Source organism: Jaculus jaculus, chromosome 5, assembly GCF_020740685.1.
Source record: "Jaculus jaculus isolate mJacJac1 chromosome 5, mJacJac1.mat.Y.cur, whole genome shotgun sequence".
In the NCBI taxonomy this organism is placed as follows: Eukaryota; Metazoa; Chordata; class Mammalia; order Rodentia; family Dipodidae; genus Jaculus; species Jaculus jaculus.
Window position 1 is genome coordinate 104,872,482 of NC_059106.1, and position 143,562 is coordinate 105,016,043.

At 42.9% G+C, this 143,562-nt stretch overlaps 4 protein-coding genes, 2 long non-coding RNA genes and 1 pseudogene across 8 annotated transcripts; 2 read left to right on the top strand and 5 right to left on the bottom strand.

Annotated features, from left to right (window-relative positions):
- Positions 1–5,112: 5,112 nt before the first annotated feature.
- LOC101617777 lies at positions 5,113–6,678 on the bottom strand (annotated as a pseudogene).
- Positions 6,679–27,526: 20,848 nt separating this feature from the next.
- Positions 27,527–32,301, bottom strand: LOC123460800. Its single transcript, XR_006637202.1, has 3 exons — positions 30,758–32,301; positions 30,493–30,639; positions 27,527–27,712 (listed from the first exon to the last, which is right to left on the bottom strand). It is a non-coding gene; the product is annotated as an uncharacterized LOC123460800 (long non-coding RNA).
- An 11,980-nt stretch (positions 32,302–44,281) lies between these two features.
- On the bottom strand, positions 44,282–48,883 carry Cd320 (CD320 molecule). The gene is made up of 5 exons (XM_045150246.1): positions 48,728–48,883; positions 45,914–46,039; positions 45,292–45,525; positions 44,890–45,048; positions 44,282–44,735 (listed from the first exon to the last, which is right to left on the bottom strand). The coding sequence occupies exons 1-5, from the start codon at positions 48,828–48,830 to the stop codon at positions 44,593–44,595; spliced, it is 765 nt and encodes a 254-aa protein (XP_045006181.1). The 5' UTR covers positions 48,831–48,883; the 3' UTR covers positions 44,282–44,592.
- Positions 48,884–51,570: 2,687 nt separating this feature from the next.
- On the bottom strand, positions 51,571–65,293 carry Ndufa7 (NADH:ubiquinone oxidoreductase subunit A7). The gene is made up of 4 exons (XM_004672178.2): positions 65,188–65,293; positions 64,794–64,843; positions 58,221–58,370; positions 51,571–51,770 (listed from the first exon to the last, which is right to left on the bottom strand). Exons 1-4 carry the CDS (start codon positions 65,236–65,238, stop codon positions 51,677–51,679), a joined length of 345 nt encoding a protein of 114 aa, XP_004672235.1. The 5' UTR covers positions 65,239–65,293; the 3' UTR covers positions 51,571–51,676.
- Positions 65,294–65,299: 6 nt separating this feature from the next.
- Positions 65,300–67,232, top strand: Rps28 (ribosomal protein S28). Its single transcript, XM_004672199.2, has 4 exons — positions 65,300–65,446; positions 65,542–65,589; positions 66,924–67,054; positions 67,161–67,232. The coding sequence occupies exons 1-3, from the start codon at positions 65,408–65,410 to the stop codon at positions 67,044–67,046; spliced, it is 210 nt and encodes a 69-aa protein (XP_004672256.1). The 5' UTR covers positions 65,300–65,407; the 3' UTR covers positions 67,047–67,054; positions 67,161–67,232.
- Positions 67,233–67,455: 223 nt separating this feature from the next.
- Kank3 (KN motif and ankyrin repeat domains 3) lies at positions 67,456–78,852 on the bottom strand. 3 transcript variants are annotated; one of them, XM_045150242.1, is made up of 11 exons: positions 78,630–78,852; positions 75,022–75,106; positions 72,871–74,097; positions 72,707–72,797; positions 72,370–72,552; positions 72,197–72,281; positions 71,473–71,689; positions 68,955–69,094; positions 68,623–68,823; positions 68,443–68,541; positions 67,456–67,692 (listed from the first exon to the last, which is right to left on the bottom strand). In XM_045150242.1, the coding sequence occupies exons 2-11, from the start codon at positions 75,053–75,055 to the stop codon at positions 67,612–67,614; spliced, it is 2,358 nt and encodes a 785-aa protein (XP_045006177.1). In that variant the 5' UTR covers positions 75,056–75,106; positions 78,630–78,852; the 3' UTR covers positions 67,456–67,611. The 3 variants fall into 3 exon arrangements, with proteins under 3 accessions (XP_045006177.1, XP_045006178.1, XP_045006179.1); XM_045150243.1 differs by lacking the exon at positions 75,022–75,106; XM_045150244.1 differs by lacking the exons at positions 75,022–75,106; positions 78,630–78,852 and adding an exon at positions 75,144–75,253.
- LOC123460801 lies at positions 77,245–109,906 on the top strand. The gene is made up of 3 exons (XR_006637203.1): positions 77,245–77,356; positions 106,132–106,392; positions 109,793–109,906. It is a non-coding gene; the product is annotated as an uncharacterized LOC123460801 (long non-coding RNA).
- The last annotated feature ends 33,656 nt before the right edge of the window (positions 109,907–143,562 follow it).

A 143,562-nucleotide genomic window follows, 5' to 3' on the forward strand; every position in this document is an offset into this window, starting at 1 on the left:
GCATAAACCACCACAATATGGCAGAGATTAAATCAAACCTCACAGTTATTACCCTAAACATTAATTGCCTTTATTCACCATCAAGAGACATAATATAGCAGTGTGGATCAGATAATTAGGCCCCTCAATCTGCTGTCTTCAAGAAACACACCTCACAACTAAAGACAGACACCTAAAATAATAATAGTTATCCCATTTATCTGGTGCTGACTTCACTCTCTGCTTCTTTTTCAGATGGATGCAGATCCTGAGAAGAGAATCAGCCCATCGCACCTCACCAGGGCCCCAGCTGAAACCATGGAGTAACTGGAGAAACGAGCAAGAGTGCTGCTTTCTTGGTGAACCTGGTACCAGCACAAGGGTGAAGGAGACAGACACAGAGAATACTCAACTCCTACCAAACCAGATATCCAGAGACACAGAGGTTCCCAACACCTCCTTACTGAAGTAGACCTAAAATGAACCAAACATGGCTCAGGGAAATTCATGGAAGAGGAGGCAGAAAGATTGTTAGAGCCACATATTTGGACATTATGCACAGAGACATTGCCTCTTCCCCATAACTGATGGCCAACCCCACAATGCACAACCCATATCCCCCAATGAGGAGGGCCCTTGTGAAGGAAGGAGGACAGGGAGGAGGCTAACCATGATACCAACATGGCTGTATAACACTGTGTACATTAAAAAAAAAAAATAGTAAAAGCAAAAAAAAAAAAAAAAAACCAGTAGCCTTACCAGGTATACTGGTGCACACCTTTTATTATAGCACTTGGGAAACTACATAGGACATACTAGGTCAGCCTGGGATAGAACAAGACTCTACCTTAAAAAACAAAAATAAAAATAATAATAACTCATACTACTGGGGACATACGTTCACATTCACCTCAACTACAAATGGATCAAAGATCTCAATATAAGACCTCCTAAAACAATGAAATAATTAGAAGAAAAAGTAGGAAGAATACATTAAGATATAGACATCAAAAGACTTTTTTCACCTATTTTTATTTTTGGTTTTTCAAGGTAGGGTCTTGCTCTAGCCCAGACTCTATAGTTGCAGGGTGGCTTCAAATTCATGGTGATCCTCCTATCTTGGCCTCCCAAATGCTGGGATTAAAGGCATGCACCACTATACCCGGCCAAGAATAGATTTTTTGGAATATTTATTTAACAGAAAAAGAGAGGGAATGGGTGCACCAAATTTTAATTTATGTATGTATTTGGCAGAGAGAGAGAAAGAGAATGGGCACTCCAGGGCCTCCTGACACCACCAACGAAATCCAGATCATGCACCACTTTTGTGTATCTGGTTTTATGTGGACAGTGGGTAATTGAACCCAGGCTATGAAGCTAGCCAAGCAAGCACCTTTAACTGTGGAGCAATCTCTCCAGCCAAAAACTTTTTGACTAAAATCAAAGTAGCTCAGGGAACTACAAACACTCAAGTTCTGGTGTGATGACTCATGCCTTTAATCCCTGCACTTGGGAGGCAGAGGTAGGAGGATAACTGTGAGTTCAAGACTATCCTGAGACTACATAGTGAATTCCAGGTCAGCCTGGGCTAGAGTGAGACCTTACCTTGAAAAACCAAAAAGACATGAAAACATTGGGAGCTCATGAAACTAAAAAGCTATTGTACAGCTAGTAGTCAATAGACAGCTACAGGATGGAAGGAAATCACCAGCTATACAACTGACAAAGGTATAAGCAACCAAAAATAAGATAAACCTGGCATGGTAACTCATCATTTTAATTCCAGCACTTGGGAGGCTGAGGTGAGAAGATCGCTGTGAGTTCCAGACCAGACCGGGACAGAGGGAGACCCTACCTTGAAAAAACTACAACAAAATAATCAAATGAAAACTGAGTCCACATGGTGGTGGTAAATACAGATGCAATGTGCCTCTGTAATCCCAACATGCCTATAGCAATGTAAGCTGGGGCCAAGAAAATCTAGAAGCTCAAAAGCACAATAGGAAGAGTTAGAAGGACAAAAGAATCACCCTGAAATTGTTTTCCAACCTCCACAAACATGCCACAGTACACATACATTCATAAACATACATACACACAATAAAATAATGGAATAAATAGAAGTGGTGTCTCATGTCTCTAAGACCAGCACTTGGGAGGCTGAGACAGAAGGATGTCTAAGAGTTCAAGGCTACATAGTGAGATCCAGGCCAGTTTAGTCCATGGAGTGACACTCTGCTGAGAGAGAAAGAGAAGATAGAAGAGAGATAAGGTCCCAGCTTTGACACTATGTGACCTTGAATTCAAGAACCTTTATTTGAATGGAATTTCAAAGGAGGAAGTGTGGGGGGGAGGGAGGGAATTAACATGGGATATTTTTTTATAATCATGGAAAATGCTAATAAAAATTTTAAAGTAAATAAATAAAAAAGAACCTTTATTTTTTTCCCCTTTCAAATGAGCACAACCACCAGGCATCATGGTGCACATCTTTAATCCTTGCACTTGGGAGGCAGAGGTAGGAGGATTGCTGTGAATTCCAGGGTGAATTCCAGGTCAGTCTGTATTAGAGTGAAATCTTACCTCAAAAATCCAAAAAATAAAATAAAATAAAATCAGCACAGCCAAAGGAAACAGCCCTACATGCTAGCAACTAAACAATTAACAAACAGAACAAAAGGTGATTAAATACAATGGGCTATCACTCAGCCATACAACAGAATGAAATACTGACACTTGCTGAAACTCAAATGAACCTGTAAAATCATATTCAAGGAATGGCCAGCCACAAATATTACATGTGTAACCATGCTTGCCTCCTCATGCCTGTAATCTCCAGGTTTTTTTCCCCTTCTTCTTAAAATTTTCATCTTTAAGTTTTTTTTTTAAATTTTTTTATTGACAGCTTTCATAATTATAGACAATAAACCACGATAATTCCCTCCTCCACCTTTTCCCTGCACAAATACACTCTTCATCATATACCCTCCCCCTCTCTTTTATTTTTCCTCCTACTATGAAGATCTTGTGTAGGTAGTGCCAGGCACTGTGAAGTCATGGATATCCAGGCCATTTTGTGTCTGGAAGACTGAATTGTAAGGAGTCTTGCCCTTCCTTTGGCTTTTACATTTCTTAATCCACCTCTTCCACAATGTGCCCTGAGCTTTGGAAGGTGTGATAGAGATATTGCAGTGCTGAGCACTCCTCTGTCACTTCTTCTCACCACTGTGGTGCCTTCTTAGTCAGTCATATCAGAGGTCACTACCATGTGAAAAGAGAAGCTAATCCCAGTTTATTTTTTAAGTTTGTTAGGTTTAATTTTAGCATAAAGATTGCTGCAAGATGACTTTAACCCACTTGTTTAAAAAACATTATACAAGATAATACAAATTATTTGGTATTAGGCATTTAGAGTATAAAGAGCTAACTTGTTTTTACGTGCAAATGGTCAACAAGACAGAAATCTAAATTTTAGGTTTTATTTTTTATTTTTCAAGGTAGGGTCTCACTCTAATCCAAGCTGACCTGGAATTCACTCTGTATTCTCAGGGTGGCCTTGAACTCACAGTGATCCTCCTACCTCTGCCTCCTGAGTGCTGGGATTAAAGGCATGTGCCACCACACCCAGCTAAGTTTTAGTATTTTAAATAGTTTCTTCATAATTTCTCTACATGTTTGTTAGCACTGTAAGTGTGTCCAGCATTACAGCTCTTAATAAGAGTCTAATCTTAGTAAGAGTAAAAACTAATCAAATAAATGAGCATGAAAAACTGTTATAAACTGCCATTAGTTTATGTTCATGTTCATATACATCTACTTATCAAGCTCACCTTTAAACTGCATGGTAGTTTTTTCTTCCAATTTAACATTAGATACAGGTAACTCTAGCCATCATGAATGAAGGTCAACACAAAGCCCCTGCTTCTTGCTGAATCATGAATCTCACTGTAGTAAATCTGGATGCAAACACACTTAAAATAAACTTCTATTATTCTGTATGAAAATCTCACTAAATATTTTCTTAACAGGGTGGAGGAATTTGTTATTTAGTAGTAAAAGTTTTTGCCCTCTAAAACAATATTTAAATAGAGCAACTTACAGAAATATGTTCTCAAAATAATAGTTGTGTTATACCCTACTTCAGTTATTGCCATATGGAAACTTCATTAAAATCAGTTTACCACAACCAATAAACCTGTTCAATGAACAATAAAAAAAAAAATCAAAACTTGTCCAAAGCAATCCCAAATGAAAATGTATGCCATTTCAAAATCAAATGCACTCATTAAGAATTTGGGCAATTAACAGAAAACATGTATCACATTTGCTGACATTTTAGCCCCTAAACAATAGGTTCCTCGTTCCTTTATACTATCTTGTGAAATAAATTCAATCTAAACATGTGACTATAATTATTTTGTTTTACAACTTATTTCAAATTCTAAAGTTCACACACAAGGCTGCAAACTGAAGCAGGATTCATTTTATCATTCACTGACCTATGTGTAGTTATCTATAAATATTCACTGAAGCAACACTGGTCCAACCAGGCACGATTTTCTTCATTTTGTAAGTAAGTGTAGCCCAATACCTTATCATATTTGTAAATTATAAACATGAAAATATGTATTACAGGCACATTTTCAAAACCAGCACAGTATGAAATTTCACTTTTCATAGTCACTGAAATTTTTCTTGTTTGGCTGTTTGGTTTCCCTCCCCCTTCAGCACAAGATTGCTAGCAGCTCTCCTTTAGAGTCAAAACTCCTCAGGCCTAAGCTGTCTGAAAAGGTAACAGGTAAACTAGCACCATGAGAAGAACTGTATTAAATTTTAAAGACTGTTCATTAGCAGTTCCATCTTCCTGAGTTTGTGTGGATACAATCCATTCTTCATAAGATACTCCTTGCTGAGGCGAATCTGAGCACCACGCTGAAGCTGGAAAGAGCATAGAGCTTGAAGAGGATTAAGCAAAATCTCATGTATGTCATGATTCTTCTCTAAGATGGAAAGAGCAACAGCAGCATACTCCAGAGTAGAAAGGCACCTATTTGTTGGTTGTATCGAATTACATACTGGCTAGAAGTACTAGTTTTTAGCTGCACCTGTTTGGGAAGTTGGAATAAGGAATTCTTATAAAAATATCCTTAGCCTAGCTCCATGTACCAATGATGATTGTGGAAGGATAAACAGGAGCGTCTATAATAAATTCTTCCAAATTAGTGGCCTCAGCACCTGGATATAAAATTAATGTACCAGAATTACTAAAAACAGTTGAAAGTTCAACATCCCTTTCTTCACTGAAGCGACGACCAATCATAACTTTACACTTGGCCTGGGGGAGGCATGCTGTGAGCAGAGGAACTGTCTGCAACACTTTGCTTTCTCCTGCTGGATGCTGAATTATGTACAATTGAGTAGCGATATAGAGTAGGTGCACTGGTAGAAATGGACATAAACACACTTTCTGGGGCTGGCTGCAGTGACTGCATTTGGGCCTGCACTCGGCATGTTTCACCGGCACCTACCACAGCCCGTCTGGTCCCGCCCCACTGACTTCTAGAGATGCACCGCCCTCCAGCCATTCTTCCTCATCAGGCTCGGGACTCAGCTATGGCATCCCAGAGCATCGGCGCCTCTCCCTGCGGCTCCATGGCTGGTGCTCATGGGGCCATCACATTGAGGAAGCTCTGCCATGGGGCAGGGTACACGCCGGGGACTGATCGCAGTTTGGGGAAGACAAAAGCAAAAGGATTTCTGAATTCCCAACCAGCTTGGGATACCCAGTAAGTCTTGGCCAGCCTGGGATATAGCAAAAAACCTACCTCAAAAAAAGGACAAGAGGGCTGAAGAGAAGGCTTAATGGTTAAGGCGCTTGCCCGCAAAGCCAAAGGATCTTGGTTATATTCCCCAGGACCCACTTAAGCCAGATGCACAAGGTGGTGCATGCGTCTGGAGTTTGTTTGCAGTGGCTGGAAGCCCTGGTGCATCCATTCTCTCTCTCTCTCTCCCTCTCTCTCTCTCTCTCTCTCTCTCTCTCTCTCTCTCCCCCACTCTGCCTCTTTCCTATCTTAAATAAATAAATAAATAGGACAAGAAACTTCTGGGTAAGATGGTGGCCCATTGCATTTGGACTACTGTCATCTCTTCCTACAGTGATCATGGGGGAGTGGGCATGAGAACTTGAAGGGTTCCAAGAAATACAACTACAGTTTAGTTTACAGGAGACCTCATGCTGCAGAGACCACTGGCTGAGATTCATGACATCTGGTGCCTCATATATTCTTACTATACCATCTGCTGAACAGGTTGCTAACATAAGACCCATATGCTTGGGCAAATTTCACATCAGTAACAGATGTTCTGCTATCCACTAAAGTTGTCCTCTTCACCCAGTGACTCGTCCTCGCAGTTTATCATTGGACTCTCCTACTATTTCTTCTCACACAGCAGCTGTTCGATCAAAAGAACAGGAGGCCAAAACCTGTCCAAACTCAGGATGAGCCCATGTCACATGCCATACAGATCCACTATGTGTCTTCCAGCTAGAGGTACAATGCCAATCTCCACTTTGACTTTGTCCCAGACCTTGACGCTCTGGTCGCTGGAGCAGGTGGCGATGCAGCGTCTGTGGAAGTCCAAGGAGACATCATGGATGAGATCCTTATGGTCCACCGCGATGCTGTGTGCCACAAACATGGCTCCCCGCCTCAATAAATAAAATTTTTTAAAAATACTTTTAAAAATGGACTATGGAACTAAATACAGAATTCTCAAAAGAAGAAATACAGATGGTATATAAACATCTAAAAAATGTTCTACATCCTTAGCTATCAGGGAAATGCAAAATTAAAACTACTTTGAGATTCCATCTCACTCCTATTGGAATGGCTATCATCAAGAAAACAAATGACAATAAATCCTGGTGAGGATGTGGCAAAAGAGGGACCCTTTTTCACTGTTGGTGTAAATGTAATCTGGTAAAACCATTGATGAAATCCATGTGGAAGTCCCTAAGACAGCTAAAAATAGATTTACCATATGACCTAGTTATACTACTCTTAGGCATATAAGCTAAGGAATCGTCTCATTACTTTAGAGATACTTGCACATCCATGTTTATTGCCACTCCATTTACAGGAGCTAAAAAATGGAACTAGCCTAGATGTCTGTCATCTAACAAGTGGATAATGAAGATGTGGTACATTTATACAATGGAGTTCTATTCAGTGGTAAAGAAAAAGGAAATCATGGAATTTGCAGGGAAATAGATGGATCTGGAAAGGATTATACTAAGTTAGGTAACCCAGTTATAGAAAGCCAAATGTCACATTTTCTCTCTCATACGTGGATCCTGGCTACAAATGTTTATACTTGTATGTGAGTTGAGCCAAAAATCAATTAACAGAAGCCAGTAAGCTATAAAGGAGCTATATGAGAGAGATAGAAAAAGGGAGCTAGGGGAGGGGAGGACTCAAGGAGATGGTGTTGTATATATGTGCAATGGCTTGAGTGAGATTGAATAAAAGAATGGTGGGGGGAGGGTTAATCAAAAGTCAAGATTTTGTGAATAAGCCATACGGAAACCTACTTTTTTGGGTAATGGAACATCCAGTAGCCATATATTGTTAGTAGAAAATTTTCAGTGCCAGCAATAGGATCCCTTCCAATGAGTTGTTGGCCAGAGAGGTCTCTAATGCTCCAAAAACACTACAGGCCATTGCTAAGGCTGTTGGTTTCCCTCAAGAAATAGATAGTAAGACCCTATTGCTGACCACTTCACATGCCTGGGTTGCAAGGTCACTGAGAAGTCAAGCTGCACTGAAAACCTTCTCCCTGTATACCAGCTGACAGAAAGCTGGAAAAATCTGCATGCCATATAGCCCTAAGGGAGAAAGAAGTCATCAGCAGTGAAAACAATGGCCATTGCAAGCTTCAAGTATGGCCAACAGGGCCAAATGACCAAATGGGTGCAATAGTGGTATGTCTGTTATGGGGGAAAATAACTGCTCTCTAATCAGACTAGAGGCCACCTCCATGATGTAAGGGCTCAGGAGTGACCAAATGCTGGGCTCCTCCCAGGTGGGTAGATAGTGCTGAGGAGGGACCAGGCCCACTGGTTCCTCCCAAGGGGTTGAGAAAGAGGGTAAGCGTTGAACAACTCAGAACCTTGCCTAGTCACTGGAGAAAAACCACACTGAGTCGGGAGTCTTGTCAAAGCAGGAACTCGCCTTATTGTTACAAACAGTTGCCTATATAATGTTGGGAACAAAGGCGGGGATTCTAGGATGGGGGGATGGTAAGGGCCAATAGTCAACTGCGACTATTGAAATGATAATTTCAACTCCTGTGCGGAAGTAGCAGGCAAGATCTTTCTGAGTCCTTGCTGGCCAGAGGCAGGTCACCAACTTTAGCTAGGCTCAGGAAGTTCCACTAGGCCTCACGCCTAGGCCTCTCAAGGCCCAACATCTCCCCCTTTTGTTTTTGTAAGAGCATTAGTCACCATGGCCCCTGTCTTAGGTTGTGCCCCTCTGGGAATCTTACCCATCACTGGGTACCATGTGTTTAGCTCGCTGAGAACCCACTCCATGGTCTGTCTTAGGTTGTCTCAGTCAGTCTGAGATCTTACCCATAATTGGTCACACAGAGGGCAGAGGAGGTGGCAGTGGGTCATCTGAGGAACTTAATTCCTGAGTTGCCAGCCTGTGCCAATGTATCTCAGCCTGATGAAGTTTTATTGCCTCTAGCCACTGGTGAATGAATTGTGTAATTTTGTTAATTACATAAGGCCTGACAGTGAGGAGAAGGAGGAAGGGAAGGAGGGGCCTAAGTAGAGGAAGGAGGTAGGGTAAGAAGCCATGTAAGCCCATCCACAGTGGGCTGTCCTGGAGGTCCCGCCATCTCTTCTCCAGGTCCTCCTGGAGCCTCTTAATCTTGTCCTGGATGATTCCTGATTTACTGGCATAAAAGCAGCATTTTTCCTGTAAAAACAAGCATATGCCTGCCTTTTCAGCCATTAGTAGGTCTAGTCCCCTCCTGTTTTGTAGGACTACCTCAGCCAGGGAATCTAGCTGTTGTTGGAGATAGGTATCCCTCCGATATAATCAAAAGAGGGAATAGGGAAGGCCTCATTTCCAGGAATGATATCTACATCTGGGATTAAGGTGTCTGGGGCACAAAGGCCCATCCAGTTGGTGGGCAGAAAGTCATAGACCATCCCGCCTCCACAAACATAAACCATTCCAGAAGGCAGGAAGCATTGAGCACTGGGTTCAGTTGTGTTAAAAGTACATAAGGAAGGATGAATATACCCCACATCTATACTGGAATTATTAGGGGAAGGCAGGGCCCAAATGCAAGTTCCAGAGGAAACATTGGGAATAGCTGGACGGGGAGGGGGAAGGTGGCTGAGCAATTTTTTAAGGTTGTATGGGACATCTGTACTGCAAGCAGCTGGGGAGGCCCAGATCAGAGGCAAAGCCAGCTCCAGGCCCCAGTCAATGGGTCCCTCCATCTTACCCAGGTAGAACTGTAGGTAACAGATGAGGACCAATGTTTTTGAAAACGGGATAACTATTTATTTTCGTTAGAAAAACTTAAAATATTTAGGGTAAACAATGCCTTTTTTAGTTGGTCATGTGGGGGTAAGGATTCCCCCTTTTGTTTTTGTAATTGAGACTTGAGAGTCTGATTATCTTATCTTTAAAATTTTAATTGTACTATGGTAGTATAAGCCTTACATATGAGGTATATAAAGTAGACATATCTCATATTTTAAATATCTAATACTTATAAGTATCTCACATTTTAAATGCTTAACAGTTATAAACACAGGCAGAACCTGTCACCAGTCTTGAAAACAGTACCAATTGATTTATAGACTAACTCATTTAACCTAGAAATTTTTAGCACCTGTTTTTGAAAACATCTCTGATTAGTTTAGATGCCTGTGTTGGTACAAATTACCCAGAGAACATTGGAAACAGAACCATAGAGTTTAATAATTTTTTCAACCAAAACAGCTAGCTAAATTTTAATATAACCCTTGATAAATCTTTTTGAAAGAAGAAACATTATTTGACAACCCATGATTTTGGCTTAAGCTTGATAGCTATTGATTTTATGTACCATAGAAACTTAAATGACCACTTCTATGTGAGCCTTTATCTTTAGAATAGTTCAAACCTTGATGAAAAGAGGAGCCTAATTTACTTTACTGAGAGAGTCTTAAAGCCAGTTTTATAACCCTTAAATCATAACAAATTAGCATCAGTGACCTGTTAATGAGTGAGGTCTTATCATAAGACTCAGTTTCTCCACTGATTAAAACCTTGGCATCAGGTAAACAGTAGATTTAATCCAATTAAATGTTTTAATGAAGGGGCCCTTCCTCTGATATACACATTAGGTAAGTGTGATGCTTATCTTATGTAAGGAGTTTGTAACCTGGTCAAATACTTTGACTCAGTTGACTTATTTAACATTTTGTCTAGTGAGAAATTTTATCTAATAGATGTGACTTTAGGTATTCAAAAGAGAACTAAAGAGAAACACAGTTACATGTAGTACTCCTTTTTCTTTGTCAGAGACAATTGGCCATTTTGTCTCTAGTCAGAGTCTGGGGGACATGTGGCTTAAACTTGTATGGGGTCTGACATAAAGGGGATTTTATCCGTTTTTTTAGAGTCCAGCTTTCCATGAATTTAAGTAGCATAGGTTGGAAAGCAAGAGCAAAATGAAATTACAGAACAGAGAGATAAACATCCTGACATTTTTTATCCTATTCTGAAGTTGTTTGTTTTTACATAGAAAATTTCCCATTTGCAAAACACAAGGTGATAGACTCTTGTCTATGTTTAACCTGGTTAAACCTCCAATTACATCTGTACTTATGACTTTGTGACCCACCTAGCATAGGCATCACCTGTGTCTAGTGTAAGATGAATTACACTAGATTAAGACTATGTCCCTATATAAAACTTTTAGAGTATCCTTAAGAGTCTGTAAATGGTTGAAAAATCTCTAACTTTAGTCATGGCATTTAGGTTTCACCTGAAAATTCTTTCCTACATATGCGCATCAGTCCATTATAAATTTAACCTTGATTAAACTCTGGGCCTGGGCAGCAGGATGCAGCCAGCCCTTATGCCAGTAGCCCAGTTCCAACAAAGTCCTCTGTAGTCTTTCCTTTCCCTTAGAAAGCTCATAAGCCAAGCCTCAAAGTTCAATGCTGTTTGCACTTAGCATTTTTAGATTCTCATTAAAATAGTCCATAAAATTTGGCTTACCACTCCAGAAGACACCTTCAGTTTCAAGCACCAACTCCATGGCTATTCCCCCAAAACAAAGATTCCAAACGATCAACATCTACATCTTCAGGTTCATCTCAGTCCACTGAGATGTTCAGTATCAAACAGCTTTAGGTTTGCTGAGATAAACTTCCAGACCAGATACAGTTATGGAGGAAGGGATATTTATTGAAGCCTACAGATCCAGGGGAAGTTTCATAATGGCAGAAAAAGCTGGCCTTCCTTCATAGGCCCAAGCAGAGAGAGAGAAGCACAAGCCTAAAGGTCAAAAGCCACACAGTGTGTCAACTAGGGACATATGACCTGTTTAGAAATACAAAAGCTGCAGATGCAGCTTCCCAGAGAAACAAAAGTGAAAGGAAAGAGAAAGAGAACAAAGAGATGTTGACAAGAAAGTACAGGTTATAGAAGCAAAGTGTAACATATTAAATATGAAGACTGCCTCATAACTTACGAGGGTACACTCACCTGCACATGTACACCGATTGGCTTCTTCAATGAGAATGCCTCACACAGGGCACTAGTCTGCCAGGTTCCCAGAGCCCCAAGTTAGGCGCCAGATGCCGGGCTCCTCCCCAGTGCGTAGGTAGTGCTAAGGAGGTACCAGGCCCACTTGTTCCTCCCAAGGGGTTGAGGAAGAAGGGATGAACATTGGACTACTCAGAACCTCTCCTAGTCACCAGAGAAAAACCACATTGAGTTGGGAGTCTTGTTGAAGCAAGAACTTGCTGTATTGTTACAAGCAGTTGTCTATATAATGTTGGGAACAAAGGCGGGGGTTCTAGGATGGGGGGAAAGGTAAGGGCCAATAGTAAACTGCGACTATTGAAATGATAATTCCAACTCCTGCACACAAGTAGCAGGCAAGAAACCATTAGGCGTCTTGCTGAGTCCTAGCTGACCAGAGGCAGATCAACAAACTTTAGCTAGGCTCAGGAAGTTCCACTAGGCCTCACACCCAGGCCTTTCAAGGGCCAAAAACCAAGACCATGGAGACCACTCTGAGGCAAAGATGGAAGCTTTTATTCAATAAAGGCACAAGCTGCCAGTACTGACTCTCAAGAGAGCAGAGTACAGTCAACTTGGGATCTCAAACAGTGGACTACATAGAGTTCTTCAGTTGAGGGAAGGTGAGGAAGGGGAAGTTAAAAAAAAAAAAAGTTTCTTTAGGGGAGATCTAAGATAGCCAGGGTGTGACACCACAACCATAAGTAGGTGGGTTATAGGATGGTAGGGCAAGAAATCATGACCTGGAGGCATTATTAAGCAAGGAAGGGATTAATGGATGGGTGGTTCCTTGAAGATGTGGATGACCCAGTCCCTGGTGTCTGTCACCATCCTACTGTCTTTGGTGACTCCATTTTGGGAAGCCTATCTTGACCTAACATTCCAGCCTTTTGTTAATGACAAGGGACCATGGTTTCTCTCTTCTGTAGTGTCTTCATGCTGAACATAGGGGGTGATGAGCTCTTATGGAGGAGGCTGGATAATGTGGTCTACGGGTGTCCCTTCAGGGCAGGTGGCTAAAGGCTAGTAGGAGATAGAGGAGGGGCAGGTCAGTAAAAGTTGGTTGAATTTTTGGTGGGTGAATTCGTCCACCTGATTTTATTTTATTTTTTATTTAATTTATTAGTTTTCTTTTCAGCAAATACAGGCAGTTTGGTACCATTGTTTAGGCTCATCCATGATCTACCCCCTCCCAATGTACCCTCCTTGTTGATGTAAATGGGTCGTGCATTGTGGAGTTAGCCCACTGTTATTGGTATGATAAATGTCTCTGTATATCATGACCCAACATACATCCACCTGATTTTAGATGCATCTTAGAAGGCAGTGGGCCAGAGCAAGTAGCAAGAATAATGCACATATAGGCCCTAAGAGTGGTAAAAGCCAGGACCAGACTGTCCCAAAAATGTTCCATGACTCAGAGGGAATTGGTGTTTGCACCTGAAGCTGGTCAGCCAGATTTTTTAGTTTTTTAATTTTGACCTCTAGCTTGCCTGACCAGTTAACATAGTAATTCAGAAAAAGGTAGGTCCTTCTTTGTCCGCTGTCAAGAGGTCTTAGGGCTCAGTGGTTCTGTAGCACAACTGAGGCCAGAGAAGTAAGTTGCTTTTGTAGCAGTCACAGGGGGATCTCTGAACTGCAATGCTCAGTTCTATAGAAAGCCTTTCATAGGAAATTAGGCTATGGCTCTGGCCTCATGCAGTCAGTCCTGTGGCAGGTATAGAGGCTGCTAGGCCTACTCCTACCATCACAGGCAAGTGGACACCTCTTTTGTAATGATAAGCCTACTTAGGAAAAGGACTGCCAACTCTCCCTCTGTATACATGGTGAGGCTAGGTACCAAAGTGACTGGGGTGCAAGGGCCCAAGTGCATTCTTGGAGAGTTGCAAAAGTATACAGCACAGAGTCACACCAAAAATAAATTCCCTTTGGTAAGGTGTGGTTTTTGGTTTTTTTGTTGTTGTTGTTTGTTTGTTTTCTTTTGTTTTTGTTTTTGTTTTTGTTTTAAGGTAGGGTCTCACTCTTGTGCAGGCTGACCTGGAATTCACTATGTAGTCTCAGGGTAACCTCAAACTCATGCCGATTTTCCTACCTCTGCCTATCAAGTTATGGGATTAAAGATGTGCACCATCACACCTGGCAAGGTGTAATTTTTAACAACAGAATTATTGCTGAAAGCTCCAGACCAGCATTGAGAGATGTCCTTATGCCAGCAATCAAGGCGGTTCTGAACAGTGGGATAGAGAACTTGCAGAAAGGACACCGGAAGCATGGACTGTCTGAAGCAGAAGTGACGTTGGACAGAGGAACTGCAGTAATGAGGGGGTGCTCAAGGGAAGCGCCCAGGAAGCAAGCAGTGTGATTAGTAAGGTTCAGTTGATTCAGGAGGGAGAGAAGAATTAAGGATGGCCATCCAGGGGATAGTAAACAATGGTGGGAAGCATGTTTCTTGGTATTCTTTAACTTTTGTGGACAGACTTGCTACGTCGAGGCCACCTTGGTGCTTGCTTACATTTTTATGGCATGGACCAAGGAAGAAAATAAGTCGCCCTGTTAGAACTTTTGTTAAAAATACTTGATGCTTGAAGCAGCCTAAAAACCAAAAGTCATTTGTAACCGCAGACTGTCTAACACTAATTTTGGTGAAGTATTGACTATTAAATATGTGATTGTAATCTTTACTCAATGTATTTGTGCCTCAATTCCTGGAACAGGCTGTTCATAGAAATTGTACCACATTAATAAACAAAGGCTGGGCTGGAGAGATGGCTTAGCGGTTAAGCACTTGCCTGTGAAGCCTAAGGACCCTGGTTCGAGGCTCGGTTCCCCAGGTCCCACGTTAGCCAGATGCACAAGGGGGCGCACGCATCTGGAGTTCGTTTGCAGAGGCTGGAAGCCCTGGCGCGCCCATTCTCTCTCTCTCCCTCTATCTGTCTTTCTCTCTGTGTCTGTCGCTCTCAAATAAATAAATAAATAAATAAAAATTAAAAAATAAATAAAAAAAAATAAACAAAGGCTAAGCTTATGCAGTCAGAATTGTATATAACCTGATGCTCTACTTCAGTAAAATACATTCAGATACATCAATCTTGTGTGTGTATCTGTTTGTCACTCTGCCGACTCCTTGCCCACATCCCAAGGTCATTTTCCCACGGACTGGTGGCCTCAACTTTGCCAGTCCATGGCAGTGATCCTCCTACCTCTGCCTCCCGAGTGCTGGGATTAAAGGCATGCGCCACCATGCCTGGCTCAGTTTCTTTTTTTTTTTTAATTATAGAATTAGAACTATGGGGAAAATATGTCTCAATGTCTTATTTGTTTCCCCTCTTGGAAAGCTCTTGTTGTATTACTTAATAGATCATTTATATATCTAAGGTATTTTTTTATCTTTGGTTACACGTTTCTCTCTGAGTGTTTAAGACCATGCCAATAGCCAAAATTTAATTGAGAATTAATTTTAGAGGTCACTGATGGCTCTCCAAAGAGACTTTAGGAACCAAGGAGTAGACCTATAGCTCACTGGTGTTTTCTGTCTGTTAGGAGGAGTCAGGGCCATGCTGGCCAAGCAGTTTTCCCATCTTTGGGAAGTCAGGAGGACTGATTGCTCCTCAATTGTGACTCTCCTGTTTTAGACTGTACACCAAATTTTTTTAGGTCTCCATATCCTCCCTGCTCAGGAAGACAGGTGACTTACCAGGGGGCCAGTAGAGAAGTGTCCCATCATCTCCAGTGGCCTCATGACCTGGGAGTACAGGCTAAAATATTGGTGCTTTTTGTTCTGATGATTCCAATTGGCTTTGGCTTCTACATAGGTAACTTAGAAAGGAAGTTACATCAGCCTGGATGTATGTACATATAGAGCACATTTGATTACTGAAATAGATTTAGTTAAAGAATAGCACAAGAGCTTCTTAAAATCATTTTGCCCAACCTTTTAAAATTTTGTTGTCCTGTGGCAGCATAAGCCATATCTGAGGCATAGGAAGTATGCAACATCTTACACATTAAATATCTAATAGCTATAAATACAGGCAGGACCTGTTACCAGTCTTGAAAACAATACCAATTAATTCACAAACAAACTAATTAATTTAACCTAGGAACAGTCAGAAAAGGACAAGTAAGACAGTATAAAGTCTTAGCACCTGTGTTTAAAAACATCTTTGATTAATTTAGGTACTTGAGTGGGTACCAATTATCCAGAAAACATTGAAAACAGAACCACAGAGCTTGAATATTATTTTTCTCAGATGAGAACAATTGTTTCAGTATAAGGCTGTATCCTAAAGTAGGGAACATGTCTTAACAGTTAATTTTGTTATAAGCACTGGGCTTAAGATGCCAGAAATGAGACAGAAAGTTACTATACATATAATAGAGCAGAATCTGGTCTTAGTTGAGCTAAAACAGACAGCTAAATTATAACGCAACCCTTGACAAAGCTGTTTTAAAAGAAAAGACACCACTTGACAACCAATGATTATAGTCTAATCTTTTTTATTTTTAATTTTTTTTGTTCATTATTTATTTATTTATTTGAGAGCGACAGACACAGAGAGAAAGACAGATAGAGGGAGAGAGAGAGAATGGGCGTGCCAGGGCCTCCAGCCACTGCAAACGAACTCCAGACGCGTGCGCCCCCTTGTGCATCTGGCTAACGTGGGACCTGGGGAACCGAGCCTCAAACCGGGGTCCTTAGGCTTCACAGGCAAGTGCTTAACCACTAAGCCATCTCTCGAGCCCTATAGTTTAATCTTGATAGTTATTGATATTATGTACCACAGAAAATTTTATTAACATAAAACAATTTTGTTTTACCCATGACCTAAATTTGATAAAGCTTAAGCAAGCTACTAACATATTTTAGCCTGAAAATTAGTTTTTTCTCAAAAGTTTGTAAACAGTTGAAAAATCTTTAACTTTAGGCATGGTGTTTAGCTTTAGCCTGAAAATTCAGTCCTACACACAAACATCTTTATCCACATACTTTAACATTTTGATCTAAGAACCATTCATTGCTCTGCAAAGGACACAGTGAAAAAAGCAAAGAGGCAACCTACAGAATGGGAAAAAATCTTCGCCAGCTATATATCTGATAGAGGATTAATATCTAAGATATACAAAGAACTCAAAAAGTTAAATAATAAGGAATCACACAAGCCAATCAAAAAATGGGCTATGGAGCTAAATAGAGCATTATCAAAGGAAGAAATACGAATGGCATATAAGCATCTAAAAAAATGTTCCACATCACTAGCCATCAGGGAAATTGCAGATTAAAACTACATTGAGATACCATCTCACTCCTGTCAGATTGGCCACCATCATGAAAACAAATGATCATAAATGTTGGCGGGGATGTGGAAAAAGAGGAACCCTTCTACACTGCTGGTGGGAATGCAATCTGATCCAGCCATTGTGGAAATCAGTGTGGAGGTTCCTAAAACAGCTAAAGATTGATCTACCATATGACCCAGCTATAGCACTCCTAGGCATATATCCAAATGACTCATCTCATTTCCTTAGAAATGCGTGCTCAACCATGTTTATTGCTGCTCAATTCATAATAGCTGGGAAATGGAACCAGCCTAAATGTCCCTCAACTGATGAGTAGATAATGAAGATGTGGCACATTTATACAATGGAGTTCTACTCAGCGGTAAAGAAAAATGAAGTTATGAAATTTGCAGAAAAATGGATGGACCTGGAAAGGATTATACTAAGTGAGGTAACCCAGGCCCAGAAAGCCAAGCGCCACATGTTCTCTCTCATATTTGGATACTAGCTACAGTTGATTGGGCTTCTGCATGAAAATGAAAATACTTAGTAGCAGAGGCCAGTAAATTAAAAAGGAGACATAACGGGAAGAGAAAGGAAGGGAGGAGGGTACTTAATAGGTTGATATTGTATATATGTAAGTACAATGATTGTGATGGGGAGGTAATATGCAGGAGAATGGAATTTCAAAGGGGAAAGTGTGGGGGGTGGAGAGGGAGGGAATTACCATGGGATTTTTTTTTATAATCATGGAAAATGCTAATAAAAATTTAAAAAAAAATTAAAAATAACCATTCAAGAAGCATTTTTAATGAGCATTCACTTCCTTCAATCAACTCATCTCAGCCAAAAATTAACCATCTTTTTTTTAATAAGACTATTAAGAAAAACTACACCAAATTGACTAAACCTATTACTCAATGATAAGCAAATAGTCTAGATGAAAGACAATTTTATGTTATTAATACCAATAACACACTTGGAAATTATTTTATTAGGAGTAACTAAGGCAAATTTTCTTTCTATCTTGAGGTAGACTGGCATAGAAGTCAGATCAGTTGCCTCTGCTTTTAAGTAACAGGACATTACTTTGTTTTAATTTTAAAATACCTGACAAATTATAAGTCATCACCTCGGAGAGAATTCTGTTGTTTAGTTTTGTTTTTCTCAATTTTTATTAATGTTTTCCATGATTATAAAAAACATCCCATGGTAATACCCCCACACACACTTTCCCCTTTGAAATTCCATTCTCCATCATATCCTCTCCCCATCTCAATCAGTCTCTCTTTTATTTTGATGTCATGGTCTTTTCTTCCTCTTATGATGGTCTTCTGTAGGTAGTGTCAGGCACTATGAGGTCATAGATATCCAGGCCATTTTATGTCTGGAGGGAGCACGTTGTACGGAGTCCTACCCTTCCTTTGGCTCTTACATTCTTTCTGCCACCTCTTCCGCATTAGACCCTGAGCCTTGGAAGGTGTGATCAAGATGTTACTCAGTACTCCAGTCACTTCATTCCAGCACTATGATACCTTCTCATTCATCCCAAGGTCACTGCCATCTAAAAGGGAAGATTCTCTACCCAAAGTGAGAATAGCATTAGTATAAGGGTATGAAAATTGAGAAGTGCTTACTGGGCAGTTTGATAAGCATAGTATATACATTTAGCCAGACAGCAGCAGATGTTACATCCCTAGGGCTCAAGACTAACCCTGTTTTAAGTTTTTAATATCAGGAATGTATTCACTCCCATGGAGCAGGCCTCCAGTCCAATTGGAGGGCAGTTGGTTTCCACTATGATAGACATGCCATTATTGCATCCGTTGGCTCATTTGGGCTGGCTGGCCAATTATAAAGCTTGCAGTGTCCACTGTTGAGTATCTTCACTGGTGGTATCTCTTTCTCCCATTGAACTGCATGTAGAATGGCTTCTTCAGCTTTCTGTCAGCTGGTCTACATGGAGGAGGGTATCAACTCAGTTCCAGCAGGGCTTCTCAGTGGCCTTGCAGACCAAATATGTAGAGTCTTCAGCAATAGGGTCTTACCATCTCTTCCTGATGGGAAACCAAGGGCCTTGGCAATGGCATATAATGTTTTGGGGGCATCAGGGACCTCCCTGGCCAACAACTCACTGGAAGGCATCCCATCCTTAGCACTGAAAATTTTCTAGCAATGATCTATGGCTCCTGAGTGTTCCATTGTCCAAAACTGGATGATTCCATATAATTTATTGATACCCTCTTAGATTTTGATTAGCCCTCCCCCCACCTTTCCTTTACTCAATCTCTTCCCCTGACCTCATTTTGGACCTTTTTACCCCTGTTAATATATTCTTCTACTTTCATATGTACAATACCATCCTATTAAGTGCCCTCCTCCCTTCTTTCTCTTCCCTTTATATCTCTTTTTCAGCTTACTGGCCTCTGCTACTGAGATTTTCCTTCTCACACAGAAGCACAATCATCTGTAGCTAGGATCCACATATGAGAGAGAACATGCAGCACTTAGTTTTCTGGGCCTGCATTACCTCACTTAGTATAATCCTTTCCAGATCCATCCATTTTGCTGCAAATTTTATAACTTCATTTTTCTTCACCACTGAGTACAACTCCATTATATAAATGTGCCATATCTTCATTATCATCCACTCATTGAGGGACATCTAGGCTGGTTCCATTTCCCAGCTATTATGAATTGAGCGGCAATAAACATGGTTGGGCACGTACTTCTAAGGAAATGAGATGAATCCTTAGGTTTTATGACTAAGAGTGCTAAGGCTGGGTCATATGGTATCTTTAGCTGTTTTAGGAACCTCCACACTGATTTCCACAATGGCTGGACCAGATTGCATTCCCACCAACAGTGTAGTAGGGTTCCTCTTTTTCCACATCCCCACCAGCATTTATGATCATTTGTTTTCATGATGTTAGCCAATCTGACAGGAGATGGAATCTCAATGAAGTTTTAATTGGCATTTCCCTGATGACTAGGGATGTAGAACTTTTTTTAGATGGTTATACATCTGTATTTCTTCTTTTCAGAACTTTCTATTTAGCTCTATAGCCAATTTTTTAATTGGCTTGTTTGATTTCTTATTATTTAACTTTTTGAGTTCTTTGTATATCCTAGATATTAATCCTCTATCAGATGTATAGCTGGCAAAGATTTTTTCCTATCCTGTAGGTTGCCTCTTTGCTTTATTCAGTTTCCTTTGCAGTACAAAATCTTTGTAATTTTATGAGGTCCCAGTGGTTAACCTGTGCTTTTATTGCCTCAGCAATTGGGGTTGTGTTCAGAAAATCTTTGCCAAGACCAATATGTTGAAGGGCTTCCCCAAAATTTTCCTTTAGCACTTTTGGAGTTTCACATCTAATGTTAAGGTCTTTAATCCATTTGGACTTAATTCTTGTGCATGGAGAGAGAGAAGAATCTTTCATTCTTCTACAGATACATATCCAGTTTTCCCAGCACCAATTGCTGAAGAGGCTGTCTTTTCGCCAATGAGTATTTTTGGCATTTTTATTAAACATCAGGTGGCTATAGCTACCTAGACTTACATCTGGGTCCTCTGTTATGTTCCACTAATCTACACGTCTGCTTTTGTACCAGTACCATGCTGTTTTTGTTACCATGGCTCTGTGGTATAGGTTAAAGTCAGGTATGGTGATACCACCAGCCTTATTTTTGTTGCTCAGTATTATTTTAGACATTCAAGTTTTTTGTGATTCCAAATGAATTTTCGGATTTTTTTTTCTATTTCTGTGAAGAATACCATTGGAATTTTGATGGGGATTGCATTTAATGTGCAGATTGCTTTTGGTAATATTGCCATTTTTACAATATTGATTCTTCGAATCTAGGAACAAGGGATGTTTTTCCATTTCCTACTGTCCTCTGCAATTTCTCGCTTGAGTGTTTTATAGTTTTCATTGTAGAGATCCTTTGCTTCCTTGGTTAGGTTTATTGAAAGGTTCTTTATTTTCTTTGATGCAATTGTGAATGGGAGTGATTCTCTGATTTCATCTCTGTGTGTTTGTTATTAACATATAGGAAGGCTACTGATTTCTGTGTATTTATGTTGTATCCTGCTACATGGCTATAGGTGTTTATCAGCTCTAACAGCTTGCTGGTAGACCCTTTAGGGTCCTTTACTTATAGAATCATGTCATCTGCAAATAATGACAACTTGATCTCTTCCTTTCCAATTTGTATCCCTTTAATGTATTTCTTGCCTTATTGCTATGGCTATGACTTCCAGTACTATAGTAAATAAAAGTAGGGAGAGTGAACACCATTGTCTTGTTCCTGATTTTAGTGGAAAACCCTCGAGTTTTTCCCCATTTAGTAATATGTTGGCTGTAGGCTTGTCATAAATAGCCTTTATTAGATTGAGATATGTTCCTCTATTCCCAGTCTCTGTAGGACTTTTATCATGAAGCAATGTTGGATTTTGTCAAACAATTTTTCAGCAACTAATGAAATGATCATGTAATTTTTGTCCTCCAGTCCATTTATATAATGTATTACATTTATTGATTTGCATATATTGAACCATCCCTGCATCTCTGGGATAAAGCCTACTTGGTCAGGCTGAATGATCTTTCTAATATATTCTTGTATTCTGTTTGCCAATATTTTGTTGAGAAGTTGTGCATCAATGTTCATGAGGGAGATTGGTGTGTAATTCTCTTTTTTTGTTCTATCTTTGCCTCATTTTACTATCAGGTTGATGGTGGCTTCATAGAAAGAGTTTAGTAGGATTCCTTCTTTTTCTATTTTATGGAAAAGCTTAAGAAGCAATGGTGTTAGTTAGTTCTTCCCTGAAGGTCTGGTAAAATTCAGCAGTGAATCCATCTGGGCCTGGGCTATTTTTAGTTGGGGGATTTTTGATAACTGCTTTGATCTCCATGCTTGTTATAGGTCTATTTAAGTGATTAAATCAAGGAAATCATCCATGTCCTTCAGATTTTCATACTTTGTTTAGTATATGCTTTTATAGTATGTCCCTATGATTTTTTGAATTTCTCTGGCATCTATTGTGATGTTACCTTTTTCATCTCTAATTTTATTAATTTGTGTCTCTTCTGCCTTTCTTTTTTTTTTTTTTCCATTTTTTATTTATTTATTTGCCAGTGACAGACACAGAGAGAAAGACAGATAGAGGGAGAGAGAACGGGCACGCCAGGGCTTCCAGCCACTGCAAACGAACTCCAGACACGTGCGCCCCCTTGTGCATCTGGCTAACGTGGGACCTGGGGAACCGAGCCTCAAACCGGGATCCTTAGGCTTCACAGGCAAGTGCTTAACCGCTAAGCCATCTCTCCAGCCCTCTTCTGCCTTTCTTTTGGTCAGATTTGCTAAGGGTTTATCAATCTTGTTTATCCATTCAAAGAACCAACTCTTTGTTTCACTGATTCTTTGGATTGTTTTTTGTTTTGTCACTTTTTGTTTGTTTGTTTCTATTTCATTAATTTCCGCCCTAATCTTTATTATTTCTTCCCGCCTACTGACTTTTGGTTTGCCTTGTTCTTCTTTTTCCAAGGCTTTAAGGTGAAACATTAGGTTGTTTACTTGCGACCTTTCTAATTTCTTAATATAGGTACTTAAAGCTATAAATTTACCTCTTAGGACTGCCTTCATTGTGGTCCAAAAGTTTTTGTATGTTGTGTTGTCATTTTTGTTTGAATCTGTAAATTTTTTTTGTTCCCTTCTTGATTTCTTCATTGACTCATTCATCATTTAGTAGCCTGTTGTTTAATTTCCATGGTTTTGTGTATGATCTATAGCCTTTCGTGCTATTGATTTGTAGTATGATTCCATTATGGTCAGATAGAATGCAAGGAATTATTTCTATTTTCTTGTATTTGTTAAGATTTGTTTTGTGTCCTAATAAATGGTCTATTTTAGAGAATGTTCCATGTGCTGCCGAAAAGAATATGTATTCTGCAGCATTTGGATGAAATGTCCTGTATATATCTGTTAGGTCCATTCCTTCTATGACCTCATTTAGTCCAGATACCTCTCTGTTTATTTTTTCCCAGGATGACCTGTCAATGATGAGAGTGGGGTGTTGAAGTCACCCACTACCACTGTGTTTGGTGTCATCTGTGACCTTAGTTCTAATAGCGTTTGTTTGATAAATTTGGTGGCCCCCATGTTAGGTGCATATATGTTTAGGATTGTAATGTCCTCCTGTTGGAGGGACTTTAATCAATATAAAGTGACCTTCATTATGTTTCTTAACTAATGTTGGACTGAAATCTACCTTGCCAGATATTAGGATAGCAACCCCTACTTGTTTTCTAGGTCCATTTGCTTGAAACACCGTTTTCCAACCTTTCACCTTAAGATAGTGCCCATTCTTTGTAGAAAGGTGGGTTTCTTGGAGGCAACAAATTGAAGAATCCTGCTTTTTAACCCAGTCTGTGAACCTATGCCTTTTGGTTGGGGCATTGAGGCCACTGATATTAAGAGATAATATTGAAAGGTTTGTATTCTTTTTTACCATGTTTTTGTAGTTCTTCCGGTTTTACATTTGCTCTCTTGTGTTAACTAGTATTTGAGTATTGTTTGTTTTTTCCCAGTTCCTATATGTGTGCTTTTCTTTTTCTTCAACATACAGGATTCTTTCTAGTATTTTCTGTAGAGCTGGTTTTGATTTCAAATACTCCTTTAGCTTGCTTTTGTCATGGAATGTCCTCATTTTTCTGTCTATTAGAATGGATAGCTCTGCAGGATAAAGTAACCTTGGTTGACAGTTGTTATCTTTCAGAACTTGGAATACATTACCCCATGCCCTTCTGGCTTTTAAAGTTTATGTTGAGTAATCTGCTGTAATCCTGATAGGTTTCCCTTTGTAGGTAACTTGATTTTTCGCTCTGACTGCTTTCAATATTTTTACTTTGGTTTGTGTGTTTGGTAGTTTGATTATAATATGGTGAGGAGAGCTTCTTTCCAGGTTTTGTCTGGCTGGTGTTCTAAAGGCTTCCTGTATCTGCATTGGCACCTCTTTCCCAATTTGGGGGAAGTTTTCTTCTATGATTTTGTTGAAAATGCCTACTATGCCTTTGTAGTGAAATTTTCCTTCTACTATGCCCTGAATTCTTATGTTTGATCTTTTCATAGTATCCCGAATATCTTGAAACTCCCACTCATACTTTTCTATTAGTTTGTCTTTCTCTTTGTTGGACTGTATTAGATCTGCCACCTGGTCTTCTACCTTAGATATTCTGTCCTCTCCTTCATCCATTCTACTGGTGAGATTTTCTACAGAGTTTTTTGCCCCCGACCTGCAGGGCCAATGTTACGCGGGGAGGTCGAGGAGGATTGCAACCTGAAAGAATGGGCAGGAAAGAAGAAGGAGACCAAGCGGAGGTTTTGTCAAGGTCTCGTTTATTGTTGGATTTTTTAGCTCTTTTATAATCAACCAGCAGGTAGGGCAATAAGGGGGAAAAGGTACATGGAAGGAATAAGTAGGGCAACCTGGCCATAATCTTCTGGAGCATCTTCTCGGAATCTCTCTTGTGACGTCTCCCAGAGCAGCTCTTTGTTCTCGGGGGAGGGGCTGCATGAGGGCTGCTAGTTCTCTTTTATCCTCAGGGCAGTGAGGGGCCATATGAAGGCTGTTAATTCTTCTTTTGTCCTAGGGCAGTCAGGTCATGGTCTCTGACATTTCCTCCCTCTTTATATAATTGAAATGGGCGAGGTACCCTGTCTTAGGCTATATGGTATGCTTCCAGTCCCAGCAGCCGTTACTGAAGATGGCCCGCCTGTCTTAAGCTATGAGGGCTGCCTCCACCCCTGGATCCACAATAATCCCATCATTGGCCGCAATCACAGCTCATGGAAGGTGATCCACCTGTCTTAGGCTATGTGGATGGCCTCCAGGGAATGGGCCCTATAATATTCTCATCTCTGGCTGTGGTCATAGCTTAGCAGTGTGCCCCTGTGCTTGGTACCATAATAATCCCGTCATTGGGAGCCTCGCAGCCATTTAGGGAATCGAAACCATGACGTGTTGTCAGCCAAGGGAGAAAAATCAAGTCGGGCTGAAGGAGAGCCGAGGGGTGTCTCATCTGTTTGGCCCTCTTCTTGTTGTAGCTGTAATCTGTGGTAATGGACAGACACCGAATTTCTGGTGGCAGAATCAACCTGTTCTTTGACAAAAGAAGTTAGTCGTTTAAATGCCCAAGGTCCAAAAGAAAGAAGAAGGAGGAGTCCTACGAAAGGACCAAGAATATAGGGGAGTAATGTGGAAAACAGAGGAGAAGTGAAGAACCAGTTTTGGTACCATGACCCCTGCTTTTCCCAGTTATGATTTCGTTCCTCCAAACTGGAACAGACCTTGTCAATAATATTTTGAACTAGGCCAGTTTTGTCTGCATAAAAACATTCTTCCTTAAGTGCAGCACAGAGTCCCCCCTCTTGTAGAAAGACTAGATCTAGCCCACATCTGTTTTGGAGGACTACTTCAGACAAAGATACCATAGAGTCCTTTAAGTCTTGAAGACCCTTTTGTAATTCCTGTAAGTCCTTATCTACTGCCAAAGAGAGTTGATTAAATTGTTGTTGGGAGGTGACTAATGAAATGATGCCTGTGCCTGCTCTGGCGGCACCCAACCCCAGGATAACAGCAAGAGTGATGGCAGTAATAGGCTCCCATTTGGCATGTGACGGAGATGTTCCTCCCTCCCCAAAATGGAGGAACTCATCTTTGGAATGTATTGTTAGCTTGGGGAAGAGTTATACAAGGACACAATAATCTTTGTGAGCTAAGAAGGTGGTAGTTAAAACGTAAGGAGTGAGACCAGTAGAGCATGCAAAGTAAGTGCCAGCAGGGGCAACAATATAGAGAAAGCTAGAGTTAACAACATGAGTGAGGTTGCAGGTTGTTTGAAGCTCTATAGGGGGAAGCATGGACGGACCCAGGAGGCACATCCCGCACCCAGATACCTGGGCGACCGTGAGGCCAACCCCATCTTGCCATTGCCACCGTAAAGCCATGGTGTCATTGGTCACAGTTAGTTCTGCATATAAGGCTATCCCTTCATAAAAAGGGGGTCGAGGTGAATATCATACCCAGCATTCCTGAAATTCAGATATATTGGTCTGATGTATGGCCTCTATAGAGGCGTTAACCATGGTCAGAATAAGGTCTGCCGATGAAGGCAATCCTAATGGTAGGGTAGGTCGAAATAGAGTGACATCAGTAACAGCTTGTGGTGTTGGGGGGGGGGGTGTATGTTTTTAGCCTGGCTGGGAGGGGGCTGATGAAGAACAGGATTTGGTCCTATAGCAACTTTAGAGAATTGAGGGGGTTTTTTAAGAAGTTTAATTTTAAAACTGAGGCCTGGGTCTGTCCCGTAGGCATATAACCTAAGGCCCCACTCAAAGCCTCTGTTGGTCCAATCCTGTCTTTGCCTTCTGGCGTGAAGCTGATATTGAGTGGATTACACCACCCTTTTCTAGAAGAATCATGTGCGCATTCCGAATTTAGCGGTTTTGGATCAGACACAGTATAAGACTTTTTTGGGGGGGTTAAGTATGGTCTCATTAATTGAAGCTTGTAAAGAGCTTAAATCTGTAGATAATTGAGCAAACTCTTTTTGAAGCTTAAGCACATCCCGTAATTCAGTTATCTGTTTCGTGAGATGTTCTTTGGCACCAGTAAGGGTAGAGGGGTGAACCCCTGGAGGTAGCAGAGTGGGTAATAGAGTGGGTGCACAAAGCTGGGAGGGGTGAGGGGGCGGTCTGAAAGGGGGTCCAATGCAGCGGGAGGCCAGTCGGGATTATGGTATTTAGCAGCCTCCTCCTCAAGAGAGGTAGCATCACCTGGATCAAGAGGCTCGGGATTGCAATTTCTTGAAAAAACCGGGTTAATGAGGGGTGTACATTGAGAAGCAGTCTCGTGGGGAGCGGGCTCAGGCAAGGGCGGGTACAACCTTTCTACTGCTTGGGGAGCACCAGAGTTATTGGAGTTAGAACCTATATCGATAATGACCGACGGGCAAGGGGATTTTTCAGGAGGAGAGGAAAGTGAACTAAAGAAACACTGCACGAGAGAGGGCGGAGGCAGTATTCAGCGACAGAAAGGAGTTGTTGTTTATCTGGATCTGAATGCGCTTCCTCCACTATGTCTCTTATGAGTCCCCAGTAGGAGAAAATCATGGAGGGAACAGACTCAGGTCCCTCCTCTAGAATACGGCGATTTAGGTCTTTACCGACCTTTTGCCATTTTTCAGGATGAATATCAGGACCAGAAATAATGAACCAGGGACACATTTTGTCAATGAAAACAAAAAAAATTAACGAGGTCCTTTTTCTTAACTCTAATTCCTCTTTCCCTGAGTGAGCTCTTTAAATCCTTAAGAAAAAGAGCCTCTTTACTAAGCTTTTGGCCCATTCTGAAAATCGGACGAGAATGAAAAATAAGGGCCCTGACTTACCGTGTCCTGTAGCAGAAATTGTGAGCGACGAAATGGCGGGGCACTCTTCAAAATGTCTCTCAGCATCCCGAGGAGATTTCCAGCGTGGTTAGTTGTCCGGTCGAGACCCGTGCCTCAAGCCCCACGTTGGGCGCCACTTGCCCCCAGCCTGTGGGGCCAATGTTACGCGGGGTGGTCGAGGAGGGCTGCAACCTGAAAGAACAGGCAGGAAACAAGGAGACCAAGCGGAGGTTTTGTCAAGGTCTCGTTTAATGTTGGATTTTTTAGCTCTTTTATAATCAACCAGCAGGTAGGGCAATAAGGGGGGAAAAAGGAGGAGGGGGTACAAGGAAGGAGGAAGTAGGGCCACCTGGCCACAATCTTCTGGAGCATCTTCTCGGAATCTCTCTTGTGACGTCTCCCAGAGCAGCTCTTTGTTCTTGGGGGAGGGGCTGCATGAGGGCTTCTAGTTCTCTTTTGTCCTCAGGGCAGTGAGGGGCCATATGAAGGCTGTTAGTTCTTCTTTTGTCCTACGGCGGTCAGGTCATGGTCTCTGACAGTTTTTTATTTCATTCACTGTGTTCTTCATTGCTAGAAATTCTGACTGGTTTTTCTTTATTATTTCTATTTCCTTATTTACGTCTAGTATTGACCTCTTTATTTCATTAAATGGGCATCCTATATTTTCTTTGATTCCTTTGATTTCTTCTTTGACTTCTTTGAACATATTTATAATCATTCTTTTGAAATCTTTCTCAGGCATTTCCTCTAATTCGTTCTCACTTGAGGTCATTTCTGATGCATTAATACTTTTTGGTCAATTTATATTGTCTTGATTTTGGTGTTTCTTGTGTTATAATGTATATATTTTTGCATCCTGGATTATTTAATGATTGGGTTTTCTAGTTAACTGGGTATTATTAGATATACCAATCAATCTGATGTTATATATCTTCAGGGTAGGAGCTTAAGGCACTAGGTGTGGCTCTCAAGACTCTCAGAGTAACTATAAAAGTGACTCTAGGTGTTGGGTTTTCCTGCTATGAGAATATTCATGTAGGCTGAGTGGAACCAAATACAGATAGTTTCTAAAATATAACTAAACAATGTACACTTTCAATGAAAAACAGCATATAGTATTTATCCAAGAGTAGGTATTATGACAACTAGATCCTCTGTCTGTCCCTTAGGCTGTGTGGTAACTCACCCACTCCCTTAATCCTGACAACAAGGAAGTTTAGATTTCTGGTCTGTAGAGGGTTCCAAGTCAGCTTGTGACCAGGTGAGACCCTTCCCTAATGTATAACAGAAGAGGAAACAAAGCCACTATAAATCAAGAAGCAATAAATAATAAGCCCAAAATACAGCTTATTTAAGAATGTCAAATCTGACCATCCATCCAATTTAACATATAATTTATCTTGATATGGAAGGTGCAATTAGCACTTCTGGTTCAGGCCCAGTTTATTAGGCAGGTACTGACCTGGTGTAATCCCAGTTACCTTTTGGGAAGATTTTGGTGTCAGTTAGTTGCGCTCCTGCTTGGGTCCCTCTTTGGTGTGCTGTTGGTTCAAGTAGGTGTGGTCAGGTCCCTGGACCGCTGCTCTGTTCACGGGAGCTGGGCACTGGCAGCTGGGGAGGGGAGGCTGCCGATGCTGCTCTAGATGCTGCTCTAGTTCGCTGGCTGTTCCATGTGTTCTTCTACCTTGTGTTATGCTCCTCCGTTGTTCACTGCCACTCTCCCTGCATGTTTCTTGAGTTTGCGGAGAGCTCCATTGTGAGTGGTGTGAGTGGAAAATCCCCTCCCCTGGCTTTTCCTGCAACTCAAGCCAAGCCTGGTGGCTGGCTGGCATGCTGCTGCCGTGTTCCCACACCACATCCTGTGGACCTGCTGGAGCCACTTCTGCCAGCCTGTGTGGGCTCTGGATGCTCTGGATCTCTCCTACTTCTCCACTGCCATTTCAATTTCCTATACACCTCACTTTTTTAGTAAAAGTGTATATTTTGCTGGGTTCTTTTTTTTTTTTTTTTTTTTTTTTTTTTTGGCTTTTCTACCCTAGGCTGCTTTGACCTGGTACCTACACTGCCATCTTAACCGGAAGTCTCTGTTGTTTTCAATAATCCTCTATGTAAGTTGAAGTTGGTCTAGAACATAAACTTAGTAATTATATTTATGATATCATGTAGCAAAGTATGGCATTGTTTACATAAAGCTTTAGTTCACCATAGGCTTTAGTTAAACATGACCCTTTTTTTGCCACTTCCTGGTGCCAGTGCTGTAGCAGCTGGGAGGGGCTTACATACACCTTTAGACCAGCCCCACCCTGCTCCTGGGCACTCACCTTGGGTCCAGTCTGGTACATGTGGAGGTAATTGTCAAGATGACTATTTAAAGGAGAAAGAAGGGGGCCCCGGGACCATTGGGAGTCGCTAGAAAAAGAGGGATCCCTCAGGACTTCTGGGGGGGCACTGGAAGAAGGATGCAGAGACATGGTGTCTACACAGAGTGAGGCGCCATTGTTATGGCATGTGTGAGCCTGCCGCCTGACCGGGGCCACTTTGGAGCACTTACAGAGCTGGTTTGTAGTTTCACCACTGTCCTAGGGAGTGAGGGAAAATTTCCTTCCTGACCTTTTCATTTCCTAGCCAGATAACCTATGTGGGTCCATGTGTCTGGGTCAAATGGATGCCCAGAAATCATCCAGGGGGCGACCTGGAAGACTTCTTCCCAAAAGGAGGTAGCCTGTCTCTGGGAGAGCTTAATTCCCCTAACTTTCAGGAGAGCCCTCAATCCATGAATCTGTCATTTCTTTTAGTGGGAGGCAATGTTACCAATGATAATGAAAGAGTGGAAATGCCAAGACCACAGGGCAATGATCCTGAGGGCTGATTAGCACAACAGGGGATTACCCAATAATCTGGACAGAAGCCTGTCCACAAGTTTAAGAGACCAGTGATCTGTCCTACAGGATTTTAAGAGGTCAATGTGTTACCTTTTTTTGTGTTGAAGAGAAATAGAGGGTTTTTGCCAACACCCAACAGGCTATCCAGGTCCAGGCAGAGGACAGCTGGCCTTCAGTCAATACTGAAGAGTGGCCTCAGCCAAGAGATGACAGTTGCCAGTTCACCGTATCTGGTCCCTTGCAATGGCGCAAATTGAAAATAAAGGAGAAAAAAGAGAAACCTGTCAGCCCTCAAAAACATGGAGGCAAGGCTACATCGGCCAATATCTCCCAGCCCCTGTGAGACAGCACTAACCTATCCTGTCCAGTTTCATAGGGTCTCTGTTCAGGCAGCAGCTGTGGGTTCCTGAGTCCTCCTGGGCCCGGCTGAGTTTTCCACAAAGGCATCCCAGGCAACCATGGTCATGAGCATGTGAAAGAAAAGACTTTCTGGAGACAGTTTTGGTGAACAGCTTCGTTTGTTGTCAGGGAAATGGGTTTATAAGCAGCTGAGGGTGGGAAGAGGGTCCTAAGAGGATTGGCTGTACAAGGTTGCTTGCTGATGCCTAATTAGCATATGGGGACATACATTCCAGCCTATAGGAAATGGCAGGGGAATGGGCTGTGCAAAGGTTCTGGCTGATAAATAAAGAGTTTCCTAGGCAGCTGGCCAAAGGCCACAGGGTTATGGGCAAAACCTAAGTCTTATCTGAATGTCCAGGCATCAGGCGCTTGAAGAGGGAGTGGCCTTACTTCCTGCTGATCCCAGGGTCCAAGATTTTGTCCAGGGGTCCAGGCTCATTGTGACCCCTGAGAATGGGGGGAGGAGCTCCCCTGCTGGTCTGGTTCCAGAGACATGACCAGTTAGTTGTTCAGGCTGCTGTGATCTCTCCATATCCTGGGACCTTTGTGTCAGACAGCCTAGGTTTGCTTTAACCCAGGGCCCTGCCTATGTCCGCCAGGGGCCCGCAGAGTCGCTCTGATTCAGGCTAAGGCAAGTAGGAGGAGCTAGGGCCAGGACAAATGGAGTGCAGACGTCAGTTTAGACAGGTGTGTTTTGAGAATGGCATTTTCTCTTTCTACTTTGCCTGAGGCCTGAGGCCTGTATGGAATATGGAGTTTCTGATTTTTCCCCAGGTCTCTGGATACTTCCTGGGTTACCTTGGAAATGAAGGCTGATCCATTGTCTGATTGAATGGTAAGGGGAAGGCCAAAGTGGGGCAGAATAGATTCAAGAATGTGAGATGCAACTATGTTTGCAGTTTCTTCTGTCATAGGAAAAGGTTCAACCTACCCTGAGAAAGTATCCACCATAGTGAAAAGATATTTAGTCTTTTTGTGAGGAGGCATGTAAGTAAAATCTACCAGTCCACCATGGGAAGTGAGCACCTGTATTGGTGGGGTTTGAAAGAGGGAGGGGGACAGACTCCCCCTTGTGGAAAGGCCTTGGTGCACAGTAGTAAGCAAGCCTGTGTCACAGGAGACTAGAGAGGAGAGGCAAGGATGGAAAGGGAGCGGGGTCAGGAATCTTGGTAGTGGGCAGGCTCCCACATGAACTAGATTATGTAGGTGGGTCAGGGTAGTAGTAGCTTGGAGATCAGGCTAGCAGTAGAGATGCCCCAGGAGTAGCCAGCCTTGTGGTCCCTGGATGGCACCAGTTTTGTTAAGAGTTTGGTACTGTCCTGGGGTGTATTAAGGAGTGAAGGAGGTAGGGGCAAGGAAAAAGGCTGAAGCTGAATAGGTGCTGTGCAGGCTGGATTCCCTGAGAACTCTGTCTGCAAAACAGTTTCCCTTTGCCACAGGTGAAGTTAGAGCCTGATGTCTCCTACAGCGAAAGACAGCTGCCTTTGTAGGAAGATAGGAGGCATGTAGCAGTTTAAGGATAAGGGGTCCATTAGTAATGGGGGTTCCTTTAGCTAAGAGGAGGCCTCTCTCCTTCCAGATAGCAGCATGGGGATGTAGACTATGGAAAGCATATTTAGAGTCAGTATAGATGGTAACTGTCTTGCCTTGTGCCATGATTAGGGTTCCAATGAGAGCTACCAGTTCGGCCTTTTGGGATGTACTCTGCTTGGGCAATGGGCCAGTCTCTATTATCTGGTCATTTGAGACAACAGCATACCCTGCTACCCGAAAGCCCTGTGAGTTAGTAGAAGAGCTGCCTTCTATATGCCAGGTGGGATCAGAGTTGGTGAGAGGAGATAGAGAGATTCTAGGATTGTGATAGGTGAGTTCTTCTAGGGTTTCTTAGCAGGAGTGTGTAAGTTGTTTGGGTAGAGGCAGGAGGGTAACGGGGTTAAGTGGAGGACAAGAGTCAAGAGTGATGTCAGAGTTATCAAGGAAAATGACGTGAAAGAGTTGAATTTTAGATGGAGTCAGAGTAGGCAGGCAAGAGTTGGGGAGTAGATATTTATATCTATGGGGGGAGGGGAAAAGGACAGTGAGCTGTTGTCCAAAAGTGAATTTTTGTGCTTCTTGGGCCAGAAGAGCAACTGCATCAAGAGCGCATAGGCACGGTTGCCAGCCCCTGACAGAGGTTTCTAGTTGTTTAGAAAGTTAAGCTACAGGGGCAAAGGATGGGCCCTTCATTTGACCCAGAACTCCCACTGCCATACTCACTTTTTCAGTGGAATAAAGAAGAAAAGGCCACTGAAGGTCTGGAGGTGCGAGGCCTGGAGCTTCCAAAAGAGCATTGCACAGGCGGGAGGAGGCAGCATCTGTCTCCAACTTAGGGTCTAGGGGCTCATGAGGGTCTCCCTTAGCCTTGTCATAAAAAGGCTTTGTTGGCAGGGTGGGTAAAGTTAGGAATCCACATCCTAAGGAATCCATAAATGACAAGAAAGGAGAGAATTTCCTTCTTAGAGGCAGGCAGGGAGAGAGAGTGAAGATGTTGTTTGTGGTGTAGGATGAGTTGTCGTGAGGTGTGGGTAAGGAGAAAGCCAAAGTACCTCACTTAGATTAAAGGAAGTTGAGCTTTTGGGGGAGAAACTCAATATCCCTTAGATCCAAGGAAATTAAGAAGTTTGTTAGTATGTAGTTTAGATAGAGAAAGAAAGGGTGAGCAGAGCAAAAGATCATCTAGATATTGTAAAAGTGTGCTGGGCAACAGATCCAGGGACAAAAAGTCAGTGGAGAGAGCTTGACCAAATAGGTGGGGACTGTCTCTAAAACTCTGGGAAAGGACAGTCCAGGTGAGTTGAGAGTTAGTACGAATATTGTGGTCTCCCAGGTGAAAGTGAAGAGATTGTAGAAATCCAGGTATTAAGAGAAATGAATGGGAGAGGGGAGTATCCCAGACTACACAGGGTAAGGGGGGAGTGATGCATGGGGAGTGGGATAGGCCATCAATACCCAACACGGAGATCTGTGAGTGAAAAGTCTTACCAGAGGAGGATGACAGGACTAACCAACTGGCCCCCATATTGATCACAAATGAGATAGGCCTTCCTGACAGCTGGACTGTGACCCTGGGCTCCTCCATTGTGATAGGGAGCATGTTGGTGGGGGCGAAGTTCCCAGGGCATGGTCAATCTTCAGCCACCAGGCCCAGAAGATCAGCAATTGGCTCTCATGGGGGACAAGGGGAACGGGCTGTCCTACCTTGTCGAAGCAAAGGACAGTTGATCTTCCAGTGTCCAGTAAGTCTGCAGTGAGGACAGGGCCCTGGAAGTGGGCATGGACTGCGGCAGGTTTTTGCCCAGTGGCCGGTGTGGCCGCACTTGAAGCAGGGTGTTGGTGGTGAGCACTGTGGCCCCATCGTCTCCTTTGGAGGAGGCCTCAGGGCTGCAGTCAGGAACTGGAATTGCCGTCTGCCTCTGGCCACTCTCGCACTCTGGTCATGGTCCTCTCTGTTGTTAAAACCTTTAAATGCCAGGTCAAGCAGATCTCCCTGAAGGGTTTGAGGGTCCTTTTCTAAGTATTTAAGTTTTTCCTGATGTCAGGGGCAGACTGGGACAGGAAATGGGTATTGAGAACTATCATGCCCTCTTAAAGCAGGGTCGAGGTGAGTATATTGGGTGAGTGCCTCAGTTAGGCATCCCCTAAACTCAACTGGATTTTTTTCCTTTTCTTTTCTTTTTCTTTTTGGTTTTCTGAGGTAGGGTCTCACTGTAGCCCAAGCTGACCTGGAATTAACTATGTAGTTTCAGGGTGGTCCCGTACTCTCAGCAATCCTCCTACCTTTGTCTCCCGAGTGCTGGGATTAAAGATGTGTGCCACCATGCCCAGCTTCAGCTGGATTTTCATTAAGGCTCTGGGTAAGTGTCCAGAGTTTGTCAAAACTGACAAACTTATGGGATGCCTTTTGGAGGCCAGCCAAGAGACAAAGAATCATTCTATCACAGGCCACCCTTCCTGGGGTGTTAACAGGAGCATGGTATTTCCAGTCAGGGTCCTCTCTGGGGACAGCAAGCGCCCCCACTGGGAAAGTGTTATCAGTAAGTGAGCCTCATCAGCATGAGCCTGAATAGCCACCCAGACTCATTCTTGTTCATCAGGAGTGAGAGTGGAGGAAAGAACTACAAAGAGGTCATGCCAGGTGAGGTCACAGGCCTGGGTGAGGTAGCAAAATTCTTTGGTATCATGAGTTGGATCAGTGGAGAAAGACCCTAGACATTTTTAAATCTGGAATAAATCAGACATAGAAAAGAAACATGAACACGAATGATTCCTTCAGCACCTACAACTTCTCATAAAGGGTACATTCCATCCCTGCAAGAACGAGTATGCTGGGCAGGAGGGGATAGAGGAAGAAAGGAGATGAGAGATTGTGGTGGTGGGGGGCACAGAGAGGAGCAGGAGGCAGATGAAGAGAGGGAGGAGGGGTGTGGGCATCAGGCAGGGGGTCAGGAGAGGCTGAGGGAGTTGAAGGAGCTAGAGGGACTGATGGGGCCAGGTCATCTATGGCATCTGGATTGAAAGCAGAGGGTAGAGACAAGTATGGGGGAGGGGTTGAATTAGAGTGCATTCCTGAAACCTTGGCTAGAAGGATCTGGTGAGAAGAGCAGGTAGAGCAGAGAGAAGGCTGTGCACACATAGTTAAAAATGCTTGGATATAGGGTATTTTGGACGACTTGCCTGTACACTGGCAGTTTTCTAAATTGGTGAGAATTTGGAAATCAAAAGTACCATGTTTGAGCCATTTGGGCCCATTGTCCAGCTTATACTGTGGCCAGGCAGAGTTGCATCTTTCTTGAGACCTGGGGACTAATGGCTGAGTGGTATAGCCTGGCAAGCCAGCATGGCTTCCATGAGGAGGGGTGAACCCCGAGAGCAGGCCAATCTGAAAGGGATGCTTACCCAGAAGGAGGGAGGAGATGGAGAAAAGAAGAACCATGAGGCCAAATCATGGTGGGTGTGAGAGCCTGTATCAGACATGCCTGGTACTGAAAACCTAATCAAAAGCCTGTGGTGGGGGATGTCATGAGCCCTAGGAGTATAACACCTACTCTTCTCTGGCTAAATGCATGTATTAGGCTCTCCAAACTGTCCTATAAGCACTTTATTTAATGTTCATACCCATATATTAATGCCATTCTCACTGTTTGTTAAAGAAGCTTCTTTTTTCAGATGATGGTGACCTCTAAGATGACCTAAAAGGCACCATAGTGCTGAGAATAAATCACAGGAGTATTCCACACTGAAACATATCAATCATATCTTGCAAGGCTCAGGGTCAATTGCCGAAGAAGTGGCAGAAATAAGGTAAGAGCCAAAAGAAGGGTAGGACTGCTTACAATGCAGTCATTCAGACAGAAATTGGACTTAATATCAATGACCTTGCAGTGCCTAGCAAGACCCTTATAATAGGTGGAAAAGATGACATTAAAATAAAAGAGAGATTAATGGAGAGAGGGAGGAGATATGATGGAGAGTGTATCAGTGAAGGAAAAGTGGGGGAGGGGAGGGAATTAGCATAGTTTGTTGTCTGCAATTACGGAAGTTGTCAATAAAAAAGTTAAAAAAAAAAAAAGCCAGGCATGAAGGTACATGCCTTTAATTCCAGCACTTGGGAGGCAGAGATAAGAGGAGTAGCAAGAGTTCAAGGCCACTCTGAGACCATAGAGTGAATTCCAGGGCAGCCTGGGCCAAAGTGAGACATGCTACCTGGAAAAACAAAACAAACAAACAAAAATTGTTTTTTTAAAAGAAGCATGACTATGGAGATGGCTCAGTGGAAAAGCACTTGCTATGTAAGCATGAGGACCAGAGTTTGGATCCCAAGCATCCTCATAAATGCCAGGTGGGTGTGGCAGCCCATGAGTAACACCAGAACTAAAGAAGTGGAGACAGAAGAATCCCGGGGGGTAAGCTGGCTAAGTATACTAGCCAAATCAATGAGCACTGACTTCAAATGAGATCCTGCCTTATTTAAGGCGGACAGCAATAGAAGAAGCCATCTAACACTAACCTCTGGCCACCACACATGTGCATCCACACACATGGGGCTAGAGGAAGAGGACATCAAGAGTGACAGGTTTCTTTCTTTTTCCTTTTTCTGTTTTTGTTTGTTTGTTTGCTTGCTTTTAAATATTTATTTGAAAGGAGAGAGGTCTCCAGCTGCTGCAAATGAACTCCACATGCATATGTCCCTTTGTGCATCTGGCTTTATGTAGGTACTGGGGAATCAAACCTGGGTCATCAGGCTTTGTAGGCAAGTGCTTTAACTGTTGAGCCATCTCTCTAGCCCATTTTTGTTTTTGAGGCAGGGTCTATATGGCTCGTTACCTTCATACTTGTGATGTCCTGCCTCAGCCTCCCAAGTGTAGGTGTGTGACCCCAGTCCTACGGGAATGAGACTTCCTTTGGAGTTGATAGAAATCTCTCACTAAAGGTGGTGATTGTACAACACTGTGAATGTATTAAATTACATTGGATAGACTTTAAGATGGTTAATGGTTAATTTTAGATTATATGAATTGTAAATTGAAGAGGGGATGAGAAATAATAAGAATTGGACAAGGATATACACATAGCTCTGTATACTTTCCTAACCACCTTGAAGCCATTCAGAATTTTTTTTTTTTTTCAAGGTAGGGTCTCATTTTAGCCCAGGATGACCTAGGACTCACTCTGTAGTTCCAGACTGGCCTCAAACTTGCAGCAATCCTCCTACCTCTGCTTCCCAAGTGCTCATAATTTAAAAATATTATTAATTTTTATAGATGTATGCAATGTATTTTTGATCATAACCATTTCCCATTATAGTTTTCTTCCCTCTCATTGAACCCCTTCTTCCCAGCTATTCCCTCTACTTTGATGTGTTTTTTTTTTTCTCTCTCTCTCTCTCTTTGTTTTTTTTTTTTTGGTTTGCAAGAAGGAAAAGAGAGAGAATGGGCATGCCAGGATCTATGCATCTGGGTACTGGGGAAATAAACTCAGGCCATCACACTTTGCAAGTAAGCACCTTAAACAATGAGCCATCTCTCCAGCCCCTGATGCCTACTTTTTAAAATATTTGTAGGAGAGAGACAGATGGGCACACAAGGGGCTCCTGCCATAGCAAACAACTCCAGATGCATGTTCCACTTTGTACATCTAGCTTCCAATGGTTACTAGGGAATAGGACCCAGGCCATCAGGCTTTGCCAACAAGTACCTTTAACCACTAAGCCATCTCTCCAGCCCTCATTTTGGTTTGGTGTGTGCATGTGTATGATCCACTAAGGTTTATTAGGGTTGCTTGCATGAGCATGGGTGAGAGTTATTTACCACAGCATGTGCAACTTTTAAGTGGCTACACCAACAAAGAAAATCTCTCTGCTCAGAAAGTATCATACTGCTGGAAAGAAGTGACTGGAGTACTGAATAACATCTCGATCACACCTTCCAAGGCTCAAGGTCTAATGCGGAAGAGGTGGCAGAAAGAATGTAAGAGCCAAAGGAAGGGTAGGACTCCTTACAACGTGCTCCCTCCAGACATAAAATGGCCTGGATATCCATGACCTCATAGTGCCTGACACTACCTACACAAGACCATCATAAGAGGAAGAAAAGACCAAGACATCAAAATAAAAGAGACTGATTGAGATGGGGAGGGGATATGATGGAGAATGGAATTTCAAAGGGGAAAGTGGGGGGGTCTTACCATGGGATACTTTTTATAATCATGAAAAATGTTAATAAAAATTGAGAAAAAATTAATTAATTAAAAAAAGAAAATGTCTCTCCATCACCCACTAATAATTCAGTATTTATGGAGCCTGCACCCATCACAAGCTGACTTGTACCTACTTAGACCATAGCTCCCTCCTCATAGGCTTCCCCAATACTCTTGAAGGTCCACAACACAGTTCATGACAAGGAGAGGGAACTGTATTCCAGCTAGGGGATTCTGGCCTATTTCAACTGAGACATAGTTCCCAGAGTACTAATAGCCAGAATGAGTAAAAGATAAAAAAGAAAACAAATTTCTAGCTCAGCAACACAGACAGGGGTTGCACAGAATAGGGTGGGTCTAAGGCAAATAAAAGACTGCCTATGGAGCTACAGGGGGGAGGGGCTGTCCCCAGCCCTATAAACTGCAAGGTGAGCTGTAATCTGGGTGTTGGGGTATAAAAGGAGAACACCTACTGGTCCAGTCACAAGGAAAAAAGACCTGGATTCTATTAGAATCAGATAAGAACCTAGCCACTCCTCTTTTTTTTTTTTTTTTTTTTGAGGTAGGGACTTGCTCTAGCCTCTGCTGACCTAGAATTCACTATGTAGTCTCAGGGTGGCCTCAAACTCATAGCAACCCTCCTGCCTCTGCATGCACCACCATGCCCAGACTCTTTTTTTTTTTTTTTTTAAGAAGGGGCACTAGCTTCAACACAAGGCTTCAGCTGTTAAGAGATTCACCCCCATGATACCTATATCCACAGCCCAACCCCCATTTCCATTCCTTTTTTTGAGAAGGAGAGGCAGGCAAGGTCTCATGTAGCCCAGGGTGGCCTCAAACTCACCATGTTGCCAAAAATTACCTTGAACACTGAATACTGCCTCAGATTTCTAAGAGCTAGGATTACAGTCATATATCACCAAGCCTAATTTGTGCAATACTGGGGAGCAAACCCAGGGTTTTATGCATGCCAAGTAAACACTCTACCAACTGAGCTATAGCCCCAGATCCCCATTCCTTTTCAGATAGAATTGCTGGAAATGACTCACAGTATTGATTCTTAGGAACAGGATGAGAAAATGGCTACATAGAGCACAGGCTGCTGGAGGTAACAGACAAATGAAAATCCAGGGATGACAAAGTAAAACAAAGCCACCTGCCCTGGGGGAAAACAGCTAGTTTGAGTGGACCAGAGCCTTCACTTCTAGTCCAGCTAACTCAAGAGAGAAAAGGGTGGGGGAGGATCTCTACTAAAGCACCAAAATGCAGCACTTAAATGATGCTAGCTGGACAACTTGCTTTGCACCTTGGTAATCCTGAGTTCCCAGGAAAGTGCAGCCAGTTGGGCCCAGAGGACACATGGAGGGTCCCAGCAGTTGTAGACATATAGACATCCCACATGGTGACATAAAGCAAGCCCTACAACAGAGAATAAAACCATCACTTCAGAATGGAAGTACATCAGAACACCATGGTGGCCCATGTCTATAATCCCAGCACTAAGAATGCTAAGGCTTGCAGAACAAGAGCCCAAGGCCACTTGGGCTTGAGTGAGATCTTGGCTCAAAAAATAAATAAATAAATAAAAGAAAGTCTGGAGAGATGGCTCAGCAGTTAAGACACTTGCCTGCAATGCCTAACAAACTGGGTTCTATTCCCCAGTACCCACATAAAACCAGATGCACGAAGTGGTGCCATGTATCTGGAGTTTGTTTGCCTAAAAGTAAACATTTCCTAATGTTGGGTATAACCTTTATTAAACATTGTATTTATTTGAGAGATAGACAGTGAATATGGGCATGCCAGGGCCTACTGCCACTGCAAATGGAACTCCAGATGCATACACCACTTTGCATGGCTGGTTTTACATAGGTATTGGGGTAGCTAACCTAAGCCAGCAGGCTTTATAAGCAAGCACCTTCAACCACTAAGGTTTTTCTCTCCAGCCCTCATTTTTTTTCATTCTATATAGAGAAGGTCTTGTTATATAGCTCAAGCTGGCCTCAAATTCAAAATCTTCCTGCTTCAGCCTCCCAAATGCTGGAGGAATAGAATACGCCACCACACCCAGATGCTACTTTTTCCTTTCAAGTAGAAGTTGGTAGTCCACAATAGTTCTGTCTGTAACAGGACCCCTCAGCCCAGCACAAAGAATGAATCTTACAAACCCAAGACCCTTTATCCATAGGGCCAAAGGAAGTCTTGCCCCAAGAAGACCCCACCATCAGCCAACACCTCCCACCCTGACAGAGAACTGTCTCTGAAACAGGGCCCAAGCCCCAGAATGTTTCATCCACTCTTCCCTGTTGAAGGCTGGGGAGGGGTCCCAAGCTTCCATGGCAGGCCTCATGGAAACCTTTTTGCATTCTAAACAGAGTAGAAGCAAACTTGGTGGTGCAGGCCTATAATCCTAGCACTTGGAATATACAAAATGAGCTCAAGGCTAGCTTTGGTTGTATAACAAATTCTAGCTAGCCTAGGCTTTATAAGACCCTCCATAAGTCCAATAAATTAATAATAATTTTAAAAATAATTGACTACTTCTCATCATCATTTATTTATTCACTGGTTTTTTTTTTTTTTGTTTTTTTAGAGAGAGAGAGAGAGAAAGAAAGGGCGTGCCAAGGTCTCTAGCTACAGCAAATGAACTCCAGACCCATTGTGCATCTGGCTTATGTGGGTACTGGAGAATTGAAGCTAGGTCCTTAGGCTTCATAGGCAAGCATTTAACTGCCAAGTCATCTCTCCAACTTTCATTATAATTATTAATGAACTAGTAAAGTTAATTTAAAACAGGATTGGGGGTAATGGATCAGTGAAGCACTTGCTATGCAAAACTGAGTTCAGATTCCCAGAGCCCCTATCAAGCCAGAACCCACTGTGGCTTCTAGATTCTCAACACTTAAAGGGCAAGAGTTCTGAGTTCTGGGATTAAAGGTCAGCTTAGTAAAATACCTTTTACATATTAAAAGTAGGGCTGAAGGGATGGCTTAGCAGATAAGGCACCTGCCTGCAAAGTCTAAAGACCCGGGTTTGATTTCCCAGTACCTACATGAGCCAGATGCATAAGGTGGTGCATGCATCTAGAGTTTGCAGTGGCTGAAGGCCCTGGTGCACCCATTCTTTCTGCCAGCTGTGGTGGTATACACCTTTAATACCGGCACTCAGATGCAGAGGTAGGAGGATCTCTGTGAATTTGAGGCCAGGCTGAGAGCACCTAGTGAATTCCAGGTCAGCCTGGGCTAGAGCAAGACCCTATCTCAAAAAAAAACATTTTTTTCTTTTCTTTTTTTTTTTTCTGAGGTAGGGTATCACTCTAGCTCAGGCTGACCTGGAATTCACTACGTAGTCTCAGGGTGGCCTCGAACTCATGGCGATCCTCCCTCTGCCTAGGATTAAAAGCTTGCACCCACAAACAATTTTTTTTAAATAAAATAGGGTAGAACCAAGACAAACCCAGGCCATTCACTCCCTCCCTCTTTCCATCAGCATCTCATCACCAGTGGCCAACTCCCTGCATCAACCCCAAGTAAATCCCCTGTACTAGGTGAATGGGACTCAGCTATTTCCAAAGATGCCAGAAAGGTCTCTTCTCAGGTTGGAGAGGCCCACACAGGGTACCCCTTCCCATAGTTCCTATTCTGAATTTAGAAGGGTCAGAGAAGAGCTTTACCTTGTCATCTACAAGTAGGAATGTGGTTAAGTAGACTTGTCTTACTTTTTATATTGTTCATACTCAGCCAACTGGGACTTCACTTCATCTGCGGACAGCCCCTCCCAGAGCCAGTTAATTGCTAGAGATAGATAGTAAACAACCTACCTGGCTAGGGGTCAAACTGTCACCTGCAAACAAACCACTTAACCACATTTTTGGGGTGCGGTGGGAATCTCCCAGGATGGCTTTCAACTCCACATTTTCCTGCCTCAGCCTGTCCAGTTCTGGGAATAGAGTTGTGTACCATCAAGACCACCTTTCCCTTTCTTTTCTTTCTTCCTTTTCCTGGCCTCTAACTCACTGTGTAGATGACCTTGAACTCCTGATACTCCTGCTTCCACCTCCCTTGTGGTTGGATTATATGGGTACACCACACTAGGTTTATGTGGTTCTGGGCTTCATATATGTTAGGTAAGTACTGTCTACTGAGATACGTCCTCAGCCCTTTTATTTTTTCCCCACAGTTGGATCAAACCCAGGGCAAGTACTCTACCACTGAGCCACATTCCCACACACCAACTACCTTTAGGCTCTCACACTCTGGGATACCATGCACCTGTCTTACACAGAGGCCACAAACCAGACAACCAAATAGGGCCAATCCTGAGCCTCCTCCACCCCTTCCTGCAGAAACCACCAATAAAGGCTTTTGTCACTCAGTGTCCCCCAACTCCCTCTGGAACAACTTCACCCTTACCATGCAGCTCTAGGTGCCCTACAGTGGTGTGACTTGGTGTGTACTTCCTTAAATCACCCCAAGGATGAGAAAGTGTGAGAAGTGTCTTTCTAGTGGCTACCTCATACTTAAATAACAAAACCAGCATTTAATACAGGGTAGCACTGGGTGTAGTGGCACAGTCCTTTAATCCCAGCACTTGGGAGATGGAGGCAAGAGTAACAAGAACTCAAAGCCTGCCTAAGCTACACAGTTTAATAAGCCAAAAAAATATTTAATTTAAAAAAGTAATAATGGGCTAGAGAGATGGCTTAGTGGTTAAGGCACTTGTCTGCGAAGCCTAAGGACTCAGGTTCAATTCCCAGTACACATGTAAAGCCAGACACACAAGGTGGCACATCATCTGGAGTTCATTTGCAGTGGCTAGAGGCCTTAGTGAGTCCATTCTCTCTCTCTTTAATAAATAAATAATATAATGTGGGTATGCTGACTTACACCTTTAATCCCAGTACTTGGGAGACTGAGGTAAGAGATCTCTGTGAATTTGAGGTCAACCTTAGCTATATTGAGACCCTGCCTCAAAAATAAATAAATATGGGGAGCTGAAGAGATGAGATGACTTAGCAGTTAAGGCACTTACCTGCAAAACCAAAGAACACAGGTTTGATTTCCCAGGACCCACATAAGCCAGATGCACAAGGTGGCCCATGCATCCAAAGTTGGTTTATACTGGCTGAAGGTCCTAGTGTGCCCATTCTCTATCTGCCTGTTTCTCTTTCTTTCTCCCTCCCTCCATCAAATAAATAGAAATTTTAAAATGAATAAATAAATATGGGGCTGGGGAGATGGCTCACTGGTTAAAGGTGTTTGCTTATAAAGCCTACCAGTCTGGGTTTGATTCCCCAGTACCCACATGAAACCAAATGCACATAGGCATCTGGAGTTTGTATGTAGTGGCATGTAGTGGCATGAGGACCTGGTGCACCCATACTCATTCACATTCGCTCCCTCTTTCTCTCTCCCTCTCCCCCTTCATCAAATAAATAAATAAAAAATTTTAAAATAAAGAAAAATAAAACAAGGTAGACACAAGACCAACCCAGGATGTCCTGTTTCCTTATCACAAAGAGAGCCATGATTGATGGGGGTCTAACTCATGGAAGGAAGAGGCAGCCCCTGATTTCTACACTTCTTCCTCAAAGGACCCATTTCCTGCAAGAGGTATAGTGGCTAAAGGTTTGCCTAGAATAGGGCCCCATCTTCTCTGGACTAAGGGCTCTCCCTCAGAGGATGGGGGGCAGCAGAGACTTCCAGGCTGCCCAGACTGAAGAACACACAGAGGCACACAGGCAGGCAGAGAATGGGAAGGAACTTTAATTGCCACCCATCAATGGGGGCAGGAGTGTCAAAGCACAGGTCAGTCTGTGACTAGCTCCTCCATTCTGTCTGTGATACGTTCTCCATCCAAGCTCTCCATATATAAGCAGTGTCTGAGGATCCCAGCCTCCATGCCCACATCTGCAAGAGCTTGTAGTCACAATTCTCTGTGGCCAGAAAAGTTCAGGTCTTTTGAGGGCTGAGAAGCCAGCAGTTGCCTGCATGCCTCTACTATAGCTCTTGCCCAATCTGGCAGCACTGAGGGCCAGGTGGTGATAACCCATCTTCAAAGCAGTGAAGTTTTCCTTTCTGACAGAAGCAACACCTCCTTCACAGCCACCAGCAGTCCCAGAGGGGGGAAATAACCCTGGACTCGGAGGCACAACAATAGGAGGAGGGCAGCAGCAACCAGGCTAGCACTCAACACCCCTGTAAGGGACAGACATGTAGTCAGAGGAGTGGGGACGGGAGGGAAAGGAAGCAGAAGCAATGATATCCACTGAACTCATAATATGTGGTTAGTTTGCACCGGTCCCCTCCAGTCACACCAAGCAAGCCCCTTGCATGGGAAGGCCTTTCTTACCAGTAGCTGCAATAACTCCATAGGCACTTGAATTTCCAGATGGGTCCCGGACAGAGGCAGTTGTGGCGTTCCTGAGAGAGATGACACTTGCCAGGGTGACAGGGGTCCCCATAGTTGTGGCATTCCCTCCCTGGAAGATCTTGTCAGTTTCTGTGGTTTCTGCAATAATCCCAGACATCAGTAGTTATGGAGTAGTGTATAGGCTTCCAAGAATCCAGCTCTTGGAGCTTATTGTCATTCAAGACTGGTTAGAGTTGGTACAAACTTTTCCTATTGAAGTCTTGCCCACCACCACAGCAATAAAGACATATCCACACTCCCAACCTAGTCACACATGGACCAGTATCCTGATGTAACCACCAGCCCTTCCCACCCACATAGGAATACCAAGATCCTACACACCACAGCCAAGCTCATCACTAGAGTCAGGACAGTCTGGATGGCCATCGCAGTGCCACGTGTAAGGAATGCAGGCATCACTCAGCATGCAACGTTGTTGACCCTCTGGGCAGGGCTGTTGGTTGCAGTTGTAAAGGTTCCCCTTGGTGCCACCAGGGCAATCACTGATGTTGTCACAGGAGCAAGGGAGAACAGGGGGTGGGTGACACTGCCCATTTTGAGCACATGGTTCAGTCCCTGGAATGAAGAATCAGTCAGCTACCAAATGCCCACCCAAGAAAGGCCAGTACTCCAATAAACCAATTCCCTATAAACCTAGCATTCTAAAAATAGCTAATCCTACTAAGGTTTGCTCTGCACAAATGTTCCACGCCCCCTCCCCCAACAGCTAGGTAACTACCTCCCTATAGCCCCCCTCCACCCAAAGGCCCTACTAGCTCTACCTCCCTACAAGTCCTCCTTAGCCACTAGCAGCCAGCTCTTAAGTTTAAGACCCATAGATTCCACCTTGCCCTGCTTTGCAAGCACTGCCCACCCTTGTAACCTACTCTTTCCACTAGCCTCATGATTGGTCCTGAGAGTCAGTTCTCAAGCCAGTGCCCCATCCCAGGGTGTGGCCACTTACTGCACTCTTCCTCATCACTGCCATCTGTGCAATCCCAGTCACCATCACATTGCCAAGTGAGAGGCATGCAGTAGCCACTGGTCCGGCATTGGAATTTGGTGGGTGGGCAGGAGCCAGCACTGGGGCCTGAGAGAAGTGCACAAGTGAAGCCTGGGGAGACCTAAGTCTAGAACCTTCTCCAAGTGGAAGGTAGTCAGGGGCTACAACCAATGGGACAAAGCAGATTGCAGAGGAACTACATTGGCAGCCAAATGGCTGAGCACTCACCATTTGTAAGGTTTGGAGCCCAGAAGTTCAAAGACTCACAGGACTCAGCTAGGCAGATGGTGCACTAATCCCCAGCCTACATATGGAGATATGAAGAGGAGGAGCTAGTAGCTGAGTCAGGGCTTGAACCCAGGTCTCACTGACCCTGGAGACTTAATTAGGTTCCAAATTCCAGGTGGACTACCTTGCAGACCTACAAGCTCCGTGACTAAACAGACTGGGAGATGGGTTTTGTCCCAACATGCTCTGGGAAAAGATCCAAGGTCAAGGTCAATGGGAACTGTTCTAGCCTACCTGCTTAGCAAAGGGGAAACTGAAACATGTGGTGGGAGGCTGAGGCAGGAGGACTGTGAGTTCTACCCACCTGAACTACATATGGAGACTTTGTCTCAATAAAAAGGAAAAAAAAAGCATGCATCTGTAATCCCAACACACCTATGAGATAGGCACAGTCAGGAGAATCTGTTAAAGCTCATGGGGGGCTGGAGAGATGGCTTAGTGGTTAAGTGCTTGCCTGTGAAGCCTAAAGACCCCAGTTCGAGGCTCGATTCCCCAGGACCCACATAAGCCAGATGCACAAGGGGGCACATGCATCTGGAGTTTGTTTGCAGTGGCTGGAGGCCCTGGCATGCCTATTCTCTCTCTCTGCCTCTTTCTATCTCTGTCACTTTCAAATAAATAAACAAACAAACATAAAATAAATAAATAAATAAAGCTCATGGGGCAACTAGTCTGATATTCTCAGCAGCAGAGAGCCCCTGTCTCAAGCAAGGTTGTCTCCAACCTCCACATAAGCACGGTGGCATGCCCATGTGCACATAAAATAAATAGAAAAAAATAGACTAGGACGGGACACAGGACACCTCTCAATCATATCATCTTCTCACCCACCCTTCCCTGGTACCCAAGCTCTCTCACAACCAAATCCAAACCCACAGGACCTTTGCAGGTTATCTCCCCCAGCCAAGAGGTTCTTCCCTCCTCATCCTCCATTCTGTATTGTTTGTGTGTGTGCATGTGTGGTATTGGGGATAGAACTTAGGCTCTTGCACATGCCAGGCAAATGCCCTTCTCTCGAAGACACAGGAAGCTCTGCCTCCCACACATAACTAGTCTTATCCTACTGACCAAGCATTGTCAGTGGAGGTCAGGGCTGTGACCTCATGGCACAGGGCAGCATCTGATAGTTATGTGGACCATGGATCATTTTAGTGTCCACATTGAGTCAGATGAGACAGAAGGCTTTCCTGGACTCTGAACAGGAGGCTGGGGCTATTTGCTGAACTAGAGGGGCAACAGAGGGACCTGGAGCCTGGACCAGCAGTAGCTAGGGACTGAACAGACAAGGTGACCTTTAGGATTTCCAATCTTCATGCATAGGGCCTGTGCCTCGAGGACCCCCACTTTCCCAGTTAGCCTCAAACATACCTATAAGCCATACAGCACTGGACCTCTGAGGAACTGGATTCCTTCCCTACACAGGAGTGTCTGGTAACCTCTAGGTATAGTTTCCTCTTTAAGTTTAGCAACCCACAAACCTGACACCTCTAACCTCCCCTCCTTGGCCTTCTGGAGTGTTAGAGTGAGCCATGGAGCAGGGAAGACCCTGCCTCATGAGATAATGTGTGTCAATCAATAGTCTGAGTGGTCAATGACTTCTTCTCCCAGCCTATTTCCATTTGTTAAAAAGGTACACTAAGGACCAACATGGTGGGGCACATTTGTAATCTCTGCCCATGGAGGGTTGAAGCAGGAGAATTGCAATTTACAGAATAAAACTTGTCTCCAAAAAAAAATAATAAATCCAAACGGTAAGGAAGTATATGCTGATTGGTGGCCGGTTAGTCATAACAGTGATGTCAAACCCAGGTTTGCAACAACTGAAATACACTGAATGGCCGGGCGTGGTGGCGCACGCCTTTAATCCCAGCACTCGGGAGGCAGAGGTGGGAGGATCGCCGTGAGTTCAAGGCCACCCTCAGACGACAGCGTGAATTCCAGGTCAGTCTGGACTAATGTGAGACCCTACCTCGAAAAAAACCAAAAATAAATAAAAATGAAATATACTCAATGACCTGGAGTAGCTAGAAGAAAAGTCCATTTCCCATCCACCCACCTCCTTTTTTTTTAAAATTTTCTTCGGCAGGAATCGAAGAAGAAACAGAAAGTGGCACTGGTTGCTCAAGTAACAGGCACAATACCTGCTGCAGGAGGCGCGCCAGGTGACTCGCCCTGCAGGGTTGGAGTCGGACAGCGTGTTCCTGCTGCGAACTTTCAAGTGCACGCTAGGCCGAAGGGCAGCTTGGAGGTGATCATGTGGACAACGCGGAAAGGAGGGGGAGGAGTTTCGCACAGAATAGAAGGCTGGCGGAGGCACTCAAACGGAGGGTCCTCCATTCAAGCTCACTAGCACTAGAGCCGGCTCGGCGCAGGCTAATTCCAAAGCCATGTGCTGGGGGAGTGTCTAGGACTGAAGAGCCGCGCAGCCACCCGGAGGCACTGATGGCGCGCGGAGGTGGGGCGCAGCCGGCCCAGGAGTCTACTTACCCGGGTCCTGGGTCGGGGCGGCCTCCAGGCTTAGTGCAAGGCAGAACAGCAGCCATGGCGCCCGGCCCAAGCCCGTGGTCTGCATTGCCCTGCCCCGCGCCATCCTAGCAGCCCGGCCTGCCCAGGCACGGTCTCCACGCTCCTCTGGGCTGCGCCGATTGCACTTGCGCACTTAGAGGCCCGGGGCGGGGCCTCGTTCTGGGATTTCAAGGCTGTGATACCGTAAATACCAGAATACAAAGAGATCCAGAATTTAAGGCCTAGTTAAGTCTATCGAAGTGATGGATGATGAGGCCTGACGGTTTTGGCGACCCAGGCCTGTAACCTCAGCTTCTTGGAAGGCAATAAAATCGCAAATTGAAGACCAGCCTGAGCAAAATAAATACAAAATGCGGGGGGTGGGAGGGGTGCGGTAGATACGGTTCAGTGATAGAGTGCTAACCTCGCAGGTAGGAGGTCCCAATTTACATCCCTAGCACCACAAAAGAGGTAGTAACAGACTACTTAAAGCACAGCATTGAATTGTCAGTTTTGACTTACACTTGGGTGGGCCACAAGCGCACTGTGGCAAAGTGTTGCTGCCTACTGAGCTCACCTGACAGCTACGCCCAGGGGCACTCCCCAGCCGGTACCTACTGCTGCTTTGATGTCATCGTCAGATTTGATATTTTGATTTACTGCTTGATTACCCTCTATAATAATAGCTTTAGGACAGCCAGTTCCTGATTTCCTTGGTGCTGCCCCAGGTACTCAGATGTGATTACCACCTCACTATCTCACTTAGTTCTCAGACTCCAGAGAGATGGACTTTCTTCTGACAACTGGCTTTTTTTTTTTTTTTCACAGAATGTCCTGCACGGTTCTATCTTCAGGAACAGCGAATTTGCCTCCCAGAAGTGCTCCACATATGAGAAGTGTTTGCTGCCCCCAGGTTTTCCAGGAGGCTGCAATCAGGAGTCCAGATTTCACAGAAAAGGTTTTATTTGCAGGCAGTTATAGGTTAGAACTTTTTTGTAGTAGTGTATATATGGTTTTCATAAGTCTTCCCCATTCCAGAAGAAGGGGTACGGTACATAAGAATACTGCTCAGGGGCAGGGATGGAGGCAAAGGGTAGTATATTAAGACTACCCAGGGGGAAGTAAAACAGCATTCTGCCTTTGAGGATCAGGATGTTGGTGAGGGAAGTGCCTGAGAATCCAGGAATAGGAGCTGAAGGAGCCTGTTTAAATAAAAAATGCAAAACAGGCAAGTTGAGAGTTGACTTGGGAGCTCTTAGTGAGTTTAGAACCAGCTCATAGGCTGAGCCATGTGTTCTTGATTTCTCCCTAACGTTTGTTTGAAACACAATCCATGGTTGACTCTGAATTTGAGATCCTCCTCTCTCAGCCTCCTGAGATGAAGATTACAGGCATGAGCTAACACACCTCCTTGGTCTCTCCAAAAGACCACACAATTACTCCAGAAACAAACCAAAATCAAGAGTTCAGGCCAGGGATGCTGGCTCACACTTAAAATCACAGCACCTGGGAGGCTGACACACACAGAATACAATGACAGGGCCAGATAGGCTACAGAGTTCCAGGATAGCCTGAGCTACAGAACAAGGCACTGTCTCAATAAAACAACAAAAAGGGGGAGGAGGACTGGAAATATAGCTCAGTTGGTAGAATGCTTGTCTAGTATGCATGAGACCTTGAGTTTGATCCCCACAACTGCATAAACCAAATGTGGTAGTGTACACTGGTCACCCCAGAATTTGAGAGGTGGAGACAAGATGATCTTGCCAATATGTACCCAGTTCAAGGACAGCCTGAGTTACAGCAGAATATGACTCAAAAAAAAAAAAAAAAAAAAAGTTAGGTTTGGCACAAGCCTTTAATCCTAACACTTAGGCTGAGATAGGAGGGTTTCTGTGTTAGAGATTAACCTGGGGCTACATAGTATATTCCAGGCCAGTCTGGGCTAGAGTGAGACCCTGCCTCTGATATATCTGTATCTATATCTATCTCTCTCTATATATATATATCTATATATATATAGATATATAGATATAGATATAGATATGGTTCTGAGCAGTTCCTGGCCCAGAAATAAATATATATAAAACATTCAGGGTGGTTCCTGGTCCTCAGAAAAAAATCAGGATGTGCAAACCTCTCCCACATCACTCCCTCAACAAATTTCAAGTCAGGATCTAAAGTTTTACTAGAGGGCTGGGGCTGTAGCTCAATTAGCAAAGTGCATACCTAGTATACATGAAGCCCTAGGTTTGATCTCCAGCACAGGACAAACCATGTATGATAACATACATGCCTGTAACCTCAGCATTTGAGAGGCAGAAGCAGGAGGATCAGAATTTCAAGGTCATTTTCTACTACACAGCAAGTTCAAGGCCACCTTGTGTCACATCTTGCTTGGGGCCTCTCAAAGCACTCTGGTTGACTTTCTAGTGGCCTCTGCACACCACACCATGACTGGTGTACTTATTCCTTTTGAGCCTTCTGAATCTCTTTTGTCATTTTGCTCCACCCAAACTCCATCTTCCCTTAGGAAGCCTGCAGCTTGTGAAATCTGTAACACTCACTCTGGGGCACTTATACTTCGGCCCAGGACCATGACCTTCCCCCCTTGCTCTAAGCTTCCAGAGGTGCATGGATTCAACACTTTGACACTCTCTTCTGCACCTACTGAAAAGTTACAAATAAGGTCATTACATGGGACAGCCATGACATCCACCTACTTACAGCCTCCCAAGTGGAGGTTACAGGCATATACCACCATACCCAGCAAAAACAGTCTTAAATAATAATAATAATAATAATAAGGAAAAGGAGGAGGAGGAGAATGATAGAGTTCCATGTATTTGTTATAAATTAGGTCACATGCTCTCCAGAAGGACTCCAAGGAGTAAAAGCATTCGGGTGGCCCTGGGAATATGACCAGGTGGCTTAGGGTAGGTAAGGCTGGTCCTTGGACAGCTCCCACTTATTTATGGGAGGAGCAGGTGTCACTGCTTTCTTCTCAGTGGCTGCCACAGCTGAGCTGCAGGAAGAAGACAGATTTGTTAGAGCCAGGTCTTTAGAGAACAGTGAAGAAGGATCTGAAGACAGTTATGGCCACTGTGGTACAAATGTACCCTGCTGGACTTTCTGGATCTTGGGGGGAGGTCTCAGAACGCCCAAACTGCTCCAGTGAGTTTCCTCAAAGAGTAAAATGATATCTCTGGCAGCTAGCAAGCCCCTAGGAGCCCAGGTAAAACCCTTCCCACTTACATCCCAGGGTGGACAAGCCCCACTCTTCCATTCCTGCTGCTTTGGAACAAGAGGAACAAGATGCTGAGTGTCCATTATTCTTCCTATGCCACACTACATGACAAGTGCCACATTCAGGCATGTACTAGTAACATGAGGCCTTCCTTCATGCTGGTGAGGTTTAAGAATCAGTACAGAATTTTAAAGTATACTAGGGGCTGGAGAAATGACTCAGTTGTTAAAGGTGCTTGCTTGCAAAGCCTGAAAGCCCAGGTTCCATTTCCCAGTACCCACAGAAAGTGAGATACACAAAGTGGCACATGTGCCGTGGTAAGAGGCATCAGTGCACCTATACTAACCACTCTCTCAAATAAAAATATTTTTTAGCTGGGTGTGGTGGCGCACGCCTTTAATCCCAGCACTCGGGAGGCAGAGGTAGGAGGATCTTCGAGAGTTTGAGGCTACCCTGGGACTACATAGTGAATTCCAGGTCAGCCTGGGCTAAAATGAGAACCTACCTCGAAAAAAAAAATTTTTTTTTAATGCACTGCAAGCTGGAGATGTCTCAACAGGTTAAAAGTGCTTGCTTGCAAAGCCTGACAGCACAAGTCCTCCAGTAACTATGTAAAGCCAGATGGACAAAGTAGCACATGCATCTGGAATTTATTTGCAATGCCCAAAGGTCCTCGTGCACCCATTTTCTCTCCCCACTGGCCTCTTTCTCTCTCCTCTCAGCTTGCAAATTAATTAATTAATTAAATTTTAATGTGCTGTTTCTAATCAACCGGGATGTTGAAGCAGAAGGATCCTCAGTTTGAGGCCACCTGGGCCACACAGAAAGCTGCAAGCCAGTTGGGCTACATAGTGGGACCCTACCTCAAAGCCATATTTTTTAAAAAGGAAAGAAGAAAAGACAAGGGGGAAGGGAAAGGGGGAAAAAAAATGACTGGAATGGCATGCACCTGTAGTCCCAGCTACTGAAAAGACAAAAGCAGATAGATTTCTTAAACCCAGAGTTCAAGGCCAGCCTAGGCAAATAATGAGACTCTCTCTTAAAAAAAAGACAAAAATGTGCCATTTAGCTAAGGGGGAGCCCAAAGGAGATACTGGGTCACCAAGTCTAGGTAAAGACCTGCCCTGCAACCTCAACCCCTTGGACCTATAGCCGGTAATATTTGGGCACACCATAAGCTACAAAGGTGGTGTTATGGATAAAGACCTCAGGAGTAGGGGAGAGCCAGAACCTCCCACCCTCCTGGGTGTCTCAAGGGAGTCAAAAGGCAGAAGGCAGTCTTCAGGGGCCTGGTGGAGAGGTCTCCAACAAATCAAAAGTTGACAGGGACCATCACCAAGATCTAACTATCCTGCTGGACTCATCACCTGTCAGGTCTCATGCTGCAAATCTACTGTCCTCATTTTTCAGATGAAGAAATTGAGGCTTAAGAAAGCTGAGGGAGGTGGGCACACATGTCATTCCAGCACTTGGGAGGCAGGAGCATCAGGAGTTGAAGATCACCTTCAGCTCAGCTACTTTGGAATATGGAGGACAGTTTGGGATAAATGAGGCCCTGTCTCATAAAACCTAAACAAAGGGCTGGGAAAATGGATCAGTGGGTAAAAGCGCTTGCTGCATATGCATCCAGGCCTGAAATGGCCCGGCTTCAATCCCTGGCACTCACTTAAAAAGCTGGGTATGACACTGCAAGCCTTAACTTTTACCAGCCAGGTCAAATTAGCCAATGGGCACAATAGTGGCATTATGGGGAAATTCAACTGTTCTTTAATTGGACTGGAGGCCCGCTATATGGAAGGGAATACATGCCTGGTGCTGAAAACCTACTCAAAAGCCTATAGCAGGGGAGGTCATGAGCCCTGGGGGAGTAACACCTGCTACTGTCTGGCTAAATGCATGTTATGCTCACCAAACTCCTCTGAAAGCACTTTTCTTAACGTTCTAACCATATATTAATGCTACTCTCACTTCTGATTAGAGAAGCTTCTATTTTCAGATGGTGGTGACCACTAGGATGACTCAAAGGCACCACAGTGCTGAGAAGTGACAGAGGAGTGCTCAGCATTAACACATCTCTATCACACTTTCTAGGGCTCAGGGTCCACTGCGGAAGAGGTGGTAGAAAGAATGTAAGAGCCAAAGGAACTGCTTATAATGCACTCTTCCAGACACAAACTGGCCTGGATATGGGGATATGATGAAGAGTGCTTTGTGAAGGGAAAAGTGGGAGGGGGAGGGAATTATCATGGTTTGTCTACAGTTATGAAACTTGTCAATTAAAAGAAAAAGTTTTAAAAAATGAGGAGGGCTGGAGAGATGGCTTAGCGGTTAAGCACTTGCCTGTGAAGCCTAAGGACCCCGGTTCGAGGCTCGGTTCCCCAGGTCCCACGTTAGCCAGATGCACAAGGGGGCGCACGCGTCTGGAGTTCGTTTGCAGAGGCTGAAAGCCCTGGCGCGCCCATTCTCTCTCTCTCCCTCTATCTGTCTTTCTCTCTGTGTCAGTCGCTCTCAAATAAATAAATAAATAATTTTTTTAAATGAGGAAAAAAAAGCTGGGTGTGGTCTGTAACCCCAATCCTGGGGAGATGGAGACAGGAGAAATCGCTAGGGCTCACCGGTCAGCCAGTCTGACCAAAAACAGCAGCTCCAGGTTCAGTAAGAGACACCATCTCAGGGAAACAAATATAAGACTGATAGAAGACATCTGACATTCTACTCTGGCTTCTACACATGTGGATAAGGCACATGCATCTGCACATACATGTGAATACATAACACACACCATACCACAATTACTACACATGAATGTAAGGAAGGAGACATGTAGGGAAGGAGAGAGGAAGGGAAGATGGTTAAAGGGAGAGGCCGAGGGAGTACCCCACGACCACACAGGAGTCAGTTTAGAATTCAAATACCACAAAGGGTCAAGCAAAACAGATCTGAAATCCTGTTTTGGATACCTGCCGTCTATATGGCCAAGGCAGTCATTTGACCTCTGGCTCAATTCTCTGTTCAACAAGTCTTCACCATCTAACAAAGGGCTTGGCATAGACTCTATGTGACATCCTAAGTGGTCATGTGTTTGTCAACTCTTAGAGTTATTGTCAAATGACAACATATTTACTTTATACTTAATTGGCTTTTATGTATGTTTCTAAAACTGGTCAATACCTTTCTTTTTTTGTTTTTCTTTTGCTGTTGTTGTTTTGTTTTGTTTGTGATACCAAGTCTCACTATGTAGCACTAGCTAGCCACAAACTCACTATATACACCAGGTTGGCCTCCAACTTATAGTGATCCTCCTGGTTCTGTCTCAGGAGCTCTGCAATTAATTACAGGAGAGCACCATCACAATGGGACTCAACACTTCACTCCATTAAGCAGAATGAGCATGCTGATATGCAGAACAAAGAACATTGGTTTTAAAGATAGGAGAGGGCTGAAGGAAGCAAAAGCCAAGGCTAAACCAAGGGAAACTTCTTTATCATGCCAGCTAAAGCTGGCTGGGTAGGGAACTGGCTGTGATCTCTCACTTGATTTCTCAGAAGGAAAGGTAAACAGCTTGGGTTCACTTGGTGGTGGAGACTTTGGTATGAATACCTAACTGGGTTTGATACGCTGGGCCTAGTATAGACTTTTTCTGAATCACTAGCCTCCTATGAACTTCATGGAAAGCTACTATTGTCCCATTTAATTAAGAGGAGGAGCTGGGGCATGGTAGCACACACCTTTAATCCCAGCACTTGAGGGGCAGAGGTAGGAAGACCACTATGAGTTCAAGGCCAGCCTGGGTGGGTATGGGTAGTGGGGGTGGGGAAGGGGGAGAAGAAAGAAAAGGAAGGAAGACAGGGAAGGAAGGAGGGAGGATCCAAAGTGGGCTTTTTTCTTGGCTTTATGTTGTTGATGCAGGCTCTCAGTATGTCGCCTAGACCAGCCTGGAACTTGAAATCCTCCTGCGGCAGCCTGTGAAGTGCCAGGATTATAGGCATATACCATCATGCTGAACCCAAATTGGATTTTGATGAGCCCATGTTTATAGTTATCTCTTTAGAAGTACAAAATCATTGAGGCAGGAGCTGGGGCAATGACCTAGTGGTAAGGTGCTTGCCTGCAAAGCCAAAGGACCCAGGTTCAGTTCCCCAAGACTCACACAAGCCAGATGCACAAAGTGGCTCATGTGTCTGGAGTTTGTTTGCAGCAGCTGGAGCTCTGGCACACACATTCATTCCATCCATCCATCCACCCACCCACCCACCCACCCATCTACCTACCTATCTATCTACCTCTCTATGAGAGAGGCAGATAGATAAGATAAAGAAAATCTTTTTTAAATTATTGGGGGGCTGGAGAGATGGCTTAGTGGTTAAGCGCTTGCCTGTGAAGCCTAAGGACCCTGGTTCAAGGCTCAACTACCCAGGACCCACATTAGCCAGATGCACAAGGGGGCGTAAGCATCTGGAGTTCGTTGTAGTGGTGGGAGGCCCTGGTGTGCTCATTCTCTCTCTCAAATAAATAAATAAAAATAAAATTATTGGGGCTGGGTGTGGTGGTACATGTCTTCAATCCAGCACTTGGGAGACAGAGGTAAGAGGACTGCTGTGAGTTTGAGGCCAGCATGAGATTACATAGTGAATTTCAGTCAGCCTGAGCTAGAGTGAGACCCTGCCTTGAAAAACAAAACAAAATACTGGGGCTGGAGAGATGGTTCAGTAATTAAGATGCTTGCCTGCCAAGCTTAATAACCCAGGTTCACTTCCCCAGTACCCATATAAAGCCAGATGCACAAAATGGCATATGCATCTGGAGTTCATTTGCAGCTGCTGAAGGCCCAGGTGTGCCCAGTCTCTCTCTACCCCTCTACTTGAAAATAAAGAAAATAAAAATTTTAAAAATAATACAAAATTACATGGGATAGGGAAATATAACATGCCTCGGATGAGTGACACTGAGTTGGATCATCAGCAGCACAATTTGAAAAAAAAAAAAAAAAAAAAAAAAAAAAAACATGGGTCAGGGAGAGAGCTCATTTGGTAAAGTGCAAGCATGAAGACCTGAGTTCAATTTCCAAAACCCACATAAAAATGCCAGGCATTAGGAAGCTGAGATCAGAGGTTTGCAGTGAGTTCAAAGCCAGCCTGGGGCTACAGAGTGTTTCTGGTTAGCCTGGGCTAAAGTGAGACCCTTCCTCTGACATAAGACAAAAAAAAAAAAAAAAAAAAAAAAAAAAAAAAAGCCAGGCATAATGACACATGTCTATAATGTCAGTGCTGGGGAGATAGAAATAACTGGGGGCTAAATGCCACTCAATCCAGCCTAATTGGTGAGCTTTAGACCAATGAGAGACCCTATCTCAGAAAAAAAAAAGATGGTGGATAGTGCTCCTAAAAAATGATCCTTGAGGTTGTTCTCTGGCCTCACACACATGTGCATACACACACACACATGTGCATTAAAAGAAAAAAAAATTGCTCTGGGCATAGTGGCACAGGACTCTGATCCCAACATTCACAAGACTTAGGAAAGAATACTAAAAGTTCAATGCCAGCCTGGACTACACAGTATGACCATGTCACAAAAAATGAAAAATCACAAGCTAGAGAGATGGCTTAGCTGTTATGGCACTTGGCTGCAAAGCCAAAGGACCCTGGTTCAATTCTCTAGGTCCCACATAAAAGCCAGATGCACAAGGAACTGCATGCATCTGGAGTTTGTTTACAGTAGCTAGAGACCCTGCTGTGCCCATTATCACCATCTGTCTCTCTCTCTCTCTCTCTCAAATAAATAAAATATTTTTAAAAATAAAAAAGGAAAGAAAAGTCACAAAGTAGATAATATCTAGACTTCTCCCAGGATCACTGAAAGGACCTTGGACCACCCAATATCCTGCCATGACTGAAGTACTAACCCCAACTATGGGATGCACTGGATGAAATGGACTCTAGGATAACACCTCAGCAGTACAATTCCTAATTCAGCTGATGCCTGATGAATGCTGAGGCTAAAACACAAAACCTCACTCATGCTAGTGGTGGGCAGAAAGCACTCTAACACTGAGCTACCCTAGAACTTACAATCCTCTCAGTGTATACAGGGATCACAGGCCTGTACCTCACACCCAGCTGATAAATGTGATCATGAAAGACACTTGCCATCTGCAAGGAAGGGCTAATGGCAGTAGCAGCAGTGAATATTGCAGGGCTCTGGGCAAGGGACACTAGAGGTCCTCACCTCTCTGCTGTCTTGCCTGCAACCAATACCATTTGTGAGGACATGATGATGGAAGGGGGCACAGCTTCCCGGCGGCCATCACGAGTACAATAATAATTGTTGGAGAGCTTGTGGCTGGGGCCCACAGGAAGTCTAGGAGGTGGCTGGGTCCTGAGGAGAAAGAACAGTCTGTGCTGAAACAAACCAAAGCTGTCTCACTGTCCATACTCATTTTTGAGACTCAAGAGTCTGTGGCTACAAAGAATGCAGTAGGCTAGAAGCAGTTATATACCTGAGAAGGGGTCAGAGACCCAGAAGCCAGCAGCAAACAATATTTCAAATACAAATGTTCTACCCAGCCAGACCAAAGAGCTCCACCCCAAGTCCCTCCCATGTTTCAAAAATAGTTTGTATGGAGGACACTTCCTCAAGCTCCCTAGGCAGGGGGATAGTTAGACACCTGGACATGTTCCCAGCCCCAACACACAGCTAAACTTGGCAGCTGGTCTTGCCTCTACCTATGGATGCTTAAGTATTAAAGAGGTCAGAGTACCAAGGTGTGACCACCCCCTACCCAGCAATTATAGTCCATACACACCTGGGCTGAAGCCTCATATTTTCCTTGCTCTAAAATGGCATTTTCCCAGAAGACCAAGCTATGGAACACCCAAGTTCCCTGTTATCTAAGAAAGTCTTCAAAGAACCCTGCTGGGATGAAGGCTTAGTACTCAAAATAACACCTTGCCCTTGGAATCTATCCAAGTCTCTGCATTTCTTACCATTAAGTGATCTGATGCCAAAAGTCCCCATGGCTGGTCTTACCAAGAAGCCTGGAGCCATAAAAGGAAATTTTGTTGAATTTCCAACAAAATAATAGTTTAGGGAAAGGGATGGTACTTTGGGGCACTGCCCTCCTGACATGAATTAACTAATATATTCATGACCCCACAGGGGTTGTCAGAACCACAACAGGACTGGCAAGTTCTAAGCCCATCAACATTTTGAAATGGAGGGAGAAAAATGCTTTGATGTGAAGGACAGAGTAGGAAAAAAGAAAGAGACAACAATCAGAGGAAGGAATATGTGGAAAAAGGAGTGTCCTCAATGGGAGGAGAATATAATCAAATTACAGTATGTTCTTATAGTAAAGTTCTCAAGCCAGGCATGGTGGCTCATGCCTTTAATCCCAGTATTCAAGAGGCAGAGTAAAACCCTTCCTTAAAAGGAAAGAAAAAAAAAAAGTTCTCAATTAGAAAAATTAAAAATGAGCTAGAGAGAGGACTTAGTGGTTAAGGCGCTTATCTATGAAGGCTAAGAACCCAGGCTTGATTCCCCAAAAAGTCAGATGCACAAGATAGCGCCATGTGTCAGTTGATTTGCAGTGGCTAGAGACCCTGGCATGCCCATTCTCTCTCTATCTGCCTTTCTCTTTCTCAAATAAATAAATTTAAAAAATAAATAAAACAGCTGGGCATAGTGGTGCACACCTTTAATCCCAACACTTAGGAGGCAGAAGAAGGATTGCCATGAGTTTGAGGCCAGTCTGAGATTACATAGTGAATTCCAGGTCAGCCTAGGCTACAGCGAGACCCTACCTCAAAAAATAAATAAAATAAAAATAAGGGCTGGGGAGATGGCTCAGCAGTTAAAGGCACTTTCTTGAAAAGCTGGAGAGCCCAGGTTCATTTCACCAGTACCCACATAAAGCCAGATGCACAAGGTAGGCATGAATTGGAGTTTGGACCATAGCACTCTCATTCTCTCCCTGGTCGTAATTTTTTTTTAACTAAAGATGGTCACTTACCAGGACAAAGAGGAAAAGGGAAGCAAAACACAGGAGAAATCATAAAAAGATCTGGGCTTTATTTAGCCACACTGTTAAATAACATTCCTGTCTGCCAAGTACGCTATCGTGATTAAAGTTTTTCAAATGTCAAAACACAATTGACAGTCATTTTACTTCATTTTTATTTTGCATTTGTGTGCACACATATATATTCCATGGGCACACAGAGGCCAAAGAACAACATCAGGTGTTCCCATGTTTTTTGCTTATATATGCATGTTACATAAGCACTGAATCCAGAGTTTCCTTTTCCTTTTTTTTTTTTTCAATCAGACTGGTTGGCCAGCAAGTTCCAGTGATTCTCCTGTCCTTGTTTCCCATGAAATTAGGATTACAGGTGTATATGCCCATGCTCAGCTGTTTATATGGGTACTGAGCTGTGAGGTTTTTTGTTGTTGTTGTTGTGTTTGTTTTGATATAGGGTTTCACTGTAGCTCAGGCTGATCTGGAAATCACTATGTAGTCTCACTCGGGGTGGCTTCAAACTCATGGCAATCTACCTATGCCTCCCGAGTGCTGGGATTAAAGGTGTGTGCCACAATACCTGGCTCTGTGTTTTATTTTTTAACTGAGAAATACAGCATAGAATTAGTCCCAGCACTCAGAATGCTGAGGCAGGAAGGTCACAAGCCAAAGGAGCAGCCACGCCTACACACTGAGTTCCAAGGCAACCTGAGCTACTGAGACCCTCTCTCAAAAAGCTGCCCCCAGAATGCTGAAGAGGTGTCCTGTTCTTCAAAGACTCTTTATTCCCCCTTGGATTAACAAATTAGCACCCTACCTGGTATTATGGAGTATGGAAATGGAGGAAAGAGAGGGTTAATGAAATTGCAATGTAGTCTTGTGTTTTGGAAATAGCCATGGACAGTATGAAGCAGGTTTGCTGGATGCCTGGCATGGAGACCTGATGGAGCCATGAAAATGAGCTATGGGTTGTAGTGAAGACCCAGTGGAAATGCCAGGACCATAAGATGGCTGCTAAGGAGAGCTGATGGCCCCAGATGAAGTTTTCCAGTGAGTAGCCTAACTGGAAGGGCAGAATTGGAACTCCAGAGACTTGTTGCTGGACAGAATTATCGGACTTGACTGACTAGAGTTGTTGGACTTGGAGCTATGGAGTTTGATGTTTGCCCTATTTATTTTAAATCTTGAATTCGTTGAATATTTCTTGGCTATGCCCAATGCCATCTCTTGCAGTGTGAATGTTTATTCTGTGCCATTATGGGTTTAAGGGGATATTTTTGGTATTATGGCTCAGTTAAAAGACCATGGACTATGGGAATGTTTGAACATCATTAGGATTGATTAAAAAAAAAAAAAAAACCTATGGGGACTTTTAAACATGAACTGAAAGCATTGCATTTTAAATCATGGGTGGTGATCAGTTTACGGAGGACAGGGTCAGAATGTGACGGTTTGACTCAAGTGATCCCCACAAACGTAGGTGTTCTGAATACTAGGTTCCCAGCTGAGAGATTTGGGAATTAATGCCTCCTGGAAGCACTGTATTGTTGAGGGCAGGCTTATGGGTTTTATTGCCATTTTCCCCTTGCCAGTGTTTGGCACACTCTCCTGTTCTTGTTGACCTACTGATGTTGGCCAAGAGGTGATGTCCACCCTCTGCTCATGCCATCAATTTCCCCTGCCATCATGGAGCTTCCCCTTGAGTCTGTAAGACAAAATAAACCTTTTTTCCCACAAAAAAAGCTGCCCCCACTCTGGGGATGGAGAGATGGCTTAGTGTTTAAGGAACTTGCCCGCAAAGCCTAAGGAACCAGGTTTGATTCCCTAGTAACCACATAAAGTCAGATGCACAAGGTGGCACATGCACCTGGAGTTCATTTGCAGTGGCTGGAGGTCCTGACACGCCCATTCTCTTTCTCTCTTTCTCTCTATCTGCCTCTCTTTTTCTCAAATAAATAAATGCATAATCTTTAAAAAGAAAACAAGGTGGAGAGCAATTGAGGAAAGTAGTGATGTCAACCCCTGGCCTCCACATGTATGCATACTCACATACACACATGCACACATAACATACATGCACACACATGAAAAAAGCTGCCCCTGCAAGAGACATATTAATTCAATGTTTAAAAATAACAAGCAAGTTAAAAAAATAAAATGAAGCTGGGCATGGTGGTGTACACCTTAATCCCAGCACTCGGGAGGCAGAGGTAGGAGAATCACCATGAGTTCGAGGCCACCCAGAGACTACACATAGTGAATTCCAGGTCAGCCTGAGCTAGAATGAGACACTACCTTGAAAAACCAAAATAATAATAATAATAATAATAATACATAAATAAAATGGCAAGCAACATATTATGTGAAACTTAGAATTTCCCTAAGAAATATGGATATGACTCTTTTTTTTTTTTTTTTTGAGGTAGGGTCTCACTGTTAGGCCAGTATGGCCTTGAACTCACAGTGATTCGACTGTTTCCCAAATGCTGGGAATGACTCTTATGTGCTACACCATAGCTTTCCTGTATTCAAAAAGGTAAAAAGAACCAGTTGTTCAACACCAAGGCCCAAATGAGTAACTAGAGGGTGCCCTTTTCCTAAAGAAGCTGAAAAACCAGCCATGTGTGCTGTCTCAGGGACATAATCCCACAACCCCAGAAGATAAAGCAGAAGAACCTTAATATGTTTGAGGCAAGCTTAGGGTACAGAGTAAGACACTGTCTCAGGCCAAGTGTGGTGGCACATGCCTGTCATCCTAGCGCTTGGAAGGCAGAGGCAGGAGGATCAGGAGTCCAAGGTGATCCTCGGCAAGATAGTTTGAGGTCACCTTGGCTTCATTAGACCATGTCTCAAAACAAAATGTAGGGCTGGAAAGATGGCTTAGCCATTAGGCCTAAGGACCAATGTTCGACTCTCCAGGTCTCATGTAAGCCAGACACATAAGTTGATGCAAGCGCACATGGCCAAAGGACCAATGTTTTGACTCTCCAGGTCCCATGTAAGCCAGACACAAAGGTTGATGTGAGCACACGGCCACACATGTGCACAAGATAGTGCACATATCTGGAATTTGATTGTAATGGATGGAGGCCCTGGTGTGCCAATTCTCTCTCCCCTCTCTATCGCTCAAAAAATTAAAACCCAGGCATGGTGCCTTTACTCCCCACACCTGCAACTCCCTAACAGAAAATTAGCTTTCCAAAGGAACTCCAGATACATGTGCCACTTTTCTTCTGGCCTTGTAAGAGGACTCTAGGGAACTGAACCCAGACCAGCAGGCTTTGCAAACTTTTTTAACCACTGTGCCATTTCCTCAGCCCAGAAGTAAAATTCTTTGTATTTAGAATTAACCGTAAAAGCATTCACATAAATTTGGGTATTTCACTGCTCTTTCTTCCTGTCATAATGATCCTCAGTGACTTTTACCCTTTTGACTTCATAGATCACCATTCCTTTCCTCAGTGTGTTCCAGTTTTCCTTCCTCTAGGTTCTGACCAGCATCACAGCCTTGGCACTAACATCCCTTTGCCCAGTATGCTTGTTCAGTACTATTTTTTGTTTTTGAGGTAGGGTCTCAATCTAGCCCAAGCTGACCTGGAATTCACTATGTAGTCTCAGGGTGGCCTCACACTCATGGTGATCCTCCTAACCACTGCCTCCAGAGTGCTGGGATTAAAGGCATGTGCCACCACACCCAGCCAGTAGTTAATGCTTTTTATTTGTTTTCTTGCAAGCAGAAAGAGAGAGAGAGAAAGAGAGAGAGAGGTAGAGAGAGAAGAACATTCTAGGGCCTCTAGCCACTTCAAACGAACTCCAAATGCATGTGCCACTTTGTGCATCTGGCTTACATGGGTCCTGGGGAAATCAAACCCAGGCCAATAGGCTTTGCAGGCAACTGCCTTAACTGCTGAGCCATCTCTCCAGCCCAGCAGTTGCTGTTTGACTAGCTTCTTCCCATTATTCAGATGTCTCAAATGTTAATCCCTGAAGAGACAACCACCTGACTGCAGGAAGTCATAGTACAATCTATGCTCACTTTGTCTTTAAACATTCCAAAACAGCACATGGATGGATGCCAGCCTGTCATCCCATCATCCCAGCACTCGGGAGGATCAGGAGTTCAAGGTCATCCTCCACTACTACAGCCTGGGATGTATGAGACCTTGTCCATATACTTTTTTTTCCCTCCAAGGTAGGATTTCACTCTAGTCCAGGCAGACCTGGAATTCACTGTCGTCTCAGCGTGGCCTTGAACTCACAGTAATCCTCCTACCTCTGCCTCCTGAGTGCTGGGATTAAAAGCGTGTGCCACCACACCCAGCTTAAAATATATTTTTTATATTGATAATAACACAGCAGAGAATTATATCAACTGTATAAAATGACATTGAAATAGGACACTTTTGGGTTCAACTCCCAGCTGTCACTTTCTAGCTTCTAAGTGGCTTTAAGTAAATGATTATTCGGCTTTGCTGGGTTGCTTTTCTGTTTTTTCTTGTTATTTTCTTGATCTATAGCTTGAGGATAAAACACTTAATTGGCAGGGCCACACTGAAGAATGCCAAACTACTCAGGATCTCAACCCAGGATGCACATTCTGCCTAACTGTTCCACTTTAAAAGGTGGCTCTGCACAGAGTCAAAGTTATGACAAATTTTTGCCTCCACGGCTTGGCAGGATCTCTGTCTATTCTACTGAGGTTTACAATAATACAGATTTTGGTCCTGGAGGAAGAAACACCCGACGGGCGGGAACGTGGGTTGGCAGCGACAGGGCCTGCTCACCGCTTGGCGATCTCCTGGTAGCGTAGCTGCAGCTTCGCCTGCAGGTCTTGCTGTGGGAAAAAGAGAAGGGAGGTCAGCCTGAGGGGCACCCCAGGAAGAGACGGCGAGGAAACCGGTGGCCAGTGCATGAGCAAGGAAAGGAAAGGCATGGTACGCACGGTCAGGACAGACCTGCTTCCTGCAGGCGAAAAGTAAAGTGAGGGCCTCGAGATCCAAAGCTAAAGTCGAGGGACGATCTCAGGTCTGAGTAGGGCTCTGAGGTCCCAAGATAAAAAGTTCACAAATAGAGAGATAAGCCCCTGGGATGAACTAGGGAGATGAGAAGCACTAGTAGGTTCAGGGTCGTATATAACCCAAATTCTCCCCCCTACTTAGCCCGGGGTATCCCGCGCACCCCAGATGCCCAGTTCCGTAACTTCTGAATAACGCGAGTAGCAGACGCCATTTTCAGTCTGTGAGACGAAGGGCGGTGGTTGACGTTTCTACCGCGAGGGTTGCTGGGAGGCGCACGCATGGTCTCGCGAGAGTGGGAACCAAGCGTCACATAAAAGCGTTCCCCGGTCCACGTAACACCTTTTCGCCAGATCGCCGCCGCAACCTGCAGTGCCGCCATCATGGACACGAGTCGCGTGCAGCCCATCAAGCTCGCCCGGGTGAGCTGACGGCTCGCTTTTAGGCGCCGCGGGAAAAGAGGCAGGGGAAGGAAAGCCCGGCGGGTTAAGGCTTACTGTAACTTTCTTTACTGCAGGTTACCAAGGTGCTGGGCAGAACCGGCTCGCAGGGACAGTGCACGCAGGTGAGCGCGTTGGGATACCTTCTAGTCTTCCTGGGGTCCGAGCTCTTATGAAGACCCTTAATTGATAACCGAGCCTGGTAGCGTACGTCTGGCATCCCATGTGGTTGGGGAGGCTGTGGCAGGACGATCACGAGTTCGATGCCAGTACTTTCAAAATAAAAAATCTACTTTGAAAGAGGCTGGGGTATACATTAGTGTTGTCACCAAAGTTAGAGTCAGAGCCTGTGCCCTGGCAGCCCTAACCAAACTCAGCCAATTGGAAAGCCTAAATTAGGGTTGGAGAGATGGCTCAGCGCTTAAGGCGCTTGCCTTCAAAGCCAGATAACCTGGGTTCGATACCTCAGTACTCATGTAAAGGCAGATACACGAGGTGTCGCATGCTACTGAAGTTCGTTTGCAGTGGTTGGAAGCCCTGAGATACCTATTCTCATCCTCTCGTATTCTTTCTCTTTCCTTGTAAATAAATAGAAGGAAAAAAAAAAGTCCAAATTACCCGGGCGTGGTAGCCCACGCCTTTAATCCCAGCACTTGGAGGCTGAGGTAGTTGGATCACTAAGTCTAAATTGACAGTGAAAACCAGAAAATGATGCATTAAGTGTGTCCACATTGGGAAGAGAGAAAAGAGGTACAGGGACATACACCCCGAAGTCCATCGAGGTGGGGGAGCTGTACTTCTGTGCCAAATTTGAAAACAGTATGCCTTTAATCCAGGGTCTCCCAGCCTTCAGCAAGACTTTGCCAGCTGAATTCAAACCCTGCAGCTTATCTTTTTTTGTTTTGTTATTTGAGGTAGGGTCTTCCTCTAGCCCAGGCTGACCTGGAATTCACTGTGTAGTCTTAGGGTGTCGTCAAACTCATGGCAGTCCACTTAACTCTGCCTTCCAAGTGCTGTGACTGAAGGCAAGTTGATTTCTTGAGTGCCAAGATTAAAGGTGTGTGCTGCCACGCCCAGCTTTTTTTTGTTTTGTTTTGTTTTTAATTTTAAAGTATAAACTGCCAGGGCCACGTACAACTGCAAATGTCAACACCAGATTCATGGGCCATTTTGTGCATCTGGCTTTACATGGATTCTGGAGAATTGAACATGGGTCAGCAGGCTTTGCGAGCAAGCACCTTTAGCCACTGAGCTATCCCCCCAGCCCTGTGTTTTAGACCAGTTCTCATTTGGCTCTTGCTGGCCTTAAACTGTTAATTGTTTATACATACCTAATGTTGGGATTGTGGGCATGAGATACCACACTGAGACCTCTATATGTTCTCTGAATACCAGCAGCTTTCCATCCCATCCCATTGGTCTTAACCTATCTAACTGACTGCATGGTGGGCCTGTGTAGGTGCGTGTGGAATTTATGGATGACACAAGCCGCTCCATCATCCGCAATGTGAAAGGCCCTGTGCGTGAAGGGGATGTGCTCACCCTTTTGGAGTCAGAGAGAGAGGCTCGGAGATTGCGCTGAATATGTTGGTAAGTATTGAGAGAACTTAAGGGGTGGTGAGAGAGAATCTGCCAGTTTTGAGGGTTACACGGTGGATTCTGTCTGTATCTAAGAATGCTTTGGATCTGTTTACAGTGTCCTGGATCCACCATTTGGCCCTCAAGATGACCTGCAATGTCAAATAAAGCATTTGTATTGTTAACTTGATTCTTGTCTTTAAGATTTCTCTCATAGCCCAGGCAGGCCTTGAACTTTAATGCTGGTGCCACTATACCTAGCTTTTGTTGGCCTTTTGCTTAGTGGCTCCTATTGATCACTGTCCCTTTGTATTCTAGAAATCTTTACATGAGTGCTCTTTGCCCTAAGAAAGGGAACATGTGTTTGTGTCCCCACCACTGCTCCCCCCCCCCCCCCCGACAAAAGACAAGTGTGGTAGAAACATTATTTATTAGAAAAGATGTTTTTGCATTGTGGATATCATTTTTCAAGTCCTGCCTTAGGTGAGTCCCTCGTTGACATCTGACTCTGCTGGCATCCGGAGGTTGAGATGGAGGAGGATCTCAAATAATTCAGGTCTGGTGGCAGCTCACTGGGGCTGGGAATTCCCATCATTGTCACTGCATCCTCTACTAGGCATGGCTGTGGGAGATTCTGAGGATGATTGGCTCTAAAGAAAAGAAAAGGAACTGGGGAATTGGCCCAGAGCACTTAAAATTTTAACACTTGATGAGGGTTCAGTTTGCCTGTGCATGCACCTGGAGCTTATCTGTGGCAGCAAGAGTCCCTGGCACACCAATATTTATTTCAAGAAAAGAAAAGTTGCTACAGGCAAAAGGCTGGGCTCTTTCAAATTTCCCTGTCTCCAGGTTTAAAGATGTTTGACCTAGTAGAGGTTCCTCTGGTCCTCAAGTAGGAAGACACACCTATTACTATAGGATAAGACTTTCAAGTGAATCCCCACTCTGCCCTTTGATTTGATTTGGAAGAGTTCCATTACCACATCTCTACAATGGAGTGAGTATAAGATTGGTGACCGGTTTGGATGAGTTGAATCAAACAAGTGGCAAGGAAAATGTATTAATGCTCTAACCCTTGGATGTAAACAAACCTAGCCACCCAGCTTGGAGTTGTAGAACATGAGAACCTGTATCTCTTTCCCGCTACCTCCAGAGGCCATCCTTTAGACAGGAACCTTCTGGGAATAATAGCTGGGTTGCACTTTTCAGTTATCTTAGACAGGTTGGTTTCCTCTCCTTAGTGCCCTGGCTGGATCTAAAGCCTAAGACAGAACGGGAAAATCTAGATGCAGGTTCTCCATCTCTAGTGCTCTATGGAGGCAGGCCTAGGAGTTGCTACCATTTTTAACAAGCAGGGCTTAAGAGATATGGGGTGTTTGGTTTCTTGGGGACAGGCTTACCTCAGAGCCCAGTTGGCTCAAGATTAGATGGGTGTGCAGCAGAGTAGCCACCTCATCCTGCTCTGCCTCCAGGGCAATGGCCAGGGCACTGGTGCCCTCCTGTGAAACATTAGGACATAAGGTCCCTGGACCACAAAGCGGCACATAAAATTCCCATTCCAATTCCATGTAGTAGCTTACATTGTCCAGCATGGCAGGGTCACATCCTGGCTGGGAAAGCAGCAACTGAACAGTATCCAGACGTCCATACTCACTGGCACACATAAGTGCTGTGGCCCCATCAGCATCTTGTGCATTCACATCAGCCCCACACTCCAACAGGGCAGCCACTGTGTCCTGGCAGCCATGGCTGATGGCTAGCATGAGGGCAGTCTGTCCTGTCTGTGTAACAAAAGAAGACAAAGCTGGGGTAGGCTCTGGAAAAGATGTCCTGGGCTTAAAACTTGACTCCCAAAGTAGGAAAGATTGCCCACCCCCTGTACCATCCAGCCAGATTAGGTGTATTCATTTACCTGGCTAGCCTTAGCGTTGACATCACCCATGGTAAAGAGTTTCTGGATCACAGCCATGTCCTCCTGTCCCACAGATGTGAGTGCAGCCAACATGAGTGCTGAGTAGCCAGCTCTATTCTGGATGTTGACTTCACAGACCCCTGGGAAGAACAGGGCTGATAACCTTTCTCCACGTCTCGAATTTCTTTTGGGGTGGGGGTGGCAGCATTGGCTTCATACATGCTGGGCAAACATTCTACCATGGAGCTTTATCCCCAGCCAATAGTTTGTTGGTGTGGAAGTCCAGAGGGCAACATCAAGTGTCTTAAAGTTGCTCCTTATTTTTGAGAAAGTGTCAGCCTAGCCCTCAGGATCCTCTTGTCTCTGCCCCCCCCAGTGCTAAGATTAAAAAAGCACACCACCATCCTAGCTGTAGATGATTGGGCTTCTGCGTGAGAAGGAAAAACCTCAGTAGCAGAGGCCAGGAAGTTAAAAAAAAGATAAAAGGAAGGGAGGAGGGTACTTAATAGGTTGGTATTGTACATATGTAAGTAGAATGATTGAGATGGGGAGGGGATATGATGGAGAATGGAATTTCAAAGGGGAAAGGGGGGGAGGGAGGGTATTACCATGGGATATATTTTTTTTTCTTTTGGGTTTTTCGAGGTAGGGTCTCACTCTGGCTCAGGCTGACCTGGAATTCACTATGGAGTCTCAGGGTGGCCTCAAACTCTCGGAGATCCTCCTACCTCTGCCTCCTGAGTGCTGGGATTAAAGGCGTGTGTCAGCACGCGGGATATTTTTTATAATCATGGAAAATGTTAAAAATTGAGAAGAGAAAAAAAAAAAGCACGCCACCAAGCCTAGCATTTTACATTTAAGGTAACCAAGCTCATGCTTACATAGTACTTGCCTCCCAGATTTTTTTTTTGGACAGGAAGGAACATACCAGAGCCCCTAGTCTCTGCCAATGAACTGCAGACACATGCACCACCATGTGCATTTGGCTCATGTGGGTTCTAGGGAATCTAACCTTGGCCCTGAGCTTCTCAAGCAAGTGCCTTAACCACTAAGCTATCTCCAGCCCCAAGCCAGTTTTTATCATGACTCGCAAAAGCATATTCACACATGCTATGTGAAACCAAAGACGACATGATATATGGTGGCAATCAGGAAGGCTGGGGGAGACAAGCTTGAGGCATGAGGAAGATCGTGAGACAAGCCAAAGGAGAAAGAGCTAGGAGATAAGGAACAGGATAAGAGCATTTGCTAACTGTCCCCATAAAGACCCAGGATTGTTGGGGTTGGGATAGGAGCTAGTGAGCTAAGAAGTTGGAATATAAAAAGAAGGGGGGAGGTCATGGGGAACGAGATCATAGAGATCACAGTTGTTAGTGTAAGGCTGGTGTCAGATCAAGGGAGTGGAGTAGGCCAAGACAAGGTTGAAGGACCAACAAAGGATAATGAAATTGGTAATTGTATATCTGCTGCAGGGGACAGTGCCCCAGCCTGGGAGAGAGGAGGTCCGAGCCCTCACCAGTGGGTGCCTCTCTTAAAGGGTAGGTGGGCATAGTGGTTCAGAAGCTCAGCACCAGGCCTGTAGAATCAGAGGCTGGAGAGGAAGGCATGCTTTGCATTTGCAGATGAGCAAAGTGAAGCTAAGTAGAGCTCTAATTCCAGAGCTGAGTATGCCTTCTAGGGACAAAGTGGGAGGTCAGTTGAGGGTGTAGTGGGGTCAAGAGGCCTAAAAGCACTGGGCTTATGCCTTTGCCAGCTTTCAGGAGGATCACAACTTGGAGACCAGCCTGGTTTGCACTGACAGTTACAGGATAGCCAAGGGCTTTCTCAAGAAGGGCAAGACAAGGCTGGGGAGATGGCTCAGCAATTAAAGGCGCTTGCTTATAAGCTTTATAAAGCCGGATGCACAAAATGGTGCAGGCTTGCGTTCATTTGCAGCAGCAACAGGCCCTAGTGTGCATGCTCACTGGATTGTGTTCCCACTCTCCTCTATCAAGTAAATATTAAAGGGTGGAGAGATGGTTTAGCGGTTAAGGCACCTGGAAAGCCTAAGAACCCGGGTTCAATTCCCCAGTACCCATGTAAGCCAGGTGCATAAGTTTATTTGCATTGACTAGATGACCTGGCACACCTATTTTCTCTCAAGTAAATAAGTTTAAAAAAAAATTAAAAGCAGCTGGGCACCTTGAATCCCAGCCCTGGGGAGGCAGAGGTAGGAGTTCAAGGTCACCCTGAGACTCCATAGTGAATTCCAGGTCAGCCTGGGCCAAAGTGAGACCCTACCTCAAACCCCTCCCCCCCCCCCAAAAAAAAGACTTCAGACATCCTGGTGAATGCCTTTAAATCAGCACTGGGAAGGTAAGGCTGAGGTAAAAGGATCACTGAACTCGATGTGAGACCTTGTCTCAGAAACATTATGTAACTTGAGGAAGATCTGCTGACCAGCACTTTCCTGCTTTCCCCTGTCCTAGCCCTCCACTCTACTGCCCATGATTCCCATCCATCAGTCTTTGGCTCTGACCCGTATCTAGTAGCAGGCTGGAGATGGCTAGGTTCTCATGTGATACGCTATAATGCAGGGCTGTGTTCCCATTGCTGTCAGCCAGGTTCACCACGTGTGTCAGCAGCTCACATCCCAGGCTCCTCACCCCTCTCAGTACCCCAGCCACTTGCTCAGCTTGTGAGCGCCGGTGACTGGACACTCGAAACCACTCCTGGGCCACAATGCGTGCTGCACTCTGCCCAGACAAAGACAAAAAATAACTTTTCAAGGATGCAACACAGTAAGGCAGAGAAAGGGTTTGGGGACACCCCTGAGGAGAGACTTTGGGTATCAGGGCAGGGAAGACCACTGTTTATCCGAGGAGGGGGTTCATGCAAACCTACGTGGAGGGCTGTGGCTACACCCTTTTCAGAGAGTAAGACCAAGAGTACTTGGAGTGGGTGTGGCAATGAGTGCCCTCATGTGATTTCCTGGCAGGCATAAAACTTAAATGCATCATGAAGAAGAGAGATGGTACACCTTGCGCGCAACCCAAGAGCCTGCAGCTGGGGTCCAGGAGTGGGACTGAGGGTGGGTCCCTTTGGGGAAAGACTAGGGTGAGGATCCCTCTGGCGACCGTAGGGTCAAGGGAGGTTTCTGGTGATTAGTCTAGGAAACCCAGCGCGCTTCCTTAAGAGGTCAGGGAAGGTTATGTCTGCATCAGGACTAGCGATTCCTGGGGAAGGGCGTTCTGCACACTCACGCCGTCTCTGGCAACTCCGCGAGGCCGCTTCAGCTGCTGAAGCAGCGCAAAGCACGCCTCCCTCAAACGCGGGCTCAGTTCGCACCTGTCCGGGATGCCAAAGGAAGCTCAAGTTGCGGAGCAGCAAGCCACCAGGAGTGTGGACAGCCGCCCGGACTCCAGCGGATGCTCACCTCCCCTCTGTCTCGGACTGCAGCTCTGCCTCTCGCTCAGGATCCCCGACCCCAGGGTCCCTGTCGTTGGGAGGTTCAGGTGTTCCAGAATCGGATCCTCCGCCAGAAGGGCTATTCCTGGGGGTTTTGAGGGTGTCCTCATGTTCGCTGTCGCTGGCATCTTCACTGGAGGAGCTCTCATACCTGGGGGCACGGTGGAAATCCTTGGTGAACCTCCCGCCCCCGTCGCTTACTTAGTCCAGAGTGCTGTGAGATGGGGGTGGCAAGTCCCCATTCAACAGATGAGGAAATGCTGCACAAACCCCGCAGATGCTGGGGGAGGGGGGGGAATGCTCACTCTCCGTTGAGAACCCCAACGAACTGCAGGCTCTTGGGTTGCGCACAAGGTGTACCATCTCGCTTCTTCATAATGGATTTAAGTTTTATGCCTGCCAGGAAATTACATGAGGTCACTGAGTTTGGATTCCTCAGCCTACAGCAAGCGGTCGGGACGCGACTTACCTGCGGCCGCCACGGCCTGGTCTCCACCTGTGAATATGGACGGGTTCTGTAAATTCTGGGAAGCCTCCGCTGGAGGTTCGGTCTGCGTGGTCTTCTCAACACAACCCCACACGGTCTGGGTGGCGGCCTCGTGCGCGACCGCCGCCCTTGTCTCAGCAGTCTCCTCCAGCTCCCGCAGCCTGCCCCGCAGGAGTTCGGTCACCGCGCGCTGATGCTCCAGGCTGGCGTGTAGTAGCTCCAGCTCGCGGTCCGAGGCCTCGGGCAGCCCCAGCTGCTCTTCTGTCACCCACGAGTCCTCCTCAACGGTCTTGGGGACCGCCTCCACGCCAGCCTCCCGTGTCTCTATCACTACCTGGACATGCACTTCTCGAGTCTCAGGTACCGTGTGGGTGCCTACCTCCTGGGTCTGGAGGTTCCCAGCGGGGGTCCGGGATGCTCGGTCGAGGACCAGGGGCTGGCCCTCACAACGCCTCGCGGCCAACGCTTCAAGACAGTCACCCTGGGGGCTGGCCCTAGAACGGACGCCGCGCTCAGAACCGGCCAGACGCTCTGTTAGCCTCCGCAGCTGTGCAAGCTTGTCCGGGGGCGCCTCGACCTCCCGGTCCCGCTCCGCTGGCGCTCGCCCTGCCAGTAGTCGCGCCTTCTCGGCGCGCAGCGCGCGCACTTGCTCTTGCAGCTCCGGCAGCGCGCGCGCCTGGTCCTCGAGTACCCGCAGACGTTTCAGAGCCACCGCCATCTGCTCGCGTACCAGCTGCAATTGCCCGCGACCCGGAGAGGCAAGGGCGGGGCTGCTTCGGCCGGACCCACGCGGGCTGTGTGCGCCCCCGCGCGCCTGTGCCTGCTCTAGTCGTCGGCTGGTCTCCAGGAGCGTGTGCTCCACTCGCGGATTGTGCAAGAATGCGCGCGGCGACAGCGGCGGCATGAGTCCTGGGGTCACTCCGGGGGAGAGTGCTCCGGAAGCTCCGCCGTCGTCACTGACCAGGGACTCGCTGGATGTCCATATACCTGGGCTGCGCGCGCCCGGGAGGCCCATCCGGGATGCGCGCGGATGTCGCGCGAGCTGGGTGCCCGAGACTCGGCTCGAGACAGAACCACGCTCCAGTTCCTCTACGTATTTGAGAAAGTCCAGGTCCAGGTGGAAGCCATAAGGTGTCTCTACTGAGTAGGGGGAGGTCGGGCTGCGTACATTCCCGGCGGAGCAAGGGCACAGGGGAGGATTGCCCAAGTCTGAGACATGATGAGGAAACATGGGCAGAGAGATAATCAAGCCAAGGAGTCCCCAAAGAAAATGAACAAAATAGGCGTCCCACATGGCCCCATCCTGCACCTCTAACCGTTGCTGTTGCCGTACACTGAGGCTCCCAGGCATATCTACACCCAAATAGTCACTTGATCATGTGTTTATTGAGCACCTAAATGCCAAACACTTTTTTAAACCATGGGGAAACAGCAGTGCCCTCTTGTAAGCCATAAATAGCCACAATCATTCCAAATATCTATTAAGGCAATAATGATCATAGCATAGTGAAATAGAGAGTTGCTATGGGAAAACAACTTTGGCTCCCCTACCAGGAAAGGTTTCCCGCATGCAGGGGTCTTAAAGGTTGAGTCCATATTAAGGAAGAAGCAAGGACAGAGTCCAAGAAGAAAAGAAGGCCATGCAAAGACCTTGCGAGTAGGGGTGGTAGGGTTAGCTACAGAGTAATCACACAGTGGAAACCAGGTGCCCCCAGGAGAATGAAGAAAGGGAAGGGTTGGGGAAGAGAAAGGAGCTGGAGCGATAGGTGGAAGCCACACTGAGGGAATCTCATGAGCTACCATAGAGTCATGGTATTATTTATGTAGGGTGCCATGGGTGAGTTTTAAGCAGGATCATGACATTGGCTAATGGACTTTTGAAAAAGACCTGTGACCACTGTGTTAAAAGAACTACTGGATCCGGGCATGGTGGTGCACGCCTTTAATCCCAGCACTGAGGAGGCAGAGATAGGAGGATCATTGTGAGTTCAAAGCCAGCCCAAGACTACATAGTCAGGTTAACCTTGGCTACAGCAAGACCCTACTTCAAAAAAAAAAAAAAAATACTGGGCTTTGCACACATACTACTGCACATAATACAGAACACACATCCACCTCATTTTGCATACTCACCGGGTAGGCACTGATTCAGGGCAAATTTGGCCATGTTTTACGGACTCACCAGTCACCTGATACACCCTGAAAAAGAAACAACCCCCTACCCCCCACCAAGAAGTAAGGATGCAGATCCAGACCTTCTGTCTTGAACTTCTGGGATCAAATGCTCTCCACTGAGCTACATCACAGACCTTAGGTGGTGGTTTGGTAGGTTGAGACAGAGTCTTGCTCAGTAGCAAAAGCTGACCTGGAAATAGATCATGGTCCTCCTTCCTCAACCACCCAAATAGTGGGATTATAAATGAGCTTCAATATACCTGGCTAAAATTTTGGGTTGAATGAATGTAGGGCTCTTAGGTTGCAGGCCTCGACAGGGGGTGCAGGAAAGGCATCAAGCAGAAGAAGATAAGAAAACAAACCACTCCAGGCCTACAATCCCAGCTACTAGGGGCTGGAGGGGGTGGAGCTTAAGAATATCACAAGTTCAAAGCAGTTTAGGCAATTTACACCATGTCAAACTAGTAAAATCAGGGCTGGAGTTGAGTGATAGCTTGCCTATCTCAAGGGCTTAAATTCACTCCCCAGTAACACAGAGCGCTTGATTTTTTTTTTTCTTTAGAGAAATGCAAAGAAGATATATTTGTTCATCAGAACTTTTACTACAGTCATTTGCTTGACCCTTTTTAGGAATGATGTGGAGACTGGAGCTGGATAGATACCAAAGTTGCAACCAACAAATAATCTGTCTCTCTGAAATGCCCCTAGGGGAGTGACCCAGAGCTCTGTTCTTAGCTTGTAAGACTACTACAAGTAGCCAGAGTTATGGCTATCCATGAGGTATGCATATAGAGTGACTTCAATAGACAGAACAGAAGCTCTAAGAAAGTGAGAGTCTAGGACTAGGAATTTGGCTCAGTGGTAGCTCAGTTTTCTAGCATGCACAAGCTTTGGGTTCAATCCCCAGCACCAGAGGAGGAGGGAAGGAGAAAGAAGAAGTGAAAGGAGGTAGGGCTGGTTGTGGTGGCATATGCCTTTAATCCTAGCACTTGCTGTGAGTTTGAGGCCACCTTGAAACTGCATAGTGCATTCCAGATCTGCCTGCACTAGAAAGACACTACCTTGAAAACAAAACAAAAAGGGCTGGAGGTATGGCTTAGCGGTTAGGGCATTTGCCTGCAAAGCCAAAGGACTGAGATTTGATTCCTCAGGACACACGTTAGCCAGATACACAAGGTTGTGCATGTGTCTGGAGTTCGTTTGCAGTGGCTGGAGGCCCTGGCGTACCCATTCTCTTTCTCTCCCACACCCTTTTCTCTCTGTCAAATAAATAAATAAAAATATTTTTTAAAAAGAGAAAGAGGAAAGGAGGAGGGGAAGTAGAATATTAAACACTGGGCTGGGGATGTAGCAAAGTTGATAGAGTATTTGTCCAGCATGCAGGAAGCTCTGAGTTGGAGGACCTGGGTTCAATTCCCTGGAACACTACAAATAAATAAAGGATAAGAAAAGAAAGGTGGGACTTTGGAGAACTTACATGGAAACAGTTCAGGGAGCAGAAAGAAGCTTGAAGTGAGTGTGTACTACAGTATGCTCTGTCCTATTAAATGTAACCCCAATACCCATATACCTCTGCATTGCAGAGATTATCATTCTCATCTTACAGATGGGGAAAGTAGGGCACAGGGCAATTAATCCATTGCCTTGGGAGAACCTTTTAGATTACACTCAGCCTATCTTCTGGGGACCCCTTGCCAGCAGTGCCCACACACACCTGTGGCTGCCACCAGTGCCTATCTAGCCTTCCAACAGCCAGATTCAATACATCCTCCCCTGACCCACTGCCCCCTGGCCTAACCATCCTCTCAGTCACCTTTTCCAACCTCCTGCATTTCTGATGGCCATCCACTTGCACCTAATGCATCAATGTCTCCACTGCTGGGCAGACCCTTGCCACTCCCCACTTCTATCAAGCCCGAGTCTGACACCTCCTTCCCCAACCAAGGGCCAGGCAGGATCTCTTTGCAGTCCCCAAGCAGCTGTTTCCTGTCCCCTTACACCAGCTGCAAAGGGCTAGCCAACAGGCCAATGAGTGATCTCAGAGGACAGCCAGTGCCTCTCAGGACTTGTTTTCAGGAAACTGCCAGGGAAAAACTGGATTTTAGGAAATCCTGGATGAGAGCTTTAGGGGTGGGTACCACTTTTCACAAAGTTAGTTTGACTCAATGTTAACGCCTTCCTGGCCTGGTCATACCCAAGTTCAAGGCTCTGGTACAAAGAAAGCAGCTGTGGTTTATTCCTAAGACCTATGCCAGATGGAAAAGCTAAACCCAGAGTTTGTGCTGAGTCATAGGTGGGTGTCTGCTATTATTTTCTTTTTAAATTTCTCTCTCTCCCTGGGTGGGGGTTGGATTTTTTGTTTGTTTGTAGTTTTTATGACAGACAAGGTCTCATGTATCCCCGGCTGGCCTCAGACTTGCTATGTAGCCAAGGACAATGTTGAACTTCTGCCTCCCAAGTGCTAGGATGACAGATGTGCAACACCAGGCCAGGTTTATGTGGTGATGGAAATCAAACCAGGGCTTCCTGCAAGCTAGTCAAGTACTTTACCAAGTGAGCTACATCCCCCAAGCCACTTAACTGGGGATGAAACCTAGAGCCTCAGACATTAGGTAAGCACTCTACCACTGGGCTATTTTAATTGTGAGATAGGTCTACCTTAATGGCCCAGGCTGACCTTGAACTCACTCTAGCCCAAGCCGGCTTTGAACAGATGAATCTCCTGCCTCAGTCAGCTTCCTCCTGCTTCAGCCTCCTGAGTATCTGGGATTATAGGCTTTTTTTTTTCTTTCTTTCTTTCTTTTTGAAGGGATAGGCAGTGAAGGCCATGTGTAACTCTCCCAGCCTACACTTGTCAATCCAGTCCCTGTCTAGGTACCTGCTTGAGTGGGGAAGGTGACTGGGTAAGCCACTCCTGCGCTGCTCCACAAGCTTCTGCCTCACTAGAGTGGGGCCTGCTAAACTAACTGAAACCACACGCCCCCACTCCTGCCCCTGGGACTATTTCAGTACATAGAGCTGTGATCATGAAACCTGAGGGGTAGGGTACACAGTGGCATCACTGATCAGGAGAGGGAGCATCTTCCATCTGAGATCATGGCTGGTGGCACCCTGTAATGTTGGGGTGGGATTCTCAGTCCTATGACGAGGGGATAGATGACAGTAGGACAGGAGGTGACCCGGTCATTCTCCCTCCCTACCCACTCCCCTCCCCTACAGCCCCCCTCCTCTACACACCCAAACACACACAACCAGATCAACTTCACAAAAGATAAGGCAGTTTCCTACAGGAAAAGCCGCTGGGCGGTTTCCATCCGCTGCCCATTGTCTGCAGGTCCGGAGGCCGTCAGTGCCTCCCCCCAACACTATTTCCGCTTCTCCCGTTTCTTCCACCCCCTGCATCAAACCCAGGGGAGAGGACTGGTCCTGGACCCCCAAGCCAACTCTGGAGAAGGGTCCCTTTGATGGCTGGAGTGCTAGGGGGCGCACAAGCTCTCCCAGTTGGATCCTGGACGGTGACCTCCAGCATTCAGAGTCCTCTCCTCCCCACTCAGCTCTGCACCCACCTGAGCTCCCAGTATCACAGGGGTCACGGTTGGTCCCAGGACACGGCGCCCACCCTGTCGCAGCGTGCGAAGCCCGCAGAGACAGTGGATTCAGTGTGTCCCGCCTGTTCTAACGCGTCCTCTTGGTTTCCCCTGGATCCGGGTTTGGAAAGCCGTCGTTTTACCTGAAGCCCCTAGCCGCGCCGCACCGAAGCCCGACCCCTCGAAGCTCGGAGACGGGTTATCAAGGCTTTCACTCTAACTGATCGCCACGCCAGCCAACCAGCACCAGAAGCTCACAGAGGTATCCAATAGTAAACCAGAGTGGGCGGATTGGAAATGTGGGGCGCGGATAGGGGCGGGGTCTACAGAGTTGGCCTGGATAACAGCTGTGGCTGGAGTGTCTCTTTGGTATTCTGAGCCATGGTCAAACTTTATCCAATTTGGGACTAAGGAGTTTGGATTTAATTCACAGCGCATTAAAGAACTACAGGAAGGCTCTACACAAACATACTCCCTTTGGGAATTATGTCACTGGAGTTTATTTCCCAGTGTCTGCATAAGATCCCAGCACTCTGGATCTTTCCCACCTCAGGCCCTTTGCATATATTGTGCCATATACTTAATACTTCCAGAAACGTTCTCTGCACATGTTCAGGTGGCAGTCTTCCCTACTTCAGTCTGTGTGTCCCTCTAAAGGCTGAATATGGCCCTCCCTAGTCATTATGTTTCCTATCACCTTATTAACCTGATAGCAACATTTCACTTTGTGAAAAATAACCTATGATCTATTTACTTATTGGTTATGTGCCTCTCACACTAGCGTCTCAATATCATAAGAATGGAGCACTGATTGGTTTGAGTCACTACTTTATCCAATGCCCGTAGCACACAGTAGGTGCTTAATAAATGTCTGTTTCATTAATGACTTAAAATTACATTTAACCTACCCATTTGGGTTATAATATGACTTAAACTGACTACAGGGGTTTTTTTTGTTATTTTTATTTATTTATTTGACAGTAACAGAGAGAGAAAGAGGCAAAGAGAGAGAGAAAGAATGGGTGCGCCAGGGCTTCCAGCCACTGCAAACGAACTCCAGAAGCGTGCGCCTCCTTGTGCATCTGGCTAACGTGAGTCCTGGAGAATCAGTCCTCAAACCGTGGTCCTTAGGCTTCACAGGCAAGCTCTTAACCGCTAATCCATCTCTCTAGCCCTGACTACAGTTTTCCTCTAGCAGTTTCAGAGTTTCAGGTCTGATGTTAAGGTCTTTAATCCATTTGGACTTAATTCTTGTGCATGAAGAGAGAGAAGAATCGATTTTCATCCTTCTACAGATATATATCCAGTTTTCCCAACACCATTTGCTGAAGAGGCTGTCTTTTCTCCAATGAGTATTTTTGGCATTTTTATCGAATATCAGGTGGCTGTAGCTACCTGGACTTATATCTGGGTCCTCTATTCTGTTCCACTGATCTACATGTCTGTTTTTGTGCCAGTACCACGCTGTTTTTGTCACTATGGCTCTGTAGTATAGGTTAAAATCAGGTATGGTGATACCACCAGCCTTATTTTTGTTGCTCAGTATTATTTTAGATATTGGAGGTTTTTTTGTGATTCCAAATGAATTTTTGGATTGTTTTTTTCTATTTCCATGAAGAATGCCTTTGGAATTTTGATAGGGATTGCATTAAATGTGTAGATTGCTTTTGGTAAGATTGCCATTTTCACAATATTGATTTTTCCCATCCAGGAACAAGGGATGTTTCTCTACTTTCTAGTGTCTTCTGCAATTTCTTGCTTGAGTGTTTTAAAGTTCTCAATGTAGAGATCCTTTACTTCCTTGGTTAGGTTTATTCCAAGGTACTTTATTTTTTTGGATGCAATTGTGAATGGGAGTGATTCTCTGATTTCATCCTCCAAAAATTTCCTCTTGACACTGATGCCTCTCTGCCTCCTCTCTCTTGCCCCAAACCCTCTATCCCTCCCATCTGAGTGCTCATAATCCCCTTGTACCTGGCATTTTTGATGTCATAGCTATTGACAAGGGTAACAAGCTCATTAATTCTTCCTTCTGTCCTCTCATGAGTTGCACAGAGGTCATCTCCCTCACCTTCTCTATAATAGATATCACCAGTGAATGCTCCAAAGCCAGCTCAGTACAGAGATGGTACAAGAGAAGTCTCTGTTTCATTCATGACCAAGTCATAACAGCATGCTGCACTGCACTGATGGAGGGTGCTCACTATTGATCTCACCACTCTGCCACCTCTAGCCACATGGAACTGCCTCCTCATCACCTGCCCTGAAGGAAGACCCATAAACCAAATTATCCAGCCTCTTCCATAAGAACTCATCACCCCTACAGTCAGCATAAAGAAATTAACCCTTGTGTCTTATCAGTAATAAAATGCCGGAATATTAGGTTGAGACAGGCTCCCAAAATGGAGTAACCAAGGACAGAAGAATGGTGACAGATACAAGGAAGTGGATTATCCACATTTCTCAGGAAACTAACTGCCCAGCCATTATTCCTTCCTTGCCTAACAATGCCCCCAGACCATGGTTTCCTCTCACCTTATTTTGTAAGTCACCTGGTCACAGTTCTGGTGTCACACCCTGGCTATTTTAGATTTCCCCTAAAGGAATTTATTATTCAGCTTTTACCCATTAGCACCTTCTCCCAACTGAAGCCCTATAAAGCTCACTATCTGGAAATTCAAGTGGACTGTGCTCTGCTCTTGAGTGTCAGCCCTGGCAGCTTGTACTTTTCCTAAATAACAGCTTTCATCTTTGCCTTGTTTTATTATGTAGTAAAACAAATTATCAAGTATCCAGTTATTAAGTTGCATAGCTCAAAAGGCATAAAAAATATTAGATGTCTGCTCAGTTCAGTAGCAGAACCCCACTTTTTTTTTCAAGTTTGGAAAGAGAAGGAAAATCATAATTCAAACAAAAAATAAGGGCTGGAGGGATGGTTTAGCAGTTAAGGCATTTGCCTGCAAAGCCAAAGGACCCTGGTTCGATTCCCCAGGTCCGACGTTAGCCAGATGCACAAGGGGGGGCACACGCATCTGGAGTTCATTTGCAGTGGCTGGTTGCTCTGGTGCACCCATTCTCTCTTTCTCCCTATTTCTCTGCCAAATAAATAAACAAATAAAATATTTTTTTAAAAATAAGCTGATAAAGAACTTCTGTTAAGTATAGAAAAAAAAAAAGTATTCAGAAATCTTGATTAAGAATTGTTTATGAACCGGGTATGGTGGCACACACCTTTAATCCCAGCACTCAGGAGGCAGAGGTAGGAGGATCGCTGAGAGTTCAAGGCCACCCTGAGAATACAGAGTGAATACCAGGTCAGCCTGGGCTAGAGTGAGACCCTACCTCAAAAAAAAAAAAGAAAAAAGAAAAAAGAAAAGAATTGTTTATGATAAAGCATCTTTACCTTTAGAAACATTTACTACATTAAAGAGCACATTCCCTATATTGTGCAAGACAAAGGCAACATCTCACTGAGATATTGAACAGTCTCTCCCATTCATTCTTCAGACTCTCCCAGTCAGGTGCACTTCAAAGTACAAACATTAAATTAACTAAGGTTTTTGTTTGTCTGGAGACATTAATGATATGTGCTTCTTTAATAATGCACACTTTCAAAATGGATGTTTTCCCATAACAGCACAAAAGAAGACAGAAAGACATTAAATAGTCACCAAAAGACTTGGTAAAAATTAAATGAAAATTAGCAGTTAAGCAAGCCTGATGTCTACTGGTATGAATGTGGGAGATGTAAACATAAAGTGAACAGAAAACTGTATATATAGATCCTACATTTGAAATGACTGAAAGAATAAACCACCAAGGTTTGGTGTCTTCAGCTCTTGGAACATTGGCTTCATGTTATACTAAAAATCTACAAGTGTTGTGCTGGATGTTTTGGCACCTAATTGTCCTACATGTCTTATGTACTGTCAAGAGTTTGGTGCAGGGCATATTTAAAGACAACCAATGGTCACATGATTTTAGAAAATGTCAATTGGTACAAATAATAATCACATTTTAAATGCTGACCAGCAGGAATCTTTTGCTAAGTGTCCAAATAAGTTGTTCATACCCCAAATTTAGAGATTGCAATTCTGTCAAGCTTGTGGCCTAGAAAAACTGTTTTAACACTCCTATGAAAACTTCATCAGAATTAGTCACCAAGCCAAAGTGTTGGCTAATTATGTACAAAAAAAAAAAAAAAAAAAAAAAACCGGCCTTGTCTGAAGTTCCACATCCATGACAGTAACATCAGGCACCCCAGTTTTGTTGGATACAAAAGTTGTTTCTATGACCATTGGAGTCTTTGAAGTGCAGTCACATTTTAGGACAATACTTCTCCAAATACAACAGTTGCTTGCTGTTAAAAGCACCATGCCACTTTTGTCTTATGAATTGTACTGCATCCTTCATATGTCTTCCTACCTTCAGTGAATGCTAGGACAAGCACTGCAGCTCTCCCAACAATGCAACACAATGAACAGCAACACAATGGCCATGTTCTTCATGAAACTTGATTTTTATAAGACTCAACCAGTCATCAACCATCTGGTTGGAAGGTGGCGCACCACCAACAAAAAGCCAGTCAATCCCAGCACTTGGGAGCAGAGGTAGGAGGATCACCATGAGTTTGATGCCTCTCTGAGACTACAAACTGAATTCCAGGTCAGCCTGAGCTAGAGTGAGACCCTACCTCACAAAACCACTTAACTGCTAAGCCATCTCTCCAGCACTCCACTTTATATTTTGTTCTTTTATTATTATTTATTATTTTCAACATATTCCATATGGATATATCATGTATTGGTACCCTCTTTTCCCTTGTCCCTGCCCCCATTCCATTAGGAACCCTCCTCAGTGGGGTTTCAGGTACTTCCTATGGAGTTGTGGTTTATGCGTGGTAAGAGCCCCCGTCAGTTATTTTGGAGTGGGGAGGGAATGCTTCTGGACATGATGTTTCAACCTGTGTCTCTTACAATCTTTTAGCCCCTCTTCTTCAAAATTCCCTGAGCTTTGGTGGGTGAGTTTTCAGTCTACTTCAGTGATGAGCTCTTAGGAGCTTCTGGGTCTCTGCTTTGGTAGGTGTTGAGAATTCTCAGGGTCTGTCTCCTACCCCCTGGCACTGATTATCAGGTTTAGCATAGAAGCAGCACTCATGTTCATCTCCCCAATTCCTCTGTGGGTTCAACTGTGACTTGGCTGAATTGCAAGGGATAGTTTATCTCCTTGAGTCTCACTACCTTCTGAAAAAGAACAGATTCTCCAATGGACAGTGAAGTCAACATAATTTAAATGGGATAAGCATTATAATTTAGAGAGAGAATTTGATGTGTATAACCCCTCTTTTAGCCAAAGACCAGTGAGAGCTTGACACTGGAGAGACTAACTTTTGCATGCATAAGATTCTGATCTGGTTCCCAATTCCAGATATGGGTTCCTTTACAGTGAGCAGATCGCTTAGCCAATCAAAAAGCTACTGGTTACCCACCAAGACTGTGTGCACTGGTGTGTACATCCTCTTAGGGTGTTTGCTTCTGAGTAGTTTAGACCTTTTGTTGCTCAGACAATTTTTAGCCACTTTTCCCCAGTAGCTCATGTTGTGCTTTCCAGCACTAGACAGGCTGATTGTCTGGGGCTTGGCTTTCTTCTGTATTCCAGCCAGGTCTCTCCATGCTGTGTTGGCAGCATATGGTGTCTTCAGCAATAAGGTCTTACCTTTTGCCTCAAGTAGGTAATCAAGTGCTTTGACAGAAAACTCTCTTAATTTGGGGACCTCGTAGGTCTGTCTGATCAATAGCTCACTGTGAGTAGCAAAAAATTTCTGATAGTTGGAGTTACAGGCCAAAGGCAAATAATAATAATAGTAATAATAATAATAATAATTCATTTAAGCTTAGGCTTCATCCCACCCTCTCCAGGGCGCCCCTTTTTTAAAAAAAATATTTATTTGAAAGCAACAGACAGAGAGAGAAAGAGGCAGATAGAGAGAGAGAGAGAGAATGGGCATGCCAGGGCCTCCAGCTACTGAAAATGAACTCCAGATGTCTGCTCCCCTTGTGCATCTGGCTAACATGGGTCCTGGGGAATCAAGCCTTGAACCAGGGTCCTTAGACTTCACAAGCAACTGATTAACTGCTAAGCCATCTCTCCAGTGGGGTCCTTATTTTTTTATACTTTTATTTTTATTTATTTATTTGAGATAGGAAAAAAGGCAGAAGGAGAGAGAGAGAGAATGAGCATGCCAGGGCTTCTAGCCACTCTGCAAATAACTCCATCTAAATGCACTACCTTGTGCATCTGGCTTGCATGGGTCCTGGGGAACCAAACTGAGGTCTTTTGGATTTGCAGGCAAGTGCCTTAACAAGCAATCTCTCCACTCCAGGGCCCTTCTTTTCAGGTGCTCCACCCTTACTCTTTCTGAGGGTTATATCTTTTAGTCTTTCTACAAGGATAAAGGTTTCTATGGAACCAGCTCATTTTATATTTAAGGCTTCTGTCAGTGGTATAGCTGGCAAAGATTTTCTTTCATTCAGTGAGTAATTTATTGGTTCTGCTTATGGTATGTTTGTGCAAAAGTTTTTTAGCTCCATGAGATCCCATTGGTTAAGTGATTCTTTAATTTTCTGAGCTACCGGGATTTTGTTCAGGTAGACTTTCCCCACTCCCATATCATGGAGAGTTCTTCCTATTTTTTCTTCCAGTTGGAGAATAGTTTCAGGTCTTATAACGTAGTCTTTAATTCATTTGGACTTGACTTTTGTGTATGGTGAGATGAGTGCAACTAGTTTCATTTTTCTACATATGGTTTTCCAATTGTTGAAGATGCTGTCTTTTCTCCAATCTACTTTAATGGCAGCTATGTCAAAGATCAAGTAGCTGTTGTTACTTGACCTAAGGTCTGGGTCTTCAATTCTGTTTCATTGGTCTATGTTTCTGTTTTTATGCCAGTACCATGCTACTTTTGTTCTATGGATTTATTTTGTTTTGTTTTTTAATTTTTATTAACATTTTCCATGATTATAAAATATATCCCATGGTAATTCCCTCCCTCCCCACCACCACACTTTCCCATTTGAAATTCCATTCTCCATCATATTACCTCCCCATTACATTCATGGTAATTACATATGTACAATATCAACCTATTAAGTATCCTCCTCCCTTCCTTTCTCTACCCTTTATGTCTCCTTTTTAACTTACTGGCCTCTGCTACTAAGTATTTTCATTCTCACGCAGAAGCCCAATCATCTGTAGCTAGGATCCACATATGAGAGAGAACATGTGGTGCTTGGCTTTCTGGGCCTGGGTTACCTCACTTAGTATAATACTTTCCAGGTCCATTCATTATTCTGCAAATTTCATAACTTCATTTTTCATTACTGCTGAGTAGAACTCCATTGTATATATGTGCCACATCTTCATTATCCACTCATCTGTTGAGGGACATCTAGGCTGGTTCCATTTCCCAGCTATTATAAATTGAGCAGCAATAAACATGGTTGAGCACGTACTTCTAAGGAAATGAGATGAGTCCTTTGGATATATGCCTAGGAGTGCTATAGCTGGGTCATATGGTAGATCAATCTCTAGCTGTTTTAGGAACCTCCACACTGTTTTCCACAATGGCTGGACCAGATTGCATTCCCACCAGCAGTGCAGAAGGGTTCCTTTTTTTCCACATCCCCGCCAACATTTATGATCATTTGTTTTCATGATGGTGGCCAATCTGACAGGAGTGAGATGGAATCTCAATGTAGTTTTAATCTGCATTTCCCTGATGACTAGTGACGTAAAACATTTTTTTAGATGCTTATATGCCATTCGTATTTCTTCCTTTGAGAACTCTCTATTTAGCTCCATAGCCCATTTTTTGATTGGCTTGTTTGATTCCTTATTATTTAACTTTTTGAGTTCTTTGTATATCCTAGATATTAATCCTCAATCAGATATATAGCTGGCGAAGATTTTTTCCCATTCTGTAGGTTGCCTCTTTGCTTTTTTCACTGTGTCCTTTGCAGTGCAAAATCTTTGTAATTTTGTTAGGTCCCAGTGGTTAATCTGTGGTTTTATTGCCTGAGCAATTGGGGTTGTATTCAGAAAGTCCTTGCTAAGACCAATATGTTGAAGGGTTTCCCCTACTTTTTCCTCTAGCAGTTTCACAGTTTCCGGTCTGATGTTAAGGTCTTTAATCCATTTGGACTTAATTCTTGTGCATGACGAGAGAGAAGAATCTATTTTCATCCTTCTGCAGATATATATCCAGTTTTCAAAACACCATTTGCTAAAGAGGCTGTCTCTTCTCCAATGAGTATTTTTGGCATTTTTATCGAATATCAGGTGGCTATAGCTACTTCGGCTTATATCTGGATCCTCTATTCTGTTCCACTGATCTACATGTCTGTTTTTGTGCCAGTACCATGCTGTTTTTGTTACTATGGCTCTGTAGTATAGGTTAAAATCAGGTATGGTGATACCACCAGCCTTATTTTTGTTGCTCAGTATTATTTTAGATATTGGAGGTTTTTTGTGATTCCAAATGAATTTTTGGATTGTTTTTTCTATTTCCATGAAGAAAGCCTTTGGAATTTTGATAGGGATTGCATTAAATGTATAGATTGCTTTAGGTAAGATTGCCATTTTCACAATATTGATTCTTCCAATCCAGGAACAAGGGATGTTTCTCCACTTTCTAGTGTCTTCTGCAATTTCTTGCATGAGTGTTTTAAAGTTCTCATTGTATAGATTCTTTACTTCCTTGGTTAGGTTTATTCCAAGGTACTTTATTTTTTTTGATGCAATTGTGAATGGGAGTGATTCTCTGATTTCATCCTCTGTGTGTTTTTTGTTAGCATATATGAAGGCTACTGATTTCTATGTATTTATTTTGTATCCTGCTACATTGCTGTAGGTTTTGATCAGCTCTAACAGCTTGCTAGTAGAGTCTTTAGGGTCCCTTATGTATAGAATCATGTCATCTGCAAATAATGATAACTTGATTTCTTCCATTCCAATTTGTATCCCTTTTATGTGTGTCTCTTGCCTTATTACTATGGCTAAGACTTCCAAAACTATATTAAATAAAAGTGGGGACAGTGGACACCCTTGTCTTGTTCCTGATTTTAGTGGAAAAGCTTCCAGTTTTTCCCCATTTAGTAATATGTTGGCTGTAGGCTTGTCATAAATAGCCTTTATTATATTGAGATATGTTCCTTCTATTCCCAGTCTCTGTAGGACTTTTATCATGAAGGGATGTTGGATTTTGTCAAATGCTTTCTCTGCATCTAATGAGATGATCATGTGATTTTTGTCCTTCAACCCGTTTATGTAATGTATTACATTTATAGATTTGCGTATGTTGAACCATCCCTGCATCTCTGGGATAAAGCCTACTTGGTCAGGGTGAATGATCTTTTTGACATACTCTTGTATTCTGTTTGCCAATAATTTGTTGAGAATTTTTGCATCTATGTTCATGAGGGAGATTGGTCTGTAAATTTCTTTTTTTGTTCTATCTTTGCCTGGTTTTAGTATCAGGGTGATGCTGGCCTCATAGAAGGATTTTGGTAGAATTCCTTCTTTTTCTATTTCCTGGAAAAGCTTAAGACGCAATGGTGTTAGCTCTTCCTTAAAAGTCTGGTAAAATTCAGCAGTGAATCCATCCGGGCCTGGGCTTTTTTTAGTTGGGAGATTGTTGATAACTGTTTGGATCTGCATGTTTGTTATAGGTCTATTTAAGTGATTCATCTCATTTTGATTTAATTTAGGTAGGTTATATAGATCAAGGAAATCATCCATGTCTTTCAGATTTTCATACTTTGTGGAGTATATGCTTTTATAGTATGTCCCTATGATTTCTTGAATTTCTCTGGAATCTGTTGTGATGTTACCTTGTTCATCTCTGATTTTATTAATTTGTGTCTCTTCTCTCTTTCTTTTGGTCAGATTTGCTAAGGGTTTATCAATCTTGTTTATCCTTTCAAAGAACCAACTCTTTGTTTCATTAATTCTTTGGATTGTTCTTTTTGTTTCTATTTCATTAATTTCTGCCCTAATCTTTATGATTTCTTCCCGTCTACTGATTTTTGGTTTGCCTTGTTCTTCTTTTTCCAAGGCTTTAAGGCGAAGCATTAGGTCGTTTACTTGTGACCTTCCTAATTTCTTTTTTTTTTTTTTAAATGGTTTCTCCTTTTTTTTTTTTTTTAAATTTTTTATTTATTTATTTGAGAGCGAGAGACACAGAGAGAAAAACAGATAGAGGGAGAGAGAGAGAATGGGCGCGCCAGGGCTTCGAGCCTCTGCAAACGAACTCCAGACGCGTGCGCCCCCTTGTGCATCTGGCTAACATGGGACCTGGGGAACCGAGCCTCGAACCGGGGTCCTTAGGCTTCACAGGCAAGCACTTAACCACTAAGCCATCTCTCCAGCCCTCTAATTTCTTAATATAGGCAATTAAGGCTATAAATTTACCTCTTAGAACTGCCTTCATTGTGTCCCAGAGATTTTGGTATGTTGTGTTCTCATTATCATTTGACTCTATAAAGTTTTTGATTTCCTTTTTGATTTCTTCATTGACCCATTCATCATTTAGTAGTGTATTGTTTAGTTTCCATGATTTTGTGTATGCTCTATAGCCTTTCTTGCTACTGATTTGTAGTTTAATTCCATTGTGGTCAGATAGAATGCAAGGAATTATTTCAATTTTCCTGAATTTGTTATGATTTGCTTTGTGTCCTAATATATGGTCTATTTTAGAGAATGTTCCATGTGCTGCTGAAAAGAATGTATATTCTGCAGCCTTTGGATGAAGTGTCCTGTATTTATCTGTTAAGTCCATTCCTTCTATGACCTCATTTAGTCCAGATGCATCTCTGTTTATTCTTTCCCGGGATGACCTGTCAATTGATGAGAGTGGGGTGTTAAAGTCACCCACCAACACTGTGTTTGGTGTTATCTGTGACCTTAGTTCTAATAGTGTTTGTTTGACGAATTTGGGAGCCCCCATGTTAGGTGCATATATGTTTAGGATTGTAATGTCCTCCTGTTGGAGTGTGCCCTTAATCAATATAAAGTGACCTTCCTTATCTTTCTTGACTAATGTCGGACTAAAGTCTACCCTGTCTGATATTAGGATAGCAACCCCAGCTTGTTTTCTAGGCCCATTTGCTTGAAACACTGTTTTCCAACCTTTCACCCTAAGATAATGTCTGTCCTTTGTAGAAAGGTGAGTTTCTTGGAGACAACAAATTGTAGGATCCTGATTTTTAACCCAGTCTGCAAATCTATGTCTTTTCGTTGGGGCATTGAGGCCGTTGATATTAAGAGATGTTATTGAGAGGTGTGTATTTATGTTTGCCATTTGTGTGTGTGTGTGTGTGTGTGTGTGTGTGTGTGTGTGTGTGTGTGTGTGTGTGTGTGTTTCTGGTTCTACCTGCGCTCTCTTCTGTTAACTAGTATTTGAGTATTGCTTGTTTTTTCTAGGTTCCTTATATGTGTGCTTTTCCTTTTCTTCAGCATGGAGGATTCTATCAAGTATTTTCTGTAGAGCTGGTTTTGTCTTCAAATACTCCTTTAACCTGCTTTTGTCATGGAATATCTTTATTTCTCCATCTATTTGAATGGATAACTTTGCAGGATAAAGTAACCTTGGTTGACAGTTGTTATCTTTCAGAACTTGGAATATATCACTCCAAGCCCTTCTGGCTTTAAAAGTTTGTGTTGAATATCTGCTGTAATCCTGATGGGCTTGCTTTTGTAGGTAAGTTGATTTTTCTCTATAACTGCTTTCAATATTTTTTCTTTGGTGTGTGTGTTTGGAAGTTTGATTATAATATGGCGAGGAGAGGTTCTTTCTGGGTTTTGTCTGGCTGGGGTTCTAAAGGCTTCCTGTATCTGCACTGGCACCTCTTTCCCAATTTGGGGGAAATTTTCTTCTGTGATTTTGTTGAAGACGCCTACTATGCCTCTGGAGTGGAGTTCTTCTCCTTCTACTATGCCCTGAATTCTTATATTGGATCTTTTCATAGTGTCCCGAATATCTTGAAATTCCCACTCATACTTTTCTATAAGTTTGTCTTTCTCTTTGTTGGACTGCATTAGGTCTGCCACCTGGTCTTCTAGCTTAGATATTCTGTCCTCTCCCTCATCCATCCTACTGGTGGAATTTTCTACAGAGTTTTTTATTTCATTAACTGTGTTCTTCATCGCTAGTAATTCTGACTGGTTTTTCTTTATTATTCCTATTTCCTTTTTTATGTCTTGTTTTGCCTTCTTTATTTCATTAAATTGGTGTCCTGCATCTTCTTTGATTCCTTTGATTTCCTCTTTGATTTCCACTTTGATTTCTTCTTTGATTTTTTGATGTGTTCTTTTACCTCTTTGAACATATTTATAATCATTCTTTTGAACTCTTTCTCAGGCATTTCCTCTAACTCTTTCTCACTGGAGGACATTTCTGATGCATTAATACTTTTAGGTGGATTTATATTGTCTTGCTTTTTAGTGTTTCTTGTGTTATAATGTATATATTTTTGCATCTTGGATTAAGTTAATGCTTGGATTTTTCTAGCTAGCTGTGTATTCTTAGCTGTATCAATTGATTTAATGTAATATATTTTCAGGGTAGGACCTTAAAGTATTAGGTGTGGCTCTTAAGACTCTCAGAATATCTACAAAGATGTTCTTAGGGGTTGAGTTTCCCTGCTATAGGAGTATTCAAGCAGGCTGAGTGGAATAAAATACAAGTAGATTCTAAAATTTAACTAAACACTGTATACATTCAATCAAAAACAGCCCTGAGTATGTATGCAAGAGTAGTTATTATAACGAGCAGATCCTCTATCAACAAAGAGGTTAAGATTTCTGGTCTGTTGAGGGATCCCAGTCAGCTTGCAACCAAGTGAGACCCTTCCCTGGTGCAATCCCAGTTACCTTGGATGATTTTGGTCTCAGTCAAGTTGCTGCTTGGATCGTCGGGCTGCTGTTCTGATTTCTGGAGCTGGGCACTTGCTTTTGCTGCAGGGCAAACCGAGCTGCTGCTGCTGCCTCTGCTGCTGCTGTAGCTGCCACTGCTGGAGCCACCACTGCTGCTGAAGCTGCTGCTGCTGTGTCCACTGCCACTGCTGCCCCTGAAGCTGCTGCTGCCGAGTCTGCCGCTGCTACCACTCCTGGGTCTGCTGCTGCTGGGGCTGCTGTTACCGGTGCTGGAGCCGCTGATGTTGCTGCCGAACTCTGCTCCTGCTTGGGTCCCGCTGTCATCCCAAGTTGGGGTGGCTGGGTCCCGGGCCGCTGCTTTGTTTGCCGGAGCTGGGCTCAGGCAGTAGGGGAGGGGAGGGAGCCGCAGCTGGATCTCTCGCTGCTCCAAGCGTTCTTCTACCTCGCGATCTGCTCCTCCGTTGCTCACTGCCGCTCTCCCCTCACGTTTCCCGAGTTGCGGAGAGCGCGGTGTGAGGGGAAGCTCCCGCACCTGGCTTTTCCTGTGGCTGGGGCCAAGCCTGGCGGCTTTCTGGTGCGCCGCGGCCGCGGCGGTTGGCCGAGTTGCCGGAGCCACTTTTCCCGCCTGTGCAGGCTCTGGATGCTCTGGAACTCTTCTACTTCTCCACTGCCGCTTCAATTTCCTATACACCTCACTTTTTAGTAAAAGTGTGTATTTTGCTGAGTTTTTTTGGTCTTTTTCCCCCTAGGCTGCTTTGGCATGGTACCTACGCTGCCATCTTAACCGGAAGTCGTTCTATGGATTTAGATCATGTATGGTGATACCTCCAGAGGTATTTCTTTTGCTGAGGATATATTTGGATATTCAAGGCCTTCTGCCATTCCATACAAATTTTGAGATCAGTTTTTCTATCTCTGTGAAGAATGATGCTGGAATTTTTATTGGTATTGCATTAAATCTGTATATTGCTTTTGATAGACTTTCCATTTTCACAATATTACTTCTACCTATCTGCGTGGGAGGCCTTTCCATCTTCTTAAGTCCTACTCAATTTCTTTCTTAAGATTTTAAAAAATGTTTTTATTATATAGGCTTTTACATCCTTGGTTAGTATTATTCCAAGGTATTCAATTTCTTTCTTTTTTTTTTTTTTTTGCTATTGAATATAGGACAGCCTTGCTGATTACTTTCTCTGTATATTTGTCCTTTATACATAGACATCTTACAGATTTTTGTGCATTGATTTCGTATCCCACCACTTTACTACAGGAATTAATTGCCTTTAGAAGTTTTGGGATGGTAACTGTCAGGTCACTTATGTGTAGGGTCATGTCATCTGCAGAGAGCTATCTTGACTTCTTCCTTTCCAATTTGTATCCCTTTTATTTCTGTCTCCTGTCTGATTGCTTGGGCTAGTATTTCTAGTACTGTGTTGAAGACCAGTGGTGAGAGTGGGCACCCCTGTCTTGTTCCCCATTTCAATGGGAACTCCTTGAGTCTTTCCCCATTAAGTATTATTTGAGCTTTAGTGCTTTATATAACCTTTATTGTGTTGATATATAAACCCTCCATGCCTACTCTTTCCAGCATTTTGACCATGAAGTGATTGTGTATTTTGTCAGAGGCTTTCTTTGCATCAATTGAGATGATCATGTGGTTCTTATGGTTAAGTTTATTTATGTGGTGTATTACATTGACCAATTTCCATATGTTGAACCATCCTTGCATCCCTGGGATGAAGTCTACTTGATCAAGGTGGATAATGCTTTTGATATGCTGTTGAATTCAGTTTGTGAAGATTATATTCATGATCTTTGCATCTAAAATCATTTTGGATATAAGCCTGTGGTTTTCTTTTCTTGCTGTTTCTTTGTCTGATTTTGGTATTAGGGTGATGCTAGCTTTATAAAAGGAGTTGAGGAGGATTCACTGTTCTCCAATTATGCAAAACAGTTTGAGAAAAATTTGTTTCAGTTCTTCAAAGAAGGTTTGATAGAATTCAAGTTAGAAGCCATTTAGTCCTGGACTTTTCTTTTGGGGGAGGTTTTTGATTACCTTTTCAATCTTCATGGATTGGTTTGTTTAGGAGATCTGTTCAATTTTGGTAGGTTGCATGTGGCTAGGAATTCATCCATTTCTTCCAGATTATCCAATTTTGGGGAGTTGAAGCTTTGTAAGTATGCCCTGATAATTCTTCCAATTTCATTCATGTCTGTTGTGTCCTCTCTTTTTTCATATCTGATTTTGTTAATTTGAGACTTCTTTTTTTTTTTTTTTTTGCTTGATCAAATTGGCCAGCAATTTATCAATCTTATTTTTTTTCAAATAACCAGCTCTTCATTTCATCAACTTTTAAAAAATCATTTCATTGACTTTTAAAAAATTGTTTTCTTAGCTTCCAGTGCATTTATTTATGCTCTGACCTTGATTGTTTCTTTCCATCTGGAGCTCGAAGGGTTGGATTCTTCTTGTTTTTCCAATGCCTTTAGGTGGACAGTTAGGTTACTAACTTGGGATTTCTCTGTCTTTGTTATGAAGGCATTTAGCATTATGAATTTTCACCTTAGGAATGTCTTCATTGTCTCCCATAAGATTTGGTAAGTTGTGTTTTCATAATCATTTGTCTGTAGAAATTTTACAATTTCTTTTTCTGATTTCTTCCACAACACATTCATTGTTTAAAAGTGTGTTGTTCAGTCTCCAGGAGCTGGTAGAGTTCCTGATGTGTCTCTTGTTGTTTATTTCTACCTTGAAAGCATCATGATCTGATATGATACATGAAGAGTTAGTTCAGTTTTCCTGGATTTATAGAGGCATGAATTATGGCCTAATATGTGGTCTATTTTGGAGAAGGTTCCATGGGCTGCTGAGAAGAATGTGTATTCTTTAGAGTTGGGGTGGAAAGTTCTGTAGATGTCTGTTAGGTCTAGTTGATATATGGTGTTGTTGAGCTCTATGATTTCCCTGTTGAACTGATGCTTGGATGATGTGTCTATTGATTGTAGTGGAGTATTGAAGTCTCCAACTATAATGGAGTTGGTTCTTATTTCTGTTTTGTTATCAAGAAGGTTTTGTTTTATAAACTGTTGTGCACCTGTGTTTGGCACATGCAGATTTATGATGGTGACGTCCTCATTGGAATGTTCCCTTGATGAGTAAGAAGTGGCCTTCTTTGCCTTTTTGATTACTTTTGGTTTGAAGTCTATTTTATCAGATATTAACATAGCAAAACCTGCTTTTTTCTTATTTCCATTTGCTTAAAATATCATTTTCCATCCTTCCACACTGAGGAGGTATCTGTCTTTAGTGGTGAGGTGACTTTATTGAAAACAGCAGATAGATGGGTCCAGTTTTTGATCCACCCTGTTAACTTGTGTCTTTTGATGGGTTAGGTAGACATCAAGGTTATGGGGTGGTTTGATTCAAGTGTTCTCCCATAAACTTAGGTGTGCTGAGTGCTAGGTTCCCTGCTGATAGAGATTTGGGAACTAACAATTCCTGGAAGCAATATATTGTTGGGGGCAGGCTTATGGGTATTATAGCCAGTTTCCCCTCACCAGTGTTTGGCATACTCTCTTGCTGATGTTGTCCACATAATGTTGGTCAGGAGGTGATGGCCACCCTCTGCTCATGCCATCCTTTTCCTCTGCCATCATGGAGCTTCCCCTCAAATCTGTAAGCCAAAGTAAACCTTTTATTTCCCCCCACAAGCTGCTCTTGGTCAGGTGTTTTCTGCCAGAAATGTGAACTTGACTGCAACAGCAAAGTTTGTATCAGAGGAGTTGGATTTCTGCTAGACACTGACTGTGTAGCTTTAGCCTTTTGGTGGTGATTTTCAAGAGGAATGTGGAAGGATTTGAAATCTTGGCCTAAGAGACACCTTGTAGTGCTGTATGTATAGCTTGATGGGTCATCCTGGTCAGACTTGAAAGGCCTGAATATAGCAAGAACTATGGACTCTGGGGCTTGGCTTGTGAGGGTGAGAAAGAGCTCTGCCTGGACTGGGCTAGAAGCAATTTGTGTGAGAGAATTGCTGTTATGTCTGTGTCCTGAGAACTTGTGCAGGGTTGCTTTTTGTACAAACAGACTTACATGAGCAGAGGGATTTGGCACAGGAAAAAAAAATGAAATATTTGGGCTAAAACTGCTGCCCATTCAGTTGCAATTGTATGAAAGATTATAAGCATGGAGGCTGGGCCAGCTGTTCTTCAAAGTTTACTTTATTTCCCCCTGGATTAATGAGTTGGCATGCTATCTGGTATTATGGAGTATAAGGAATGCAGGAAAGAGAGGGGCATTGAATTTGCAACATAGTCTTGTGTTTTGGAAACAGCCTTGGGCAGTGTGTAACAGGTTTGCTGGATTGCCTGCATGGAGACACAATGGAGCCATGAGGATGGACCTTGGGTTGCAATGGAGATACAGTGGAGATCCTGGGACCATGAAAGGGCTGCCAAGAAGAGCTGCTAGCCCCATATGAAGTTTTCCAGGACTGTGAGTAGCCTAGCTAGAGGGACAGAAGTGGAACTCCAGAGACTTGTTGCTGGTTATAATTATTGGACTTCAATACTTGTTACCGACTAGAGTTGTTGCACTTGGAGCTACAGAGTTTGATGTTTGCCCTGTGTTTTTTGTTTGTTTTTTTATTTTTATTTTCTTCTTCAAGGTAGGATCTCACTCAAGCTCAGGCTGACCTGGAATTCACTATGTAGTCTCAGGGTGGCCTTGAACTCACGGTGATTCTCCTACCTTTGCCTCCCGAGTGCTGGGATTAAAGGTGTGTGCCACCATGCCCATCTTGGTTGTTTGTAATCTTGAATTGGTTGAATATTTCTTTGATATGCCCAATGTCATCTTTTGCAGTGTGAATGTTTATTCTGTGCTATTATGGGTTTTGGGAGAATTTTTTGGTATTATGGATCAGTTAAAGTACCTTGGAATGTGGGATTGACAAAAACTATGGGGACTTTTAAAGTTGGATGAATGCATTGCATTCTACATCATGGATAATTATTATTTTATGGGGGTCAGGGTGGAATGTGGTGATTTGATTCAGGTGTCCACCATAAACTTAGATGTTCTGAATGTTAGATTCCCAGCTGATGGAGATTTGGGAACTAACACCTCCTGGAGGCACTGTATTGTTGGGGGCAGACTTATGGGTTTATAGTTATTTCCACTTGTCAGTGTTTGGCACACTCTCTTGATGATGTTGATACTGTTGGTCAGGTGGTGATGTCCACTCTCTGCTCATGCTACCATTTTCCCCTGCTATCACGGAGCTTTTCCTCAAGTCTGTAAGCCAAAATAAACCTCTGTTTTTCCCTACAAGCTGGTCTTCGTCAGGTGTTTTCTGGCAGCAATCTGACTGCAACAGGTTATAACTGTGAGGTTCAATTTAATTGCTGCCATGATTGGGTGCACTATAGGGTTTGGTGCTTTCTTGTGTTTTGTACTTATTTGAGCCTTCTCTAGTTTTGGTTATTGTGATCTTCTTGTGGTTTCTTGAGATTGATTGTTTGACTCTCCTGTATGGAGCATTCCCTGAAGTTTTCTCTGTAGGCTTGGCCTTATGTTCATATAATCATAGCGTTGACTTTTTTTTTTTAATTTTTTTTAATTTATTTATTTGAGAGTGACAGACACAGAGAGAAAGACAGATAGAGGGAGAGAGAGAGAATGGGCGCGCCAGGGCTTCCAGCCTCTGCAAACGAACTCCAGACGCGTGCGCCCCCTTGTGCATCTGGTTAACGTGGGACCTGGGGAACCGAGCCTTGAACCGGGATCCTTAGGCTTCACAGGCAAGCGCTTAACCACTAAGCCATCTCTCCAGCCCGCGTTGACTTTTTTTAATGAAAAGTTTTCCTTTCACCATGTATTATGAGGGATACTTTTGCTGAGAAGAGTAGCTTGGATTGGAAGCCATAGATTTTTTGATTTGAAAGTATTCCATTCCAGGTACTTCTGGCTTTTGGGGTTTCCATTGAGAATTCTGGTGGGATTGCCTTAGTATGTAGTGAGTTATTTCTCTCTTGCTGAATTTAGCATTCTCTCTTTGTTTTCATTGCTAAGAGTTTAACTATGATGTGCCTTGGAGAGTTTCTTGTTTGGTCCTGTCTGTCTGGGGTTCTGTGGGCTTCTTGTATATGGATGGGCCTCTCTTTTGAGAGATTGAGAAAGTTTTCTTCAATAATTTTGTTGTATGTTTTCTATGCCTTGGGCCTAGATTTCCTCTCATTCTGGTATACCCATGAACCAGATATTTGGTCATTTTAGGGTATCCCACAGTTCCCTTGTATTCTGTTCACATGATTTTTTGAACTTAGCAAAGTTTTTGGCCTCCTGTTCAATTTCTTCTGTCTTAAATCTTCCAGCTCAGATGTTATGTCTTCTACATAAATAACTCTGTTAGTGAGAGGTTCTAGAGAGGTTTTTTATAACCTCTATTTGATTTTTTGTTTTCTGTTGTGCTATTTTATATCATGTCCATCTCTTTTTTGTGATACAATTTCAGTTTGAGTTTTGATTTTCTTGATGCTTCCTGGAATTCATTCTTGCATCTGATCAAGACTTCATTAAGCTTAATCAACTGGTTATTCAGATCTTCCATTTGTTGATTCACCTTCAATTCATATATCTTTTTGAGGCTTGTAACACTTTCTTCAATTAAGTTAAGCCTACTGACAAAAGCTGAGTGCTCTACAAGACAATTCTGCTCAATTTCATTGATGCAATTGTTGGTTTTTGATGGTTTGCTTCCAGTTCAGCAATTCTTTTGATCAGGGTCACTGTGGTTGTTGTGTTTTCATTTTGAGATTGAATTTCTATTGATTTCTCTAATTTCATTGGAGGAATAGGGATCCTTGGTAGAGCTCTTTCAGATTTTGGACTTCCAAGTTTTGATTTTTTTTTCATTGGGATCTACCCATCTTGGGGAAACATTTTATTCTATTGAGAGGCAAGCAAGTATTTGTCCTAGTAGGATCTTCAGTGGGTGTTCTGTTTTAAATGTAAACCAGATTGGTGTATTATAGAGTTATAACTGCAAATGTGCAGATTGTGGAGATTGCAAGTACATCAAAGGTACCTGGGGAACTGGGAGGTGGGGAACTGGGAGCTCTGGCCTACTCAGTCTACTTGCATGTACTCTTTAGCACACAGGGATCAGGGGTTGGGGAGCCAGGAAGCTGGAGAGCCAGGGGCAAGAGGCCAGCTCCTACAGTGGCCTGCACACCCTTGAGTCAGACTCAAAGGGATAGGGATTTGGGTACCCAGGTGTCGCGAGCACTCTCAAAGATGATTGGTTGAGAGGATTCCGCCGGCGAAGGTCAATGATACTCAGACACTGGTATACTCGCAAAGGAGTTTACTGGGATGAAAGTCACACACAAGCAAGTCCAAACTATCACCAATAATATTATAGCTAATATAATATATAACCAAGGTATATTCATCGCTACTAACACAGGAATATTTCTAACGAGTCTAACATGTATACGACCTGACAACGCGAAGTTCGAGCTGCGACGTTTATCCGGTTCACTGCACTTCCAGCCGAGTCTTGGTCCGCTGGCGTAAGCTAGTGCTTTAGCTGATGATCATTCGGACAGCGTTCGGACAGAGTGTCGGGCTGATGAATTCGGATCGGTGATGTACTCGCGGGGGTCTCAGTCAGGACTGCTGAGTAGCCTTTCAGTCAGTCATAGTGTCGGGAAGATTGAGACAATGGTTGCTGAGCAGCTGGGGTTTTTATACCTTTCAATGCTTATCTAATAGTCTCACACACACATCTGCTAATCTCTACTATGTACTACACACAGAGTTTAGCTTACAAGGTTTGACTTTGCATTTTTTACTCTCACAAAAAAAAAACTTATTTATCCTAAACTGGCCCTGGACCATATGTTGGTCCTTACATGCTCATAACATTAGGGACCAATCAGGAAACCAGAGCAAAAGACTTGCTTTTGCAGCCCACACACCAGGACTAGGCTTCCCCAAGACAGCAGCAGGGGTACGGAGACCAGGGAACTAGGAGGTGGGGAACCAACCAGTAGCTCTGGCCTACTCATTCTACACATGCACCCTCCCAGAGTGGGGGATCCAGAAGTTGGGGACCCAGAGGCCCTTCAGTCAGGAGGGCAGGGCAAGGGGCCTGCTTCTGCAACAAGCTTTCAGAGTTCAGGCATCCCCAAGCCAGCAGCAGGGGAAACAGTGGGGGACCAAGGAAACTGTTTGCACAACCTCCAGAGGAGGGGATTCTCCAGAGCCCACTTTATTTTTTGAGACAAGTAATCTTACTAAAACTTGAACTCATGATTTGGCTAGATTAGCTAGCCAGCTTGCCTCAGATATTATCCTTTCTCCACCTCCTAGCACTGGGATAACACACACACACCACCACACCCAGATTTTACATGGGTTCTGGGGATTTGAACTCATGTCCTCATGACTGTGTAGCAAGCACTGTACCCACTGAGTCATCTACACAGCCCCCTATCCCGGCTTTAAGCAAGTTCTCTCGCCATACAGAGGGGTTCCCCATATCCTCTTAGTCTTATTGAAAATGACATAAATATGCCCTTTTTTAGTCCCCACCCTTTTTTTTGAGATAGGTCCTCATGTATCCCAGGCTAAGAATGTGTTAGTTAAGGATGACCTTGGGCTTCTAGTCCTCCTCCCTCTACCTTCCAAGTGCTGGAATGTATGCCACTACATCCACTTTTTGTAGTACCAGGGATGGGACCCAGGACTTCAGGCATGCTAAGCAAACACCCTACACACTGAGCTATAACCACAACCTTCAAAGGACCTGTCCTCTTTGCTGTTTACATATTTCTTTCTTGCTGGCTTTCTTTTGAGACAGTCTCATTTTTGTAGTTCAAGCTGGCCTGCAACTTGTGATCCTCCTGCTTCATAAATTCATCACCATCACCATCACCCCTGGCTATCTTTTCATTCTGTTTTCTGTTTTGTTTTTCTTTTTCTCTCATTTTCTTTTCAATGCAGGGTTTCACTGTAGCCCAGGATAACCTGGAATTCATTCTGAAGCCTTGAATGAATGGCAATCCTCTTACTTCAGCCTCCAAAGTGCAGGGAATAAAGGTATGTGCCACCACACTGGGCTGTATCTTTTCATCCTTATTCAGTATTTATCTCAACCTTTCATTGAAAACTCAGGACTCAGGAGATGGCTCCACAGTTAAGTGTGCTTACCTCTTAAGCATGAGAGCCTGAGACCATTCCAGTCCAATTCTCTCTGACAAAAAAAAAGCTGGGCATGGTAATCCACACCTGTAACCCAATTTATGGTGCTTGCTCACTGAAAATTAGCAGCTTCAGGTTGAAGGAAAGATCTGTGTCAAGGAAATAGGTACTCTGCAGTTGGTTAATGGAGAGAACATCTGAAGTTCTTCTTTGGCCACAACATGCATGTGCATGGCCCATGCACCTGTACACACATGTGCATGCACCACACATTACATTCCACACACACACACACACAGTTGGCCATAAAGGGATGGGGAGATAACTTACTGGGTAAAGTGCCTGCCTGGAAAGTATGAGGACTTAAGTTCAATACCCAGAATTCACATAAAATACTGATATAGGGACTAAGGGGATGGCTTAGCAGCTAAAGGCACTTACTTTCAAAGGCTTCTGGCCCATGTTCATTTCCTAAGCTACCCACATAAAGCCATGTGCACTAAGTGATACATGTGTCTGGAGTTCTTTGGTAATGGCAAGAGGTCCTGGCATGCCTGTACTATCTTCTCCCCCTTCTCTCTTTCTCTGTAAAATATCCAAATATATTTTTTAAAACTTAAGGTCTGGGGAGATGACTTAGTGGTTAAAAGCACTTTCTTGCAAAGCCTGCCATTCCAGGTTTAATTCCCCAATAACCAAATAAAACCAGATACACAAAGTGGTAACATGTGTCTGGAGTTCATGTGCAACAGCAAGAGGCCTTGGCATACCCATATCCATTTTCTATCTCTTTCTCTTTCAATCTCAAACAAATAAATAAATATATGTTTAAAAACATTTAAAAGGAGGTGTTGTTATACCCATACACGTGCATATACAAGGATAAATCATTCAAGTTTTTAAAAATGCTGGACATGACAGCACATGTCTATAATTTCCATGCTGGAGAGGCAGAGACCAGTGGATCTTGGGGTTCACTGACTAGCTAGTCTTGTCCATCAGTGAGTTCTGGGTTCAGTGAACAACCAGAATCTCAAAACTTAAGGTGGAAGAAAGCCGGGAGTGGTGGTGCACACCTTTAATCCCAGCACTCGGGAGGCAGAGGTAGGAATATCACTGTGAGTTCGAGGCCACCCTGACACTACATAGTGAATTCCAGGTCAACCTGGGCTAAAGCAAGACTCTACCTTTAAAAAACAAACAAACAAAAATTAACATGGAAGAAGTAGGAGGATCACTGTGAGTTCAAGGCCAGCCTGAGACTATAATGAATTCCAGTTCAGAATGGGCTAGACCCATCCTTGGAAAAAAAAATTAAGGCATGGTAGTGTATGCCTTTAATCCTAGCACTTGAGAGGCCAAGGTTGGAGGATCATTGTGAGTTGGAGGCCAGCCTGAGATACATAGTGAATGTAGGTCAGCCTGGGCTAGAGGAAAACTCTACCTCAAAAAAACGAACAAAAAAATAAGGTGGAGAATGAAAAGGAGGACACTCAGGCTCAAATTCTAGCCTCCACATACACATACACACATGCACACACTTGTGCACATGCCAAAAAATGGTTATTAAGGGCTGGGGAAGTAGTTCAGTAATAGAGTACTTGCCCTGGGTCCAATACTCAGAAACTATTAAAAGCAATTTTTCAAAGCCAGACATGGCAACTCACATCTATAATCTCAGCACTGGGAAGGCTAAGGTAGGAGAATTGCCATGAGTTTGAGGCCAACCTGGGCTACATAGTGAGTTCCAGGTTAGCCTGCACTAGAGTGAGACCATGCCTCAAAAAATTGCTATCTGGGATGAGGTGTAGCTACACAGTGGAGCACTTGTGTTTTAACTAATGGCCACTCCATCCTCCCCAATATCCAGACCAATAGCATCATGATAACTCAGAGTCCTCTCTGAGTATAAATACATCAGCAATTGCAAGGACTTTATTGTCAAAATCTGTTCAATATCCAGCCATCTGTCACCACTTCCATCATTTCTACTGTGGACCCATGAAATCAACTCTTCCCTCATCACCTGGATTCCATGTTTGAGCTCCACATATCAGCAGAGGAAGGTAGTCTCTTAATATCTAAGTATTTCTGGGCATAATGGCTCTTGCCTATAATCCCAACACTAAGGAGACTGATCATTATGAATTCAAGGATAAGCTGGGTTATAGTCAGACCCTGCCTCCAAAAAATAAAAAAATACCTGGGAGCTGGAGAGATTGCTCAATGGTTAGGATGCTTTCCTGCAGAGCCTAACAGCCTGAGTTCAATTTCCCAGTGCCCACCTAAAGCCAGATGCACAGTGGTGTATGCATCTGGAGGTCATTTGCAGTGGCTAGAGACCCTGGCACACCCATTCTCTATCTCTCTTCTCTCTCTTCCTGTTTGCAAATAAATAAATAAATAATTTGTCCTTCCTGTGGAGGTGGGTAGTGCTGTGTCCACAAGTCTTAGACTGTCATTAGAAAAAGTTCTATGCCAGGAGTGGGATACTTTCCAGTGAGTTGTTGGACAGTGAGGCCCCTGATTTACTCAAAACATTTCAGGCTATTGCCAAAGTTCTTGGTTGCCCACCATAAGTAGATGGTAAGATCCTGTTGTTGAAGACTCCGCATGCTTGAGCTGCAGGTCACTGAGAAATCATCTGGAGCTGAGCTGGAAACTTCCTCCCTATTAACTACCTGTCACTGGAAACAGCTCTGCAATGTTTGAGAACAGAAAAGTCATCAATAGTGTGAACCAGCAGTGGACCCTGCATGCTGGCCAACCAAGCCAAAAATACCAACTGGTGCAATGGTGGCATGTCTGTTATGAGGGAAACCAACTGTTCTCTGGCTGGACTTGAGGCCTGTTCCATGTAAGAGAATTCATGCCTAATACTGAAAACCTAGTCTAAAGCCTATAGATGAAGTCATAAGCTCTAAGGGGGAAACTTCTACTGTTGTCTGGCTAAATGGGTATATTTTACCCACCAAACTGCCCTCTGAGACTTATGTTTATACCCATGTATTAATGCCACTCTCACTTTTGGTTAGAGAAGATTATCTTTCCAGATAGTGGTAACCACTGGGGAGACCCAAAACTCACCAAAGTGAAGAGAAGGGACAATGATGTTCAACACTAAGTGACACATCTCTATCACACCCTCCAAAGCACAGGGACCATTGCAGAAGAGATGGAAGAAAGAATGTAAGAGCCAAAGGAAGGGGAGGAATGCTTATAATACTGTCTTCAAGATACCAAGAGGCTTTGATATTCATGACCTCACAGTGGATGATGGTATCTATACAAGACCTGCATAATACAAGGAAAAAATGATGACATCAAAATAGAAGACAGACTAGTTGGAAAGAAGGGATTCAGTGGAGGAGGGACTTAGGAGGAGGGAAGGGGATGGTGGTGGGAAGAAATTATGATAATGGTTTATTGTTTATGAAGGTTGTCAATAAAAAAGGTTTTGTTGTTGTTGTTGTTGTTGTTTTAGCCTGACATGGTGGTGCATGCCTTTAATCCCAGCACTCGGGAGGCAGAGGCAGAGGATCTCTAGGAGTCTGAGGCCACCCTTAGACTACATAGTGATTTCCAGGTCAGCCTGGCCTAGAGTGAAACACTACCTCAAAAAACTAAAAAAAAAAAAAAAAAAAAAAAAAAAAAAAAAAAAACAAAAAAAAAAAAAAAACAACTATATTTTTAACAAAAAGAACATAGGACTGGAGAGATGGCTTAGCAGTTGAATCACTTGCCTGCACAGCCAATGGACCCAACGTCAATTCCCCAGGTCCCATGTAAGCTGGATGCACAGGGTGGTGCAAGCACCTGGAGTTCATTTGCAGTACCCACTCTCTCTCTCCATATGCCTCTTTCCTTCTCTGTTTCTCTCAAATAAATAAATAAAAAGATTTTTTTATTAAAAAAGAACATAACTGGGTGCAGGGATACATGCCTATAATTCTAGCACTCAGGAGGTAGAGATAGGAGGATTGCTGTGAGTTTGAGGTCAGCCCGGGCTACAGTGAGACCCTACCTCAAAAAACAAAACAAAACAACAAAAGGTTTTTGGTTTTTTTTTTTTGATTTTTGAAGTAGGGTCTCACTCTAGGCAAGATGACCTGGAATTCACTATGTAGTCTCAGAGTGGCCTCAAACTCATGCTGATCCACCTATCTCTGCCTCCTGAGTGCTGGAATTAAAGGCATGCATCACCACACCCAGCAAAACAACAACAAAAAATTAACAATCTGTCTTACCATTTCAGATCTCTGCCTAGACCCCTCCACATGGCTTCAACCATTAGTAAAAGCCCCAGATGTCCCAGTGACTTGGCTCTGCCCTTTCTCTCTTTGCCCTCACTTGTCCTCTGCTCCACAATTCTCTGCTACTGTTCACCCAACTCCCATGCATATATCTGCCTCAGAACTTTTTCACTAGCAAATTCCTACATCTGGAAGATTCTTCCACCACTCTATTTAAAATTGGGAATGCCTCTCTCAGTTCTAGCCTGAGAACCTCCTCCACCGACATGGCTGTAGACACAAAAGATTCAAAGTATTCATCAAAGCAGAAAATGAGAGACTGCTGAGAGCTCAACATTCAAGGAGACTCAAAGCATGACCTCGGAGGCTCAGGACATTGTGGAAGAGAGGGCAGAAAGAATGTAAGCACCACAAGATGGGAAGATTTACTCTGAGGCATTGTCTCCTAACAGAGACTGACTGATGCACTCACGACCCCACAATGCTCACTGGTAATCCCTCTATGGAGGGTCCTCAATAGAAATGGGGATGAGAGAGAAGGGATGTAAGGGTATAACCCGATGGGAATATGACCATTCTGCAATGTGTTTACATATTTAAAATACTTTTCAAAAACTGGAAATGCCTCTCCCCAATTCTGTATCTCTCATATCTACATTCCTGGATAGTTTTTGCTCCTCACAAATTATAACCCTGTACAATACTATATACTTTCCTTTTTTTTTTTTTTTTTTTTTTAGCAATAGGGTTTCACACTAGTCCAAGTTGACCTGGAATTCACTGTGTAGTCTCTATGTAGTCTCAGGTTGGTCTTGAACTCACAGTGATTCACCTACCTCTGTCTCCCAAGTGCTGAGATTAAAGACGTGCACCACCACTCCCGGCTTCTGATTTATCTTGATCCTGTCTTTCCTAAGCAGTAATAATTTTAGTTTCATTAGGATCTTTGGCCCAAATGTTAGGAACAGGACCTGGTTCAGGGCAAGTGCCCCACAAATAGTTGATGAATGAAGTGTTGTGAAATAAATGAGGTGGCCTGTAAGTAGCAAGACGCGTGAGAGAGAGGCAACTTGCTATTTATTCTTTCCAGTACCCTACCCGCCTTGACTGCTGGGCAGAACCTCTGGACAAGATAATGCATTGATCTTCCTCAAGACTGCCTCAGGTGCCACCCTGCCTTCAAGATCTGACGAAAGGGGGCGCTCAACAGATGGGAAACGTGTCTCCCCAGAGCTGGAAGTCAATAGGAAAGAACGCGTTGAGCGATGTGCAAGGCTGCTCACGGATAAACCAAAAGGGGGCGCGATTAACCGAGCTAAACCTTGGAAACCCACAGACCCACCCAATGGCTGTAAGAAGGAGTTTTCTTTCCTTTTCTTTTGTATTTATTTATTTATTTATTGATTGATTGTTGAAGCAGATCTCGCTCTAGCCCAGGCAGGCCTCAAACTCCCTGTGGTCCTTCTACCTCAGCCTCCCCAGTTGCTGAGGTTAAAGGTAATCAACGCCATGCCCAGAATAGAAGTTTTCCTTCAGGGAGAAAAACAACAAAAATCCATTGCACTTATTTTGTCTTATTGTCATAAAAATCATTTCTAAATTTCTGAAAAGTAAAAGTAAACATTACAGGGCTGGGGAGATGGCTCAGTGGTTAAAGGTACTTGCTTGCAAAGTTTGCTAGCGTGGGTTTGATTCCCCAGTACCCATGCAAAGCCAGTCTCACAAAGTGGATTTTGTGTCTGGAGTTCATATGCAGTGGCAAGAGGCCCTAGTGCACCCACTCATACTTTCTCTCTCAAGTAAATGTAATAAATATATATATTTTTAAATAGAACTCAGCCAGGTGTGGTGGTGCACGCCTTTAATCCCAGCATTTAGGAGGTAGAGGTAGGTGGATCACTGTGAATTCAAGGCCACCCTGAGAGACAACATAGTGAATTGCAGATCAGCCTGGACTAGAGAGTGAAACCCTACCTCGAAAACACAAAACAAACAAACAAACAAAAAACTCAGCCAGGCATGGTGGCGCACAACTTTAATCCCAGCAGAGGTAGGAGGATCACTGTGAGTTTGAGGCCAGCCTGGGACTCTGGGACTGCAGAGTGAGTTGCAGATCAGCCTGGCCCAGAGTGAGATTCTACCTTAAAAAAAAAAAAAAAAAAAAAAAAGCTGGCTATGGTGGCTAGGCCTTTAATCCCAGCACTGGGGAGGCCACTCTGAGACTACATAGTGAATTCCAGGTCAGCCTAGGATAGAGTGAAACCCTACCTCAAAAAAAAAAAAAAAAAAAAAAAAACCCAAGAAAGCAAAACAGAGCTGAAGAGATGTTTTAGCAGTTGAGCCACTTGCCTGCAAAGCTAAAGGATTCAGATTCAATTCCTTTGTTTAAGACCCACTTAAGGCAGATGTACAAGATGGTGCATGTGTCTGGAGTTCATTTGCAGCAACTGATTTGCTGGCTAGTTTGTCTAGCTAAATGAGTTAGTTCCAGTTCAGGGAGAGACCCAGTCTCATAAAAATAAGGCTAAGAAGTGGTAAAGCAAAACCCTGATGTTGACCTCTGAACTTTACACATATGCATACATACATGTGGCAACACCAATCATAAATACCTATACACAAGTGAAAATACAGACATGGATTCATAATGTTTTTTGTTTTTTTGGAGGTAAGGTTTTGCTCTAGCCCAGGCTGACCTGGAATTTCCTATGTAGTCTCATGCTGGCCTTGAATTCATAGCAATCCTCCTACCTTGGCTTCCCAAGTGGTGGGATTAAAGGTGTGAACCACCACACCCATCCATTAATAAGTTTTTAAAGTAGGACTGACTGGACATGGTGGTGTACATCTATAATCCCAGCACTTGTGTGGTAGAGGCAGCAGGTTCAGGAGTGTAAAGCCAGTTTCAGCTACATAGCCAGTTTGAAGCATCTGGGCTACAGGAGAACCTACATTAAAAAAAAAAATTCCAGTGCCCCCAAATAAAGACTTAGGAATGTAACTCGGTGATAGACTGCTTGTCTAGCATGAGCAAGGCCCTGAATTCAATACTCAACACTACCAACAACAAAAGGTAAATCAAATGGTACAGGGGGCTGGATGGAGAAATTGCTTAATGGAAGCCTAAGGACCCAGATTTGATACCTTAGTACCCACATAAACCAGATGCACAAGGTGGCACATGCATCTGTAGTTTGCAGTGCTAGAGGCCTTGGTGTGCTCATTCTATCTGCTTCTCTCACACACAATAAATAAATAGTAGAGAAATGATATAATGAATACTCTACTCATTTCTTAGCTTCAGCAATTATTAAATTGATTTGGTTCTGGGGCTAGGCTTCCCTGGAGTTGCTGAAGGGGCACCAGGAATTCAGGATGGTAAAATGATTCAGGGGAATAAAAATGTGCTGCAAATCTCAGCACATTTAGTTGCTGAACCATCTTCCCGTTTCCTACAAATTGATACATAAACCTAGACCAGTGGTGTACAATAAAAATATGTCAGGGCAGGGACATTGCTCAGAGGTAGAGTACTTGTCTAATATATATGGGACCCTCTATTTGGCTCCTAGCACCAGGAAAAAAAATTGGCAAGACATAATGTCACATATACTAGGGAGCTCAAGCAGGATAGTGAGTTTGAGTCCTGCCTGGGCTACATAGCCAGACTCTGTTTCAACTGTGTGTGTGTCACAATATGAACCTCAAAGGAAGGTTCTGTGTGTAATTTTTAATTTTCCACAATAAAAAGAAATTCTAAACATCAGTAGGAAAAAGAACAACATTAAAAATTGGATGAAAAAAAAAAGACCTGTGTGGTGGCACACATCTTTAATCCCAGCACTTGGGGGGCAGAAATAAGAGGATCACTGAGAGTTCAAGGCCACCCTGAAACAAACAAAAGATAAATAAATAAATGAAAGAAGAAGAAAAAAATGGATGAAAGTGGACTGGGGAGATGACTCAGTGAGCAAAGTGCTTGCCATACAAGAATGAGGACCTGGGTCTGATCCCCAGACTCAAATAAAAGTGGGACAGGTGGTATGTGTCTATAATCCCAGCATTGAGTAGGCAAAGACATGAGGATTCCTGGGGCTGGTGGCCAGTCAGGTTAGCCTAATTAGTGAATCCCAGGTTCACTGAGAAACTTTGCCTCAAAGAATAATGTGGAGAGTGATTGAGGAAGATGCTGATGATACTTTTGCCTCCACACACACATGCACATGTACCCACACACATAGGAATACAGCTATGCATGCACACCATGCACATACACACATGCAAAAAATTAAAACTAGATATAATAAAAATGTAATAATTGGGTGAAGGTAATAATTGTATCACTCTTTAGTTATGCCAAATTATTAATTTAGTGTTAATTAAATCATATTTTGGGAAAACATTGGATGAAGGAAATGATGGGCATTAAATATTTGAAAGGTAAGTTGTACTCATATGAAAGTTAAAAATGTGTGAGATGTCATTTCCATGTCTCAGAATGGCAAATATCCAAATGCTTAATGAAATTATTTGTTGACAGTAGTGAAGGGAAATAAGTGAGCAGTCACATATTGTTGGTGTATAGCAGCCAAATTCCCATTGGAAGGAAATTTGGCAACATTTGTCTGAATTATAAACATGATCCCCTTTGACTCAGTTATTGCACTTTAAGGAATTTGACCTACAGGTATAATTGTTTATGCAAAAAGTAGCAATTTGTAAGATTATTCACTTCTCACCTGTCTTTTCAGCATTTAGGAGGCGGAGGCAGGAGGATCTCAAGTTTGAAGTTATCCTGAACTATGTAACTAGACCCTGTCTCAAAAAAAATAAATAAATAAAATACAATAAAAGCTGTTATTCTAGCACGTGGAATGTGGTGGCTAGAGGACCGAGGAGTTCAAGGTCATCTTTGGCTATATAGAGACTCTGATGTCAGCCTGGGGTATGTGAAACCCTGACTCAAAAAATAAAAGTGTGGAGCCAGGTGTGGTGGTGCCAGCTTTTAATCCCAGCACTTGGGAGGATTGCCATGAGTTCAAGACCACCCTAAGACCACATAGTGAATTCCAGGTTAGCCTGAACTAGAGTGAGACACTACCTCAAAAATCCAAACAAACAAAAAAAACTTCTGGTTAAGGTAACAGCATAGGAACCACACCAAAGCAACCTAGAGGAGAAAAGGCCAAAAGCAAAACAAAAGAAACAAAGAACAACAACAAAAACTTAGCAAAATATACTCTTCTACAAAAAAGTGAGGTGTATAAGAAATTCTCAGCTGCAGAAGAGAAGTAGGAGATATTCAGAGCATCTAGAGACCACAGAAGCAGGCAGAAGCGGCTGCAGCAGCAGCAGCACCAGGTCCTCGTGGCTACAGCCACAGGGCTCAGCCTGAGGTGCAGGAAAAGCCAGTTGAAGGGATTCTCCACTCGCACTGGCCTCCTTGCAAACCCAAAATGTAAAGGAGCAGGGCATGGTGGCACACACCTTTAATCCCAGCACTCAGGAGGCAGAGGTAGGAGGATCACCAAGAGTTCAAAGCCACCCTGAAACCACATAGTGAATCCAGCTCATCCTGAGCTAGACTGAGAACCTACCTCAAAAAATAAATGCACACACATACACACACACACATGAAGAAAAGAAACGTGAGGGGAGGACGGCAAGAACCAAGTCTTGTCAGGAAGGTGAGGACCAGCAGGAGAACTTCAGCCACCATGCACAACCTCCCCTCCCCATCACCAGCACAAGCACCAGCAAGAACCAGAGACCTGGGGAAGGGAGCTAAACAACACAGCACCAAGCACAGGCAATCTGATAAGGAAACCACCCACCCAGCCAGCCTACCTAAGCCCATAGCCCAGCAAACAGGGACCCAAGTAGGCGCACAGCATAATTGAAGACAAAGCCATCCCAAAAGGTAACTGGGGTTACATCAGGTCAGTACCCACCAAATAAGCCTGGTATATAGGCTTGAATTGGAAGTGCTAATTGCACCTTCTATGTCAGAGTAAATTATTTGTTAAAAGTGATGGATGGTCAGATTTGCCATTCTTAAATAAGCTATATTTTGGGCTTGTCATTTGGTGCTTCCTGATTTATAGTGCCTTTGTTTCCTCTTCTGTCCTTCATTGGGGAAGGGTCTCACTTGATCACAAGCTGACCTGGAAACCTCTACAGACCAGAAATCTTAGCCTCCCAGTTGACTGGATTAAGGATGTGGGATAACACACATCTTTAGGGATTATGACTTTGTTAGAGGATATGGTTGTCATAATACCTACTCTTGCATAAATATTCTGTTCTGTCTTTCATTGAATCTGTACATTGTTTAGTTAAATTTTAAAACTTGACTGTATTTTTTTCCACTTAGCCAACTTAAATACACTCATAGCAGGCAAACCCAACATCTAGAGTCATTTTTGTAGCTACTCTGAGAGTCTTAAGGGCCACACCTATCACCTTAAGCTCCTATCCTGAAGATGTATAACATCAGATTGATTGATACATCTGATAATACTGCAGATAATTAGAAAATCCAAGCACGAAACTAATCAAAGATGCAAAAATCTCTACATTATGATACAAGAAACACAAAAAAATCAAGACACTGTAAATCCACCAAAAGAATGCATTGGAATTGACCTCCAGTGAGACTGATTTAGAGGAAATGCCTGAGGCAGATATCAAAAGAATGATTATAACTATGTTCAAAGAAATCAAAGAGGAAATCAAAGGAATCAAAGAAGACTCAGGAAACCAATTTAATGAAATAAGGAGGTCAATGCAAGAAATAAATGAGGAAGTAGAAATAATAAAGAAAAACCAGTCAGAATTACTAGCAATGAAGAATACAGTAAGTATAGAAAATCTCACTAGTAGAATGGATGATGGAGAGAACAGAATATCTAAACAAGAAGACCAGGTGGCAGATCTAATGCAGTCCAACAAAGAGAAACAAAAACTAATAAAAAAGTATGAGTGGAAATTTCAAAATATTCTGGACACTATGGAAAGATCAAACATAAGAATTCAGGGTACAATGGAAAGAGAAGAATTTCATGCTAAAGGCATAGTAGGCATTTTCAACAAAATCACAGAAGAAAACTTCCCTCAAATTGGGAAAGATGATAGTACAGATACAAGAAGCCTTTAGAACACCAAAAATGCAAAACCTGGAAAGAACCTCTCCTTGCCATATTATAATTAAACTACCAAACATACAAAACAAAGAAAATATATTGAAAGAAGTTAGAAAAATCAAGTCACATACAAAGGCAGGCCCATCAGGATCACAGCAGATTACTCAACACAAACTTTAAAAGCCAGAAGGGTTTGGAGTGATGTATTCCAAGTTCTGAACGATAACAACTGTCAACCAAGGTTACTTTATGCTTCAAAGCTATCCATTCAAATACAGAAATAAGGACATTCCACAACAAAAGCAGGCTAAAGGAGTATTGGAAGAAAAAAACAGCTCTACAGAAAATATTTGACAGGATCCTCCATACCAAAGAGAAAGAAAAGCACACACATAAAGAAACTGGAAAGAACAAACCATACTCAAATACTAGTTAAAACAAGAGAACAAAGTAAAACTGGAAGAATTACAAAACAAGAAAAATGGTTAAAAAACAAAATAGCCAAGTGTGGTGGCACATGCCTTTAATCCCAGCACTCGGGAGGCAGAGAGAGGAGGATTGTCATGAATTCGAGGCCACCCTGACACTACATAATTAATTACAGGTCAGCCTGGGCTAGAGCAAAACCCTACCTTGACCCCCCACCTGCCGAAAGAAAGAAAGAAAGAAAGAAAGAAAGAAAGAAAGAAAGAAAGAAAGAAAGAAGGAAGGAAGGAAGGAAGGAAGGAAGGAAGGAAGGAAGGAAGGAAGAAAGAAAGAAAGAAAGAAAGAAAGAAAGAAAGAAAGAAAGAAAGAAAGACACACCTTTTAATAACTCTTAATATCAACAGTCTCAATGTCCTAGGACATAGTTTTGCAGACTGGGTTAAAATCAGGATCTTGTAATATGTTGCCTCCAAGAAATTCACCTTTCTACAAAGTATGGACATTTCCTTAGGGTGAAAGATTGGAAAACAGTGATTAAAGCAAATGGGCAAGAAGGGGTTGCTATCCTAATATCTGACAAGGTAGACTCCAGTCCAACATTAGTTAGGAAAGATAAGGAAAGCCACTTTATATTGATTAAGGGCACATTCCAACAGGAGGACATTGTAATCCTAAACATATATGCACCTAACATAGGGGCTCCAAACTTCATCAAACAAGCACTATTAAAATTAAGGTCACAGGTAACACAAAACACAATTGTAGTGGGTGACTTCAACACCCCAATCTCATCAATTGACAGGTCATCCTGGCAAAAAATAAACAGAGACACAGCTGGACTAAATTTGGTCATAGAAAGAATGGACCTAACAGGTATCTATAGGATATTTCATCCAAATGCTGCAGAATATACATACTTTTCAGCAGCACATGGAATATTCTCTAAAATAGACCGTATATTAGGACACAAAGCAAATCTTAACAAATACAGGAACTTGAAAGAATTCCTTACACTCCATCTGATCACAATGGAATCAAACTACAAATCAATAGCAAGAAAAGTTATAGAGCATACACAAAATCATGGAAACTAAACAATACATTAGTAAATGAAAATGGGTCAATGAAGAAATCAAAAAGGAAATCAAAAAATTCAGTATCAAGTAATGAGAACACAACATACCAAAACCATTGGGACATAATGCAGGCAGTCCTAAGAGGGAAATATGTAGGTTTAAGTGCCTATATTAAGAAATTAGAAAGGTCACAAGTAAACAACTTACTGCTTCACCCTAAAGCCTTGGAAAATGAAGAACAAGACAAACTGAAAATCAGTAGATGGTAAAATATAATAAACATTAGGGCAGTAATTAATGCAACAGAAGCAAACAAACAAACAAAAAATCCCAAAGAATCAATGACACAAATAGTTGGTTTTTTGAAAGGATAAACAAGGTTGATAAACCCTTAGCAACTGACCAAAATACAGAGAGAAAAGACAGAAGGTAATAAAATTAGAGATGAAAAAGGCATCATCTCAACAGCTACCAGAGTAATTCAAAAAATCACAGGGACATTCTATACGAACACATACTCCAATAAGTTCGAAAATCTGAAAGAAATATATGATTTCCTTGACTTATATGACTTACCTAACTTAAATCAAGATGAGATTAACCACTTAAATACACCTATCACAAGCATGGAGATCCATGCAGTTATCAAAAAATCTCCCAACTAAAAAGAAAGTAAAGGCCCAGATTGGTAAATTATTCCAGTCCTTCATGGAAGAACTAACACTAATGCTTCTTAAACTTTTTCATAATATAGAAAAAGAAGGAAGCCTACCAAATCAAGCTGATACCAAAACCTTTGTAAAGATAGAACAAGAAAAAATTACAGACCAATCTCCCTCATGAACATAGATGCAAAATTTCTCAACAAATAACTGGCAAACAAATACAAGATTATATCAGAAAGATCATTCACCCCAACCAAGTAGGCTTTATCCCAGAGATGTAGGGATGGTTTAACATACGCAAATTGATAAATGGAAAACATTATATAAATGGACACAGAGGACTTCTGGTTAAGATGGCAGCGTAGGCACCATGCCAAAGCAGCCTTGGGGGAGGAGACCAAAAAAACTCAGCAAAATACACACTTTTACTAAAAAGTGAGGGGTATAGGAAATTGAAACGGCAGTGGAGAAGTAGAAGAGATTCAGAGCATCCAGAGCCCACACAGGCCGGCAAAAGTGGCCCCAGGTCTGCCAACCGCAGCAGCAGCAGCAGTGCACCAGAAAGCCACCAGACTCGGCTTGAGCTGCAGGAAAAGCCAGGTGAGGGGAGCTTCTACTCATACCGGAGCTCTACGAAACTCTAGAAATGTGAAGGGAGAGTGGCAGTGAACAATGGAGGAGCAGATCACAAGGTGGAAGAACACATGGAACAGTGAAAGAACTATAGCAGAATCGGCTCCCTCCCCTCCCTGACCACCTGTGCCCAGCTCCAGCAAACAGAACAGTGGTCCCAGGACCAGTCATGCCAACTTGAGCCAACAGCGGGACCCAAGCAGGAGCAGAGTCCGGCAGCAACATCACCGGATCCAGCACTGGCAACAGTGGCCCCAGGGGCACCAGATCCAGCCGCAGCAGCTTCTGTGGTAGCAGTGGTGGTTCCAGCAGTGGCAGCTACAGTAGCAGTAACAGCAGAGGTGGATCCAGCAGCAGCAGCTTCAGCAGCAGCAGTAGCACTTCCAGCAGCAGGGGTGCCAAGCTGCAAAGCCACAGTTGCCAGGCTCAGTTTGCCCCACAAGAAAAACCAGTGCTCAGCTCCAGAAACCAGAACAGCAGCCCAATGACCCAGGCAGCAACTTGACTGAGACCAAAATCATCCCAAAAGGTAACTGGGATTGATTGCACCAGGGAAGGGTCTCACTTGGTCGCAAGCTGAATTGGATCCCTCAACAGACCAGAAATCTTAACCTCATTGTTGATAGAGGATCTGGTTGTTATAATACCTACTCTTGCATAAATACTTGGTGCTGTTTTTGATTGAATGTGTACAATGTTTAGTTAAATTTTAGAATCTACCTGTGTCTTATTCCACTCAGCCTACTTGAATACTCCTATAGTAGGAAAACTCAACCCCTAGGAACACCTTAGTAGATACTCCGAGAGTCTTAAGAGCCACACCTAACACCTTAAGCTCTGGCAATGAAGATATATAACATGAAATCAATTGATACAGCTCAGAATACATAGCTAGCTAGAAAATCCAAGCATTTACTTAATCCAAGATGCAAAAATATATACATTATAACACAAACACTAAAAAGCAAGACAATATAAATCCACCTAAAAGTATTGATGCATCAGAAATGACCTCCAGGGAGAATGAGTCAGAGGAACTGCCTGAGAAAGATTTCAAAAGAATGATTGTAAATATGTTCAAAGAAGTCAAAGAACAAATCAAAAGATTCAAAGAAGAAATCAAAGAGGAAATCAAAGGAATCAAAGAGGAAATCAAAGAAGATGCAGGACACCAATATAATGAAATAACGAAGGCAACACAAGACATAAATTAGAAATAGAAATAATAAAGAAAAACCAGTCAGAATTACTAGCAATGAAGAACACAGTGAATGAAATAAAAAACTCTGTAGAAAATCTCACCAGTAGAATGGATGAAGGAGAGGACAGTATATCTAAGGTAGAAGACCAGGTGGCAGATCTAATGTAGTCCAACAAAAAGAAAGACAATCTAATAGAAAAGTATGAGTGGGAATTTCAAGATATTCAGGACACTATGAAAAGATCAAATATAAGAATTCAGGGCATAGTAAAAGGAGAAGAATTTCACTCCAAAGGCATAGTAGGAATCTTCAACAAAATCATAGAAGAAAACTACCCCCAAATTGGGAAAGAGGTGCCAATGCAGATACAGGAAGCCTTTAGAACACCAGCCATACAAAACCTGGAAAGAACCTCTCCTCAACATATTATAATCAAACTACCAAACACACAAACCAAAGGAAAAATATTGAAAGCAGTCAGAGAGAAAAATCAAGTTACCTACAATGGCAAGCCCATCAGGATTACAGCAGATTATTCAACACAAACTTTAAAAGCCAGAGGGCTTGGAGTGATGTAGTCCAAGTTCTGAAAGATAACAACTGTCAACCAAGGTTACTTTATCCTGCAAAGCTATCCATTCAAATAGATGGAGAAATAAGGACATTCCAAGCAGGGCTCTACAGAAAATACTTGATAGGATCCTCCATGCTGAAGAAAAGGAAAAGCACACATATAAGGAACCTGGAAAAAACAAGCAATACTCAAATACTACTTAACACAAGAGAGCAAAGGTAGAACCAGAACCAAAAAAAAAGGCAAACATAAATGCACACCTTTCAATAATATCTCTTAACATCAACGGCCTCAATGCCCCAATGAAAAGACATACGTTTGCAGACTGGGTTAAAAAGCAGGATCCTACAATTTGTTGTCTCCAAGAAACTCACCTTTCTACAAAGGATAGATATTATCTTAGAGTGAAAGGTTGGAAAATGGTGCTTCAAGCAAATGGGCCTAGAAAACAAGCAGGGGTTGTTATCCTAATATCTGACAAGGTAGACTTCAGTCCAACGTTAATCAAGAAAGACAAGGAAGGTCACTTTATATTGATTAAGGGCACCCTCCAACAATAGGACATTACAATCCTAAACATATATGCACCTAACATGGGGGATCCCAAATTCTTCAAACAAACACCATTAGAACTAAGGTCACAGATAACACCAAACACAGTGGTGGTGGGTGACTTTAACACCCCACTTTCATCAATTGACAGGTCAAGCCAGGAAGAAATAAACAGAGACACAGCTGGACAAAATGAGGTCATAGAAGGAATGGACCTAACAGATATATACAGGACATTTCATCCAAATACTGCAGAATATACATTCTTTTCAGCAGCACATGGCACATTCTCTAAAATAGACCATATATTAGGACACAAAGCAAATCTTAACAAATTCAGGAAAATTGAAATAATTCCTTGCAGTCTATCTTACCACAATGGAATTAAACTACAAATCAGTAGCAAGAAAGGCTATAGAGCATACACAAAATCATGGAAACTGAACAATACACTACTAAATGATGAATGGGTCAATGAAGAAATCAAGAAGGAAGTCAAAAAACTTATAGAGTCAAACAATAATGAGAATAAAACATACCAAAATCTCTGGGACACAATGAAGGCAGTTCTGAGAGGTAAATTTATAGCCTTAAGTGCCTATATTAAGAAATTAGAAAGGTCCCAAGTAAACAACCTAATGCTTCACCTTAAAGCCTAGGAAAAAAATGAACAAGGCAGACCAAAAATCAGTAGATGGGAAGAAATAATAAAGATTAGGGCAGAAATTAATGAAATAGAAACAAAAAAAATCCAAAGAATTAATGAAAAAGAGTTGGTACTTTGAAAGGATAAACAAGATTGATAAACCCTTAGCAAATCTGACCAAAAGAAAGAGAGAAGAGACACAAATTAACAAAATCAGAGATGAAAAAGGTAACATCTCAACAGATTCTAGAGAAATTCAAAAAATCATAGGGACAACTATAAAAGCATATACTCCACAAAGTATGAAAATCTGAAAGAAATGGATGATTTCCTTGATTTATATGACCTTCCTAAATTAAATCAAGATGAGGTAATCACATAAATAGACCTATAACAAGCATGGAGATCTGAACAGTTATCAAAAATCTCCCAAGTAAAAAAAAGCCCAGGCCCAGATGGATACACTGCTGAATTTTACCAGACCTTCAAGGAAGAGATAACACCATTGCTTCTGAAGCTTTTCTGTAAAATAGAAAAAGAAGGAATCCTACCAAACTCCTTCTATGAAGCCAGCATCACCCTGATACCAAAACCAGGCAAAGATAGAACAAAAACAGAAAATTACAGACCAATCTCCCTCATGAATATAGATGCAAAAATTCTCAACAAAATATTGGAAAACATAATACAAGAATATATCTAAAAGATCATTCACCCTGACCAAGTAGACTTTATCCCAGAGATGCAGGGATGGTTCAATATACGCAAATCTATAAATGTAATACATTATATAAATGGGTTAAAGGACAAAAATCACATGATCTTATCATTAGACACAGAGAAAGTGGTTGACAAAATCCAACATCCCTTCATGATAAAAGTCCTACAGAGACTGGGAATAGAAGGAACATATCTCAATATAATAAAGGCTATTTATGAGAAGCCCACAGCGAACATATTACTAAATGGGGAAAATCTGGAAGCTTTTCCACTAAAATCAGGAACAAGACAAGGGTGTCCACTGTCCCCACTTTTATTTAATATGGTTTTGGAAGTCTTAGCCATAGCAATAAGGCAAGAGACACACATAAAAGAGATACAAATTGGAAAGGAAGAGATCAAGTGAACCTTATTGGCAGATGACATGATTCTATACATAAAGGACCCTAAAAACACTACTAGCAAACTGTTAGAGCTGAAAAAAACCTACAGCCATGTAGCAGGATACAAAATAAATACATAGAAATCAGTAGCCTTCATATATGCTAACAACAAACACACAGAGGATGAAATCAGAGAATCACTCCCATTCACAATTGCATCCAAAAAAAAAAATAAATAAAGTACCTTGGAATAAACCTAACCAAGGAAGTAAAGAATCCCTACAATGAGAACTTTAAAACACTCAAGTGATAAATTGCAAAAAACACTAGAAAGTGGAGAAACATCCCTTGTTCCTGGATTGGAAGAATCAATATTGTGAAAATGGCAATCTTACCAAAAGCAATTTACACATTTAATGCAATCCCCATCAAAATTCCAAAGGCATTCTTCACGGATATAGAAAAAACAATCCAAAAATTCATTTGGAATCACAGAAAGCCTCGAATATCTAAAATAATACTGAGCAACAAAAATATGGCTGGTGGTATCACCATACCTGATTTTAACCTATACTACAGAGCCATAGTAACAAAAAGAGCATGGTACTGGCACAAAAACAGACATGTAGATCAGTGGAACAGAATAGAGGACCCATATATAAGTCCAGGTAGCTATCACCACCTGATATTCAATAAAAGTGCCAAAAATACTCATTGGAGAAAAGACAGCCTCTCCAGCAAGTGGTGTTGGGAAAACTGGATGTATATCTGTAGAAGGATGAAAATAGATTCTTCTCTCTCTCCATGCACAAGAATTAAAACCAAATGGACTAAAGACCTTAAATCAGACCTGAAACTCTGAAACTGCTAGAGGAAAAAGTAGGAGAAACCCTTCAACATATTGGTCTTGGCAAAAAAGGCTTTCTGAATATAACCCCAATTGCTCAGGCAATAAAACCACAGGTTAACCACTGGGACCTCATAAAATTACAAAGATTTTGTACCACAAAGGACACTTTTCAGATGGCAGTGACCTTGAGATGACTCTGAAGGCACCATGGTGCTGAGTAGAAGTGATAGAGGATGCTCAGCACTGAAATATCTCTATCACACCTTCAAAGGCTCGGGTGCATTGCAGAAAAGGTGGTGGAAAGAATGCAAGAGTCACAGGAAGGGTAGGACTCCTTACAATGTGCTCCTCCAGACACAAAATGACCTCACAGTGCCTGACACTACCTACACAAGACCATCATAACAGGAGGAAAAGATCCTGATATCAAAATAAAAGAGAGACTGATCGAGATGGAGAGGAGATATGGTGGAGAGTGGAGTTTCAAAGGGGAAAGTGGGGGGATGGAGGGAATCACCATGGGATATTTTTTTACAGTTATGGAAGCTGTCAATAAAAAATAAATAAAGCTTGGGCATGTTGATGATGCCTTTAATCCCAGCACTTGGAGGCAGAGATAAGAGGTCTTCTGTGAGTTCAAGGTCAGCCTGAGACAACATAGTGAATTTCAGATCAGCCTGGGTTAGAGTGAGGCCCTACCTCAAGAGTTTAAGTCAAACATTTTCCTCCCATCAGCTGCTTTTGGTTAGGTGCTTTATCCCAACAACGAGAAAATAGCTCCAACAGCCACCATGTCTGGCTAATACTCCTACAATGCTTGCTTGTTTTGCAGATGGTATTGGAATCCAGGACTTCACACATGCCAAGTATGTCAAGTATGCACATGCTTTACCACTAAGCTAGTGAGCTGCACGCAACTTCATATACACTGTTGTCACCTTTTTTCACTTCACATAAATCTCAGACGTCTTTCCTTCCTTTTCTTTTGGCAGTATTGGGGATTGAACTCAGGGCCTTGCACATGTTAGGTAAGTGGTACTATTGAGCTACTTAGGGCTCTTTTCTCTGTGTGCATATGTGTGCATGCACACATGCGTGCTATGCTGCAGATGTGCATTTGACTGCAGCAGACCATCAAAAGATCCTGTGGCACACATGTGTGCATGCACACAAACACAGTGCAAATAAGTACATAATTTTAATTTTTTATTTATTTGCAAGCAGGGACAGAGGAAAATAGAAAGTGTGGGTGTGTGCTGGAGAGACGGCTTAGCGGTTAAGGTGCTTGCCTGCAAATCCTAAGGACCCATGTTCAACTCTCCACGTTAGCCAGAAGCACAAAGGTGAGGCAAGTGCAAGGTCGCACATGCCCACTAGTTGGCACAAGCATCTGGAGTTCGATTGCTGTGGCTGAGGCCCTAGTACACTAATTCTCTCTCTCCTTCTCTCCCTCCCTCTCTCTATAAAAAAACATTAAAAAGAAGAAAGTTTTCACTCTTCCCACTGCAAATGAACTCTAGATGCATGTGCCACTTTGTGCATGTGACTTTACATGGATACTGGGGGATTAAACTTAGGCCAGAAGGGTTTGCGAACAGTGATTTTAATAGCTGAATCATCTGCCCAGCTCATTTTTAAAAAAAATACTTTTGGGGTCTGGAGAAATGGCACTTGCCTGCAAAGCCAAAGGACCCAGAACCCATGTAAGCCAGATGCAAAAGGTGGTGCATGTGTCTGGAAATCATTTGCAGATGTTGGAGGCCCTGGTCTGGCCTGTCTCTCTTTCTCTTTCTCTCTGTCTGTTTGTCTGTCTCTCTCTGCCTCTTTCTGTCTCTCAAATAAATAAATAATAGCTACTTATAAAGAATAAAAATATATTATTTATTTATTTGAGGGAGAGAGAGAAAGGGGTAGATAGAGAAAATGGGTACACCAGGGCTTCTAGCCATTGCAAATGAACTCCAGACACATGCTACACCTTGTGCATCTGGGTTTATGTGGGTTCTGGGGAATCTACCCTGTGTCCTTTGGCTTTGATGGCAAGTGCCTTAAAACTGCTAAGCCATCTCTTCAGACCTTAAATAAATAATTTTTATAAAACAATAAGATGAGAATCGGGTATGGTGACACACACACACATATTTCCATCACTGGGGAGGTGTAACCAGGATCAGAAGTTTAAATTGGTTACATAGTGATTTGGAGCACAGTCTGGGCTACATGATACCCTGTTTCAAAAACAATAAAAATAAAATCTATTGTGTCCACCAAATTGCCCTCAAAACACCTATCTTTATGCCCCTATATTAATTCTGCTCTCACTTTTTGATAGAGAAGCTTCTCTTTGCAGATGGAGGTGACAATGCTAAGAAGTGACAGGTGAATGTTCAGCAATAAGTGAGACATCTCCATCACACCACCCAAGGCACAAGGACCAGTACAGATGAGGTGGCAGAAATAATGTAAAAGCCAAAGAATGGGAGGAGTGCTGTGGAATGCTATTTACCAGATACAAGGTGGCCAGTGCATTCATGCCCTCCCAATGACTGTAGTTACCTACACAAGAGCTGCACAATATTGGGTCCATTAACACACCATCATAGATGATGAAAAAAGACATAGAAAAAAGACTAGTTATAAAGAAGAGTTTCAGAGTAAGGGGAATGGAAAGGGGAACAAAAGAAAATAATGACAGGTGATTAAAATCAAAATATATTATGTACATGTAAGAAAACTGTTAATAAAAGGTTTAAAAATCCAGGCATGGTGGCACATGCCTTTAATCCTGGTGCTCCAGAGGCTGAGGTAGAAGGATTGCCATAAATTCAAGGCCACCCTGATACTCTATAGCAAATTCCAGGTTAGCCTGGGCTAGAAAGAGACCCTACCTTGAAAGACCAAAATTTTTTTTAAGTTAACAAAAACAAGCAAACAATAAAATGGCTAGTGTTACAGTTACTTCGTGTTGCTGGCGCAAAGTACCAGACAGCTTGTGGGAGGAAAGGGTTTATTTTGGTTTAGAGACTCAAAGGGAAGCTCCACAATGACAGGGGAAAATGTGGAAGAACAGAGGCTGGATATCACCTCCTGGCCAAACATCAGGTCATCGACAGTAGCAGAAGAGTGTGTCAAACTCTGGCAAGGAGAAGCTGGCAATAACACCCATAAGCCTGCCCCCAACAACTTAACTCCTCCAGGAGGCTCCAGTTTTCAGATTGCCCACAAGCTGGGTATCCAGTATTCAGAACATATGAGTTTATGGGGGATACCTACTCCAAACCACTGCAGCTAGGTATGGCAGAATACACCTGTATCTCAGCTCCTTGGAAGACTGAGGCAAGACAATCATTTAAGCCTGGATTTGGAGCCATCTTGGGTAATACCACAATATTTCATCACAAAAATAAATTTTATGGGCTGGAGAGATGGCTCAGTGGAGTGAATAAAGTGTTTGTCATGCAAACAAAAGTTTGTCTCCCCAGCAGCCATATAAATACCCATGTGCCTGTAATCCCTGCCCCAGCCACAAAAAAAAAAGAAAAAAAAAAAGATCCCTGGGTTCACCAGCTAGCTAGTCTAGCTGCATCTGTGAGTGCTGTATTCCACAAGGGACCTTGTCTCAAGAACAAGGTGCAGAGCCACAAAGGAAAATACCTGACATCAACCTCAGACCTCCATACACACATCCACCCACACATATATAAACGGGCATGCACATACATGCACAAGCCAAAAAGGAAAAAGCTTTTAAACTCAGAGAGGCAGGGCATGGTAGTTGACATCTGTAATCCCAGCACTTGGGAGGCTGAGGCAAGGAGGATGATGGAGTTTGAGGCCAACCTAGGCTACAGAGTGAAACTCTGCCTCAAAAAAAACCTACCCAAAGACTAGTACATGAGCAACTTTATTCCTAACAGTCAAAGATAACTAAAGTCTGACAACAGAGAAAAAAAAACTGGTGTTTTGGTATCCACAATAAAAACAAATGGACTATTGTTACACACCATCAGGAAAGAATTGCAAAATAACCATGCGGGGTGAAGGAAGCCAGATAAAAATAGCATATTCAATATGATTCCACTTATAGAACACTGCAGGAAATGAAGACTAATCTACAGAGCTAGAAAGCAGATCATGATTACAAGGTCAAGAAGGAAGGAGCCAGTGGGGGAGATTTCCAAATAACATAAGGAAAATTTTAGGTGTGGTTGGTATGCATATGACCTTAATCGTGATAATTTCATAAGGTATACATGTATCAACATTTATTAAGTTCTAGGCTTGAAATATGTATGGGTTATGGCATGTCAATGACACTTCTATAAAGCTGCCCTCCAAATTTTCCCACTATTTGTAAAATAAGAGAGTTTACACATATAAAAAAACACTAAAAGTGCTTATGAACAGATGTTTTGTTGTTGTTTGTCTGCTTTTTTTCTCAATTTTTATTAATATTTTCCATGATTATAAAAAGTATCCCATGGTAATACCCCCCTCTCCCCCCCACTTTCCCTTTGAAATTCCATACTCTAACAACAATCTATGGCTCCTGAGTGTTCCATTGTCTGAAACCAGAGGATTCCATATGATTTATTTGCATCCTCTTAGATTTTGATTAGCCCTCCCACCACCTTTCCTTTACTCAATCTCTTCCCCTGAACTCACTTTGGGCCTTTTCCCCCCGTTAATCTATTCTTCTACTTACATATATACCAACCTATTAAGTACCCTCCTCCCTTCCTTTCTCTTCCCTTTATATCTCCTTTTTAACTTACTGGCCTCTGCTACTGAGTTTTTTCCTTCTCACACAGGAGCCCAATCATCTGTAGCTAGGATCCACATATAAGGGAGAACATGTGGTACTTGGCTTTCTGGGCCTGGCTTACCTCACTTAGTATAATCCTTTCCAGATCCATCCATCTTCCTGAAAATTTCATATCTTCATTTTTCTTTACTGCTGAGTAGAACTCCATTGTGCCACATCTTCATTATCCACTCATCAGTTGAGGGACATCTAGGCTGGTTCCATTTCCCAGCTATTGTGAAGTGAGCAGCAATAAACATGGTAGAGCACGTACTTCTAAGGAAATGGGATGAGTCCTTAGGATATATGCCTAAGAGTGCTATAGCTGGGTCATATGGTAGATCAATTTTTAGCTGTCTTAGGAACCTCTACACTGATTTCCACAATGGCTGGACCAGATTGCACTCCCACTAACAGTGTAGAAGGGTTCCCCACCAGCATTTGTGATCATTTGTTTTCATGATGGTAGCCAATCTGACAGGAGTGAGATGGAATCTCAGTGTAGTTTTAATCTGCATTTCCCTGATGACTAGGGATGTAGAACATTTTTTTAGATGCGTATGCGCCATTCGTATTTCTTCTTTTAAACTCTCTATTTAACTCCATAGACCATTTGTTAATTGGCTTGTTTGACTTCTTATTGAAAGACCCAAGAATTCAGAAGCCCAGAAACCCTATCACGCTCCAAAGGGAGCTTAAGTGGGCCCCTGCATACTGCAAACTCCAGGCTTTACTCTCTGTTGGAAGCAAATAAAGAATCCCTCTTCTCATTATATCAGAGCCCGCTCCTAATATAAAACTAGGTAAAAAGGGCATGAGATAGCCCTCAAGGATGGGAAATGAGTAATGAAGTGAACCACTTATTTGGTTTCTGTAAATAGCCTGCACCATAAGCCTTAATAGCCCACACTGTAAGCCTTAGTAGCCTGCACCATAAACCATAGCAGCCTGCCTCAGACCACCAAGGTCATGGGAGACTGATACCACACTCTGCTACCCCCACCCAAGGACCTGCGCAAATGCTGACCACCAAGGTCATAGGAGACTGATTGGTCCATGAGGGGCTTGAACAAATTAAACTAATTGGCTTAGAAACTATGGAGTGGCACAAACTGACTGGCTCGCACCCTGTGGGCTCCTGATATTAAAAAAAAAAAAATGATTGGTCTAATGCACAGGCTTTGTTAGAAACCCTATAAAAACTGTCCCGTTCCTGCATTCGGGGCTCTGCAGTCCTCTACCCCTGCATGGTGTACGACTGTGGGCCCCAGCACACTTGGAATAAAATCCTCTTGCAGTTTGCATCAAGACCGCTTCTCATGAGTGATTTGGGGTGTCGCCATATCCGGGCAGAGCGTGGGGTCCCCATTTTGGGGTTCCTTCATTATTATTTAACTTTTTGAGTTCTTTGTATATCCTACATATTAATCCTCTATCAGATATATAGCTGGCAAAGATTTTTTCCCATTCTGTAGGTTGCATCTTTGCTTTATTCAGTATCCTTTGTGGTACAAAATCTTTGTAATTTTATGAGGCCCCAGTGGTTAACCTGTGGTTTTATTGCCTGAGCAATTGGGGTTATATTCAGAAAGCCTTTGCCAAGACCAATATGTTGAAGGGTTTCCCTTACTTTTTTGTTGGGCCTTGAGAGGCCCTGACTTGAGGCCTAGTGGAACTTCCTGAGCCTAACTGCCTCTGCCCAGCTATGACTCAGCAGGGGGCCAAATGGCCTCTGGCCTGCCACTTCTGCGCAGGAAGTTAGAGTCCCCGCTGGTGGGCGCTTAGAACCAATCATCTCAAAGGTCGCGGTATGCTATTGGCCCTTACATCTCACCCCACCCTAAAGTCTCCGCCTTGTTCTCAACATTATATAAACACCCTCCTGTAACAATAAGGTGAGTTCCTGCTTCAAAAGGACTCCCAACTCAGTGTGGTTTTTCTTGGGTGGCCAGGAGAGGTTTCTGGGTCTTCCAATGCTCATCATCCTCCCTCAACCCCTAGGGAGGAACCAGCAGGCCTGTGCGGGAAGGAGCCCAACACTTTTTCCTCTAGCAGTTTCAGAGTTTCAGGTCTGATGTTAAGGTCTTTAGTCCATTTGGATTTAATTCTTGTGCATGGAGAGAGAGAAGAATCTATTTTCGTCCTCCTACAGATATACATCCAGTTTTCCCAACACCACTTGCTGGAGAGGCTATCTTTTCTCCAATGAGTATTTTTGGCACTTTTATTGAATATCAGGTGGTGATAGCTACCTGGACTTATATATGGGTCCTCTATTCTGTTCCACTGATCTACATGTCTGTTTTTGTGCCAGTACCATGCTCTTTTTGTTACTATGGCTCTGTAGTATAGGTTAAAGTCAGGTATGGTGATACCACCAGCCATATTTTTGTTGCTCAGTATTATTTTAGATATTCGAGGTTTTTTGTGATTCCAAATGAATTTTTGGATTGTTTTTTCTATATCCGTGAAGAATGCCTTTGGAATTTTGATGGGGATTGCATTAAATGTGTAGATTGCTTTTGGTAAGATTGCCATTTTCACAATATTGATTCTTCCAATCCAGGAACAGGGGATGTTTCTCCACTTTCTAGTGTCTTCTGCAATTTCTTACTTGAGTGTTTTATAGTTTTCATTGTAGAGATCCTTTGCTTCCTTGGTTAGGTTTATTCCAAGGTACTTTATTTTCTTTGATGCAATTGTGAATGGGAGTGATTCTCTGATTTCATCCTCTGTGTGTTTGTTGTTAGCATATAAGAATGCTACTGAGCCTGGCATGGTGGAGCATGCCTTTAATGCCCGCACTCAGGAGACAGAGGTAGGAGGATCACCATGAGTTCGAGGCCACCCTGAGACTCCATTGTGAATTCCAGGTCAGCCTGAGCCAGAGTGAGACCCTACCTCAAAAAATCAACAACAAAAAAAGAATGCTACTGATTTCTGTGTATTTACTTTGTATCCTGCTACATGGTTGTAGGTGTTTATCAGCTGTAATAGTTTGCTGGTAGAGTCTTTAGGATCCTTTATATATAGAATCATGTCACCTGCAAATAATGATAACTTCATCTATTCCTTTCCAATCTGTATCCCTTTTATGTGAGTCTTTTGCCTTATTGCTATGGCTAAGACTTCCAGTACTCTGTTAAATAAAAGTGGGGACAGTGGACACCATTGTCTTGCTCCTGATTTTAGTGGAAGAGCTTCCAGTTTTTCCCCATTTAGTAATATGTTGGCTGTAGGCTTGTCATAAACAGCCTTTATTAGATTGAGATATGTTCCTTCTATTCCCAGTCTCTGTAGGACTTTTATCATGAAGGGATGTTGGATTTTGTCAAACACTTTCTCTGTGTCTAATGATATGATCATATGATTTTTGTCCTTCAACCCGTTTATGTAATGTATTATATTTATAGATTTCCGTATGTTGAACCCATCCCTGCCTCTCTGGGATTCTTGAGAATTTTTGCATCTATGTTCATGAGAGAGATTAGTCTGTAATTCTCTTTTTTTTAAATTTTTATTTGCATTTTCCATGATTATAAAAAATATCCCATGGTAATTCCCTCCCCCCCCCACCAAACTTTCCCCTTTGAAATTCCATTCTCCATCTGTAATTCTATTTTTTTGCTCTATCTTTGCCTGGTTTTGGTATCAGGGTGATGCTGGCTTCATAGAAGGAATTTGGTAGGATTCCATCTTTTTCGATTTTATGGAAAAGTTTAAGAAGCAATGGCATTAGTTCTTCCCTAAAGGTCTGGTTAAATTCAGCAGTGAATACATCTGGGCCTGGGCTTTTTTTACTTGGAGATTTTTGATAACTGTTCGGATCTCCATGCTTGTTATAGGTCTATTTAAGTGATTAATCTCATCCTGATTTAATTTTGGTAGGTCATATAAATCAAGGAAATCATCCATTTCTTTCAGATTTTCATACTTTGTGGAGTATATGCTTTTATAGTATGTCCCTATGATTTTTTTAATTTCTCTGGCATCTGTTGTGATTTTGCCTTTTTCATCTCTAATTTTATTAATTTGGGTCTCTTCTATCTTTCTTTTGGTCAGATTGCTAAGGGTTTATCAATCTTGTTTATCCTTTCATTGAACCAACTCTTTGTTTTATTAATTCTTTGGATTGGTTTTTGTTTGTTTGTTTGTTTGTTTCTATTTCATTAATTTCTGCCCTAATCTTTATTATTTCTTCCCATCTACTGATTTTTGGTCTGCCTTGTTCTTTTTTTTCCTAGGCTTTAAGGTGAAGCATTAGGTTGTTTACTTGCGACCTTTCTAATTTCTTAATATAGGCACTTAAGGCTATAAATTTACCTCTTAGGACTGCCTTCAATGTGTCCCAAAGATTTTTGTATGTTGTGATCTCATTATCATTTGACTCTATAAATTTTTTGATATCCTTCTTGATTTCTTCATTGACCCATTTATCATTTAGTAGCATATTGTTTAATACCCATGATTTTGTTTAATACCCATGATTTTGTGTATGCTGTATAGTTTTTCTTGCTATTGATTTGTAGTTTGATTCCTTTGTGGTCAGATAGACTGCAAGGAATTATTTCAATTTTCCTGTATTTGTTAAGATTTGCTTTGTGTCCTAATGTATGGTCTATTTTAGAGAATGTTTCATTTGCTGATGAAAAGAATGTGTATTCTTCAGCATTTGGATGAAATGTCCTGTATATATCTGTTAGGTCCATTCCTTCTATCACCTCATTTAGTCCAGATGCCTCTCTGTTTGTTTTTTCCTGGGATGACCAGTCAATTGATCAGGGTGGGGTGTTGAAGTCACCAACTACCACTGTGTTTGGTGTTATCTGTGACCTTAGTACTAATAGTGTTTGTTTGATAAATTTGGTGGCCCCCATGTTAGGTGCATATATGTTTAGGATTGTAATGTCCTCCTGTTGGAGGGTGCCTTTAATCAATATAAAGTGACCTTTCTTATGTTTCTTAACTAATGTTGGACTGAAATCTACCTTGTCAGATATTAGGATAGCAACCCCTGCTTGTTTTCTAGGTTCATTTGCTTGAAACACCGTTTTCCAACCTTTCACCCTAAGAGAGTGTCCATCCTTTGTAGAAAGGTGAGTTTCTTGGAGGCAACAAATTGAAGGATCCTGCTTTTTAACCCAGTCTGTGAACCTAAGCCTTTTGGTTGGGGCACTGAGGCCACTGATATTAAGAGATAATATTGAAAGGTATGTATTCATTTTTGCCATTTGTTTGTAGTTCTTCAAGTTTTACCTTTGCTCTCTTGTGTTAACTATTATTTGGGTATTGTTTGTTTTTTTCCCAGTTCCTTATATGTGTGCTTTTCTTTTTCTTCAACATGGAGGATTCTTTCAAGTATTTTCTGTAGAGCTTGTTTTGTCTTCAAATACTTCTTTAGCTTGCTTTTGTCATGGAATGTCCTTATTTCTCTGTCTATTTGAATGCATAGTTTTGCAGGATAAATTAACCTTGGTTGACAGTTGTTATCTTTTAGGACTTGGAATACATCACTCCAAGCCCTTCTGGCTTTCAAGTTTGTGTTGAGTAATCTGCTGTAATCCTAATAGGCTTGCCTTTGTAGGTAACTTGATTTTTCTCTCTGACTGCTTTCAATATTTTTTTTTTTTTTTTTTTTTTTTGGTTTGTGTGTTTGGTAGTTTGATTATAATATGACAAAGAGAGGTTCTTTCCATGTTTTGTCTGGCTGTTGTTCTAAAGGCTTCCTGCATATGCATTGGCACCTCTTTCCCAATTTGGGGGAAGTTTTCTTCTATGATTTTGTTTAAGATGCCTACTATGCCTTTGGAGTGAAATTCTTCTCCTTCTACTGTGCCCTGAATTCTTATGTTTGATCTTTTGATAGTGTCCTGAATATTTTGAAACTCCCACTCATACTTTTCTATTAGTTTGTCTTTATCTTTTGTAGATTGTATTAGAGCTGCCACCTGGTCTTCTAGCTTAGATATTCTGTCCTCTCCTTCATCTACTGGTGAGATTTTCTACAGAGTTTTTTATTTCATTCACTGTGTTCTTCATTGCTAGTAATTCTGACTGATTTTTCTTAATTATTTCTATTTCCTTATTTATGTCTAGCATTGACCTCTTCATTTCATTAAGTGGGTATCCTATATTTTCTTTGATTCCTTTGATTTTCTCCTTGACTTCTTTGAACATATTTATAATCATTATTTTGAATTCTTTCTCAGGCATTTCCTCTAACTCATTCTCACTGGAGGTCATTTCTGATGTATTAATACTTTTTGGTGGATTTATATTGTCTTGATTTTTGGTGTTTCTTGTGTTATAATATATATATATTTGCATCCTAGATTACTTAATGATTGGAATTTCTGTGCCTCCATTGTTCACTGCCGCTCTACTTTCACATTTCTTGAGTTTGCGGAGAGCTCCGGTGTGAGTGAAAGCATCCCTCACCTGGCTTTTCCTGCGGCTCAAGCTGAGCCTGGTGGCTTTCTGGTGCACCACTCTCGCTGCCGTGACTGGCAGACTTACTGGAGCTGCTTCTGCCGGCCTGTGTGGGCTCTGGATGCTCTGGGTCTCTCTTACTTCTCTGCTGCCATTTCAATTTTCTAAACACCTCACTTTTTAGTAAAAGTGTTTATTTTGCTGAGTTTTTTTTGGGCTTTTTCCACCCTTGGCTGCTTTGGTGTGATACCTATGCCGCCATCTTAACCAGAAGTGCTTTTTTTTTTAACAGAGAGAACTGGAGATGTGGTGGCACACACCTTTATTTTTTATTTATTTTTTGTTTATTCTTATGTATTTATTTGAGAGCTACAGACAGAGAGAGAAAGAGCCAGAGAGAGAGAGAGACTGGGCATGCTAGGGCTTCCAGCCACTGCAAACAAACTCCAGATGTGTGTGGCCCCTCGTACATATGGGTAATGTAGGTCCTGGGGAATCAAGCCTCAAATGGGGATCCTTAGGCTTCACAGGCAAGTGCTTAACTGCTAAGCCATCTCTCCAACCCATTTGTCTGCTTTTTATGAGACAGGGTCTTACTATACAGCCCAGTCTGGCCTAGAATTCACTGTGTGGCCCATGCTAGCATCAAACTCAAGATCCTCATGCTCAGCCTCTCCAGTTCTGGGGTTATAGGCCTGTCACCATATTATACAATACACTTGTTTCTTTATTTTATTTATTTATTTATTTTTAGTGGTACTGGGCTGAGCACAAGCTAGGCAAGTATTGTACCACTGAGCTATATTCCCAGACCTTTTTTCTATTTTTTGTTTTGAGACAGGGTCTTAGGAAGTCACCAAGACTGCCTGGGATGGCCTCAAATGCACTCTGTAGCCTAGACAGGCCGTGAATCCTCCAGCCTCACAAGTAGCTAGGATTATAGGTCTGCAACACCATGCCTATTGCTTAGCTAAGAAAATATTCTTTTTGGGTTTGTAGGGAAAGGTTGTTTGTTGTAACTTTTTGTGTTTTTGTGGGTTTTTTTTTAAGATATATTTATTTATTTATTTGCAAGCAGAGAAATAGAGAAGGTGTATGGACACACTAGGGCCTCTTGCTGATGCAAATGAACTCTAGGTGCATGTGCCACCTTGTACATCCAAATTTACATGGGTACTGGGGAAATGAATCAGCATGCATTGTAAGTAAGTGCCTGTAATGGCTGAGCTATCTCCCAAACCTTTCGTTGTCCTTGTTGTTGTTGTTATTTTGAGGCAGGTTCTTCTTACTGTCTAGCCCTGGCTGACCTGGAACTTATTCTGTATCCCAGGCTGGCCTCAAACTCACAGTGATGCTTCTACTTCAGTCTCTCAGGTGCTGGAATTAAAGATTTGCACCACCACACCCATCTCAAACATCTCAAGATGCATTTTTTATACACTTTCTTTGTTAGTTACCTTTCTCATTATTGGGACAAAGTATCTGGCAAAAATCAGTTTTTGGGGTGCGGAAAAGATGGCTCAGTGGGAAAGAGTGATTCCTATGAGATCATGTGGGCCTAATGTGGTTTGATATCCTCTGAGTTTGATTCCCCAGCATCCACATAAACAGATGAATGTGGCCACATATGTCTGTGACTCCAACCCTGTGGGGAGCAGAGATCAGAGAATCCCTGAGGCTTGTGAAAACAAGTTCTGAAATCAGTAAGAGACCGTCTCAAGGAAAATACATGTATGAGAGATGAAGAGAACAACCAATGTTTTCCTAGCCTTACATCACACCTCATTGCACATGCATCTGCACATGCTTACATACACATCACAGCATACATATGCATGCACAACAAGAAAAAATCAGTTTAAGGGAAGAGGGTTTATTTTGGATTACAGTTCCAGAGGTACAGTTCATCATGGCAGGGGAGGTATAGCAGCAGGAACTTAAGGCAATTGGTCAGATTCAGAACACAGTGAGGAAGAAGAGAGTAATGAATGCTGCTGCTCAGCCAGCTCTTTCCTTTTCTTAGTGTTTGTGGGGGGCGGGGGTAGGGTCTCACTCTAGCATAGGCTGACCTGAAACTCACTATGTAGTCTCAGGCTGGCCTGGAACTCAAAGTGATCCTCCTACCTCTGCCTCCCAAGTGCTGTGATTAAAGGCATGCACCACCATGCTGGGCAGCAATCTCCTTCTTATGTAGCCTAAGACCGTGATTCATGGAATGGCCCACAGTAGGGTTGGGTCTTCCTACTTCACTTCACTTAACCTAAGTAAGATAACCCCTCACAGGCGTACCCAAAGGCTCATTTCCCACAGGACACTAGGTCTTGTCAAGTCGACAATCAAATACAAACCATCATACTTCCCTAGGCCTGGGTCACCTGTTTCCCAAATTCTTTGGCTGCATGCCTCTCAGGAATGCCCCAGCCTTCAGATCTCTGCTCCAGGTAGCCATACCTGGTAGAAATGATTCTGTTTCCTGTGTGTTTTCTCCATGACAGCATGGTTTATCCAAAACTCAAACTACGTGGTTAACAGGATCACAGTTAATGGTGCCAATCGGGGGCAAAGGGACATCATGTGTTTTCTGATATCAGGCACTGAGAAAGAGAGTATATCACTGCCAAAAATGTATCATAGCAACCTACTAGGGAAGAACCATCAAGATACACACACAGGGAGGGATGTTATGTAAATAACTCGAGCACAACTCTCAGAAATATTAGTGTCCTGAGAGACAAAAAGAAGAACAAAGACATTATGGCAAAGTGCAATGTGTTTTTCTAGATGGGCTCCTGGTGGGGAAAAAAACATGCAGCTATAAAGGATATAATCAGACTATGAAATATGGACCATAGATTAGATAACAGTAGTAGGTCAGGATTATACTTCCTGAAGTTCTTGGCTGTAGGATAGTTATGCAAGCGTGCCTTTTGTTCTTAGTAAAAGGCAAAAGGCACACATTCAGTGGGTAACACACCTTCAAGTTGCTCAGAATAGAATGTATGTGAGTGTGCAATGTATCTCTCACCATTTGTGTGTGTATGTATATACTCATATATATGTATGCATACATAGAGTGTTATGGTGGAGAAAAAATCAAGGGCCTGTGCTAGGCAAACACTCATCATTATTGAGTCATAAACCCAGTATATATATATAGTTGTTTTGTTTTTGGAGGTAGGGGTTCACTCTAGCATGAGCTGACTTGTAATTAACTATATAGTCTCATGTTGGCCTCAAGTTTACAGCAATCCTTCTACCTCAGCCACCTGAATGCTGGGATTAAAGGCATGCACCACCACACCTGGCACTTTTTTTTTTTTTTTGAGACAGGGTCTCATGCTTCTCAGGCTTTCCTCTAATTTACTTTGTACCCAAGGATGACCTTGAGCACCTGATCCTGATCCTCCTGCATCCACCTCTCAAGTGACAAGTGGATTATAGGCATGCACCACCATTCCCAGTTATGTGGTGCTGGGTATCAAACCCAAGGCTTTATACATGCTAAGCAAGTGCTCTAACAACTAAGCCATATATCCCGGCCCTATAAATATTGCTGTGTGATACATACACACACACACACACACACACACACACACACACACACACACACATATATATAGGTGTATGTACATGTCTCTTTCCATGTAAGTATTTTGTGTTCATTATATATGGATGTACATTATATATATAGCCTTATGTGTAGAGACATATGTATACATAGGGTTTCTGTTTTGGCTTTTCAATTTTTTGTTTTTTTCTCAAAATAGGGACTTGCTGTAGTCCAGGCTGACCTGGAATTCACTATGTAGTCTCAGGGTGGCCTCGAATTCACAGTGCTGGGATTAAAGGAGTCCACCACCATGCCTGGCTGTTTTAAACTTTTTTTGAGGCAGAGTCTCATTCTATCCCAGGCTAACCTGGAACTCAGTCTAGGGTCCTCCTACATCTGCCTCCCAAAAGTTAGGGTTAAAAGTGTGAACCTCCAAGTCAGCTTTCTTGCTTTTTTATTGAGACAATGTCTTATGTATATTAGGCTAGATAGGAACTTACTATGTAGCAAGCCTGGTCTTGAACTCCTGACCCTCCCATTTCTACCTCCCAAGTACTAGGATTACAGACATGTGCCACAATGCCTGACTTGTATAGGAATTTTTCAAAATTTGTTTTGCATGAGAGTGTGTGTAAGAGAGAAAGTGTATGTGTGTGTGTGTGGTATGTGTGTAGTGTACGCACATATGTAAACCCTTGCAGCACCTCTTGCCTGTGGCAGGGGTTGCTTGCCCATGGAGGCCAGAGTGAAACCTTTTATACTAGTTCTGAAGCTTGTAAGGTTACAACAATTCTTGTTTCTGCTCCCCTGAGGGGCTGGGTTTACAGGAGCGCTTGGTCACACCCAGCTGTTTTCCATGGGCTCTGGAGATTTGAACTGGGGCAATCTCAGGCCTCCACAGGTTCTCATGCTTGGGCAGGAAGTGCATTTAACCACTGAGCCATCTCTCCAGCTCTATAGAGGTTTTTTTTTGTATACCTGTTTAAATATATTTATATACATGTGTGTATGTGTCTTTGTATATGTGTTGTTGGTTGTAAATGTATATGCATTGAGTATACATGTCTCTCTGCCTGTATTAATGTGTGTACATGTATGTATTTGTGTAGTATATACATGTTTATTTCTACATGCATAAATAAGTCTTGGTATAATTATCTATATCTACAAATAAACATGTGTAGCATACAGATAAAAATATATATGGCTCCTGATAATATTCTAGTTACTGCCTAACCCCACTCTTTTCCACTGCAGTCAATCAACTATTTTCCCTAAAAATTTTGTTATTTTTTAAATTATTATTTATTTATTTGACAAAGAAAGAGGAAAAGAGAGAGAGAGAATGAGTGCACCAGCACTTCCAGCCACTGTAAATGAACTCCAGGCACATGCACCCCCTAGAGCATCTGGCTAACATGGGTTCTTGGGAATTGAACCTGAGTCCTTTGGCTTTGTAGGCAAACACCTTAACTGCTAAGCCATCACTCCAGCCCCAAATTTTATTTATTTATTTATTTGTTTGTTTGTTTGTTTATTTTTGAGGTTGGGTCTTACTCTAGCTCAGTCTGACCTGGAATTCACTCTGTAGTCTCAAGGTGGCCTCTAACTCACAGTGATCCTCCCACCTCTGCCTTCCGAATGCTGGGATTAAAGGCGTGTGCCTCCACGCCCGGCCAAATTTTTATTTTATTTTTTCTCAATTTTTATTAACATTTTAAATTTTTATTATTCACAACTTCAATAATTTTACATAATAAACCATGACAATTCCCTCTTCCCCTCACTTTCCCCTTCACAACTCCACTCTCCATCATCACCTCTCCCCCTCTCAATCAGTCTCTCTTTTATTTGGATGTCATCATCTTTTCCTCCTATTATAATGGACTTGTATAGGTAGTGCCAGGCACTGTGAGATCATGGATATCCAGGCCATTTTGTATCTGGAAGATTGCATTGTAAGGGTTTCTACCCTTCCTTTGTGTTACATTCTTTCCACCACCTCTTCTGCAATGGTTCCTGAGCCTTAGAAGGTGTAATAGAGATGTTTCAGTGCTGAGCACTCCTCTGCCACTTCTTCTCAGCATTATGGTGCCTTTTGAGGCATCCCAGAGGCCATTGCCACCTGAAAAGAAGCTTTTCTAACCAAAAGTAGGAGTAGCATCAATATATGGGTATGAACCTTAAGAGAAGTGCTTACTGGGCAGTTTGGAGAGCATAATGTATGCATTTAGCCAGACACCAGAAGGCATCCTGTGGCATAGGCTTTCAGTATCTTACATGTATTCTCTTCTGTGGAGCAGGCCTCCAGTCCAATGAGAGAGTGGTTGGTTTCCCCCATAACAGACATGTCACTATTGTACCTGTTGGCTCATTTGGCCTAGCTGGCCCATCTTAAGGTTTGCAGTGTCCACTGTTGTTAATCTCCACTGATGACTTCTCTCTCTCCCCTGAAGCTGCATAGCTTTTGCCAGCTAGAGGAGATTTTCAGCTCAGCTACAACAAAATTTCTCAGTGACCTTGCAGCCCAACCATGTGGAGTCTTCAGAACTAGGGTCTTACCATTTCTGGTGGGAAACCAAGAGCCTTAGCAATGGCCTGTAATATTTGGGGGCATCAGGGACCTCCCTGGCCAATAACTCACTGGAAGGTATCCCATCTTTGGCACAGAAAATTTTCTAATTACAACCTATGACTTCTGGATGTACCAATGTCCAAAAAAGGTAGGCTTCCATATGATTTATTCATACCCTTTTAGATTTTGATTAACCCTCTCCCACTTTACTCAGTCTCTTCCCCTGTCCTCACTTAGGCCTTTCCACTCCCAGTAATCTGTTCATCTACTTACATATATATACAATACCATCCCCTTAAGCCCTCCCCTCTCCTCCCTCCCTTGTAGCCCCTTTCTAGCTTACCGTTACTGTGGCTTTTTTTTTTTCCAAGTCACATACAAGTCCAAATATTTGTAACTAGGATCTGTGTATGAGAGAGAATATGCAACATTTGGCTTTCTGGGCCTGAGTTACCTCACTAAGTATAATACTTCCAAGATCTATCCATTTCCCTGCAAATTTTATAATTTCATTTTGCTTTACCACTGAATAGAACTCCACTGTATAAATGTATCACATCTTCATTATCTACTCATCAGTTGAAGGACATCTAGTCTGGTTCCATTTCCTAGTTATTGTGAATAGAGTGGTTATGAATATGGTTGTGCAAGTATCTCTAAGGTAGTGTGATGAGACTTTAGGATATACGCTTAGGAGTGGTATAGCTGGGTAATATGATAAAACTATTTTTAGGGCTGGAGAGATGGCTTAGCGGTTAAGCGCTTGCCTGTGAAGCCTAAGGACCCTGGTTTAAGGCTCGGTTCCCCAGGTCCCGCCTTAGCCAGATGCACAAGGGGGCGCACACATCTGGAGTTCATTTGCAAAGGCTGGAAGCCCTGGCGCGCCCATTCTGTCTCTCCCTCTATCTGTCTTTCTCTCTGTGTCTGTCACTCTCAAATAAATAAATAAATAAATAAATAAATAAATAAATAAATAAATAAACTATTTTTAGCTGTCTTAGGATCCTCCACACTGGTTTCCATAATGGCTCTACTAGATTACATTCCCACCAACAGTATGGAAAATTTCCTGTTTTTCCACATCCTCACCAGCATTTATTGTCATTTGATTTCTTGATGATAGTCATTCTGACAGGAGTGAGATGGAATCTCAGTGTAGTTGTAATTTGCATTTCCCTGATGGCTAAGGATGTAGAACATTTTTTTGGATGTTTATATGCCATCTGTGTTTCTTCTTTTGAGAACCCTCTATTTAGTTACATGGCCCCTTTTAAAAAAATATTTATTTCTATTTATTTGACAGGGAAAAAGGGAGAGAAATAAAGAGAATGGGCGTGCTGGGGCTTCTAGCCACTGTGCAGCTGGCTAACGTGGGTCCTGGGGAATTGACATGGGTCCTTTGGCTTTGCAGGCAAAAGCCTTAACCACTAAGCAGTCCCTCCAGCCTTCCATAGCCCATTTTTAATTGGGTTGTTTGATTTCTTATTATTTAGTTTTTTGAGTTCTTTGTAGACCCTGGATATTAATACTCTGTCAGATGTATATGGCAAAATTTTCTCCCATTCTGTAGATTGCTCCTTTGCTCTACTCACAGTTTCCTTTGCTGTACAAAAGCTTTGTAATTTCATGAGGTCCCAGCAGTTGATTAGTGATTTAGTTTTCTGAGCAAGTGGGATTGTATTCAGAAAGTTGTTACCTATGCCAAGATATTAAAGGGTTTCCCCTACTTTTCCTTATAGCAGTTTCAGAGTTTCATGTCTGATATTAAGTTCTTTGATGCATTTGGACTTAATTCTTGGGCATGGAAAGAGATAATGATCTATTTTCATCTTTCTACAAATAGATATCCAGTTTTTCCAGCACCATTTGTTGAAAAAGCTGTCTTTCCTCCAATGAATGTTTTGGGCATTTTTGTTAAAGATCAGATGACTATAGCTGCCTGGACTTAACATCTGGGTCCTCTGTTCTGTTCCACTGACCTACATGTCTGTTTTTTGTGCCAGTACTCTGCTGCTTTTGTTACTTTGGCTCTGAAATATAGGTTAAACTCAGGTATGGTGATATCACCAGCCTTATTTTTGTTGCTCAAAATTGTTTTGGATATTTGAGGTTTTTAGTACTTCCAAATGAATTTTAGTATTATTTTCTCTATTTCTGTGAAGAATGTCATTAGAATTTTGATGGGGATTGCATTAAATGTGTAGATTGCTTTTGGTAAGATTGACATTTTCACAATATTGGTTCTTCCAATCCAAGAACATGGAATGTCATTCCATTTCCTAGTGCCTTCTGCAGTTTTTGTCTTGAGTGTTCTAAACTTTTTGCTGTAGAGATCCTTCACTTCTTTGGTTAGGATTATTCCAAGGTACTTTATTATTTCTCCCCATTTACTGATTTTTGGTTTTCCTTGTTCTTCTTTTTCTAAGGCCTTGAGGTAAAGTATTAACTTGTTTACTTGAAACCTTTCCAATTTTGTAATACAGGCACTTAATGCTATAAATTCCCCTCTTAGGACTACTTCCATTGTGTCCCAAAGGTTTTGGTATATTGTGTTCTCATTATCATTTCATTCTATATTTTTTTTATTTCCTTCTTGATTTTCTTCACTGACCCATTTATCATTCCGTAGTGTATTGTTTAGTTTCCATGATTTCGTGTATGCTCTATAGCTTTTATTGATATTGATTTGATCCTGTGATTTGATCAGATAGAGGACAATTTTCCTGTATTTGTAAAGATTTGTTTTGTGTCCAAATATATGGTCTATTTTTTTGTTTGTTTGTTTTGTTTTTTGTTTTTCGAGGTAGAGTCTGACTCTAGTCCCAGGCCGAGCTGGAATTCACTATGGAGTCTCAGGGTAGCCTCGAACTTCGGCAATCCTCCTACCTCTGCCTCCCGAGTGCTGGGATTAAAAGCGTGCGCCACCACGCCCAGCTATATGGTCTATTTTAGAGAATGTTCTATGTGCTGGTGAACCTAAAACTTTTATATGTCATATACATGAGGTGGGGGCAGGAGGATCAAGAGTTGGAAGTCATTCTTAGCTAACCCTGTCCCACTTCTTGTTCTCTCTTTGCTTCCTGGCTAGATTTAATGTGACCAATCACCCTCTTCTGCGGGCTGTCATGTCTTCCCAGCCATATGGGCTGTGCTCTTTGGAACTGTAATCAAAAATAAATCCTTCCTTAAGCTGCTTCTTTTCAGGTGTTTGTTCACCTCAAAGAGCAAAGTAGCTAATACATTCAACATTACATGAAGCAGCCACTCCAAACACTTCCACATTGTGAACACCCATGCCTTCCTCGCCATTAGGGACTGAGAAACTCAGAAACTATGAGCCAAAATAAATCCTCCTTTAAGATTTTTTGTTTGTTTGAAGCAGGACCTCATTCTAACCCCAGACTGGTCTCAAACTCAAGGCAATCCTCCTACCACAGCCTCCTGAGTGCTGGCATTAAAAGCATTCACCACGACACCTGGCTTCCTTTGTTTTTTGTTACCTATTCCGTGACACCAATGCAAAGGTATCTAATACACACTGACTGGGTACGTACGAAACCTTCAACATATGAATATTTGGGGGATATTTACTATCCAAACTAGCAAACTACTTAACTGTTAAGTACTGTGTTTAGATGTCTGTTGTGTTAGCTGTATTAGAATTAACTAAACACTGGTAATTTTCTCCTGTTCTGGTAAACAAACTTCTACACACTAATATGAGCAACTGTAATTAAACTCAGTGGTCACCAAAGGGGAACAAAAACAGAAAAAAATAAAGACATGAAAGTAGAAGGAGGACTTGTTGGAAAGAGGAAGGGGGTTCAGTAGGAGGGGGACGAGAGAGGATAGTGGGACTAAATATGTTCAAAATGCATTAAGTATAGGTAGGGGAAATTGTCAAAAATTAATTAACTGGCCAGGTGTGGTGGTGTACACCTTTAATCCCAGCACTCAGGAGGCAGAGGTAGGAGGATTGCAATGAGTTCAAGGCCACCTTTAGACTAAATAGTGAATTCCAGGTCAGCCTGAGCTAGAGTGAAACGCTACCTCAAGAAAAATTAACTGATTAATTAAAATAACGATGGTTAGTGGAATGGGGATTACTGTGAGTTTGAGCACAGCCTGGGCTGCAGAGTAAGTTTCAGGTAAACCTGGGCTACAGTGAAATCCCGCTTAAGAAAAAAAAAGAGGGGCTGAAGAAATAGCTTTGTGGTTAAGACACTTGCTGACAAAGCCTAAGGACCCAGGTTTGATTCCCCAGTACCCACGTAAGCCAGCTGCACAAGGTGTCTCATGTATATGGAGTTCGTTTGCAGTGGCTAGAGGCCCAGGCAGGCGCATTCTCTCTCTCTCTCTCTCTCTCTCTTTCTCTCTCTCTCCCTCCCTCCCTCCCTCTCTCTCAAATAAGTAAATAAATATTCTAAAAAAAAAAAAAAAGAAAGAAAAGAAAACGAGGACTGGAGTGATAACTGAGCAGTTAAAGGCACTTGCTTGCAAAGCCTGACAACCTGGCTTCAATTCCCCAGTACCCACGCAAGCCAGATACACAAGGTGGCGCATGTGTCTAGAGTTCTTTTACAGTGGTAGGAGGCCCATTCTCTCTATCTGCCTCCCCTCTTTCTTGCAAATAAATATTTCTAAAAAGAGTTCAAGGTCATCCTCATCTACATAGCAAGTTCGATGTCAGTTTGGGCTACGTGAGATCTTGCCTCAAAAAAAAAATTAAGGGCTGGAGAGATGGCTTAGAGGTTAAGCGCTTCCCTGTGAAGCCTAAAGACCCCGGTTCAAGGCTCAGTTCCCCAGGTCCCACGTTAGCCAGATGCACAAGGGGGCGCACGCGTCTGGAGTTCGTTTGCAGAGGCTGGAAGCCCTGGTGCGCCCATTCTCTCTCTCTCTCTCTCCCTCTATCTGTCTTTCTCTCTGTGTCTGTCGCTCTCAAATAAATAAATAAATAAATAATTTTAAAAAAATTAAGCGAATGGGGACTCTGATTAAGTTGCCTGGAGGTTATACAGTGTGCTCCAAGGATGCAGCTTTTGTGAGTGTCACCTATGCTGGTGTGGGCTTTCTGGTGATAGATCTACCTTTGAGTCATCCAGGCTCTCTGTAAGTAAGCCCTCACCCGGGACTGAGGGAAAAACATCCACAGGATAATCTGGACAGAGGAAGCTCCACCTAAGTAGCTATAGGGAGGTCATCATCCAGGATGGGTTGAGACTTCTATTGCTTTGGAGGCTCCATTACTCCTGTAAGCAACCCTTCACCCTGCTATGTAAGTCATTCCAATACTCATTGGTTTACCAAAAAATTAAGCAATAACAACATAGTATTTATGTCATAAGTCTATGGGTCAGGAGTTTGGGAGTAACTTAGCTGGTCGCCTCCTGCTGGGAGCTTCAAGCAGTTTCTGACAAGTGTCATGTAAGGAGAACTCATCTACAAGCTTAACTGGGAAAGGAAGGCTGCTTCCCAGACCTCAGTCACATGGCTGACAAATGGATGTGGGGTGGGCACCTTACTTCTCTCCAAAGGACAGCTTGACTATTCTCACAACATGGTGCTATGTTCACTCAGAAGTAACTGAAGCAAGGTAGAAGCCACATTATTTATTTTAACAATTTTATTTTATTATTTTTTTAATCTTTTTTAAAATTTTTTAATTTTTTATTTATTTATTTGAGAGAGACAGAGAGAAAGAGGCAGATAGAGACAGAGAGAGAATGAATGGGCGCGCCAGGGCTTCCAGCCACTGCAAACGAACTCCAGATGCGTGCGCCCCCTTGTACATCTGGCTAATGTGGGTCCTGGGGAATAGAGCCTTGAACCGGGATCGTTAGGCTTCACAGGCAAGCGCTTAACCGCTAAGCCATCACTCCAGCCCTATTTTAACAATTTTATACATGAACACAATGTATTTTTTTCACCTTATTCATTCCTATTACCCTGTTTTATCCCCCTCTCACTCCTGCTAAGCCCCTCTTCTTCCCAACTAGTCCCTCTCCTACTTTCATGTTTTTTTTTGCCATGTGTTTTTTGTTTGATTTTGTTTTTTTGTGGGATTTTAAGTGTGGACAGTACAGTATACTATGTATGGTGTGTATGGTATAGTCACATGTGTACAGATGCATGCACTGTGTACACATTTGTTGGGCAAGAGGAGAACATCAGGTATGCTCCTCTACCATTCTTCCACCTTATTTCCTTGAGACAGTTTCTCATTGAACCTGAAGCTCACCTATTTTCAGTTAGAGTGGCTGATCAGTAAGCCCCAGGGATCATCCTGTCTCTGCC

Coding starts and splice junctions, on each gene's coding strand:
- Rps28 (XM_004672199.2), top strand. CDS start 65,408: ATGGACACGAGTCGCGTGCAGCCCATCAAGCTCGCCCGG. Junction 65,447..65,541: donor AGCCCATCAAGCTCGCCCGG/GTGAGCTGACGG, acceptor TCTTTACTGCAG/GTTACCAAGGTGCTGGGCAG. Junction 65,590..66,923: donor CGCAGGGACAGTGCACGCAG/GTGAGCGCGTTG, acceptor GGGCCTGTGTAG/GTGCGTGTGGAATTTATGGA.
- Ndufa7 (XM_004672178.2), bottom strand. CDS start 65,238: ATGGCGTCTGCTACTCGCGTTATTCAGAAGTTACGGAACTGGGCATCT. Junction 64,844..65,187: donor TACGGAACTGGGCATCTGGG/GTGCGCGGGATA, acceptor TTTTTCCCACAG/CAAGACCTGCAGGCGAAGCT. Junction 58,371..64,793: donor TACCAGGAGATCGCCAAGCG/GTGAGCAGGCCC, acceptor CTTTCTCCTCAG/GACCCAGCCACCTCCTAGAC.
- Kank3 (XM_045150242.1), bottom strand. CDS start 75,055: ATGGCCAAATTTGCCCTGAATCAGTGCCTACCCG. Junction 72,798..72,870: donor CCAGGCCGTGGCGGCCGCAG/GTAAGTCGCGTC, acceptor ATTTCCTGGCAG/GCATAAAACTTAAATCCATT. Junction 68,824..68,954: donor TCAACGCTAAGGCTAGCCAG/GTAAATGAATAC, acceptor TTTGTTACACAG/ACAGGACAGACTGCCCTCAT.
- Cd320 (XM_045150246.1), bottom strand. CDS start 48,830: ATGGCGCGGGGCAGGGCAATGCAGACCACGGGCTTGGGCCGGGCGCCA. Junction 46,040..48,727: donor CGCCCCGACCCAGGACCCGG/GTAAGTAGACTC, acceptor CACTTCTCTCAG/GCCCCAGTGCTGGCTCCTGC. Junction 45,049..45,291: donor TAGTGATGAGCTTGGCTGTG/GTGTGTAGGATC, acceptor GGATTATTGCAG/AAACCACAGAAACTGACAAG.